At 38.3% G+C, this 132,103-nt stretch overlaps 2 protein-coding genes and 1 long non-coding RNA gene across 3 annotated transcripts; 2 read left to right on the forward strand and 1 right to left on the reverse strand.

Annotated features, from left to right (window-relative positions):
* The first annotated feature begins 40,983 nt into the window (after window positions 1–40,983).
* On the forward strand, window positions 40,984–82,897 carry Galnt5 (polypeptide N-acetylgalactosaminyltransferase 5). The gene is made up of 10 exons (XM_034495625.2): window positions 40,984–42,799; window positions 57,630–57,796; window positions 60,128–60,247; window positions 65,595–65,730; window positions 66,316–66,435; window positions 67,068–67,185; window positions 68,871–69,194; window positions 73,079–73,159; window positions 76,290–76,451; window positions 78,064–82,897. The coding sequence occupies exons 1-10, from the start codon at window positions 41,385–41,387 to the stop codon at window positions 78,202–78,204; spliced, it is 2,784 nt and encodes a 927-aa protein (XP_034351516.1). The 5' UTR covers window positions 40,984–41,384; the 3' UTR covers window positions 78,205–82,897.
* A 1,425-nt stretch (window positions 82,898–84,322) lies between these two features.
* Ermn (ermin) lies at window positions 84,323–91,955 on the reverse strand. Its single transcript, XM_034496576.2, has 3 exons — window positions 91,456–91,955; window positions 90,771–90,863; window positions 84,323–87,517 (listed from the first exon to the last, which is right to left on the reverse strand). The coding sequence occupies exons 1-3, from the start codon at window positions 91,694–91,696 to the stop codon at window positions 87,003–87,005; spliced, it is 849 nt and encodes a 282-aa protein (XP_034352467.1). The 5' UTR covers window positions 91,697–91,955; the 3' UTR covers window positions 84,323–87,002.
* Window positions 91,956–99,132: 7,177 nt separating this feature from the next.
* On the forward strand, window positions 99,133–121,156 carry LOC143441139 (uncharacterized). Its single transcript, XR_013108361.1, has 4 exons — window positions 99,133–99,234; window positions 101,429–101,532; window positions 119,003–119,177; window positions 120,082–121,156. It is a non-coding gene; the product is annotated as an uncharacterized LOC143441139 (long non-coding RNA).
* Window positions 121,157–132,103: the final 10,947 nt, after the last annotated feature.

Below are 132,103 nucleotides of genomic sequence, written 5' to 3' on the forward strand. Positions count from 1 at the left end.
TCATCTCCAGCATCTGCCATTGCCTGGTTGCCTGAGTTTTTTATCTCAGTCATTCTGATTGGTGTGAGGTGGAATCTCAGGATTGTTTTGATTTGCATTTTTCTGATGACTAAAGACACTGAAGAGTTGTTTAGGTTCTTCTAGGCCATTATAGATTCACCAGTTAAAAATTTTTTGTTTAGCTCTGTACTCCATTTTTAATAGGGTTATTTGGTTTTCTGGAGTCTAACTTCTTGAGTTCTTTGTTTATTTTAGATATTAGCCCTTTATCAGAAGGGCGTTGGCAAAGATCTTTTCCAAATCTGTAGGTTGTGGTTTTGTCCTATTGACAGTGTTCTTTGCTTTACAGAAGCTTTTCAGTTTCATGAGGTCCCATTTGTCAATTGTTGATCTTAAAGCCTGAGACATTGGTGTTCTGTTCAGGAAATTTTCCCTTGTGCCAATGTGTTCCATGCTACTTCCCACTTTCTCTTCTACTAAATTCAGCTTATCTTGTTTTATGTGGAAGTCCTTGATCCACTTGAACTTTAGCTTTGTACAAGAAGACAAAAATAGATCAATTTGCATTCTTGTACATCCAGTTATACCAACACCATTTGTTGAAAACACTTTCTTTTTTCCACTGTATGGTTTTGGCTTCTTTGTCAAAGGTAAAGTGGCCATAGGTGTGTGGGTTTATTTCTGGGGCTTCAATTATATTCCATTGATCTACCTGTCTGTCTCTGAACCAATATCACTATTGCTCTGTAGTACAGCTTAAGGTCAAGGATGGTGATTCCTCCAGAAGTTCTTTTATTGTTGAGAATAGTTTTGGCTATCTTCTGTTTTTTTGTTATTCCATATGATCTTGAGAATTGCTCTTTCTATCTCTGGGAAAAATTTGAGTTAGAATTTTGATGGAATTTGCCTTGAATCAACAGATTGCTTTTGCTTGGATTGCCATTTTTACTATGTTAATTCTAATTATTCATGAGGATGGGAGATCTTTTTATCTTCTGAGGTGTTCTTTGATTTCTTTCCTCAGATTTCTTCAATTTATTTATTGTCATATAGATCTTCCACTTGTTTGGTAAGAGTTAGTCCAAGATATTTTATATTATTCATAACTATTGCAAAGGATGTTGTTTCCCTATTTCAGCCCATTTGTCCTTTGGGTAGAGGAATGCTACTGATTTGTTTGAGTTAATTCTATATCCAGCCACTTTGCTGAAATTGTTTATCAGGTGTAGGAATTTTCTGGTAGAATATTTGGATTGTTTATGTATACTACCATATCACCCACAAATAGTGATACCTTGACTTCTTCCTTTTCTATTTGTATTCCTTTGACCTCCTTTTGTTGTTAATTGCTCTGGCTATAACTTTGAGTACTATGTTGAATAAATAGGGAGTGAGTGGGCAGCCTTGTCTTATCACTGATTTTAGTGGGATTGCTTCAACTTTCTCTCCATTTAATTTGATGTTGGCTGTTGATTTGCTATAAATTGCTTTTACTTTGTTTAGTTATGTGCCTTGAATTCCTAATCTCACCAAGACTTTTAACATAAAGGAGTGTTGAATTTTGTCAAAGGCTTTTTTAACATCTAATATGATGATCACGTGGTTTTTTTTCTTTGAGTATTTTTATATAGTGGATTATGTTGATGGATTTCTTATATTGAACCATCCTGCATTCCTGGGATAATTGTGGTAAATGATTATTTTGATATGTTCTTGGATTCTCTTTGCAAGAATTTTATTGAGTATTTTGCATTGATATTCATAAGCATAATTGGACTCAAGTTCTTTTCCTTTGTTGGGTCTTTGTGTGGTTTAGGTATCAGAGTTACTGTGGCTTCATAGAATGAATTCCGTAGTTTTTCTTCTGTTTCTATTTTGTGGAATACCTTGAGAAGTATTAGTATTAGGTCCTGTTTGAAGGTCTGATGAATACTAAAACCATATGGGTCTGGGTTTTTTTTAACCTTCAGTCAAATTTATTGATATAGCACTTGTATATCACACATTTTACACATTTAAAGCATGTGATTCAATAGCTTTCAGCATATTCACAGAATTGTGCATCAACTGTAGACATTTTTATCACCTAGAAAGAACCCACTGATTAGTTTTCATCCTTATCCCCTTGCTAGGTGCCCTTTCATACCCTTGTTTCTGTGGACCTTTCTTCTCTGGTACATAAACAGAACGGTACAACTACATCACATGTAGCATCATCTTACTGGCATCACCTTACTGGCATCATCTTACTGGCTTCTTTCCCTTTGATTTTTTTTTTTTTCATTTTAACTTTTTTTTTTTTTTTTTTTTTTTTTACTGGATATCTTATTTATTTACATTTCAGATTTTCAGGTGTTATTCCCTTTTCCATTTCCCCACCCCTGAAACCCCTTATCCCATCCCCCATCCTGCTACTTCTATTATGATGTGCCACTACCCATCTACCCATACCTCCCCTCCCCTGCCTCAAATTCCCCCACACTGGAGCATCCAGCCTTCACAGGACCAAGGACCTCTTCTTTTACCTCTTCTTTTGACAAGGCCATTTTTCACTATATATACAGCTGGAGCCATGGGTGCCTCTGAGCATGTTCCCAGGCTGGCAGTTTAGACCCTGGTAGCTCTGGTTAGTTGATATTGTCACTCTCCCCATGGGATTGAAACCCCTTCAGCTCCTTCAGTTTTCTCTCTCACTCCTCCACTGGAAACCCCATGATCAGTTCAGTGATTAGCTGTGAGCATCTGCCTCTGTATATGTCAGGCTCTGGCAGACCTCTAAGGAGACAGCTATATCAGGCTCCTGTCATTATGCACTTCTTGGCATCCACATCAGCGTCTGCCTTGTGACTGCACCTGGGATGGATACCCAGGTGGAGAAGCCTTGGGATAGCCCCTTCATCAGTTTCTGCTCCACACTTTGTCTCCATATTTGGTCCTATAAGTATTTTGTTACTCCTTCTAAGAAGGACTGAAACACCTACACTTTGGTCTTCTTTCTTCATGAGCTTTATGTGGCCCTGAGTTGTAGCTTGGGTATTGCAAGCTCTTAGGCTAATATCCACTTATCAGTGAGTGCATACCATGTGTGTTCTTTTGTGATTGGGTTACCTCACTCAGCATGATATTTTCTAGTTCTATTTGCCTATGAATTTCATGTAGTTATAGCTGAGTAGTATTCCATTGTGTAAATGCACCACATTTTCTGTATCCATTCATCTGTTGAAGGACATCTGAGTTTTTCCATTTTCTGGATATTATAAATAAGGCTGCTATGAACATAGTGGAGCATGTGTCCTTGTTATACATTGGAGAATCTTTTGGGTATATGCCCAGAAATGGTAAAGCTGGGTCCTCAGGTAATACTATGTCTAATTTTCTGAGGAACTGCCAGACTGATTTCCAGAGTGGTTGTACCAGCTAACAATCTGGTTGGGAGATTTTTAATGACTCTTCTATTTAATTAGGAGTTATGGGAATGTATAGTTTGCCTGATCCTAATTTTACTTTGGTGTGTGTTATCTGTTTAGAAAAACATCCGTTTCATCTAGATTTTTCCAGTTTTGTTATATATAGGCTTTTGCAGTTTGAACTGATGATTTTTTTAAATTTCTTCAGTTTCTATTGTTATCTCTCCTTTTTCATTTATGATTTTATTAATTTATATACTGTCTCTGTGCCCTAAGGGTTTATACATCTTGTTGATTTTCTCAAAGAACCAGCTCTTAGTTTTGTTGCTTTTTAAACAAATCATTCTTTGGCCCGAGCACTGAGTGGACCACCAGCAGCAGCTCTGCACCCAACCTCACAAAACCTAGATGAAGTGGGGCTATGAGGAGCTCTAACCTGGGCAGTATCTCAGGTAAGGAATCAGCAAACTCACCCCAAACAGGGAGTAACCGGGGCACACAGGGACCCAGGAATTCACTTCTGGCCAGGAGCACTGGTACCTTCCTGTCTGGGCCTGAGGGCTCAGTGGATCCCGGGAGATAGCTCTGCACCCAATCTCACAGAACCCAGAGGAAGCGGGCTCTCAAGAGCTCTAAGCCAGGCAGTATCATAGTTAAGGAGGCAGCAACACTCACACCAAATAGAAAGTAACTGGGACCCACTGGGACCCAGGAATTCACTCCTGGGTGGGCATATGGTTCCTTCCTGTCTGGGCTCGAGCATAGAGCAGATTCCAGGAGGCAGCTCTGCACCCAACCTCACAAAACCCAGAGGTGGCAGGGCTCTCAGGAGTTCTAACCTGGGCAGTATCTCAGGTCAGGAGACAGCAATACTCTACCCAAACAGGGAGTAGCCAAGACCCGCAGGGACCCAAGAATTCACTCCTGGCACAGAGCACTAGTTCCTTCCTGTTTCTGCCTGAACACTGAGCAGAGCTTGGACCTCAGCTCTAACCACAGCAGCAACACTCATCCCAAACAGTTCTGACACAACCAAGATAATAGGAAAGACAAGGCTCCAGTCAGAGACAGCTCAGGTAGCACCAAGGAGATCCAGATGGGGAAAGGCAAGCGCAAGAATACAAGCACCAGCAACCCAGTGTACTCAGCTTCATCAGAACCTAGTTCTCCCACATTAGAAAGTCCTGAATTACCCATATCATCAGGAAAGCAAGAGTCAGATTTAAAATCATTTCTAATGACGATGATAGAGAACTTTAAGAAGGACATAAATAACACCCTCAAAGAAATTGAGGACAACACAGATAAACAGGTGAAAGCCCTTAAAGAGGAAACACAAAAATCCCTTAAAGAATTACAAGAGAACACAACTAAACAGGTGAAGGAATTGAACAAAAACATCCAGGACATAAAAATGGAAAGTAGAGACAATTAAGAAATCACAAAGGGAGACTACCAGGGATATAGAAAACCTGGGAAAGAATCAGGAGTCATAGATGCAAGCATCACCAACAGAATACAAGAGATAGAAGAGGGAATCTCAGGTGCAGAAGATACCATAGAAAATATTGAAACAACTGTCAAAGAAAACACAAAATGCAAAAAGTTCTTAACACAAAACATCCAAGAAATTCAGGACACAATGAGAAGACAGAACTTAAGGATAATAGGTATAGAAGAAAGAGAGATTCCCATCTTAAAGGGCCAATAAAGATCTTCAACAAAATTTTAGAAGAAAACTTCCCTAACCTAAAGAATAAGATGCCCATAATCATCCAAGAAGCATACAGAACGCCAAATAGACTAGACCAGAAAAAAAATACCTCCCGTCACATAATAATCAAAACACAAAATGCACAAAACAAACAAAGAATTTTAAAAGCAGTAAGGGAAAAAGGCCAAGTAACATATAAAGGCAGACCTATCAGAATTACACCAGACCTCTCACCAGAGACTATAAAAGCTAGAAGATCCTGGACGGATGTCATACAGACCCTAAGAGAACATAAATGCCAGCCCAGGATATTATACCCAGCAAAACTCTCAATTACCATAGATGGAGAAACCAAGATATTCCATGACAAAACCAAATTTACACAATATCTTTCCACAAACCCAGCACTACAAAGAATAATAGCAGGAAAGCACCAATATAAGGAGGGCACTTATACCCCAGAAAGAGCAAGAAATTAAGTCTCTTCCAACAAACTCAAAAGAAGATAAACACACAAACAATGCCTCTGCTGTTAACAAAAATAACAGGAAGCAATAATCTCCTCTCCTTAATATCTCTTAACATTAATGGACTCAATTCCCCAATAAAAAGACATAGGCTGATGGGCTGGATACACAAACAGGAAGACAGGGAAAGCCCACACTCACATGGAAATTGAACAATACTCTACTCAATGATAATGTGGTCAGGGAAGAAATAAGGAAAGAAATTAAAAACTTTTTAGAATTTAATGAAAATGAAGACACATCATACCAAAACCTATGGGACACAATGAAAGTGGTGCTAAGAGGAAAACTCATAGCTCTAAGTGCTTACAGAAAGAAACTGGGAAGGGTATACACTAGCAGTTTGACAACACACCTGAAAGCTCTAGAACAAAATGAAGCAAATACACCCAAGAGGAGTAGACAGGAGGAAATAATTAAACTCAGGACTGAAATCAACTAAATAGTAACAAAAAAAAAAAAACTATACAAAGAATCAATAAAACTAGGAGTTGGTTCTTTCAGAAAATCAACAAAATAGATAAACCCTTAGCTAGACTAATCAGACGGCAGAGAGACAGTATTCAAATTAATAAAATCAGAACTGAAACGGGGGAAATACTAACAGAAACTGAGGAAATCCAAAAAGTCATCAGATCCTACTACAAAAGCCTATACTCAACAAAATTGGAAAATCTGGATGAAATGGACAATTTTCTAGACAAATACCAGTTACCAATGTTAAATTAGGAGCAGATAAGCCATCTAAACAGTCCCATAATCCTGAAAGAAATAGAAGCAGTCATTAAAAATTTAGTCACCAAAAAAAAGTCTGGGACCAGATGGTTTCAGTACAGAATTCTATCAGACCTTCAAGGAAGATCTAATACCAATTCCTTTCAAACTGTTCCACAAAGTAGAAATAGAAGGAACACTGCCCAATTCATTCTATGAAGACACAATCATGCTCATACCTAAACCACACAAAGACCCAACAAAGAAATAGAACTTCAGACCAATTTCTCTAATGAATATCGATGCAAAAATACTCAATAAAATTATCAAAAACGGAATCTAAGAACACATCAAAACAATCATCCATCATGATCAAGTAGGCTTTATCCCAGGAATGCAAGGTTGGTTCAATATACAGAAGTCCATCAATGTAATTCACTATATAAACAAATTCTCAATTGAGGAATCTCGAATGGTTGAGAAGTACCAAAAGAAGTGTTCAACATTCCTAGTCATCAGAGAAATGCAAATGAGAACAACATTGAGATTCCACCTCACACTAGTCAGAATGGCTAAGATCAAAAACACAGGTGACAGCAGATGCTGGTGAGGATGTTGACAAAGAGGAATACTCCTCCATTGTTGGTGGGATTGTTAGCTGGTACAACCACTATGGAAATCAGTCTGGTGGTACCTTAGAAAATTGAACATAGTATTATCTGAGGACCCAGCTATACCACTCCTTGGCATATACCCAAAAGATGTTTCAAAATACAACAAGGACACATGCTCCACTATGTATATAGCAGCCTTATTTATAATAGCCAGAAGTTGGAAATAACCCTGATGTCCTTCAATAGAGGAATGGATACAGAAAATATGGTATATTTACACAATGGAGTACTACTCAGCTATTAAAAACAATGAGTTCATGAAATTCTTAGGCAAATGGATGGAGCTTGAGAATATCATCCTGAGTGAGGTAACCCAATCACAAAAGAACATACATGGCATACAATCATGTATAAGTGGATATTAGCCCAAAAGCTCACAATACCTAAGACACAATGCATAAACCACATAAAATTCAAGAGGAGGAAGGAAGACCAAAGTGTGGGTGCTTTTTTTTTTTTTAATTGAAGGAGTAGCAAAATATTCAACCAGAGCTCCCAGGGTCTAAACCTCCAGCCTGAGAACAGAAAGGGAGGGACTCATGGCTCCACTTGTATAGGTAACTGAGGGTGGCCTCGTTAGGCAACAGTGGAAGTGGATGGCCATGTTCCCCGAAAGATTGGATCCATAGTGTTGGGGAATTTGAGAGCAGGGAGGCAGGATTGGGAGAAGGGTGGGAGCACACCCTCATAAAAATTGGAAGAGGGGGTATGGGATAAGGGGTTTTGGGGGAGAAAGGAAGTGGAAATAACAGTGAAGGTAAATATGTAAAATATCCAAAAAAAAAAAAAAAAAAACAACCAGATAATGGGTCTGGAAAAAAAAAAGATAGTTTACTTATTTCAAACGATTTTCAAAGGTTTCCAGGAGATGCGTATTGCCTAAGATCTTATTTTAAGCTCTTCACAAAGGAATTTATGTCTCTGTTTAATATTCTCAAGAGAGATGCAAATCCTAATTTCTCTCAACAATTAATTGACAAAAGAGGAGTAATTTTACAAAAAGTAGAAGAAGCTCTCATTAATTTATATATTATATAGATTGATATAGATTGATTAATTGTTGGCTGTTTTATAATAGTCCTTTGATAAAAGAAATTATTTAAAAAGAATTATATTTCTTTAAATAGTGTCTTCATGACTCTCTGAGGGTGGAAGGGGCATGCCTTGTTTACTCTTAACTTTCTAAAACTGAAAGCTCATGGCAAATCTGCTGCTGATTGCCTCTGGCATCGCTGAGACCAATAAAAACTAAGCCACAACTATGTGGAAGGACCCTTTTACTCTTAAATGGAATGGCCAGAACCCAGTTCCTACATGGGGCTGAAGACGGATAGGCATGTTTGATACCCCAGAAGGCACAGCTAAATGGCCACCAAAAAGATTAATGAACTAAATAGATACCCCACAAAACCAGGCCCAATTATAAATAAGATGAATAACAATTGACATCCAGGGAAGAGAAATTTCCCTGAGAATTCCCTTCTTTTTTCCTTTCCAGATAAAAAATTAATCATTGGTGATGTCTGCTGTTAGGAGTTCTAATCCTGATGCTGGCTTCTGGACTTATACTACTCAGACCTTCGATGGGCCAATGACAAGGACATCAAATAGCTAGAGATTGCCATTACTAATCTGAAGAAATCCCTCATTTTGTTGTCTGAAGTGATTGTCAAAAATTGTGAAGGACTTTATTGGACCTAATGTACTCTTTTACAATTGAAAAGACTGTGTACAGCTCTAGACTGTGTACAGCCCTTAAAGAAGAATGTTGCTTTTACATAGACAAGACAGGGGGATGGTTAAAGAGAGCATAAAAAAGGCCAGAGAAGGTCTTGAGAGAAGACAGAGAGAGAAAGAGAAAGATGAGAGCTGGTACAAGAATTGGTTTTCAACCTCTCCATGATTGTCAACCCTACTTCCTTCCATCTTTCGACCATTAATTGGGTTATTTTTGCTTATTTCTTTTGGTCCCTGGGCCTTAAATAGGCTGACTAACTTTGTGAAACAAAAGGGAATATAAAAATTAAAAAAAAGTTAAAAATATGTTTCCGGGCTCCCTGAGGGACAAGCCTGACTGCATAGGGGTTGATGTCAAAAGTATCCCCTCTCCAGGAAAAAGACATCGGGACGGGTATGGCCCTCATGCCTCACTGAACAATGACAGGAGGACTGGAGCCATTACAAGGTCCCCTTTAATTACTGGAGGTCAGGCCTCTATCCCCGCCTTGGCAAGATTAGAATCGCCATAGCCCTTCTATACTTGGAGAAGGGAGGAGATGTCAGGGGCAGCCCTGCTTATATACTGAAGGCCTAAAATCAGCCATAAGCCTAAAATCAGCAATAGGCCTGACTTACATGCCTGCTAACACAAAGTCTTGGGTCTCTATGGAAAAACACTGAAGCAGAGGGCTATAAACTATTGTAAACAGGCAGCTTTTGTTGAAATCTACCAGCCTGAGTAGTCATAGACCTGGTAAATAGGCAGCCCTTGGCAGATAGTACCAAATTAGATAAGGACAAGTGAATCATAGGCAGAGTCATAGTGATCTGACCCCTGAACCTTCACCCAGCTGATACCCTGTTCTGAAAGATATCTGTACTCCCCCTGAACACCTATGCTCCCGTGTCATCCCCTTTCCCACATCTTGTATGTTTCTGTTTATAACCCCCATGTTAAAAAGTAAAAATTATGATTTGATAAAAACACACACACACACACAGTGTTCCCTGGTTCTGCTGACTTAGCTCCTGACAATCTATTTTCTTGTTCTCAGAAATACTTTGAATTATAGAACGTTATTGTGGTTTTTGATAGTATACTGGGTAAAATAATCTTTATTGATCTCATTTTAAACATCAAAGTTTGTAGTGAGTTAAAATGTCCTTTAACATAATTATAGGTCATATTTATTTTCATATTGTAAAATGTTAGTTAATCTGTTGAACTTTTTAAAAAACTGGATTCCTTTTTGAGAATTTCATATATGAACACTGTATTTACATAATTTTCCCCTTTCTCTCCTTCCTCCCACTTTTCCCAACCCCCCATACTTTTTGAATACATCTTATTGCTTAATTATTGTTTATATATGTATACATGTATACGTATATATGTTTATACAAATATTGATAAGTAAACCATTTTGGAAAAAAATCATTCTCTTTGTTTATAATTGATTGATTTCAGCTCTGAGTTTCATTATTTTCTGCCATCTACTTCTCTTGGGTGTGTTTGCTTCTCTTTGTTGTAGAGCTTTCAGATGTACAGTTAAGTTGCTTGTTTTTGATTTCTCCAGTTTCTTTATGAAGGAAGTTAGTGTCTTGAATTTTCCTCTTAGCACTATTTTCATTGTATCTCATAAGTTTGGATATGCTATGACTTTATTTTTATTAAATTTTAGAAGATCTTTAATTTCTTTCTTTCTTTTTTTTCCCTGACAAAGTTATCATTGAGTAGAGAGTTGTTCAGCTTCCATGAGTATGTGGACTTTCTGTAGCTTTTGTTGTTATTGAAGACCAGCCTTACTCTGTGTTGATGTGATAGAATCCATGGGATTATTTCAATCATCTTGTATCTGTTGAGACTTGTTTTGTTTCTGATTACATGGTCAGTTTTGGAGAAGGTACCCTGAGGTGCTAAGAAAAAGCTATATTCTTTTGTTGTAGGGTGAAATGTTCTATAGTATCTATTAAATCCATTTGGTTCATAACTTCTTTTAGTTTCATTGTGTCTCTGTTTAGTTTCTGATTCAATGACATGTCTGTTGGTGAGAGTGGGATGTTGAAGTCTCACACTATTATTATGTGAATTATATCAGTATGTGTTTTTGAGCTTTAGTAACATTTCTTTTACAAATGTGTGTGCCATTGCACTTGGGGCATAGATGTTCAGAATTGAAAATTCATCTTAGTGTATTTTTTACTTTGATAAGCACCAAGTATCCTTCCCCATCTCTTTTGATAACTTTTGTTGAAAGTCTATTTTATGGGATATTAGAATGACTACTCCAGCTTGTTTCTTGGGACCATTTGCTTGGAAAATTTTTTTCTGGCCTTTTACTCCAAAGTAGTGTCTGTCTTTGTCACTGAGATATGTTTCCTGTATGCAGCACAATGCTGAGTCCTGTTTAAGTATCCAGTCTGTTAGCCTATGTCAGTGAATTGAGTCCATTGATGTTGATAGATATTAAAACCAGTGTGTAGTACGAATGAAGGCAGCCATCTGTACATAAAAGCTGGGGGGTCTGAGCAGCCACAAAGGCATCTCCTGCAGAAGACCTAATTGATGACTGGTTGAGAGACCAAGGATTGCCAGCCAATCAGGAAGTCTTCTTTAGAAGAGATGCTTTCTTGGGAACAATTGGTGATGCTTACATCTGTAACTCCTGAGGGTAGAGAGTATTAAAGGAGCTTGTGGCAATGTTCAGATTAGCTTGCGGCAGTGTTTCTAACCTGCTCCCAAAGTCTGTGTAGGTGATTCTGTGCCACCTCACCTCCAACCCCCAAGGGCAGATAGGGTCGATCAGGGAGTAGTACAGGGTGCAGGCAGCACCAGTGATTATTAGTTCCTGTTACTTTTGTTGTTAGAGATGGTAATATGTTTGTATGTTTCTCTTCTTTTGGGTTTGTTGTGAGATGATTAATGTCTTGTTTTTTTTTTTTTTTTTTTTTTTTTTTTTTTGGGGGGGGGGTGTAGTTTCCCTCCGTTGGCGTTTTCCTTCTATTATCCTCTGTAGGAGTGGATTAGCAAAAAGACAGTGTTTGAATTTGGTTTTGTCATAAAATATCTTCTTTTCTCCATCTATGATGATTGAGAATTTTGCTGGATATAGTATACTGGGCTGGAATTTGTATTCTCTTAGGGTCTGCATGACATCTGTCCAAGATCTTTTGGCTTTTAGATTTTCTGTTGAGAAGTATGGTGTAATTCTTATAGGTCTTTATATGTTACTTGGCCTTTTTCCCTCATCACTTTTAATATTCTTTCTTTGTTCTGTGTATTTAGTGTTTTGACTATTATGTAATGGGAGGATTTTCTTTTCTGGTCCAATCTATTCTTGTTCTCTAGGCTTCTTATACATTTATGGCCATCTCTTTCTTTTGATTTGGAAAGTATTTTTTTCTATGATTTAGGTGAAGATATTTTCTGGCCCTTTGAATTGGGAGTCTTCACTCTCTTCTATTCCAATTATCCCAAGGTTTAGTATTTCCATTGTATCCCAAATTTCCTGGATGTTTTGGGTTAGGAGCTTTTTGTACTTTGTATTTTCTTTGACTGTTGTGTCAATATCTTCTATAGTATCTTCTATGCCTGAACTTTTCTATCTTGTGGCTTCTGTTTGTGATGCTTGCATCTGTAACTCCCGATCTATTGCCTAGGTTTTTCAACTCCAGGTTTGCCTCCACTTGAGATTTATTTATTGCTTCTATTTTCACTTCTAGATACTGAACAGTTTTGTTTAATTCCTTCACCTGTTTGATCATGTTTTTCTGTATTTCTTTAAGTGATTCATGTGTTTCCTCTTTAAGAGCTTCTACCTGTTTACCTTTGTTCTCCTGTATTTCTTTAAGGGAGTTATTTATGTCCTCCTTAAAGTCCTCTATCATCTTCATGAGATGTGATTGTAGGTCAGAATCTTTCTTTTTCAGGTGTGTTAGGGTATCCAGGGCTTGCTATGTTGGAGGAACTGGATTCTGATAATTCCATGTAGTAATGGTTTCTGCTGCATTTGTTCCTATGCCTGCCTCTCACCATCTGGTTCTCGCTGGTGTTAACTGGCCTTGCTATCTGACTGGAGCCTGTTTCTTCTTGCAGAAAGGTAGAATTCTGTGAGCTAGGTTACAGCAGGCCTTCTGGGAGGTAAACAGTGCTGTTTCTGGTTAGGGGAGATGGAGTACTGTTTCCCTAGTTAAGGCAGGCCTCCTGAAACCCTGACTACAGCAGATCTCCTGTGACCCTGGTTTTGGCAGACCTCCTGTGAGTCAGGCTGTCTCTGGGTGTGTGGGGCAGGGAGCTGTAACACCTGATCTACCCCTGGGGTAAAGTTGTAGACCAGAAGAAAGAAGTCTCTCTAGCAGTGAAGATAGGTGCCAAGTGTGCTGGGCTCCATGGGGGTCCCAGCTAGTGCAGGTATTGAGAGAGGGAGGTGTGTCTTACCTGTCAGCCTGGTTATGACAAGACCTCCTGGGAGTCAGGCTGTCTCTGGGTATGGGAGGGGTCTGGAGCACCCAATCTGCCTCTCGATTTATTTTTATTATCTGTATTTGTGTGTGTGTGTGTGTGTGTGTGTGTGTGTGTGTGTGTGTGTGTGTGTATGCTTAATGAAAAGGCCACAAGTTAATGCTGGGACCCATGGATATAGGAATACAATTGGTTTTGAGTCCTGGGAACTCAATTCTGGTTCTCTGGAAGAGCAGCAAGCAGTCTGTATTTATTCTCTAAATATTAAATTCTAATATTAAATTTAAATATTAAATATTAAATTAGATTATGCATATTGAAGCAACTGATATTCATGGTTTAAATATATTTTTTTTCTATTTTTCTTCTGTTTGTTTTACATTTTGTAATATTTCTTTTCTCACATTTTATTTTACTTAAATTGATGGAGATTTTTGTGCCAAAATTTTTTTCTTGACAAGTAAATTTCTTTCTTGGCTTAGTGAATAATGGCTCCTTTTGCCAATCCTAATGACCTGAGTTTGATCTAGGAGGTACATAGGTGGAAGGAGAAAACCAACTCCTGTACGTTGTCTTCTGACCTCCATACATATGTCATAGCATATGTGTATACATATACACACACACGCACACACACACACGGTGGGAGACAGGGGAGAAAGCTAATTATTTAATTTATTGTGGCAAAATGCACACTCAATAAAATGAGTAATGTGAACCATTTATATGTTTGCAGTCTAATAAGATGCAAATGCTTACTACTCTTCTAGAAGACCTGAGTTTAACTCCCAGTACTATTTCTAACAGTTCACAACTACCTTCAACTCCAGCTCAAGGACATTTAATGTTTTCTTCTGGTTTTTATATGTACCTTCACTCATGTGCATGTAACTCTCCATTCCATACACCACAGACCCATAGTTAAAATAAAAATAAAAATTTAAAAGTAAACTATACCTGTACTGTGCAATCGTCAACATTAACTTTCCAGATGCTCTTTTTCCATTATATGATAACTCCTCAGACTCCTCCCACCTTCCTTTTCACCTCCGGTTGTTTTGTTTGACTCTTTCTTGTCGTAATTATTTAGATTTTATACCGTTTCTTAAACCTTTGGCTTGATGTCTTTTGTCAGTGTTGGTTATTACCATATTCACTGTGTCCCTTTTCTTCTCTTAGTATTAAATGAAACACTCGTTAGCCCTTGTGTCCTCTCGTCCTCTTGCATTCTCTTTGTATTCTATTAATTAGTTTATCACTTTGACTCTTGACATCTAAAGTGCTGCTCAGTCTCTCAGTCTATCAATCTCTCAGTCTCTCAGTTCCTCTAAAAGCAAGTTTCCTTTCCAAAATTATCTTTAAAAACTGTCTCACTCAACTCCCATCAAATTTCCTCTGCCTTACCTGCTCTTGTTACCCACCAGCCCAGATTTTAAATTCAAATTAATTTCTGTAAATTTTTCTCTTAAATATTTCATTCCAAATGATATAGAGTTCCTCTCCATGAACAATGGTTCTCCTGTATCTTAATACTCTGATTCTATACTTACAGTGCATAAAAGAAAACTTACTCGGTCCTCAGACAGTATCTCCTTATAGGTCAGTCATCATCCTGAACTTTGGGAAGACGTCCATATTAGAGGAATAGAGTAGTGTAAATGACATATTTTAGTTGATGTCCTTAGTATTTTTGTGTGTTAACTTTAATGATCAACATGTGAGAAAGCAAAATAATCCTAGCTATCCATGTGTTGAAAACTAAGATACTTGTTTCAGTGTCTTTGGGTTCCTTCTCCAATGCCCACTATAATTGTATCATTACACTTTTGGGAGCAGAAATAACTCAAGACAATTTTCCTCTGCCTATATAAGGCTGTTAATGTGCTAAAAACAGATAGGATAAATTAAAATGTTTTTATGTCATGTTTTAAAATATCAAAATTATACTTTCAACAGTAGATTTAGTGGAGAATACACTTTTGATGTTTTATTCATTTGTCCCCTAAATCACACTACCAAAGTTACACCCCAAATTCCTAACAGGATACAAGTAATACCAGCTAGGAATGATAAGCAACTGCAAAATATCAAACATCTGCCATGAATTGTTGTACCTCACACCCATTGTCTGATTTCTTCTCTGTGAAAGCCACTTGACAACTTGCCCATAGTCAGAGTTAAGATCAAAGCCCTTGAAGTCAAACTCCATGCCCCATATGTAGACATGAGAAGTGAGAATATAAATGATATTAGACTTATACTTCTTTTCAAACTTTTAACTCTTCATTTGTACTTAATATTTTTTATAATTTAAATAATTAATTCAATCTGCTTGGCCCACTGTATTCCTGTGTTAATGGCTACAATTTAGATGACAGGTAGATATGAAAGGACAATGGTGAATCATAAAGTCAAGGAAGAACTCTGGGAAGAGAGGAAGAAGTCTTGTCAGGCCAAGTAAAAGTGATCAAGGCCTTGGTCAAAAGAGTAAGCCGTGAGTATTCTCACCAGCAACCAGTTTGTGTTCATTTTTCCCTGCATCCTCTGCAACATGCGATGTCATTATCAGCTAATATTGGCCATTCTAATTAGGCTAATATGAAATTTTAAAGTAGTTTTAATTTTCATTCCCCTGATACCTAATATCTTACCTAAGTATGTTAGTATTTCTTAAGCCATTTGTGTTTCATCTTTTTAGAACTCTGTTCAATTCACACCCCATTTTTGATTGCATTGTTTGTTTCTCTGATGTTCAGATATTTAATTTCTTTATATATTCTAGATACTAATCCTATATGATACATATGATAGGTAAATTTTTTTCAATTCTATAGGCTTCCACTTTGTTCAAATGACTGTGTTCTTTGATGTACAGAAGATTTTTTAAGTTTCTTAAGGTCCCATTTATTAATTGTTGGTACTTGGGGGGGGGTAATACTTATATAGAAATTTCTCTTGTAGAGTGATAAAAATTTTCATTATGGAGTGAATTTAGAAAGCATTTTCTCTCTATAATATAGTGTAAGTTTAACTTTCTTTTTTACGTTTTTATTGGTTATTTTATTTTATTTACATTTCAAATGTTATCCTTCTTGCCAGTTTCCCCTCTGAAAACATCCTATCCCATTCTCCTTACCCTGCTTCTCTGAGGGTGCTCCCCCACCCCCACTCCCACCTCACTACCCCACTCTGAGGCATCTAGCCTTCACAGCACGAAGGGCCTCCCCTTCCATTGATGACAGACAAGGCCATTCTCTGCTACATATGCAGCTGGAGCTATGGGTCCCTTCATGGGAGCTCTGGGGGTCTGGTTGATTGATATTGTTGTTCTTCATATTGGATTCCAAACCCCAGAGAGAACCTGTAGAGACAATATCTAGAGGATAGGCATGGCCCCCAGTTGAGGGATGGGGCCACCCATCCATCTCAAAAATATCAACCCAAAATTGCTCCTGTCTAAAGGAAATACAGGGACAAAGAGTGGAGCAGGGACTGGAAAAATCTGAGATAGTGATACCTTCTGCTATTTATTTTTATTTAGGATTATTTTAGATGCCTCTGTGTGTGTGTGTGTGTGTGTGTGTATGAAATTGCCATCATGAAAATTAGTGTGGAGGTTTCTCAAAAGCTGAAAATGGATCAACCACAAGATCCAGCTCTGCCACTCTTGGGTGGATGACCAAAGGACTCTACATCTTACTATAGAGAAACTTGATTATCTATATTCATTGCTGTTCTTTTGATAATGGTCAAAAATTGCAAACAGCCATCAACTGATGGATTTATTATTCAGCTGTTAAGAATCATGTTGTAGACATACCAACTACTTTCTGATTGGATTTAAGAATTGCTCTATGAAATAGAACCCTTACATGACACAACTAAAGTGGTTAAGAATCTGAAACTAGAAACGTCATAGGCCTAAAATAAACTTTACTTTTAGCAAGAAAATGAGCCCCTAATGGCAGTGTTATACACATCAATGAAACATCAATGATGCTTCATTCACTAGATGGAAATTAGCATGGAGACAAGACACTGAACAATGTGTAGAAAGTGAAGGATTTAGGAGAACTTGGCCATAAATATTATGTCTTCATCAAACCTTCCTCCGCAAGACTTAGATATCTATACAGAAGAAGTAAAAAAAAAAAAAAAAAAAAAAAAAAAAAAAATTGTAAGAGCCAGGGATGATGGATGATTCCAAGGAAACAGCATCTTTCCGATATTATAGGATTGAAACATCGGGTGAGGAGATGATTAAGTTGGATAGATAGGGAGGTAGAGAGGATCAGGGAGGAGTTGGAGCAGAGGACAGAATATAATGAAATATATTGTATTAAAATTAAAACAAAAAATCATCAGAGAAGTAAAGCTGGATATTGTCTTTCTCTCCCTCTTTGGGAGTTTCCTTGCTCAATTTCCTTGAAATGTATTTGGCTATTTATATATGTCCCTGTCCACCATGGTTAGAAAACTTCCAGAAAACCAGAACAAAGAAATATTCTGCTTTGATGTTCCAAACACTTAGCATAGTGTCAAACACTATGAATGAATGAAGACACTAAGAATGAATGAACAAATAAATGAATGGCAAAAGATACAAGGGGAAAAGCTTTAGCTATAGCAGGGTTAGGAACTAATTTCCTACTTTAGTATTATTTCTCTTGAATGTTGGAAGCTGGGAACTGAGACCTCAGCTACTATCAGCACAACACCTGAGCATCCTGATAGTAAATAAGAAAGTCATTTCTGTTTTGATGAAGGAGGAAGCATTTTAGAGATAAATGTATATTTCTTCTACATACAAAAGTCTTAATTTTATTGTAATTTTTTATTGTCTTTATTTTTTTCACTTAAAATTATTTTCAGGAACTAGTGAGACAACTCAGCTAAAAAAGACACTGGCCACTAATCTCGATTACCTAAGTTGAATTCCTGAGACCTACATGGTAAAAGCAGAAACACACACACACACACACACACCTCTAAATAAATATAAATACATATTATTAAGCATCCTCACTTTATAGAAGTTTGTTGAGATGTACTGTCATCGGCTCTCATTAATTTTTATGTGTGGTGCTTTTATTTTTGTAAGTTCTTTTGAATAAAGTTTCATTTAAAATTTTTAAGTAAATAATTAAAATTATTTTAGAAGAGTTAAAATAAAAAAGGCTTTTAGACATAATGAAACCTTCCATCTGTTCCTAATTTCTTCAGGGTTTCTATTATGAGTACATGTTGAACTTTGTCAAGTGACATTAACACATTTATCAAGATGATTCTGAGATTTCTGTTCTTAAGTTTATTAATACATTGTATTACACTGATTGATTTAAATATATTGAACCAACCTTGCATTTTTGGGATGAATTCCAATTGATAATGATAAATGATATTCTTAATGTGTTCTTGAATCCAATCTTAAACAGTTAAGAATTTTTGTGTCTATGTTTAATAGAAAAATTGGTCCACAATTTGACCTATTTGAGTATCTGGATAACATTGTATTCACAAAGTAATGTTGACAATATCCTTTCTCTTTCTATTTCATGCAATAGAGAAGTACTGGGTTCATCTGGTCATGAGTTTCCTTTGGAGGAGATTCTAACTACTGTTTCAATCTCATTGCTTGATATGGGGCTGCCTAAATTATTTCTATCTTAGTGTGTATCCAGTTAGGTCATGATTAATCTCATTCCTGTCTTCCAGCCTTTAGAGATATGAGTTCTCATAATATTCTGTAATGATCTCACCCAAGTCAGAATGGCTAATTTGGATCATGAAAACCAGTGACAACAAATGCTGCGGATAATGTTGGATAAAAGTAACTCTTTCTCATTCATGGCTGGTAGGGTTGTATACTAGTAAAAACATTGCAGAAACATTTATAAATGTTTCCCAAGAAAAATAAATTTAAAAATGATATGGCCCAGCTATACCACTCCTATCACTCTATATCCTATCAGCATCCTTGGAGTATATCCATTTATGTTTATAACAAAGTAATGGGTCCTGTATAGATACCCATCAACAGAAGGGCAGAGAATCAATTTTGGCAAACATACACAACATGAGCCTACTTGCTGTTAAAAATGAAAATACAATGTTTCAGGGGAAATGAATGGATCCGGAAAGTGTTAAGTGAAGTACCCCAGACTTATATTCATACATACATGAATGGGAGAGTTGGTACAGGAAAGCAGGAGAGGAAGCAAGAGGTGTTAACAAGGAGTTAGAATGAATGGGCCATGAGTGACATGAAAGCTAAACATGCAAGGAGAGAAAATGAAGAGAAAGAATAAGTACAATTTTGATTTAAAAATAACATTTTGATATCTAGTGTTCCTATTCTAATAAAAGTAAACACAATTAAACAAAAACTGAAAAGAGAGAGACAATGGCATTGAGCCAGATAGCTTTATGACATCAGCAGTTTGGCTAGCTTCTAATAGGTATCACAAGATTTTACTCTATACTGTTAAACTTTGTACTCTTTGCCTGAATCCTAAAAACTATTGCCATTACAGTGGCCAAACATTCTCACTGTAAGTACTACAGACAAGGAACTTCCACAAACATCTTCACCCCTGATTGTTTGAATTTGTTCCCTCCTAAAGAAAGTCACTTTTACTATGGACAAGCCAGTTAGTTCAGGCCACACCACTATAACTGTAAAATAGGTCAAAGGTCCCTGATTTCAACACTTGAAGATGAAGCATTTCTAATTTAAGGGTTAAATTACTCTTTAAATTAGAGACCATTCAGAATGAGGCTAAAAGCTCCTACAGCTACAACTGATGTGGTGATCAAGTGTTTGATATCACACAAAGGAACACCAACAAAAGGATAATAAGTCTCTTACATCAAGGAGTTTGGTGATCTTCGCTGGATATGCTGATCCCCTAGATTGATGGTTTTCAATCTGTACACTATGACACCTTTAGAGATCAAATGACCCTTTCACGGAGTAGCTAAGACCATCAGAAAACCCATATATTTACATTACAGTTCATAACTAGCAAAATTACAGTTATGAAATAGCAACAAAAATACTTTTATCATTGGGGTTATTCCAACATGAGAAACTGCATTAAATGACCAGAGTGTTAAGAAGGTTGAGAGCCACAGCTCTGGAGCATAAGTTATCTGATTGCAAGGAGGGCTATGCTGTCCGAAAGGTTTAAAAAGTAGTATAGGTTTTGATTTACATGTAAAATTTGCTTTTGCTACAAATGAGAGCATGAAATCAGAGCAAAATTATCAAGTACAAATAGTCTCAACATTCTCTTCCCATGTAACTCCCCTCTCTATAGTACAGTTGAGACTAGTTTTAAATCAAGAACAACTTCTTATTTTATTGTAGTTACTATGGGCATGGTCACCATGGCTTGATAGATCACTGTGATGAATGTCAACTTGAGGGAATGATGAAAAAGACTGGTCAAGTATCTTATTTAGGGTTTCTATTGCTATGAAGAGTCACCATGACCAAAGCAACACTTACAAAGTACAACATTTAATTGGGGCTGACTTACAGGTTGTAAGATTCAGTTCATTATCATCATGGCAGGAAGCCATGTTGATAATGTTGATAATGACACTATCAACATGGCAGTGTCTAGGTAGGCATGGCACTAGGAGAGCCGAGAGTTCTATAACTCCAAAGGTCAACAGAAGACTGGTTTCCAAGCAGCTAGGGGAAGAATCTTAGAACCCACCCCCACAGTGATGACACACTTCACACAACAAGCCCATACCTACTCCAACGAGACCACACCTAACAGTGCCACTTTCTGGATCAAGCATATTCAAATCACAACATCAAGGAAGCATGGAATAAGAACAGCCAGGATGAGGCAGGCAAATGCTGTGGGCTTATAAATGCAAAACAAATCCAAGAGCATCATCTTTAAACATTAATGTAATGGTTGGTGCTTCTGGATGATGCAATGAATGTCCTACTTAACATTTCCTGTCTAGGCTATATAAGATCACGTCTAAGAAAGAAAATCTTACATCTGAAATATGTGAAAGTGAAAAAACAATTTTAATAGTAAAGAAGTCAGAAGTGCCATAGCCATAAGTAACATTGTGAACATACTAGAGTGCAACAGGGATGTTAGATTTGTCCATCTTAGTGTGGTTTCATAATTCTTTAAGAAAGATATGAAAATCTAGCAATTTCTGGAATTGAAAAGAAAGATTATATTTGGCTTCAAAAAATATTTTTGAGAATGTCATAAATAAGTACTGTTTTATTTTTACTCCTTCCAAGTCTTTCTATATGTTTTCCCCACCACAAAATCGTGGTTTATTATTCCTAAATTATAATTGTTGCATATATATGTATATATATATGTATTTATATATATGTGTATGTGTATATATATACATATATGTATATATATCAGTTTATAAATACAATGCAACAAGATCATTTAGTACTTCTCATATGAATTTAGAAGTAATCTGTTATGATTGGATAACCCGTTAGGGGATCATTCCTGAAAGAGACTAATTCTCAGTCACTCAGCAACCATCAGTTTCCTGTAGTTTTTCTCCTAAAACTGAAGGCCTGAAGGCAGAATTCAATCATTCATGTTGGCATGTCAATTGGTGGTGTCATTTTAGGTCTTGTTTAGGTAACCATACTGTTGAGATTTTCTGGTTCAGCTTCAAAATGAATCCAAATGCAGCAAACAGAAGAAATAATAAAAATCAGAAGAAATTAATGAAGTAGAAACAAAGAAAATTTTACAAAAAATAAGCAAATCTAACAGCTTGTTCTTTGAGAATGGAAAAAGTATGAAGAGATTATTGGCCCAATTAACCAAAAGAAAAAAGATGTTGCTCAATTGAACAGAATTAGCAATGAAAAAATGGACATGACAGAAAAAACAATGAATTTTAACAAAGTAATTATTCAACTTATCAAAGTCCTTAGATTGAGATTTTAGAACAAACAAGGAGTCCTTGCCTTTGATGCCTTTTCACCCCTGCAGGCTTATATTCAGTTTAAACATTAAAGATTCTTTGACAATCCTGGGTCTGATGGTGTTCACCTATAACCCAGCACTGTGGATGATGAGAAAGAAGGATCGCTCTAAGTTGAATGCCGAGCTGACCTAAAACAAAAAGAAAAATACTAATTATTTATTAAAGAAGGTATTGCCTTTTCCTTTTTATTTCAATGATCTCTTTCTAAAGACAGAAAGGAAGAAAAATAGAAGGAAGAATGAGGTAAGAAAGGAAACAAGGAAGAAAGAAAAAAGTTAAAGTTGAGTTGGAAGTATACTTGAACTATTGAAAAACTGTAAGTTTAATATAGACAAGAAAGGTGAGACAATGAGAAAAAACAGTGGAAATATCATGTATAAGATTTCTCTTCTTGGAGTAGCAGGCTATTGAGCCATCAGAACCCATTAATGTCTGAGGATAAATTAAAAGGACAGATAATTTAATCAGGCTGGACTTCTTACTGTTAGGAGACAGTTGCTCAAGTTGAGCCATCTCAGGAATGACTTCCATCATTCCTGACAGGGTCAAAACTGAGTTCATGTTCTCAGGCCCGGAACCAACTCATATCCTGCCTCTTCAGATGTTTCACGTTTGTCTGCTAACCAGTAAAGAATGTAAAAAGGGAAGTGCCAGTTATTTAAATTAAGGCACACAAGTCATAAATATATTGCCTGTCATGACTTAATTGACTACTTGCAGCCTGCCCACTTCAGGCTACTTTCTACCAGAAAAATCACCAAGGAAACGCGTCAAGGATCTTGAAACCAGGTGACCTGGATAAGGCCCAGTCACCAATGCTCATCCTCTTCTTCAACCTCTTGTGTTAAAATATGTTTAGACAATGCTACAACTCACTCTTGTTCCCCCTTGCTTTATCATCTCAGTCTTTAAACATGCTGTATAATTTGTCTTGAGGATCACAGTTCATCTCCTGAGTCTGTTCTGGGTCCCTGATCCACCAGTAGCAGTCTGAGTACAATAATATTTTGTCATCTGCCTAAATACTTATAAGATGAATGTTCAAAGATGCAATCAGCTTTGGAGTCTGTGCTGTTGACCCTGACTGGTCAGTTTTGCTCCCTAATTAAAATGATGATCTTGCTTTGCTGGACTCTTGTGACTACTTGGGTTATTTTGTTTTGTTTTGTTTTTTTTTTTGAACCCAACAATTATGAAAGATAGAGGCAGATGGTGAAAACTCGTCATATGAGACTCACACCCACAAAAGCCTCCCAAATGTCAAGACATAGGGCTAGAGTTAGAAACCATGGAAAAATTCAGGATGGTTCCTAACTGTCGAAACAATCATAGCAATTAGGAGACATTAGCAAATCTCAATACAGTCCAAGGTAGATGAGGAGGCCCCTGTAGCATAAGCTCTGGCTCCTGCATTATTACAAGCTTCCCTGTCTTTCTACCAAAAGTTCACTTGTTAAGACTTTGCATGCCACATAGAACATAACATGTTCTGTGGCATCAGTGACCATGTGTGAGGTTGCATTTATGCACAAAGTCAGGGAGTGGAACATAGACTTTGCAAAATGATTCCTATGTTAAAATGTCAAGTGGTGTAGATGTTAAAGGAGTAGCAGGTTATTCACCCTACTACAATCTATTGAGTGTCTTCTTTTCCTTATTAGTATCCTATATAAACAATGACATGACCTGGTCCATACTTAATCCTTCAAGTTTTTTTTCAACTAACAAAGCCCCTTTTAAGTATTTGAAGAATGAAGCACAAATTCATAAATGATTTATTCCCATGGATAGAATGAGAGCCATCCTATGAGTTAATTGAGACTATAAGGGTAAATCAAGACTATAAGGTCACATAGACATATTAAAATTTCCTATCCTGCGATGTTACAACCTTCACATGGCTCTGAAACTTTGCCCATTGTTTCTTTAGACAAGAATCATTAACTCATCTCCTTAAGTGTATAGATTATTATTATTATTCAGTCTTTATTGATAACCTATAAGGCCATTTCCATTGACCTATCTAGCCCTGATATTCTGTGGACACCTCTTACCTATGACATAAAGCTCTTCTTAGCATTTATCACTCATGGATTCATAACACCAACCTACTAGTCTAAGAAATTTGAATTTGAGTCATGTTTTTATAACTTTTTTTCAACTAACAAAGCCCCTTTTAAATATTTGAAGAATAAAGCACAAATTCATAGATGACTTATTCCCATGGATAGAATGAGAGCCAGCCTATGAGTTAATTGAGACTATAAGGGTAAATCAAGACTATAAGGATACATAGACATATTAAAATATCAACGAAGCCAGGTTCATCCAATAACTTGCTGGACACAAAGAAAAAGTATAACTCTTTCATCAAATCCCATGGTGATGGAGATATAAGACTGCAATAGAATGACCCCATACCAACATATCATCTGAAACCGGGTGTGTATACAATGGACCAACAAGCAGAGGATTTCCTGACAATCCCTGAAACTATGGTTCACCTTCGTCCTTTTTGATGACTCAGGCTACTTGACTCCATGATTATCCATCTATTCACACATCTGGTTCTGCCTCAGAGCTATTCACTGTTCTCAGACTATTGTTTGGCACTTCTTTATCTAGCAGCTTTACTCTGCAGGTTCATCCTCAAACCCTGATTCCAGAAGCTTTCAGCTCCCTTTTTCTCACACCACTGGTCAGATTCCTTATTTTGTCACTCCAGATTCTGTCCACCTGCTGCTGAAACCTTTAGAACTCTGCTGCAGCCATTTTAACTTGTATTCATCCATATACTGTATAATGTGTGGTAGGAAAGCTAATACTAGAAATTAAAACTAGAATAAAAGAAGCTTCGTTTGCTTCAGCCAAGCTACCAAGGTATGTGAAATTCTGTGATAGATTTTTGTCATTAAAACCTCAATTCTTGTAAATTCATGGCTTTTCAATAAATTCTGATATTATGGAAAGACACAAATGTGTTCACCTGTATTTCAGGAATGTACACATGCAACACATTCTCTTTTATAATTTATTTTTATACTTTAGTTTGGCTCCTCAACTTTATTCTCCTCTTCCTTCTTGGCAGGGTCTCATTAGCCCCAAATTAACACCTCTCCCATCTCAGTGACTCTAGTGCTCAGATCTAAGACAAGAAGTACATGTCAACATGCCTTCACAGATATAGATCCTTATAATTATACACTTAAAATGCCTCTGGGATGTACTTACGTTTATTTAAAACTTATTCAGTGTCTATAGCCAAATCACAAAATAATATGGGTCACTCATGAGAAGCTTTGGAGTATATTCTAAGCCTGTGTATGCTAGAAACTTTTATTGGTTTCTTTTCTATTCCAGTGATGAAACACACTGCCATGAAGTAGCTTATAGAAAAAGTGGTTTATTTTGGTTTATAGTTCCTGAGGGATTAGAGCTCATTCTGGCTAGGACAAATGGGATGAAGTGGAAGAATTGAGGTTGGTGACTGAGAGGCCAAATCTCAGTCATAAACATGAAGCAGAAAGGATGAACTTGAAGTATTATGAGGATATATCATCTCAATCCTACAGCCAGTGATGTACTTCTTACAGCAAGACTCCACCACCTAAATGTCTCCAAACAGTGCCACCAACTGGCAAATGAGTGTTTAAACACCCGAGCCTGTGGAGGATGGTTCTTATATAAATTACCACAGAAGAGTAGGATATATTTCAATCACTTGGGTAGTATTTTTCTATGTGAGTATGGTAGATGTCTATCTACTTATTCGGCAGCAAATCACTAAGCTTTGTATGGAGCAGTTTTGATACTAAGGTAGGTCATGTTTCCCAAATGGTTCTTGATCTGTCAGTAAAGAAAGCTGTGGAGCAATTGCTGGACAGAACAGACAAGCAGGACTTCTGGGTCCCTGGAGGAGGACAAGAGATGCAAAAGAGGATGGAGTTTGCCATACTTTGGAGAGAGGAGAACTGGGTAACAATATGAGATCTTGAAATGGAGTGGCCACACAGGCCACTCCTACAGGTCAGGGGAGTTTAGCAATTGAAGTTTGGGGCAGGTAGACGGAGATAGGAAATTGGTAAGGGTGTGCTTTTCCAGATGGGAGACAGCAGCACCCAGCAATAGTGTCCAAAGACAAGTTGAAATTGTACAACTATGTGTCTGTGTCTTTTTTCTGAAGATTCTAGTAGCACAGCCACATCCTGGAGCTAAAGGTGGATAAAGCATCAAACTACATGTAACAGAGCTCAATCTTGACTTCCACTTCTTCTTCTTCTTCTTCTTCTTCTTCTTCTTCTTCTTCTTCTTCTTCTTCTTCTTCTTCTTCTTCTTCTTCTTCTTCTTCTTTCTTCTTCTTCTCCTTCTCCTTCTCCTTCTCCTTCTCCTTCTCCTTCTCCTTCTCCTTCTCCTTCTCCTTCTCCTTCTGTCATCGTCATCTTCATCTTCTCCTTCTCCTTCCCCTTCTTCTTTTTCTTTTTCTTTAGTAAAGACAAGTTACAACACTTCACAAAACTCATCAAAATTTTTCAATACAAATATGATAATAATTGCCATTAATTGCTATTTAGCATTTTTATAAGCAACTACTATGTACCAGAGGCAGGCAACTCTGCCCTCCTCAGCTTCAGTTATTATATACTTCCCTGCTAGCAGCATCTTTCACTACTAATTTAAGTAAAATTGTCATATTTTAATAAATTATGTTACTTCCATTCTCTAAATGGAAGGTGTAAGCACTGATGTGACTTTTCTAAGTCCTAATTTAAACAGACATTCTCTTGTACCCAGCACATAAGATGAATCCAAACTTCCCATTTCTAACTTGTAGAAATATCAAGATCATAGCTGAAACATGTTCAGTGTGTGTGTGTGTGTCCGCATGTGCACTTCTGTCTGTCTGTGCTTTTGTAAACAGCTACATGAAGTCAATTCAGCACAAGAAAGTTAATGTGGTAAAAGTTTATCAATAAATGTACCATGAGCTGTAAGAATAGTTTTGTCAGCCGGTCGGTGACAAAACTATTTTGTTTTGGTGGTGGCGCACGCCTTTAATCCCAACACTTGGGAGGCAGAGGCAGGCGGATTTCTGAGTTCGAGGCCAGCCTGGGCTACAGAGTGAGTTCCAGGACAGCCAGGGCTACACAGAGAAACCCTGTCTCAAAAAAAACAAAAACAAAAAAAGAATGGTTTTTGTCACTTCTCAATATATAGTCATTAAAAAGTATAACAGTCATGACATAAAAAAATTGTATGGTTCAATTCTCAACTTGCGTATTTACTTATGTTTCCTTCCAAATGAGCTGGTCAAATGAGAAGGGGAAATTATTTAAACAGATGGGGAAAATCAATTGAAAATATTGTCATTAAACCAAAGCTCACATAATTATGAAGAATCTCTCTTCTGTTTTCACAAAACAAATTAAAAATGAAAAGTAAACAAACTGATGTCAGGGATTTTTCTAAATTTTTTTATGGCATTACCCTCTTTTAACAGATTCCACTTAATCAAGCATACCTTCTCCACTGGCTTCTCACAGGATATTCATTAAAGTCAGACTATGATTTTGCAACTTCACACAATTTTAAAACACTTCTTTGTCAATCTCTTAGAAAGATAAAATATTCACTATCAGTGTAATAGTAAGATAAGAAACCCTTCATAGTTTCCATAGTTCCTCATGAGTGGTAGGTGTAGTAGTTGTGTTCACTCTTGATATCTGCATAGACATGCATCTGTGTGGAGAGTGGGAGAATTGTAGAAAGGGTTGAGTGTCTATTTGAATATACAAGCAGAGATGAAAGACAACATTAGATAAGTTCAATATTGTTTATGTCAGTGCATGCTTATGTTCATGTGTTATAGCACAGAAGCTTTATAACTGTAAGATTCACTATACCATATATTTTTGGTAATTATTACTTTTTAAATCTTATTTCTTCTATAAACTATTTGAAGAAGAGAAGGATTTCATATTAAACATGAAAGGTTAATCTAAACCATACCCAATAATATCAGAAAAAAATCAAAACCCTTGTCTGTGCTTTTTTAATCACCTACTTGTGTGGAGCCACTTATCTCTATGATTCTGTAAGGAGGGCACTCATTAGCCTTCTTATTACATAAAGTTTAGAGTGCTTATTCAAATTATAATGCTAAAAGAGGTATATACCAAAACACAGAAGCTTCTTCAAGCTGTACATGGGAGTTTTGTTATTATTTGAGTTGACATGATGCTTTATTGAGTGTGATTGACCAACACTTTGCAAGATATTGAGACCTTTTCTCAAATAATGCTGGTAGCAACACCCAGGCATAGTGGTAACCAAGGCTGATTCCAAACATCTGCTAGTGAATGCAATTGTCTATGTTAAAAATACCACAAACCAGATTTCACAGGCAATATTGTATTCAATTGAGGGTCTATATGTGCACACACACACACACACACACACACACACACACACACACACACATTGGCAAATGTGTGGAACTCAGAGATAGCCAAGGATTGAATAATTTTTTTTTAAGCCTCCCCTCCAAATCTTGACAAATGTTCTTTTGCTCCAGTCCTTCACAAAACACAGGAGTTTTGAGAAAAAGGCAGAAAGAAAGAAAACTTAATCACAAAAATTAGATGTGAGAAAAGGAAGTGGGGGAAACTGAAGCAAAATAGAACATGGACAGAATAGGACTGGGGCCTGTTGAGCAACTTCTAAGTCAGCAGATTGAAAGAGGCAAGCTCAGAAGTCCAGAGATGGCCCCACATGTACCATGAAACTCTCCTGAGTTTCATTGTCAGCATCACTTTTTATCTTGAGCTACATCTTTATGTGTTAATGCAATGGGTATATAAAGCAATGCCAATATCTGGCACATCCTGCCTAAACACTTATTTCAGTGTTTTAGAGAAATGCTACGTTTCCAAAAGGAGATTGAGAAGTCTTCCATTCGTTGGGCTGTTTCAAACTTCACCAAATTGAAAAACGTCCCGCTACTATTTCTGTGACAGTTGGCTGATCATCCTCTGCCACATGTCACTCCAAGAGCAGGCAGATCATCAGCTACTTTTAGAAGGAATCCACATCTCTTTTATTTTGTCCTAATTGACAGAGAGGCATCTAATTTAGATCTGACATCTGCTATGTCTCAGCCTCTGTTCTATGCTCAGGAACCATATGGAATGAGTTAAATGCTCCCACATGAGATCCTTCTGAAATTCTGAAGCAGTTGTGTTGCCCCTGAGTCCTCCTTTACCCTAAATAAACATATGTAGAACATATGATTTGTCCTTTAAAAGGCACTATGCCTGTTTGCACGGCCAATGTCTTTAGAAGGCTGGATTCATTTTCACCTTGGTTGTAACCTTGGCTGTAATATTTCACACACATATGTGTTATATATGTTTAATATATATGTATAACACACACACACACACACACACACACACACATATATATATATATATATATATATATATATATATATATATATAGAGAGAGAGAGAGAGAGAGAGAGAGAGCATGTTTTGTGTTCTGTGTCTATATGAACTCCACACATATTCCTATGTATACATATGAATTCATACACCCAAGCATTAACCAAATAGAGTTTATACTTATACACAAATTTGCACTCTCAGCCACATGCATATGTATAAAAATTACATGCTGAAAACCTTTCCTTCCCCCTCAAGTGCTCCTTATTTGCCTGTACCCAGTTTGGTCCAGTCATTTACCGATTTATGGGCTTATTTCATCCCTTCAGAAATAAGATGAGTGCTTTAGAGCTTACTTAGTTCACTTAGCAAGTCAGAGCAATATGCATACTCTGCCATGTCTGCTCAGCCCTGGGTGGATTTTATTGTTTAATGATTAAAAATGGGAGTGTCCAGACCATGGTGAGCAGTGCATCCCTGTGAAGTTTGCTCTTGGAGGTACAATAAAGGTAGCTGACCTCCAAAGAGAGAGAACATGTGACATTTGTCTTTTGGGGTCTTCATTGCTTCACTCAATATATTTTCTGGCTACATTTATTTACATACATAGGTCATGATTTCCTTTTTCTTTACAACTGATTAGTAACCCTTAGTGTACATTGGCCATAGTTTCATTATCTATTCATGGCCTAGAGTGTATATGGGCCATCATTTTATTATCTATTCATTATCTGTACAAGCAACATTTAGGTTGATTACATTTCTTAGCTTTAATTAACAAAAATGCAGAGTTGTGGGGCACAGTCCCAGTGGATACATCTACAAAACAACTCCCACTCAGAGAACATTGGAGAAGATGGAGAGAGAAAAGATTGTTAGAACCAGACAATCAGGGACTTTGCTGTAAAACTGTGTTTCCAAGTTATGTCACAAGCTATACCAATAAGTCTCACCAACAGGATTTCCTAAACATGAGCTGAATAAAAACAGCAACAAACATGATTAATTCAATGATGAAAAGACCACAAGACCCCAACCCTGCATAAAGAATTATAGGCAAATAAGGAATTCTGAGACACTGGGGAAGAATAACAACATTTGGTTATCTAATATCAAATGGTCATCCCTTGAAACATACATACAAATAACATTATATGGATTGACCCAGTTATATTTAGGATATATATATATATATATATATATATATATATATATATGCATGTAACAACAATTAATGGAAAAGGAGGCCATGAATTTGATGAGAGCAAGAAGTAGAATAAGAAAATAGAAATGATGTAATTATATTGTAATCTAAACATAAAAATAAGTTAAGTAATAGAAGATTATTATGGAAAAAACCCTGACAGGATAAAAGTTCATTTGTAATTTTACAAGAAAATTAATATTAGAAAACAAGGGTATTCTGTGTCTTTTTAAAAATTACAGAATATTTATGCTATTGACTGGTTTTAGTCCAAATATATATAGTACATTATAAACATTCATCATAAGGTATAGGAAGCTAGGATTATATTGTATTTATAAAAATGCTTAAAATCAGGGTGTTGCCATCTCACAGTCAAAACTCTGACCCATAATTGTTTCTGTCTGAAAGAACTGCAGGGATGAAAATGTAAAGGAACCTGAGAAAAAGAAGGTGCAGCAACAGGCCCAAAGTGGGATCTAGTTCAAGGGGAGGTCCCAAGGCCTGACACTATTACTGAGGCTATGGAGTGCTCACAAAAAGGGACCTATCATGACTTCCCTTGGAAAGACCCAACAAGCAGCTGAAAGAGTCAGATGCAGATATTTGCACCCAACCAAGGGACAGAAGCTGCTGACCCCTGTGGTTGAATTAGGGGGAAAGCTGGAAGAAGCTGAGGAGGAGGGTGACCCTGTATGAGGACCGGCAGTCTTAATTAACCTGGACCCCCGAAATCTCTTAGACACTGGACCACCAACAAGTCAGCATATACCAGCTGGTATGAGGCCCCCAACACATATACAGCAGAGGACTGTCAGGTCTGGGTTCAGCCATAGAAGATGCACCTAACCCTCAAGAGACTGGAGGGCCCAGGGAGTTTCAAGGTCTGGTTAGGTGGGGATTAGGGGGTAGAGACATTCTAGTGGAGACAGGGGGTGTGGAGGAGGTATGGGATATGGAACAGTTGGAGGTAAACTGGGATGAGGATAAAATCTGGAGTGTAATAAAATAATAAATAAATACATAAATACATGATTAAATTAAAAAACAAAAATGCTTAATATTATTTCTTCCTTATAAATATTGTTGATAACTGGTTTTATTGATTTTGTGGGAGAGATAGCATGAAATAATCTCCTAAAGTATATTCAATATTGAACGGAACAAAATGAACATATATCTGAGCATTTATTTCTCCTAATTGCTGGTTGCAAACATTATCAAATGTGTTGGCATACCAGTCTCAGTTAAGCAAAATGTTCAGGAGGCTGTTGGTGTGATCTGGGCCCTTGTACAGGGCCCTAGCACATCTAAATGGAACCATTCATTCTGAAGTTCTCTAACACCATGCCAGAGCTGAGTTGTTTGTTTCTCCCTGTCAGAAAGCAGGAGAGAGAATTGGAGCACATAAATTCCCAACAGGCCATATTCAGCCTAAATAATCTGGAAACCCAGAAAGTTAGTACAAGAGTCTCAACTCTGCTAATCTCCATGCTTTTGACACTAGGGGATTTCTTTGTACCTGCTCAAATTAACTTGTAAAATACACTATTCTGCTAAGCCCACATGTCATGGTTCTTTAGAGAAACATAACTTATAGAATGTGTGTGTGTGTGTGTGTGTGTGTGTGTGTAGATAGATAGATAGATAGATAGATAGATAGATAGATGATAGGTAGGTAGATAGATAGATAGATAGATAGATAGATAGATAGAGGCATTTATTAGAATAGCTGTAGTCCAGGTAATCTAATATTGGCTGTCTACCAACAGAAGGTCCAAGAATCCAGTAGTTCATGAGTCTACAAGGCTGTCTGCCTCCACTGGTCTTTAGTATTCACTATAATCCCGAAGAAGTGGGCTCTAGTGCTAATGAATGAATGTGCTTGCTAGTGAGAGTCAGATTGGGAGCAGGCAGGCAAGCAAGGAGAGAAAGCTTCTACTTTCTATGTCTGTTATACAGGCTGCCAAGAAGATGTGGCCCAGATTAAAGATATGTATTCCCAGGTAAAAAGATTTGGATTAGAAGTGGTTCTTTTCATTTTAAATGATTTAATTAATAAACTATTCCTCATAGGTATACCCAGTCATTTGGGTTTTAAGTAATTCCAGACACTTTTCCTAAATTTTGAGAGAGAAGATACTATACCATGTTATGAATCATTAACACATGCCAATTCAGACTTTAGGTTTGATGAAATCTTCCAATTTGATATCACCATCCCTAACTTGTCACTGTTTGTAATTGGGTCTACCTGTTCTAAAAAAAGAAAGAAAGAAAGAAAGAAAGAAAGAAAGAAAGAAAGAAAGAAAGAAAGGAAGGAAGGAAGGAAGGAAGGAAGGAAGGAAGGAAGAAGAAAGAAAGAAAGAAAGAAAGAAAGAAAGAAAGAAAGAAAGAAAGAAAGAAAGAAAGAAAGGAAGGAAGGCTGGAAGAAAAGAAATGAAGGAAGAAAGAATAAACGTCATCAGGTACAAACTCTTAACATCCCTTCCTTTTATCTCTTCTCATCTTTACTTGCCTTCAGACAGGTTCCTTTATAAGTCCCTTTTGAGTACTTAAAAGAAAGTACTCAAATTACTCAACAACAAGTACGTAAATATCCCCCACTGAATCATAGGTAAAGGACCTAAAGAGACATATCTCAAAGGAAGATTTCCAACTACCCAAAAGATATCTAAGATATTGTTCAGTATCACCAACATAAAAAGCACAGTGCAAACCCATAATTAACGTTTTCTCATACCTATTAGAGCAGTTGTTATAAAAATAAAGGATAATATCTATGAGAATGAGGAGAGAAGGGCATTCATATATCTTGTTGGTAGAAATGTTAAGTAGTAGATTAGTTGCAAATATCATTTATGTACGTTCCTGAAAAAAATAGAATTACCGTTTAACCCAACAGTTGGATTTCTGGGTGTTTATCTTTAAAGAAAATAAAAATCAGTCTTTCAAAAAAAAATCTGCCTCCTCGAGTTTTTTGCAACTCTACCTAGAATCAAACTGAGAATCCACCATCCTATGAATGAATAAAGAAAATGCAGCAATGTAATATTCTGATTTCAAAACTGGGGAAGTTTTACCACTCATACCAATGTGGATGAATCTGAAAGACATAATACTGAGTGCAACAAGGTAGAAAAAAATCAGATTAATGCTACATGATCTCATACAGGGACTCTAAAAGATACACCCAGCAAAGGAGAATTAGATGATGATTTCCAGAGGCCCAGAGAAAAATAGGAACATGGTTGACGAGTATAATGTCTCATTTTGTAGCATGAATTATACTTGTAGCATTGTAGCATGAACAATTATGGGATACTGATATATAGTATGGTCATTCTGAGAGACCATCAATGTTTTCAGCACCCCTACAAAAGTAAGCAGGGAGGGATGGACATAGCAGATAGCACCAGTGAGGTCATCATTTCACAATCTATGTCCAAGCCTCATCATGAAGGTATGCAATTTTCTTATAAAGCTAGAAAATAATTTAAGTGGTTCAACTATAGATAAAGTTTTTCTATAAAATACATGAATATATAGTCTCATTTATAGCTTTATAATTAGAGGTGAACAGTAGAATTAATATTTTTAAACAAACCCAGAAATTAGTTCCCAAGAATATTTCCTAATAGTCAGGAAATAATGAACTGTCTGAAAGATTGACTTGGACACTGTCTAAGCTACTTTTCTATTACTAAGAAAAGACAACACGTCCAGGGCAACATATAAATAAAGTCATTTAATTTGGGTCATACTGTTCCTGAATATTAGAGTCCATGACCATCATGGCAGGGAGCATGGCAGCAGGAAGGCAGGCATGGTGTGGGAGCAGTAGCTGAATGCTTCCATTTGATCCACAAACACAGGGCACAGAGTGCTAGTGGGAACATTTGGCATGGTTTTGAAATAGAAAATGTCATCCCCAGTGATACATCTTCTCCCTCAAGGCCACACCTGCTAATTCTTCCCAAATCGTTCCACCAATGGGGTTACTAGGCATTCAAACATATGAGCATGTAGAGCCCCTTCTCATTCACGGATGGGAAGCCAGAAAAACTGGTGCTAATACTTCTAAGATGTTCCATACTCTTTGAAGGTTTGAGAGAGAAAGCTAGATTTGCCAAGTTCACACTGACTAGCAGTAAGGATGAGTCTGTGACACTCCTGTGGATGTACAACAAGGATTCACTCTCTATTTTAGTTACAGAGTCACCCTGAAGACTTTTGTTCTGGCTTGGAAAAATCTAATGCTGTGGGTCCCAATGTCAAGAGACCAGCCTAGAACTGGATGCTCAGTAAGTTCTCAGTAGATAATTTTTATTAAGGTTGTATATTTTGACAAAACCACACAAGATTTGGGTGGCAGTGCATCTGGTATTATATGCCCATTTATACCTATGGGACAGAAGAAGCTAAAATAAAATTTTACCTCTAAATTCATATTTCGAGCCACATAAAAACTTGGAACAACATTCCCCAACACTTCCCAAGTATCATCGTATTTACACTAATAGCTACTCCAAATAAATATGCACAGAAATTTGAGAAATCAGATCATTGAACCTCCCAGGACCAACTTTGCTTTCTGATTATAGTTACCTCGGTAAACAACCTTAACATAATCAGTTTTAGCTCATAACATGGAGATAAACTAATTAGATTAAAAACAAGAACACATATAAAGGCTATCTATTGAGCAATCTGTATACTGACTTCTACTAAAGACAGAATTTTTCCTACCAAAGACAGAATTTGCAAAGACAGAATTTTTCAAATTTCCTTTTCTTATCTTACATTTTATTCACTCATAGTCATCATTAGTCCAAAAGGGGGAAAAAAAGGAAACATATCCTGGAAAGAAATGAATGTCTAAGAGATGCACAGTTGGTAGGATTGTCAGAAACTGTTACCAGGTTCTTGAGCACCTGCAATATTGACACTGTGGAATTATATTCAACTAGCCTCTGCTGTCCCCACCAAAGCACTTGGGTGTGTGATAAAGCCATTCTTGTTTGACTATGACCAGTCAAGCTAGTGCTTCAGGAGTGCTCCAAGTCCACATTTCCTTCTCTCAGGGTTTGGTTGATGTTTCCTTCCTCTCTAATATACACTTTGTGTTTCTCCCTGAAAGAAATGTCATTCTGAAGTGTAACCTAGAGTAATTGTTGTGCTTCAAGTAAATAGGCAACATTTCACTCTTTAATTCCTCCACACTTTCCCTTCAAATCATGTAGCAAAATCAATTATGGATCTTAGGTAAAATGGACATGGAGGGGAGAGAATATGTACACTGTACATATTCAGTACAGTGTATTAAAGTTGCCCAGCAAAATTAAGCTTGTTATAAATATCGATTTTTCTTACTAGACTTAGAATAACTCTAACTATAATGCCACTTCAAGTGGGACTATCCTTAGATTCAATGTCAAACTTTGTAAACTATCTATAAAGAATTTTGTTTTAGGGTTTAACATGGTATTTTTATGTAAACTAGCCACGATCATAAATATAGCCGCATAGCTAACAGTATGTGATATTGTGATAGTGTTGATGGAGTACTAAGTGGTCCTGTTGAGGCCGCTGGGGACAGAAAGTGGCATCTACTTTGTTTTGAGTGCTCTCACTAAAGAGCTATCACGACCAAATCCATGATAAAATGTAATGACAGAGACTGGAAAGATTGCTCAGTGGGTAAGAGTACTTACTTCTCTTTCAAAGGACCCAGGTTCACTTCCCGGCATCCATAGTAGGAGGCTCACAAATACCTGTCATTCCAGTTCCAGAGGATTTGAGGTTCTCATCTAACCTCCACAGATACTGTGCACACTTTGTAATCATTTGTTGAGAAATGTCCACTATTGTCTTAGTGATTTGAACACTTAGTCCCCAAGTAGTGACACTGTTTGGAAAGATTTATACACTGGAGGAAGTATGCCTGAGACCACTGAGGGTGTGGTCTTTGAGAGTAGAAAGTCTTGTCTTCTTTTGTTTCGCTGCTTCATGCTTTTTATTAAAGATGTGATCTCTCAGCTTCCTGTTCCTACCACCGTGCTTGCTGCCTGCCAGTATGCTCTGCTCTGCTTCACTCCTCCAGAACTGGAAGCTCCAAATGAACCTTTTGTTCTCTGTACTGCCTTGGTCATGGTGTTTTATTATGGCAACAGAAAAGCAAAGCCATTAATACACATTTGCTGCATATATATATATATATATATTTATTACTGATACATAAAATAATTTAAATGTTTATAAAAAATAAAATGCAATAAAATGGTAAAAGTGAGACAAAATACTCAGTGAAATGTCTCACTCATTGCCAGAATCATACTAGTCACCTTGATTGAGGTTCTCTCTCTCCATGGTGACTCTAGTTTATGTCAAGTAGATAAAAAAGACTAGGACACATACACTTTACTATCTTATGCTATATATTAACACTAATAATTATGAAATCAAAATACTTATAAACTCTGAAAATGCTGAAGATGCTTTTTTCGTTTAATAGTATCAAGTGTTCAATCAAAATTTAATTATTTAAGATAAAATAGGTACACCTACCTCACTAGTATGTGAATTTGCCTTTGCCTTTAATAAGTGGTATAATTATATGTGTATCAAAAATTGCTTCCCAATATATTGCTTTAATTTATATGCCCACACACATGAATTTTTCTCTGGTGAAGAACTTAAGAATTCTGAGTCCAAAGAATAGCTCTCTGTAACATTTAACTACATGGACCAGAGCATCACACAGTGCTTTATTCAAGAGCCCACTCTTTCAAGCCCTGCTGTAAGGCACTTTGCTTCTCTTCATCTTCATTTACGGTCTAGAGAACAAGCATTGTAATTTTATCTTTCTCATATGCTATTACTGTAAGGACTGAATGTGATACTCAAAGAAAAGAGCTGAGTGAAGTGCTTGGCACACAGTGTGGGACACACTCACAAGCGAAAGCCAGAGCCTGAGTGCTCTTCTCAAAAGCTGTGCTTCCACTAAAGCCACAGCAGTCTGTCGTCGCATCTATGCATTTGTGAATTTATCAATATTTAATGATTCAACCAGTATTTCTTCTCTGGACTACAATATAACAAGAGGATATAATTACATTCTCATTGTAGTCTTCAAGGTTATAACTAGATTCTTTAAAGGAGATCCATACTTACTGAACTGTGTCACAACAAAATGCTGGAGTTGTTTTTCATACTACATGTTGTATATAATACCCCAAATGTACTAATCTTCCTATGCCCACTAGAACCTATGATGTCCTTAATGTTAGCAATTGTGTTCTTTTATTCAGCATCTTACCTAGGGCCCAGGCTATATAAGAAAGGCAGATAAATAAAGGCAGACATGTACAGAAGAAACAGCTGAGCTCTAACACTGTCAGTTGTTTGGATATTGTAACCCAGAATATGAAGGCAGGTACCAAACAAGGAGGAGAATCAGGGCTAAAAAAAATATGTCACGTCTGTGTTATCTCCTTCTGAGTAAAGTACAAATCTTGTTAAACCACTAGAGAAATGAATTCAGAATCTTCTCCACACGATGCTTACCTCAAAAGATAGATTATTGGCTTTTGGGAGTAAGGGACATCATATCATCTCAGGGTTTTTCAGAAAATCACTCCAGAGCAGTGGTTTCAGACCAGATCCTCAGTCTTTATAACTAGCAATGACAGTTGTTTCGTGAAACAAAGCAATTATTAGGTATTACTCTGATAAACAATTTACAAAATGGTGGGGTTGTAGCCTAGTTTCATTTCCCATTGCTATGATAAAATACCCCAACAAAAGTAACTTAAGGGAGAAAAGGTTTGCTTGGCTCAAATTTCTAGTGAATTGCACCATTTTCTGGAATTCAAGATGCCTGGTCACATTCCATCCTCACTCAAGAGTAAATTAATCAAGTAGTAAATTAATGCACACATGCCAGCAGGTAGTTCATGATGTCCTTTCCATTCAGTCAGGTTCTAGTTCACAAGCTGTGAACTAGAACAAACAAACACTATGGGACTTCCCACCACAGTTCACCAAGTTAAGAAGATTTCTCATAACCTCAGTAAGAGGCCTGTCTGCCAGAGAATTCTAGTTTTTTTTTTTCCTAAGTTAATTTAGCACTAAGCATCCCAAGGCTATAGTCAGGGTTACCCAGAGAAACAGAAACAATAAATAGATGCACAGATGCATGAGAGATAGATAATAGATGACAAGGGATCTAAGAGGAGTACTGACTCACAATTATGGACGCTGAGACTCCGTCCACAGTATGTTTGCCATAGCCAGAAAACTAGAGGGTTGATAATGAACATCCAGATTAGAAATCCCCAAAAGCAGAGGAAGCCAATGGTGTAATTACCAGTCCAAACTTAAAGTCCTGAGAAATGAGGAGGCTGCTGGAGTAAGTCTTAGAGACCAAAGGCCAGAGCATTTGGAGTTTTGATAACTGAGTTCAGGAGGAAATGACCATCCTGTCTCTAGAAAAAGAAGAATAAATTTGTCTTGTCTGAACTTTTGACACCTGTTTGTGTCTTTCTTATTCAGTTCACCAGCTCAAATGCCAATCCATTCCAGAAGCATCTTTATCGAAACACACAGAAGTGATGCTGTATCAGCTATTTGTGTCTTAATCCAGCTAAGGTGACAAAGCCAGCTTGGGGGAGGTGTTTATAGTATACCAATGTGTTACAAGTGTGATTTTAGATTGAAAACACCTTTGAATTTTTAAAAGACATAATACAAGACAATAAATCATTTCTACTTCCTGATTCTCAGTTATTCAGAATTTTGGGCAGTGATAGTTAATATTGTCAACCTGATAGGGCCTAGATTATCTAAGAAGTTGAGGTATGCGTCTGAAGAATTTTCTAGGTTGGGATAACTAAAGTGGGAAGACCCAATTTGAACATGGGTGGTCCTATTCTATAATCCAGTGTACAGGGATGCAAAAATCAACACAAAGAAAGCAAGCTAAGACCACCTTTGGTCTTTTCTCTGCCTCCTGACTGCAGATGGGATTTTGCACCACATTGGACTGCACCCTCCAACTGTGAGCCAAAATAAGCCATCTTTCCTTAAACTCCTTATGTTAACTGACAGCAACAAGAAAAACCAATAGAAGAGGACTTCTGAGTGATTTTAAGGTCAAATCCATGAAGAACCTATTGGCCTTCCCATTTCCCTGGCTTACTCAGTGTCCAGTCGAAGTCTTGGTTGGCACAAGACTTGGTTTGTCCAGGACTTAGTAAATACTGATATGGGAATGTGTCCTAATCCATTCATGTTTCTGTTTAAAATTACCATAGACTGAGTGGTCTGTACTCAATACGAATTAATTTCTCACAGTTCTGGAGACTAACACATTCAAAACGAACAGACGTGGTGTCACGGAAAGCCTTGTTGCTTGGTCTCTTCACGGGTCCCTCTTGAAGGGCCCTCATGTGGTGAAAGGGGCAAGGCAGCTCACTGGGCTCTTTTGTAAGGACACTAGTCTAAAATTAAAGACTGCTTCTCCCTTACCTCAGCACATTCCAAAGACTTTACTTGTTAATATCACCCCATTGGTGATTAGGGTTTCCACATTGAATTTGGTGGGGACACAAACATTCAGTTCATAACAAAGTGTCCTGATTTTTTTTTTATTGGAATATGACAAATTGTGTCAGTCTATTAAGGCTAAGAGAAAAAGATGGACTTGTGTCAAAAGGAGTAGCTGACCTACTTACATAGAAAGATTTCTGGACCTGTTAGTAGAAGCCTCCTCAATAGCTAAACACCCCTCTCTGGCAATTAGGTTATAAGATACCTGCTTCTTTAAGCATTAACCTCTTAGAGCTGAAACACTAATGTCAAGAATTAATTGTTTCAACTAAGCACTCAAGCATCTGGGTACCACAGGGTTAATGAGTACGAGTGGGGTAGGAGGGGTTACAAACCAGGAACACAAGTCCCCTAAGTTAGTTTACTTAGTTTCTGTTTAATTGCCCTTAAAACACATACTCTGTCACATAGCACAGAAGGTGAGAGCTGAAGGAAGTTTGCCGGGGGTAATGGCTTGAAAGGTTTTCCTTCTGAGACATGGTGTTGAATTACAGCATGCAGGGAACTGGGAGGAGAGAAGCTGCTGCCGGCAGCCCCAGCCTAGCCCCACAGTTTGCTTGTTCTTGGGCTTGAAGAAAGATGGACATAGGCTCTCCGAGACAAGATGCAGTGAACTATCCTGCAGCTGCAGCTGACTGCTCCGAGAGTCACCTGGAACCAGTGTGTACTAGGGTTTAGCCAGGGCCAGGGAGCGGGCACAAATGCTTTGCTGTGAAATGCCACGCAGGCAGAGAGTGACAGGCAGTCAGTAAGAGCTGAGCTATTCCCCCTTGGACGGCTGTTTCCTGCTAGGTTCAGAAGAGAGGGGCCTTGCTCCTGTTGCTGCTGCTACTACTGTTGCTGCTGCTGCTACCTCAACTCTCTCCACTCCAGGTAAGCAGAGGGCAAGCTGGTAAGGCAAGCCTTTGTACGATGAACAAGATCCGAAAGTTTTTCCGAGGAAGTGGGCGAGTCTTGGCATTTATATTTGTAGCTTCTGTCATCTGGCTGCTCTTTGACATGGCAGCTCTCCGCCTCTCATTCAGTGAGATCCACACAGGGATACTCAAAGAAGATATCATGAGGAGGGAACAGACAGGGTTCAAAGTTGAGCCAGATCAAATGCAGATGCTTTACACCAGCATCAGAGGGATGAGGCTGCCCCGGAATGGAGTGTGGGGCAAGGAGAACTTTAGAAAGACTGAGAACTATGTACTCAAGGTTGAAGAGAATATGGACCAAGTCCAGAGGAAAGGAAAAATGCAGGTCCTCCTGGGAAGGGGGAAGGCTGTGCCTTTGTGGCATCATGCACATCTGCAAACACTACCAGTGACGCTTCCCATGCAGAAGACCCAGGGGAGAGACAGCAAGCATGAAGTCTCCTCCCAGCACAAGATGTCCAAGCAGACAACAGTGTTAGGGTCTGAGAAGACCCCATCAAGAGGAGTTCCACTGAACAAAATAGCAGGACATACAGAAGCCTTCAATAAGAAACAAGAGGCCCCAAAGAATTATAATCTCGGCAGTAATACATCAAAGCAAAAATCTGAAAGGGCCCTGAATGTGACCATTAGTGTCAGGACTAACAGATCAAGGCAGCAATCACAGACGGTAGCAAAATTGGGGATGCATTTTGCCAGCCCAACAATCCTGAATTCTGAGGAAGTCACAGTCATAGAGAAAACTGAGGCTCAGAACAAAGACCTAAAACATGAAGTCCACAAAGTGCTACCTCTTCTTAAGTTCATTGCTGATATGGGTCATTTAAAGAACCAGTCTACAAATGAGACACAATTGAGAGGATTGCCAGACGATAATGCAGCCAAAGTGGTGCCAGGGAAGAAACTTAATTTCTCCGAAAGTCATATTGTGATTATAACTAAAGAGGAAGACCCAAAGACAGACACCAAAGAGGTAACTAATTCTAAAACCCAAACTGAATTTCCTAAATTACTGGGTGGAAGCCAAGGTAAACATATCCCCAGGAATCAAAGCATGACCTCATCTTCTCCACTAGCTCTAAAGAGAACAGTATCTCAATCCAAGCCCACCATAACTGCAGGCCTCCATACAGAAAGAAGCAACTTGACTGTCAAAGCCCCAACTGTAGGACACCAGCAAAGCCGGGCAAATATCTCTGAAAACCCTGGAAGGCACCACGTATTCAGAATCGATGCGACCCTTTCTCCAAGGGATCTCGATGCTCCCGGTCAGTTTGGGCGCCCTGTGGTTGTTCCCCCTGGAAAGAAGAAAGAGGCTGAACAGAGATGGAAAGAAGGAAACTTCAATGTCTACCTTAGTGACTTGATTCCAGTGGACAGAGCCATTGAAGACACAAGGCCTGCTGGGTAAGACCCATTTCTCTTCTCGTTCCTTCAGCTAAACAATGTGCTCATGTACAGAAGGGTTTGACTGCAATTCAATTTGAGGTGGATTTTGGTCACTCAGGGAATTAATTTGACAGTAATTATTTGATGGTAGCCATATAGTCCACCCTGCGCACAGAGAAACATTCTGCTATCAGAAATGCGCTGTGCTCTCTTTATATGCTCACATCTCAGCTCCCTTCCTTAGCTTTTGTTTTCTTTCCTTCATAAAAAAAAATCTGCTGAAATGGCATGCGTTCACTACCCATTGATTAATAATGTAGCTCTAATTACAACTTGATGTTCAGTTCCTTAAGCCAAGGCAGCCTGGAAGCTGGAATCCAAATGTCAATTTGAACATGTGTAGTACATGAACAATGATTTTTTTTTTTTTTTTTTGGCTTCTCCAGAAAATGTTTCTTTTGAACCTAGATAGTTGGGACAGGGGTTTCGACAGGGTTCTCAAAAGGAAGGCATGTACAGATGAGCCTTCGCTCATGGTAGCAATCCAATTCCTGATAATATATAGCTAAGTATTAAAATGAAAAACAGAATTCCGTTATAACAGTGAGAGTGGAAGTTGTCATGTCAGAAGTTCTCACTGTTTATAAGTTTGGCGGGAGTGTATCTGGGACAGGTTGGTCTATATACACTGGTAAGCAGCCTCCTAAGTAATTACCATGAGTAATGATGACTAGGACAAGAGAAGCGATGATTGTTCTCTAAACTTAAAAGTCCTCTTGTTGGTGAGAATGATACATGTTGTACATTCTGCCACGTGGAGCAGTTATGTTGGGAAAAATCCATTGCCAACAAGCAAACACCTGTCCGAGCTTCAGGAGCTAGCAACGATCCTGCTCACAGAATTTCTGCATTACAGGACTCTACAAATATGAAAGTGAGCTTCGTGAGGGAGTCGGGTTTTATAACCTGACTTACTGGATGAGGGCACTCATGTGATTAGTGTCTTTCTAATAATTTATATTAGATGTGTATCCCTTGCCGACAGTAGTGCACCTCTGAAGCTTCCCAACAGACTCTTGCATTCAGTTCTTCGAACAATGAAACGCCTCCCTCCCTCATCACAAGGCAAATCCAGCCACAGACATGATTCCAATTCAGTTTCCAACTGTCTTTGTTGTATTTATAAGTGAGGATACTTGTACTCATGTGCTCACTACTACCCATTAATTAATACTCTAGCTCTGATTACAACCTGATGTTCAGTTCTCTAAGCTAAGTCAGCCTGGAGGCTGGAATCCACAAATCCACAAATGGCAAGATTGAGACTTTGAACATGTGTAGTACATAAACAATGGCTGTTTTGGGGGCGGGGGGCTTCTTCAAAAAATGTTTCTTTTGAATCTAGGTAGTTGGGGTAGAATTTTGCACAGGGTTCTCAGAAAGAAGGCATGTACAGATGAACCTTTACTCCTGATAACAAAAGAAGTGTATTTATTGCGATGTAGGTGTCGAAGAAGAAGACAGTTTAGTCTCTTAGCCATGGAACCAGAGATATTAGCCATGTTCCATTGGCTTGTCTAGACTAGAAATATTCCTAGAGATGGAAACTGAAGTCCTAGGAGCATAAATGCCTCAGATCATTGATCTAGTTCTTTAAAGAGAAGCGATTAAAATTCACATTCAAAATTCTCTTTCTATCTCCTGTCTCTTGTGTATTATCTTCCAAAAAAGAGTTCTAAAATGTTAGGGCAGCTATATCCTGAAGACCTAAGACCTACATGTCACAGTTTTGGAGCACTAGCTAGAGTATTCCGCAAGGGATTCAGGAAAAAAGTCTCTTTATAGGCAGCTTTGTTTAAGTATGCCCTTGGTGGCTAGCAGACTGCTACCAGACTGGGGAAGAATCAGGCGGGGTGCAGGAGCACAGGATACAGCTCTAAGTAGAAAAATAGGATCAGTGTGTGAGGCCAAGAGCAAACACTAATGCTATCACCTAGCTGATTTATTAAAGGCCCCTTGCCTTCCAGAGCTTGTTAATTTATAATATCGTTTGGGGAACCAGAGTCCTGCAGCCTAGGAAGGTTACAATTAGACTCTGTCTTTTGCAGGAGATTGTCCAGCTGCTGTTTCTGAAACCGACACGTGTGCTTGAGATGATGACTCAGAGAACACACAGTCAAGTCCCCTCCCTCTTGCCACACAAACCACCTTGGATAAATATAGGTGTGTGTCTCTGGGAAAGATGCTGGCTTATGCTCCGCCCCCAACCCCAGTCAGAGGAAGATGTTAGCTATCAGGAAGCCTATATGTGAAACCCTCAAAGGATTTCTGGTCCTTTTGTTCGCTATTCTTCCTTACAGGAGGATAAGTCATTTTTCTTTTCTTTTACTCACACTTGCAAATTATGTGTTCACAGGAACATGTTTAGAAGAAAATGCAAATAAAAATATGTGGTATTTTTTAGGTAGGCAGGATTCGGAGCAAGGGTGTTTTGTTGTAGTGGTTTTAAAGCTTCGATACTATTTTCCTTCAGCTCTGATCAAAAAATTATCTGAAATGTCTTATTCATGCATATAATAATATTTAAGGTAATAAACTTCAGTCATCTTATAGAAAATTATTATAAAATATAGTAACAAATAGGTACTTGCTTGCATGTGTATGTGGGTAGGGTGTTATAAGAACCAGGCCTCATAATTAGCTAAAGTGAAGACCACCATAATCTTTGAATTTCAAAACTTTAGGAATAGCTTCCAGATGTTTGTATTTTAAAACATAACTGCTTTTATAGATTAAGACGGTGCGTTCCATATTATAACTTTCTATTGAATACAGATTGAAAAGGGATTAAAAACTGAGATTTGCAACATACATTTCAATTTCATTTCCCTCAACACAGATAATGACTAATTTCTAGTTAACTTCTTAAGGCTGAATTAACTGATATGCTAGGACCAGGTTGACCTTGACTAGAAGAGACAGGGTTGCCAGGACAATGTCTCTTACTTTAGCATTAAAGTCAGAATCTCTTTTCCAAACCACCTTTTCCAGAGTTTTCCTTCCATACCTCAGAGAAATAGCTCTAAGATATTGCACTATCTCAAGGTCTTATCCAAAAACAAAGCACCACCTCTGCTACCAGCATCATTCACATTGTGCTCTCAGGGCTGTCTACGATTCTCTTCCTGGTAGTAGATATCTAGTCTGGTTCACATGCTGTGTTTCCCAAGACACCTCTAGGGTCTCTCAAGGTGGGCACTCAGCATTGGGGAGCCAGTCTCATAACATTGTAAAAAAAATATTTGTAGCTGATATGTATATATGTATGAGTGTATATTGACATGAGTTTGGATTCGTGTGTGTGTGTGTGTGTGTGTGTGTGTGTGTGTGTCTGTGTGTGTAGGCTTGAGGTTGACCCTGGTGTTTTCAATTGCTATCTGCTTTGTTTATTGAATCAGGGTCTCTTGCAGAACACACAGCTTACTGACTCAGCTGGTCAGCTTGCCCTGGGGATTCCATTTCTGCTTCCTCAGTACTGAGATCATAGACAGCCAGCACTTGGTGGATTCTGGGGTTCTAAGCTTTCATCCACTTGCTTGCTGTGTCACTTCTTTACCTGCTGAGCCACTTCTGCAGCTCCCATGACTATGTCTTTATACGTGATGCTCCTGACTAGTGCCCGTTTATTTTATTAGTTGATTTCTTCAGTCTCTGTCTGCAATCTGCTTACATGGCCTCGCCGTTTTTACCCTCTCATGCTAATCCAATATTACACCAAATCTCAGTGTAGCATGCCTCGTCCTAGGCCACGACATAGCTACAGCCATTAAATTCTAATAGCATTGAATGTACGTAGCCTTCTTTTCACTGAATCACTTTGGTTCCTCAGTAACAAGAGCCTTGAGCATCATTTTCCCTCCACGCTGAAGTTCCAGGCTTCTGTAGAAACTTTTTTTTTTTTCAATTTTAGTTCAAACTCCCTGAGGGTACAGCACAGAGCTTTGCATTCCAAAAATAAAAGTTGGCACAGTGCTGATTTATGAGGCTATTTTTCTAAAATGAGTTTTTAAAACTAATGCTATTGTTAAACAATAAATCAATGACAGGTATTAGTTCAAATGAAGCTTTTAATAAGTCACCTCATAAATTCCTAATTGTGTCTTGATTTCTTGTGTTGAGTATGTGGAGTATATTATTATTTGGCTTAAAGTATCTATGTTCTGTTTTATGCTGAGTTATTATTGATTCATGTTTATTCACTAGTTCATATTTTTATTCTTTTAGTTTTAATTGTAAATGTTTTGACTTTCAAGCAAGGGAATTGCTCTTGTTTAGATATTTTTCATTCAGGAAATAGAACAGAATGTCATTTTCACCTAGAATACTTATATATAAAAGATACCAAAAACCAAATGTTCTTTTGACAGTTACTTTAAACTACCATATTTAACCTTTTAAAAGTAAAAACCTAATCATTGAAGTCTTTGTTCTTAGCTCTTGAAAGTGTTTGCATCAGTACTAATCAACATTCATACACATCTCACATGCACATATACCACACACAGCTCTCTCTCTCTCTCTCTCTCTCTCTCTCTCTCTCTCTCTCTCTCTCTCACACACACACACACACACACACACAGAGAGAGAGAGAGATACACACATGCACACACACACAGAGATACACACACACAGAGAGAGATACACACACAGAGAGAGATACACACATGCACACAGAGAGAGAGAGAGAGAGATACACACACAGAGATACACACATGCACACACACACACAGATGTTACTGAGCTGAAGTTCTTCCTCTCAAAACTAGGACCATTCTGCTTGGAAAAGCCTGTCTTTAAGCCTGAATCTATAGTTAAAATAGAACTCCAAAAACAAACTTATTTTAAGAGTGCACTTCCTGAATCTGGATTTGGAGAAAGAAATATTTAAAAGAATTTTTCCTGCCAGCATTTAGTTGTCAAAATACAATAAGAATTGGGGCTGGAGAGATGGCTTAGCAATGAAGACTTCTTATTGTTCTTGTGGAAGACACAGATCAAAACTCGCGCACCCCATAGTGGCTAACAACCATCTATAACTCGAATCCTGGGAAGTGAGCTGATGCCCTCATCTGACTTTGAGGGGCACCAGTTGCACACATGACATACACACACACACACACACACACACACATGTGTACACAGGCAAAAAAAACTCATACACATAAAACAAAATTTGAAAATCATTTTAAAAATGCAGTAAGAGTCATGATGTACTTATTAATAACTGCAGTATTGCAACAGTACTCAACAGTTTACATTAATGCTGGCTGTTCCTACAGAATTCTGTCAAACTCTCCCATAAAACCATTATGTCTTTGCCACCTTAGTTCAGAGCCAGGATTGTTAACAGTACTTTTTGGCAAACATGAGAAGCAAAAGATAGCACTGGGCATTGCCTACAAAACTGCCAAAATTACTAAGGGAAAAGTTTCCGGAATCTTAATGCTGACTGTAGGAAGCTGAAGAAGCCACAGCTGAGGAGAAGGAAGATGGGAGAGAGAGACAGACAGTAACTGATCATATATCCTCCTCATCCTGAGGATTCTTGAACATTATCAGGTTGAGAGGAAAGAAGATGTTAAAGTTAAATAAAATTCAAGATTTTATTTTCATATTGATGAATATTTGTCTTGGTGGATTGTGGGTGATTTTGTGACTAATAGTGACTGGAGACATCATCTGCCATAGATGAGAGAAGCTATGATATTTTCCAGCTAGGGAAAAACTCATTAGTGACAGGGAAAAACAGCACTTAAAAAGCTTCCCTTCTGATTTCACACGTGGAGGTGAAAGCACTCAATGGTGCTTCTTTAGCTGTATGTGTGTGTCTGTGCATGCACACATGCATTTGTCAGGAGACATGTGTATATGAAAGGGTTTGGGGCTCTGTTTCACATAAAGACAGAGAGAGAGAGAGAGAGAGAGAGAGAGAGAGAGAAGTAAGAAGGAAAGTGTATATACATATATATAATATGAACATATATACAAAATATGCACATATACATCATATACATACAAATACATGTACATTACATATACATACATATATATATATATATATATATATATATATATATATATACATAAAAGTAAGAAAGAAACATATTTAAAAAGCAAAAGCTAGACCATAACATAGCAATGGTTAAATATGACTGAGATAATTTCGAAGCCTTCAGATGTTCCTCTTTGTCATTCACCACTAACTTGAAAGAGACAGTCAGAGTAGGAAAATATAAAACTCATTTCAACCATTAAATCAAAGCAAAGAAAGCTGTTACATGGGTCCTAATTAACATAAGATTGAGGAAGTTAAGCCAGGTCAGGATGTGTCCTCTCAAATGTTGCCCATGAGCTGAAAGTATGCTTGGGAGAACATAATGAGTAGGTACAGGAATCTGAACCTATTCACACAGCTTCCTCAGACATCTCAGCCAGGGCTAAATTCAGCCACCAGCCTCACTTTATCAAATTTTCAATGGAATATTGTCCTGGGTCCTTCTGTCCCAGAACATAATTTCCTATTGTCTTCCCTGGCTGACCTGTTCCAACAGAGCTTTCCAAAGAGCAAAATGAGTCTCCCCGCTTCCCCCCACCAAGGCTAAGAAAACTTAAGAAAAATAGCAATGTTTACAGGCCTTGTTTTGTTTTCTTTCAAAACTAAATGGAGATGTTTAGACTTCCCTGGAAAAACATCGATGTTAGGCCAAGCTCCAGTACCTTTAGATGGGCTTGCCTTTTAAATGTGCCACGCTGGCCATGTGAGAGAGTTGAGATGGAGAACTGAACATTTGCAAAATTCTTGCCACTTCAATTCTCATTCATCCTAAGAAAAAAAATTTCAAGGTTGTTATAGTCACCATCACCGCAGCTTTATCTACAGAGAAGGCGGGGCATTCACATTATGGCAGTAATTCAGGCAGTGGCCATTGACCTCATTGCACATTGCATACCACACTTTATTGTTGGCCATGAGCCAGTAGATCAGGCCAGGCAGCTGGTAGCCTTTATCTTTCATGTATGTTATCTCATTTGACTGCCACAACAGCCATGACAGACTGATAAAGTATTACATCTCCTTATTAACAAATGAAGAAATAAGCACGTGTGTGCATGCACACACAAGCACACACACACACACTCAAGAAAAGACAAGAACTCAGAGCTCAGAAGTGATGGGTTGGATACCAATGCTTAGTCTTCTGATTTGTCATCACTAAGTGCTGATTGTGCTTCGCCAGTCAGGTTCTTTCTGACCCCAGCTAGTCTACCTCATAATGATATGCCTAGGCCTCCTTGGTTTGTCAAGGTTCTTTGTGAAGGGAGATCTGTATCTTGCTGAGACTCATAAGTCACGTTTACTCTATTAGACAGTGATACATGTATATATGTGTGTGAGTTATATGTGCTTGTCTGATAATACGCACTTCAGAGCAGCACTATGGCTAAGAACCTGCCCTGTATGCTTTACTGATGAGAAAAGTGAGGGTGGATAGAGAAAACAACTAGCAGATTCAACATCCATAATATTCCCCAGCTTTTCACTTGAGTGCTCTTTCTACAGGCTCCATAGCCTCCTTCTTTTGCTTCTTTATAGTCATATGAGTTTTGGAAAAGTTAAGACCTCTCTTTTCTGCATATATAGGCCAGAGGTGAGAAGGAAAATCTCAGGAAATAATGACAATGGCTGAAGAGCCCCAGATAACAACCTGTATTCCAGAGCAGGTGTTAGGAGTGACTTACCCGCAGGTTACACACAGTAGGGCAGGCAAGAAACATGGCCCATGGATGCCCTGCCCTCCCCCAGGATTATTTTTGTCTTAGAACTCCACCATCTTAACGCCTGCCTCTATCCCAATTTCACCCTGACAGCTGCCTGCTCAAAATAGACCATTGTTAACATGGCAAGTGTTGGTGCTGGTGGGATATATTTGTGAGCCTGAGTCCATTCATTCTGATGACACATCTATGCCTCTGCAACTGCAGCATCACCAGGCTAAAGGTTTCAGTGGGAAGTGGGAAAGCAGCACTGAATATTCTCAGTCAGGTAATGTTAACCAAATGTCAAGGGTCATTTACCCTAAAAAAGAACAAATCACAAAAGTAAAATCCTCATATCCTTCTTATCAGTGGGAGGCAAAGAGGCTCAAATAATTTTAAGGTCTTAGGAAAGAATATAATTCCAGACAGAGCACCTCAGCTGGCCACTTGGTTCTCCTGATGCTCCTGAAGATATCAGAGTGTTCAGAGTGAAGGGCAGTCAAGGCTCCCATGGAAGCTGTAGTTGAATTGCAAATAGAAGTTGAAACATATTCTTTCGACCTTCTGTTCAAACCCATAAAGACTAAGATTTGACCTTCATGAAGTGTTTTGCTTCTGTTGGAATAAAATGAAAAATTCATAGAAATGAAAGAATGTTATCATTCCTCAGCATTCTAATTTGAAGCTGTCTCTGTTTGATAGGCTCTATTCAAATCAAGTCAGTCGCCAAAGACTGAGCACACAGAAGCTGAAGAGGTAAACCATCAGCATTGGAGTCTCTTGATAAATGAGCGAGCACTTGGTAGATTCAGATTGAACAATGTGTGGGACCAGCCAGTGCTTTAAGTCAGAATCTGTAAGTCAAGATAGAGAGATATTTCCAGTTCTCACACAGGCTTTTCAGCATGAAGCTTTGCTAATATTTTTATATCCATTGTTTCATGAAACCTGCATCACTGTTCTGTGATGTAAACATCATTGTCTTCATCCTAAAAGTGAGTGATCTGAAGTTATGAAGACTAAGCATCATGCTGATGCTGAGGCAGCCAGACAGTGCCACAAAGAACTAAACTTAGCTCTTCATTGTCTTTCACATCCAGAGTCCTTGTTCTACCACAGTTATGCATTAGCTCTTTCAGAATGATGAAATTCCTCACATTGAATTCCCCATAATCTGCAGTCTTTGAATTACTATAGCAATCCAAACCTAGACTCTCATAAGCAAGAGAGTTTGAGTAATTTTAAGCAGAGAACCAGACTCAAATATTCTAAACACCTAGTTTGTATAATAAGTGATCACTTAGAAAAAAGTCCTAAGTTATTAATCTCAAAAAATAAGTTCACAAAACTAAATATCATGAACATAGATTACACTTCAGTGGCAATTCTCTCTCCTGCAAAAGTATTAGAAATGAAGGCAAATAAAAAAAATAATAATTCTTTTAACTTGGGTGAGTGGAGAACAATTTGAAGAGGTTCTACAACCTGTAGAATCCAGATGAAATTGGGTGGCTGTTACCACTTGTATCTGGATTAAGCATTACTAATGCTGAGAGCTGTCTGGTCTAACCTGTTGTGCCTTTGAATAAACAACAAAAAAGCTGGTTTATTAAACACTTGGCACATGTTTAAGCTGTTTACTGCTATAGAAGATTGGGTTTCTAAAAGACTGTGACATAACACTGCCCCAGTTTTAAGCACAAAAAAGTTTTCTAAATGTTTATCTAGGATAGAGCTCTCCTTTGAATTCCAGGAACACTCTGAGTTACCTTATGCCAATAAAGCAAAGCAAATTTCCTGTTTCTGTTTTCCCATTGGAAACCTTGATTTAGTTACATCACAGGAGAAGGGATTACAACTACAGTCTAACATTTTCAGGAGTATAAGTACCTTTTTTGACGTATAGAAATTATATATTGATTCTGCATGGCTATATTACACAAATTGGGTATTTAGAATCTATAGGTCCAGGGGCTAGAGAGATGACTCATCTTCCAGAAAACCAAGATGTAATTCTATTCTCAGCACCTATAGTGGCAGTTCATCACCACCTGTAACTCTGCTCCCAGAGGAACCATCATGCTCTTCTGACCTTCAGAGGTACTCTATGCACTTGGTAAGCAGCCACACTTGTAGGCAAATATCCAGTTGGCAGCCAAAGCACATGGCTTGAAACTGAAAATGGATCTCCAGATAGAGTTATTAAATTAACAGGCTGGCAAGCCAAGGATGGGTAAGATTCTGTACAGAGCCTTACCAACCTAAGACAAAGGTGCATTGTATTCCACAATGGGTAAGAAAGTCATTCTTGTCAAAACGACCTAAGACAGACTCAATCTTGTTTATGAAATAAAAAAAGTGGGAAAGGCAGAAAACTTTTGGGGCTGCTTGGCAAGAATCTGACACTGGCCAAGAACAAGGAAGTGGACTTCAGGCAGGAATCTGACATTAGGCTAGAACAAAGGAGTAGTTTCAGGCAGGAATCTAAATCTTAGGCTAGAACAAGGAAGTAGGCTTCAGACATGAAAATGACTTTGGGCTAGGAGAGAGAAGTAGGCTCCGATATTTTGATCAGTCTGATAAGCCCTTAGAAACAGTGAACACGGGAGTGTTCATGGAACTTTGTTTATTGCCTTGCTTGTTCTTTGACTATTTGTGTTTATTGTCTTGCTTGTCCTTGACTATTTGCATCTATTGTATTGCTAGTTCGTCAACCTAGAACTGACCTTAATACTTGCATGTAATTAAAATGGTATAAAAGCAAAAAGGAGAAGGCAGGATGGGATAGGGGGTTTCTAGGGAGGGGAAATGGGAAAAGGCTGTGACATCTAAAATGTAAATAAATAAAATAACCAATAAAAAATCATAAAAAATTAGTTTAGAATCTACAGGTCCTTTGCGATGATTAAAATATCTCAAGAAAAGTATAGGTTTTAATCCTTGCACATGAAGTTACCTGTATATGTTATTACACCCTGTCTCAAAGGAAAATACCTTCTCTCTTGCTATTCAAGCTTTAAATTTAATCTCTACTCCAAATCTCTGTCCTCTCATCCATCCATTCAATATGATTTATCAAACATTTATTTTGTGTGACACTCCTAGGAGCTTGTGGTAATATGGGAGCAAACCAGATTTGACATACATTCAGGAAATCTGGATGTAGAAGAGAAGGAAATAAAATTGACAAGTGGGTGCTGTGGAAGAAATGCAGGTAGCTATAACAGAATAATAGAATGGCTAGACTTTGGCAGGGTGACTGACAGGTAATATTGACTCTAATGCCCAAATGAACCAATGAAGCTGTCCACAAGGGCATGGGGATTGGGACTCACTGTTGAGAAAAAGCTGCAGACACAGCTCTCAGAATCACCTGCATAGTGGTTATGAAGAACCAGGGTAAGCTAAGAAGGAAACTTAATGGAAACAGTCACTGAGCAAGGGCTGAACATTACAGGAATATGAAATCTCAGGAGACCAGGAAGATATCGAGATGGACTTAAGGAGACAGTACATGTGAGTAAGCTTGATCATTGTAAGGAAAGCCTTCCCCCTTGATAATTTTTACAGTCATTGATATGTTTGTCAGCTCTTAATTCTATCTGAACCATCCCTCACACTCATAAATATCACTCCATCCCTCAGGAAAGGGAGAAGAGGCTGACAAATTTGCCCCTTCCCATCTACCTAGCTTTCTGTCTCTTTTTCAAGATTTCTTACAAAATAGTCTACAAAACTGTCTGTTCCTGCATCTGACGTGGACAAATTATTCTAATAATAGTCTCACGCAGCCCCTTCTCAGTGGACCCTGGTCTCATCACTCCAGTCTTTCTTACTCAGCACCACAGCTTCTGAGAATTGAAACCTTACCTTAGAAACATAAGATGCCTTAAAAAATACATTTCAGAATTCACTTTTTCTCTTTCCCAATTGTCCTTCAACTGTTGGTGATTATACAATCAACTACAATTTTTATTAATTCATGGCAAGCCTGCAATTGGTGGCTTTCCTTGTTCTAATTCTTTTTAAAATTTGGTTATCAGTATTTAACTTATGCCAAACTATTCCAACTAATATTTTATAGATTATGCAAAAATTATAAACATAAAAAGCTCCAAACATGGGTTTAAAAAAAAAAGGAGAGAAAGAAATGAGAGAGTAAATGCCTACCTTAATGTGTCTCTAAGTTATAACTAAACCTACTTTTAAGTTAGGGGGAGATGGAGTCCAACATTTAAAACATACAGGTATGCTCCTCTCCAAAATAATAGCTATTTCCTACTTTGAGCTGTTACATTGTTGGATTGAACTCATGAACATGTCCCTTCAAAGATGTATTGACTTCCTAATTCCCAAAGTCTGCAATAGTCCCTTATGTAACAAAAAGGTGAATGTTGTGTGGCAAAACCTGTAATTATTAAGTATAAGGCAGAGGCTAGCAGAATTCAGACAATCATGATAGAAACACCTGGAATGTTTTTCTTGAAGATGTCAATAGAAACAATGTGGATGCCAAGGATGTTTGTGAGGGTTAGAAAAAAAGTGAGGAACTATGCAGAGAAGGTTCCTATCACCCTTGTGGACATTTATGTTGTCACGAAAAGATATTGCTAAAACTATGGGCTTAGAAAGTATTTCTTCTGACGGCGTGCAGAAATTCATTCAGTAGCAGGTGATTGGGAACTGGGGAAGCGGCACTGTGTGTTACAGAGTGGCAGGGAGCTTGACTAAATCGTGTCCTATAACACATAAAAATGAAAAGAAATTGGAGGTGATGAACTTAGACATTTGTTAAGGAATGTAGCAAGCACAGCATTGAAGGTGTGATCTGGTATCTTCTTTCTTCTCATAGCAAAATACAAGAGAAGATAGATAAATTAGGGGAAACCTTCGAACAGAAATCTAAGGTGTTATAGCAACCACATGTAATTAATATAATCCTTAAATATAGTCAGGAATGCTCAGACTTCACCGAAATTCCAATGCAGGTGCTCTTTGTACAGAATAAGATTAACTTAGGCAGCCTGCTATTTTACATTAACATTAGAATCAGATTAAGACATCTGATCGAAATGTGTTATTTTGACTTTACAGCACCTGAAAATGTAACACATGTTCATTTTAGCCCTCTAATACTTTCTTAAGTTCAATACATATTATGAGGAAACTGAATTAACTTTAATGTAGGAACTTATATTCCCAAACAGATGAGTCAGTGAACTGTGAGTTTATTTTTTTTTTTTTGTCTCTTCTTTTGCTTATGATAAAGAATCTCAGTTTCTGTGCAAACTTTCTCCATCTGTTTTCTAGGGCTGAAGTTGGGTGTGATTCTTCCAAACCTTTGTGTATTATGTTAACCAATCACTTTAGGGAAAGACTGAAATTATAGACCATAGTGAGTTTCCTTGTGCTTCTTATGAACAAGCTATGTATAAGATATATATTCAATCAAGACAGGTTTTTAATCCATGCTTTGTAGTTGGCAAATTAAAGTTCAAAGAAGTTATGCAATGTCTTCAAGCCAGTAATTAGGAATAAGTGATAAGCAACCATATGTTTATTTGATTCGCAATCCAAACTCTATTAGTTCGGAAAATCACTGTAGACCAATGAAATGAAAACTACATCATTTTACATTCCCATGAATGTTATAGCCAGGGAAATGATGCTGGGTGAGTCACTGATCATCTTGTGCTTTATTTTTGCATCATTTAAAGAAGTATGTGATAATATATTACACAATCGCATCTCAAGCAATTGCCATGGTATTGAATTAAATTATGTTCACAACAGTATGTTGACAACCATAAATAAAGAACAAGCAGATATTTTTTAACTATAGCATTTACTTTTATCTGTATCTTATTCTTTAAATTAACAAAAATGAGCCAGGGTACTTGACAGACGCTCTGGTTCTCACAAATGATACGTCAGCTCTCAGAAGTTTATTCTAGGGATTTAAACTTCTATGGTTACTTCTAGGGCCAGTTTAGACTAGAGTTTCAGTCCCAGATCTGAAATTTACTAACAACATAACCAAGAACCTGTTTTTTCAAGACTTAACCATTTATCTGTTAAAAAGGGAGAGAGGTCTGAGTTTTACACTGAAATAAGCAGAGTACTTAAGTATTTATTCACATGCATCACTGATTATTATTTTACTAAGAGGTGCTGTGTTAGCAAAAGGGTAAATATAATTTGGGCAGTCTCACTAGGAGCTTCCCCATAACAGTGACACAATCCAGATACAGAAAATGCCACAACGAGGTAGCCATGAGCTGCAGAGCCTGTAAGAGACCATGACCAGGTGCAACCCAGCAAGCACCTGCTCCATCTTAACCTGGCTATCATTTCCATGCCAGCAACATAACTTCAAGTATGGGTACTCTGCAGCAGTCACAGCAAGGGACTTTCAAGTAGAAAAGTGGGAAAGGATGCAATTATTTGGTATGTGTACATTGTACCAAAATTACTTTCATATGCTGAGTAGAGTGAAGGATGTCTCTTTTGCCACTTGGCGATGGCTATTTATACAGGCAATCATAAACTACTTGGTGACACTAAATAACGCAGAATGCTCTCTTCTGGCATATAATTTAATAATGATAGCAAGAGCTACTGTTTAGTAAACGCCTGTGCCAGGAACTATGCTAAATGATTTCTATGAAGATCACTTGGCTCTAAACCTCTAAGAGGACCACTACCTTGTTTGGCTGATGTAAAAACTGAGCATGGAAAGAATAAGTTATTGAAGTTAATTTCTTGGTTGTAGAATTAAAGTAGCCTGACCTCCTACCAAAAAACCATCCTTTCACTGCAGTATTATTCCTCCAAAGGAGGCCTCATGTCTACCATGTTAGTACTTTCAACAAATGCCATTGCCCATGCATACAAAAAAATGAACATGGTACTCATATAAACTGGTAACACAGGTGTGTGTGTGTGTGTGCGTTCAGTGTGAACAGATTATTCAGGGCCCTTTGAGATCTCAGTGGCATATCTCTTGTACTGTGCTTATATCCTGGCCCAGGTGTGCAGAGCAACTAGTTCACAATGACCTCCCAACAACCAGCATCATCATGTGCTTTGTGGATGAGGTGTGGTCCGCTCTCCTGAGGTCTGTGCACAGCGTCCTCAACCGCTCTCCTCCACACCTCATCAAGGAGATTCTGCTGGTGGATGACTTCAGCACCAAAGGTAAGAAAACCTTGGATTTTTCTTGAAAAGCTAAAACTTGATGAAAGGCAAGAGTAATTTTGTTCAGCCAGTCATTTAATGAAGCTTTATTTGTAAGTGCCAAACTATTGCTTCATGTGCAGCCATAAAAGTATGAGTCTAAGCATTGGTCATAATATTACTAATTAAAGCTAGAGGGATGGCTCAGCAGTTAAGAGCACTGACTCTTCTTCCAGAGGACCTGGGTTCAACTCCCTGTACTGACACGGCAGCACAAAACTATCTAACTGCAGTTCCAAGGGGGATCCAACACCCTTTGCTGGCCTCAACATGCAATGCATGTATGCAGTACATAGATGCACACATAGGCAAAACATTTGAACACACCACACATCCATCCTTAAGACTATCACTGGTCATCCAGGGGTCTGCTGTGCTGCATGTTTCAGCCATTCTCATTGGGACCTACCTGCTTTGCAGGAGTTATTTTCATCCTTCTACTCCCTGAGGTGGTCATTTGAGTCCAGAAGATGATAATCAATTCATTTTTCATGGACTATAATGATCAAAGTCCACCCTCTTCATAGAATTATTTTTCTAGTCAATAACCACAGTTAAACTCTATAGAAAGCAAAGAAATGGAAATCCCTTGGCTACCTCTGAAGAGGAAGGAAGATTCCATGTGCAGTAAAGAACAGAGAAGACACATTCTCAAAGGCTCAAAAAGATAACCATTCTAGTGTAGTCTGGAAGCAGAAGCCTCCCCAGTTTTTAAGATTCCATTTGTTTTCATTTGTTACACTGAAGACTTTTGCTCTTTTCATTGCCAAAGTATCTCTCTGTGTAGGGCATCTTATAGGCCCAGCAATGCCACAATGTGAATTTCCAAAATTTCCCACACTTTTTTTAACTAGAAAAAAAAAAAACCCAAAACAAACAAACAAACAAACAACAAAAAAAAAAAAAACCAGGCCAGTGATGGTGGCGCACACTTTTAATCCCAGCACTTGGGAAGCAGAAGCAGGTGGATTTCTGAGTTCGAGGCCAGCCTGGTCTACAGAGTGAGTTCCAGGACAGCCAAGGCTACACAGAGAAACCCTGTCTTGGGTGGGTGGCGATGTTAGAGACAGCCAAACCTTGATCTGTAATCATGATGTTGTGCATGCCTTCTTTGCCTTGTTGTTGCTACCATAGCCACAGTGAGCTCAAGCAGCAGGCAGATGCTAGAAGAGAATTGAAAATGCTAATGAGTGATTGTGATACCATACATAGAAGTAGCAGCCAGCCACCAAACAAGCAAAGTCCTTTAATGAGGAACCGAGCCAGTTTTTCGTTTCTTGGTTTATTTTTATTTGTTCGTTTGTTTGTTTTCTTTGGACCTTGAGCAGTTTCAGGGTTCTCATTAAGACACACACACACACACACACACACACACACACAATCAGTAGGAAATGGGCTGTAAATATATTCCAAAAAATTCAGACGTAGTGGCACATACCAGTAATCCTTGTACCTGGGGGTAGAAGTGGGAGAATCGAGAGTTCAAGTTTAGCCTGGACCATATGGTAAAATTCAATCTCAATAAAAGAAAGAAAATGTGGAGGCCATTCTCGGCATAGTTGTCAATAACCACAGAAGTGACTGTAACTATATCCTTAAACATCTCTGAAATGTTCCTTAGCAGAACCCGTCTACAGCCAACTAAAAAGCAAAGATGCTATAGGATGAGCAGAAGTCCTAAGTCCTGTGACTAAGTCTCTTGTGGGCCAGGACTGGAATTGAGTAGAATTGTTCCTATGTGCATGGCAGAGATTGTATAACTGTCAGTCACACCACATCTCAGGCTGATTTCTTCAAGCTGTACACAAACCAGTCAGGGTGGCTTTTTTTCCCATGGTGAGGATTACAGCCAGGAAACTGCCCACAGACACCATCACTTTAACCAAGCAAGTCCTTCTTCTCAATGGAGACCTCAGCAGCATTTTGTCTTGTGTAGACTCTAGTTATTGCTCTGTCAAATGACTCTTAAATATACTCAATAACTCTTTCATCACTGAGAAGTGCTAGTGGGATGGAAGCTCTTAACCAACCAAAATTGTACGATTTTCTTAAATTTTTTCAAATGTATACACTCAAGTCAGGCTCCTGTCTTGGATTTGAGAAATTGGTTAGTTTATAATATTGAACCAACATAAAATATTTTCAGTAAGATTAAATCAAATAAAATGGTTGGCCCAAAGATAAAATTAGGCAACTAGAATGACATGATAGTTTTGGATTTGAAATTGCAAAACTGCTCCTTGTAAGCCCAGTTAATTAAAATATTTTGGGTTTGTTCTTACCCTGATATAGACTACCTAAAAGCTAATTTGGATAAATACATGTCTCAGTTTCCAAAAGTTCGGATTCTTCGCCTCAAGGAGAGGCATGGCTTGATCAGAGCAAGGCTGGCTGGAGCACAGAATGCAACAGGTAAGAAACTGCCCCACCTCCCTAATTGCATTCATCCCAATTTTTTCTTTAATTTATAATGTTTTTCAAACAAACACAGAATATGAAAGAATATAACCAGAAATACCCACATGTTCTTCTTATGTGGATACTAATTTCTAATTCTGTGACATGAAATGTCACAGACACACTCAGATACAAACACATACACACACACACACACACACACACATGCCCCCCCCCCCACACACACACAGAAAGAGAGACAGACAGACAGACAGACAGACAGAGACAGAAACAAAATGGGGGGATGGTTACATTAACTGCTTTTTCTCAGCCTTTCAAAAGGAATTCAGAGACAGCATAACACCATAGCACGATGGCACTATGCACTTACGTTTTCCCTGGGCATTACAAAAAATACTAGGAAGATTCTCTCAAATAAGTATTCTTTTAAATTGAAAAGCAGCAAATACCTATAAGCATTCTTGTCAAATTTTCTCATTATTATTAGTGTTTTTCTGTTTTTTAAAGATTTATTTATTTTATGTATATAAGTGCACTGCGCCACACCGGAAGAGGGCATTGGATCCCATTACAGACGGTTGTGAGCCACCATGTGGTTGCTGGGAATTGAATTCAGCTGGAGAGATGGCTCAGCAGATAAGAACACTGATGGGTCTTCAGTAAAAAAAGAGATATTAGATTGTCTTTCACAACACAGTCTGGGTAGTCCAGCAATGGCTGACACATACAGGAGAGTCTGAGAACACAGCGCATGGGGCTGAGAATTTCATCCTGCAACAGAAGATCTAGAGAATTCCTGAAGAGTAGTTTGTTGTTGTATTACCGACTTTTCCTGGGGAGATAAAACACCAAATCTGCTCACCTCAGATAGAGAGCTCGTAAAGTATGGATCCCACCAAAATCTGACTTCATGAACCTATGAGTTTTATCGTGTTATTTACAGGATTGGGATGAGGGGTTACTTACAGGAGCTGAAATAATTCAAAGATGAGTGTATTGCCAAAACTCAACCTCGTATGAGGGATGATTGACAAAAGCTAGAAACTTGGAGAACATTTCACAACCCACAGGGAGCTCAACAGGTTGGAGAGTGGCCTTTCCTGATGGCTCAATTGGTCTAAGCCTCCTCCAGGCAACTCAGCTGGTCTTTGTCTCTTCTAGACAGTTCACCTGGCCTCTGCTTCTTCCAGGCAGCTGGATTTGTCTATGAGTCACCTCTCAGCAGTCTTTTCTATCTGTGTTATACAAATAGGGAGGGGTCTAGTGGGTCTAATCAATTTCAAGGACTTCCTAAAGCTATTTGAGTTGTTTATTTTCCATCTCAAGGAACTTTCCTGCAGTATTTTAACCACAACCCCGACTTAGAACACCACTATTTTACCTCCCTTTAACATTCTTTCTTAAGAAGATTCTCTTTAAGATGGAAGATTTTAATCTCAAAAAAAAAAAAAAAAAAAAAAAAAAAAAAAAAAAAAAACTGGTACACAAGAGTGGTCTATACGCCACACTGGAGATCCAAAGAAGCTAGGTTCTGATATTAGCAAAGAAATTAGATTAGATCACCTGGCTAGCAAGAGTGGAGTGAGCAGGCAAAAAAAAAAAAAAAAAAAAAAAAAAAAAAAAAAAAAAAAAACAACTCCTTTGTTCTATTCCTTTTATCTGGGCTGCCCTGGAAGCTGTTCGCCCATATTTAGAGTCAATCTTCCCACTTCAATTAACTTGATAAAGAAATTGCCTTACAGTTGTCTAGCAGACAGTCTTTTGGGTGACTATTGATCTAGTCAAGTTACCAATCAAGGTTAACCATCACACTTTATAACAGAAATTGTAAGTGAATAACAAATGAATCACAACAAAATTGGTAGTAGCTAAATTTTTATTTGTATTTATTCTCATTTATCAATTTTGATATTAACTATTAAACCCAAGGTCTTATAGTAAGTATGTGGGTTACCACTGAGCTATACGCTCAGCAGTAACTTTAGGGTTTTTTTTAACCATGTATTTATTGGACAAAATAATGTTTCATTATGAAATTCTATGCATGTGTATCACTTACACTGATATTGCTTATCCCTCATCATCCACACCTGACAGACTGTGCCTGAAAATTTAAATGCCTCTCCAGATTAATTTCTTTAGTAAATCTATGAATAATGAAAAAATACAATAGTTAAGAAATAATTTAGAAAAAGAACTTATCAGCTGACATATGGCTGAAAAATATTCCCATGTGCAAGTGTGGAGCACAGATATGAGCTGGACACTTTCAAAGCAAAGAAGGAGTTTGTATGTCCTGACGAGAACTGACCAGAAAGGTGAGTGGTAAGAGGTTCATTTGGAGAAAAAGACAAACATAAAACTTCTGTACAGTTCTGTATGCCAGGCTGGAAAACCAGCGAAGGTCAGTGAAGAGAGAGCTAAATTGTCTGATTTGCATTTTAAAAGCCCAGGCTGCCTCCATATACAAAATGGATATCAGAGAGAGGAGACGAAAGAAGTAGAGAATTCAGTTAGGAGGCTATTACAGTTGTCCTGGACCAGAGAGGAACAAGGGCAGCTGGAAGAATTCATAATTTATACTGAGCATGGAGGCTATAGGATGCACTATCAGAAAAGACATAACTAATATAACTTTTGCATGTGCATTAGATTCAGACACCAAGCTCTGAGGACACCATTGCCATTACTAACAGTAAGAGCACTGGTTAGCTGCTGATTATTTGGGAGATGATCCTTTCGCTTCTGAAAGCAACCCTGACCTGTGCTAAGTTTCGCCAAGAATATACTTCAGGTATTGCCTTAGAACAAGGCGGGCTGGCCTACTCAGTGCATCTTTCTCATTACCCTGAGCATTCTCTAGCCCTGTGAGAAGCCGTGAGTTGGAAACTGCAGAAAGTCTGAAGACTCCTTGAAAATCAGTTTGGCAAAGATGCTGAGCAGAAATATTCTCAGGAATGCTTCAGCCAAATAAAGAAATAAAAATTAAGACTATGAGTTTGTGTCTACATAGCCATGTCTGTCCTCAAATTATTCACCGAGTAGAATTAACAGGAAAAACAAAAAACATGCATCTGACAAGGACGGGGCTAGACAGTTAAGGACACAGAGTAGTAAAATTCAGACTATCTTCCCTGAAGGATTAATTAGCCACTTTTGAAGTCTGAAAGGATCATCTTCCAACTACTCAACAGCTAACCAGTCCTCTTACTGCCGTCAGAACTTGGTGTCTGAATCTAACGCACATACTAAAGTTATATCAGTTAGCTACTAGCTGAGTGAGGAGTTCGAAAGGACCAACCAGAATGACAAGATTTTATGGATAGAAGAGCAACAATGTATTACTAAGAATTATTCACCAAAGAAAGGTGGGGCCTAGAGCAGGGAAACTCCGCAATGAGAGTCCTGGGTCAGATTCTCAATCACTCCATGGCAGGCCCCTTAGCAAAATTCTCAGTGTTGTCATTAGCATTCCTAGACTCAGTCAACTACTTCAAGTAATGCTACCCAACAAGAAACATCAAACTCTTGACCTATACCAAGGTTTCCTGAAAAGCATCAATGGGCATCATTCTATACATTCCAGAGTCTGTTTCTGCTGCAGGTTTAAAATGCCTCAGTATCACTGCAAAGCTATTAGGTAAAGTTAAATGGAAAGCCTGGCCCATGCTTCTCTAGAAACCATAAAAACAATGGTCCAGCACTAAGTTCTTGATGATACAACAATGTCCATGCATGGGGTAGAGGACTAGGGTCATGAAGGAGCTAAGGGTATTTGGCACGCTGAGTAACTTGGAATTGGCAGTTCTTTTCTTCCTTCTTCTTCTTCTTCCTCCTCCTCCTCCTCCTCCTCCTCCTCCTCCTCCTCCTCCTCCTCCTCCTCCTCCTCCTCCTCCTCCTCCTCCTCTTCTTCTTCTTCTTCTTCTTCTTCTTCTTCTTCTTCTTCTTCTTCTTCTTCTAATTGCTACTATTATTCATAAAGTCCATCTCCAAAAAAGTCAGCATTATCAGTATGCAATTCTAAAAACCAGAAATTTATGACAGGTTATAACCAAGATTGGGTTAAGTTTCTCTGAATTTGAGTTTAAAAAAAAATCATCAAAAAAGAGTAAGAACTACTATCAATTTGTTAAGAGTATTACATAGATCTTAGAAGCATACTCTAAAGTCCAAAGGACACAGTTATTTGTGTGTACTTCACACCCCTCTCCCCATTTCTTCAGGCCTCTCAGCCTCTCTGCATCAGCACAGCCTCACTTGTGATAAACCCATCACAATTAGAAACACTACCAGGAGCCAGCTACACATGGAACTCCTTGCTTTCTTATCTAACACAATTCTGAGATTTTATTTTAAAATAAAATATCTGAAAGTGGAGCCATGGTATCCATGCGTAGGAGATTCTCTTCTTCCCCCAAATAAAGCAATATAAAAATTCCAAAATATGTTTTAGGCAGGTGCTACTTCCCTCAGGTCCTGGCAACAGATGAATGAGAATATCAACTAGGTAGGATCTGGGCCAGGTGGGGAGGAAATGCAGATTTGGAACCCCATCGTGAGCTATGTAATGAGTTGTTTCATACTATTACATGGCACTCAACGTAAATTACCTTGGAACATTGCCCTAGCTATTTGTTCCTCCAATCTTTATCTCTTAAGTAGGAATTAAAATATGTCTGTTCTTCAAGTTTATAGCAGGAAACAGAAACGACCACTAGGTAGAACAGAGGCACTTCACTGTAAGACTTGCTCAAACATGGTAAGACATGGTAAGACATGCTAACTGAGCAGCCAGGTCATGGAGTGGCCAGTGAAAACAATAATAGGAGTGAAGTGAACCTTAAATGAAGAATTGTTTCTCAGACTGCCCTGTGGGTATGTCTGTACAGCATTTTTTAAAGTAATAATTAATGTAGGAGGAACCATGTCACTGGGGATGATGTCACCCCTGGGCACCTGTCCAAGTTGTATAGGAAAGCAAGCTGAGCAGACCTTCGCTTCCATCAGTGGTGGGTGGTAACTGCATCATTTAAACCAAATCAATCCTTTCTGGCCCAAGATGCTTTAGTCATAATTTAGTACAGCAACAGAGAAGCAAGTGTGTTACTAGCTTGTCAGTTGTTTCCAGTCATGAGTGGGGCTTATTCCACAGAATCCTTATCCCTGAACTCTCCCTGTATTATTACAAAAATGAGCCTCTAGGAACCAGGAACTCAGTGCGAAAAGAAGGCACCCATGTTCACAGTCGTACCTCTCAAACAATCCCTACACCTTTAAAGGTGAACTACATGCACTTGCCGTATTGTACTGAATTTTCCAATGATTCTTTTTAACCCTACAGGTGATGTGCTGACATTCCTAGACTCTCATGTGGAGTGTAATGTGGGCTGGCTGGAGCCCCTTCTGGAAAGAGTTTATTTAAGTAGAAGGAAAGTGGCCTGTCCAGTAATTGAAGTGATCAATGACAAGGACATGAGGTAACACTACCATACCTTGACACCAGAGAGTAACAGAGCGGGATGGTCCTCACATGTGTGATGTTAGAACCTAAGAAGCAGGACCTACTCACCCAAGGAACTGAAAAACTGAAAAGACATGATCAATATCTTGGGTTCAGAAGCTATCAATTCAGTAATCTATTTGTCCAATGCACCAATATTTACCTGCTAATAAATCCTACTGCTCATTATCATATTCATCCCATTTGCTAGTCAGTTGAACTCCCAAATATTTATTTTTCTCAGGTTTCTAGTCATATATATATATATATTACATGGAGTCTGTATGTTCTTCTAAATTGTTTCTTCTTCTAAAATGGCCATTATAGACAAATGTGAATTTAAGTTGAAACAACCGATCTTACCAGCCAACCCCCCAAGTGAATCATTTCTATAAGCTTCCTTGAAACTGGTGATAAAAAGTGATGGTGCAGAATCAGATGTATCATCAACTGTCCCATAACTGAACTGGTCACGAAGCTGTGTTAGTAAAGTCAATAGAGACACAAATAATCTTGAAAATTGCATCTGCAAATCTCATTTGTTTGGTTTGTTCTGAATTAGTTACATGACTGTGGACAACTTCCAAAGAGGTGTCTTTACCTGGCCCATGAACTTTGGCTGGAAAACAATCCCTCCAGATGTTGTTGCAAAAAACAGAATTAAAGAAACTGACATAATAAGGTAAGTGTGTAAAACTGAAGACTAGAGAGTAGTCGTAATTCCTCTTGTAAAGACAGAAAATAAGTTTTTTTTTTTTTAAAATTATACTCTATTGTTCTGAAAACCAGCAAGAATTATAGAAGTCAGTTAGATATGATGACTCACACCTATAATCTCAGCACTAAAAGCCAGAAGCAGGAGGGTGGCAAGCTTAAGGATAGTCTAGGCTACAGTAGTGAGGTGCTATCTCAAAAAACAACAATAACAAAAATTATAGCTCTATTCAAGTCTTTATCAAAGCAAACAAAGTTTCCTGAGAAGCTAGTTTGCTACCCCCACCCTCAAATTCAATTTGAAATGTATCCAACTTAGCCCTGACCCAGAGAAACCATAATAATCCCAGGGGTTGATCCAGAGTATAACTGAGAAATAAAAATCATAGTCCTACCCATGTCTTTTTCAACCCTAATCTACCTCAATCCCTATGAACCAGAAGCACTTCACTAAAGCCAAGCTTCTGGCTCCATCCCAAGACTTCCCAGCACTTATCCAGAAATGCCTCCAAAATCCTACCTAGCAGCTATACAGAGAACCCACTCTAGAAGTTAAGTTGCCACAGGATAAAGGTTTAACACAATCCTTTTTTGTTGTAGGTGCCCAGTCATGGCAGGTGGATTATTTTCCATTGACAAAAGTTATTTTTATGAGCTTGGAACTTATGACCCTGGCCTTGATGTTTGGGGTGGAGAAAATATGGAGCTCTCATTCAAGGTATCCACTATTAATTGTTTCTTCTTATTCATGTGGCAAGGGGGATGACTCAGTTGCTAAAGAGATTGGCCCACAAGCATGAGGATCTGAGTTCAGATCTCATGTAGAAATCTAAGTGCAGTGATTGTAGTGTATCTGTAGTTCCTCTTGCTGAATCTGTGAGTTCTTCATTCAGTAGGAGAAACTGTTCAAAAGTTAAAGTGGAAAGCAATTGAAGAATTCTTCTGTTACCCTGTGCTCTCCACATACATGTAAAGACAAGCATCATCACATATGGATGCCCACACATAATCATTTGTAATTCTCAAGTGGCTTCACTCTACCAATAAAATCACATATGTGACTACGACTGAGAAGAAACTTCATCATGGCACAGGTTCTATGGATTGAGTGGTTCATTTCCCAGACTTAACTTGGAAGAATCAACCACTGTTGTAAAACTCTTGGAATTAATATTTCATAACAGTGTTTCTATGTTTAATCATGGGGGAATTACTTCCCTTTTCTTCATAAAAGCTATAGGATTCCTACTTAATAGAAATTACTCTGAGATTCATCTGTGGCTCTCTTGGAATAGCTCTCTAATACACTGGAAGCAGTGGGAATATGTGCAATGGGTAATCTTGATTAATACAAATGAGAAAGAATCCCTCCAGGGCAGAGCACCAGCAAACCAAGTGTGTGCCCCAGCATCACTGGAGACTGTATGCAATGACTTACATCACCATTGGCTCATACCCAGGAAAGCCTTAGCAAGAACAGTATAACTCTACTAGCAGCTTTCTTATGGGGCTGGGGAGTCTCTCTTCAAATGACTTTGAAGGTCTTGACCAAGAACTGTTTTAAACTGGTTACTACTAGCCAACAGGTCTTCCAAGGAAGGGGAAGGTGAACAAATGGATATCCATAGCTGTTTGCATTTAGTGTAGGCTCTGCTCCACAGTTACCTGGCAACAGCCAGCTATGTCTGACTCACTATAAAAGGGGCTTCGTGCCTCCTCCTCTCTTGCTCTCGTGCCCTTGCATTCTTCTCTTCTCTTGTTCCTGCTTCCTCTCTTTTTCCATTCCTCTCCCCCTCTCTGTCCACATGCTCATGGCTGGCCTCTACTCTTCTACTTTCTACCTTTCTCACTTTCTTTCAACACCCCTCTCCATGCCCTGAATAAACTTCATTCTATACTATACCATTGTGTGACTGGTACCACAGGGGGAAGGGATGCCTCAGCATGGGTCCATAAAGCCATCCCCTTTCCTGACAACTTTCCATGCTGTACCTCCACCAAACATATTCCGGGTCTCTATTTCTTTTTATAAAATACATCAATAACCATTTCCTGATTCAATCCCAACATTAACACATATGACATATTTTGTATATTGGGGTTCTATACAGAGTTCTTTAGAAAAGAGATAAAGAGAATTTTGCATAGGTGATTAGGAAAAAGAAATAGTCTGTTTCGTAGTTCAGAGGGCAGTCTAACATATAGAAAATTAAATAAGCCTGCTGGATTTTCTTTTCTTTTGTGAAAATGCTTTTCTAAGTTGCAAGTACTACTTAGCGGGGGGGGGGGGGGGGGGGGGGAGGGGAGGGGGGGGGAGTGTCTCTAGTTCCGTGGCATTGTTAATTGCCGGTGATTTGTGACCCACCATTTGATAATCAGTGCTTTTCACTGACTCATTCCCAGGTCTGGATGTGTGGTGGTGAAATTGAGATCATCCCCTGTTCCAGAGTGGGCCACATATTCAGAAACGACAATCCATATTCTTTCCCCAAAGACCGTATGAAGACGGTGGAAAGGAATCTGGTGCGGGTTGCTGAGGTCTGGCTTGATGAGTACAAGGAACTCTTCTATGGCCATGGGGATCACCTCATAGACCAAAGGCTGGATGTGGGCAACCTTACCCAGCAAAGGGAGTTGCGGAAGAAGCTGAAATGCAAAAGTTTCAAGTGGTACTTGGACAATGTCTTTCCGGACTTGAAGGCGCCTGTTGTGAGAGCTAGTGGTGTGGTAAGTTAGCATGGCCATTTGCTAAAACAACAGAAACCCCTTCAAGCATGCTTAGAAAAGAATGAAGCATTATACTCTAACCAGCAGGCACAGATGCCGCTAAGAGACATTATAGACAGCTGAGAGTTGTTAGAGGTAAATCTGAGGAAATCTATCATATGTCATGAAGACTGATAACTAAATATCACATACCCACACTGCACAAAAGATACACTGCACGTAAGAGACAAGGCAGTATGTCAGATTGTAGGCTTCATCTCTTCCTTTGGAATCTGACACTGAATAGAGAACAAGGATAATAAGAAAGCAAAGTATAGATATAGAATTCAATGGCTCTTATGAAGGAACGGGCCAGAAGGGCTGATGCCTTTTAAACACATGCTGTCAAAAAGTCCTGTCAAAAGGTTAGAAGCCACGGCTATAACAGTGTCCACCCAGCTCCGAGAGAGTGAGGGGTGGAGGTACAGCTCCTAGCCAACTCAGGATAGGCTGTGGCAATTAAGGTATGGATGCCACAGCCTATCCTGATGCTACTGTCAGGGGATAAATGGTAGAGACGTGAGAATCAGTTCATGTAGAGACTTGTGGGTGTTTTCTTTGTATATTTCCTCCCTTCTTCAACGGGGTTGAATTCAAGTTCGAAATACAGGGGAAATACAGGCTTTAATTAGGTTCTAAAAAACTTTTGTAGAGAGGTTGAAAATAATAAAAATAGTAAAGGCACTAACGGAGGTTTCACAAAGGGGAAAGCGGAGCAAATAGTTTGAATGGGGCACAGTGCAAAGGGAAGCTTGGAGAAACTGAGACCTTGGGACAAAGAAAACCTGGAGTCCACCCACGAGTGCAGTTTCCTGTGATGGCATGTGACAAACCAGTCCTCCACTTGAGCTCATGTTTATGTTTGTGTTTAGTCCCTTAGTTTACTTTTTTAATGTTTTCACTCATAGCCCCACCCCTGTATTCAGAAAGCTCTGTAACTTGACTGTCAGTAGAACAGTCTTTCCTAGGAAAGCCAGCCCCTCTCCCAGCATTTCAAATCTCCTGATAATGAAGTCTTGCTAAAAAAAAAGAACTTTCTGAATATTTTTTCTGATTTTATAAAACGTAACCAATAAATACACGTAACCTGGCTTATTTATAACCAAGTGTTGTGAACAGCTCCCAAGAGGAGTTCATCAGGATTTGGGATAGGTCAAAGTCAGCTACTGTAGATAACTAAAGAGAAAGGACAGATTGGCCTTAGACACATCAAACATGTCACAAACAAGGATGGCCACCCAAAAGCTCAATAAATTTCTCCAGAGAATCTGAGCAGTAGCATTACTAAACCTTCACCACCAGAGGGTGCAAGGAAACTACCTTTTGATTCCTTTGTAAATTGCCACTGATCTTTGAAAATCTCTCCTCACCAAAAAAAAAAAAAAAAAAAAAAAAAAAAAAAAAAAAAAAAAAAAGCCTGCCAGGTCTCGACAGACACCCCCCCCTTTTTTTTTGTATTTCCATTCTCTTTTCTTCCTCATGCTATTTGTTCTCTTCTGACAACAGTGTTTTTACCATTTTAAATTTTTGAGGTATTTTTTCCCAAATGATACCGAATATAATTCAGTAGACCATGGCAATCAGTTGCCAAAAATAGCCCTATTTGTTTCTTGATTTATGTTTTCCAATCATTCAACCCGTACACCTTGAAATTTACGTCCAATCAATGCTATTTTTATTGTAACCTCTCATAGAGTCAACAGTATTTTAAATCAATAAACAGCCTTATCAACACTGTTTTTAAAATTAGAGTACATTGTTAGCAAGCAACCTAATCCTAAAATTTAACTATTATGTATATAATCAGAAATCTTCTTCACCCTTAACATTGGGAAAATGAAATAATTCAACACAGAAAGTATATAAGATTTAATATTTGATTGTTTTTAACTTGAAGCAGTTTGCATGAAGGACCAGGGAAGAGATGTTTTCCCTCAGCCTCCAGTGTCTTCCAAGACCTGCAGCAAGGAACTGTTTGAAATCAAAACAAAACAATAGCATCAACAAAACTAGATCTTCCCAAACCATATTCTGGATGATGCTAGTTGTGCAGCCAGATGTCAAGAAGATCTGGGAAAAGAAACACTGTCCTGAGCCGAAAGTTGTGTTCTGGAAGTTTCTGAGAAGTTCTAAGATAGGCAACTTGCTTACCTGTGTTGGAGCCAGAGTTTTTCAAACTTATTTTGTGGTAGGATTTCTGAATGAGCCGTGAGGACATGGAACTTAGTTCTCTGTTAGGATCCAAAGAACAATTAAGGTTTTGATTTTCTTCTTTGAGCTGCAGAATTGTTCTATGCCTTGTCTGTCTGCTCATGCTCCCTGAACTTAGAGCTCCATTGCACAGTTCTACATGCTTCCCTTGCCCAGACCTACTGATGGTGGATGTGCATGTATTTTAAGCTGTGAATGAAACATTTTGAAGACTTTTTTAAATGGTGATCTGTCCTCCTAGAATTGCTTTGCGTTCCCCTGTGTCAGACACTGTAGACATTTTTAACCAATAAAACTACCAATGTTCATTTATATTCCTTGAAGGTCAGTGAGGGTTCCTAGCACTAGTAGGTAGACCAGATTTTTATTTCAAACCCAAACAAATGTCAGTGTGAGGTTTCAAATTCCCAGAGAGAATCTAGCATCCATGTTTTCCTCCCTGTGTTAGTGAATCAAGCCTTTTTCCCAGAACCCACTAGCAGAAAGGTGGACTTTGTGTGGAACAGCTCAGTCCCGGCTCTGACTTGTTCATACCCACACCTCACACCCCCCACATGCCCACACCCACTCCCATATGTTTCTGTGGGGACATTCTTCCTACTTACCAAGATTGCAGTAATCCTTCTCGGGGCTTCTCTCTGCATTTCTGACCCCACAAATGACTCCCTACTTATCTTCAAGCTAAGCTATGCATTCACAAGTACAAACCAACCCACTAAACACCCCTCCATAAAATCTGATGACCCTGTAGCTAATATGGCCTCTAATATTGCAGCATCGCAGAACTGAAGCTCTGTATTGAAAGAACACAAACATGCTCACTATCTCCCCATGCTTATCTGGCTTTTATGGAGTGCATATAATTTCTCCTCTATACTTCCTACCCCCAGTAAATTGAAAAACTTAAATGGCATTTTTAACCTACCATCTTGTTAGTCCTGCCCAGGACGTCAAAGGAATCAACCCTGTCTGCATTAAATGGTGACTGAGAGAAAGCTTCCTCCATATTTGACCCTGTAAATCCATTAAAAACTCCACGCTGCCAGAAAGGGCCTTCATATTTGGCTCTGTTTTAGCTTTCATGACTTTCCTGTAGTGAGTCGTAGTTTGACTGAGTCATTAGAAAGAGTCTGCCAGGGAATTAGCTGGAATCTCTGGTTCTCTGAAGGACTCAATTTATCTATGATTCAGTATCTAATCCATCAGATAACTTAGAGGGGTCAGCCAAGGAACACAGCCTCTAATTCTTGGCTTGAAATTGAAGGTGTAGACACTGACTTTTAAAATATGCATCGAGATCAATTCAAGCCCTCCCCTCCCAAATCCTTACTGTCTATTCCAACTTTTGCTCACTTTCATTCAGCCTTCCAGCAAAGAGTTAATGACAAGCTAATGTTCCTTGCCACTGTGGCTGAGTCACAGGCTTAAACTGAGAGCTGTGCTATGACAGAGTGACACTGTGCCTCTTTGAGAGAAGTGACCAAGATAATCATATAGTGCAGACTTTCGCTAATCTGTTGAATCTATTTTAACCTTATGATCTTTTACTTTATATTTTCTAAATGTGTCTAAATGTCTTGTTGTACATTAAGATATGTCAGTCTTTAATGCTCATTTTATATTTTGCTTCCTAGCTTATTAACATGGCCTTGGGCAAGTGCGTTTCCATTGAAAATACCACGGCCTTCCTCAAGGACTGTGATGGGAGCAGCCAGGTAGGCTCAACCTGGATTCTCTGTCTCTTTGTATTGGCCATGAAGAGTGACTGACATGGTTGTTGCCTACATGACAATTAACCTCCATCCAGGAGAAATCCATAGATTTCTCAATGCCAGTGGAATCACTAGGCTGGTATAAGGAAGTGCCACTCAACAGAGAAGCCATAAGAGAGAAGTCCTTGCTCTGTGATGGAATTATTCTTGGCTTTTATCCTTGCAAAACCTCAACATACACAAAGTCTTAAACTTTTTTGTAAGAGGCAGCAAAGATAGTACCTATTTCTAAACCTGAAATGAATTGCCAACACAGAGGGGCTGATAAGCACTATCTAATGGTGGGTACTCTGTAGATGTTGGATATAGTGATAAAGACAAAAAATGCCTAAAATACAGCTGGCAAAATGGCTCAGTGGTTAAAGGGGCTTCCTATGCAATGTGAGTTCAATCAGAGAAACTCACATGAAGATGTACTGAAAGAATCAATTCCACACTACGCCTCTGACCTCCACACCCCAGCTATGACATACATGCCTATGTATCACATACGCACACACATACATACATACAGCTATAATAATAAATTTAAAAGTTTATCAACAAATAATATAGAAACCATGTCTCTGAGAAGTCATCCTGAGGAGGGAGCTTTATTTTCTGATTCCATTCCTTTCCCCAACATTTCTTCTTCTTCCGAATTTTAAAGGAGACATCCCATAAGCCACGATCCTTGATGAAAAAATTCTTTCAATAAAATGACCACAAAATTCATGGCACAGTGAATAGAACAGGATGTGAGGCCAGAAAAATAAAAACAGAAAAGGACTACTCGTGTTGTGCTGTAGGCAAGCTCTAAGTGATTACACCTCCCTCTCCAGCACCTGTACCCCAGTTGAGAATGGAATCTGCTTTGGATGCTAAATAGGACTCGTGGGAACACTGATTCATGTGTACAAGTCATCCCACGTTGGTAGACAGATCCTTTCACAATGATGTCCTTGGCTTTGCTGAATTATTCCTTTGTCCTGATTTAAGCATTGTGGCTTGTCCTTTCTAGCACATCCCATCTCTACAGCTTATTCCCAAGTTACCCTTAGAATAGAGGGCATGTCTGCCAGTGCAAATCTTCTGTGGATTGTAAACCTGAAGCCAAGTAACATTTTCATACTTAGGAAAGAGAGGAGATAATGTGTTTAAAGAAACAACTGAAAGAAATAGCGTCTGGCTTATTAAAAACTCACAGTGGAGAAAGTCATAAATTATAGAAAAAACAACTACAGAATTAGTCTAAGCTATATTAAAATATTCAATAATTTACTCCTTTAAAACAACCACCATAGGAACTTAGCATACCTGTAAGATCAGTATTTCACTGAAATTCCAACTTCTGTTCTTGAATACCATTGAGTTGGGAAGAGGGGACCAAATTATGAGTAATAGAGCCACCTCCTACCAGAAAACTCCATCACACTTTGGCCCTCTTGAAGCTTTTGAGCTTCTCTTGTCAGTGGTTTGTTTGAATAAAACAAAAAGACAGGAATGTAGAGGAAGTTAGTTTGATTGGGTCAAAACTGAGAAGGTTTAATACCAGACTTGTGTTCATCTAAAACAATGCAGAAGAAATGAAATACTTAGCTTCACCCTCAATCCTGTTCCTTACTTTAACTACAAGTCTTCTCAGATTTTTACTTTTAAACTCTTTCTACAGTAATGCCCAGCTTATCTTAGTAATGTAACGCTTAGTAACTCTTTCCAGGGTAATGTCCAGTAGTATCTTAATATGAAACCTCCTAGTCTGTTGTCTGTCCATGCTTCTCTGACACTGATACCCACGCAAATCACCTTGGGAGTTTGTTAAGTGAGACTGACTTACAGGGTCCATAACGGGGCTGAATCCAGCATTTCTCACTAGTATCTGGCTGATTCAGGGACTATTCTTTGAGTGACAAGACTTACAACATATACTGCTTCTGGTAATATTTATTGAGAGCATACTGTATGCTAGACACGTGAAAATCATTACGGAATCCCACAAAGATAGTCTTCATTTTTTTTTTAAATATAGCCTTATAGTCTAAATTAAATCTTAACTTGAAGCCAGCCATAGTGACACGGGCCTATAATTGCAGCTGTTAGAGAAGCTGAATTAAGAAAATAACGATTTTAAGGCTTTCCTAGACTATATAACAAATGCAAAGCTATCGTGGGATACATGGTAAACTGTCTCAAAATAAGTTGTACACAAAAGATAGAACATGAAGTGCAGTGATAGGACATTTGCCTATCATGTGTAAAGTTTTTGGTTCCATGTTTAATACTGCAGATAAAAGATACTCCAGTTACACTGTAGATGATTCATAAAGAAAAAGCATTTCAATATTTTTTCTGTCCTGTATTTCCCTGCCCCCTCCATGGCAAATTTCACAAGGACCAGAGCTTTAGAATAAATGAATCAACCAACCAACCTTAAATTATTTTCAAACGACTGTTAAATTATTTTTAGGGATTGCAAGTTATGCAACTTTTAAAAGGAGTGATATTTATTTTAGACACCGTCAACTCCTCCAGTCTGCACTTAACCTAGGAGCTGATCCTATGATTTGGGGAGATGTTACCTGGTGGCAGAGACGCATTTCAATAACTTTCCATCCATTAGAATAAATCAACCTGAGTCCAAATGACAGTCTGAAAGAACGTATGATCATTTCCATTGAAGAAATCTAGGGCTGGGCTTTGATCCACATAAAGCCACTGATGGATAGGGATCTTAACTGCAGGATGATTTACACACTCCAGTACTTAGCACCCAGATTGCCTATAACTCACAACACTGGAAAGAACATCCATATTCAGAGATATGCTTAGTGTACTAACAACATACGCTCCTTCTGGTAATATTTATTAAGGGCATACTGTATGCTACACACATGAAGATCATTACTGGAACTCACAGAGATAGTCTGCCTCTTCGACCTAACAATGAAGAAGATGACAGTGGGCAGGTAAAATAATATCCGTACCTCACTGAATCAGAGTGCACATGGTCTCACCTATTGCTGATAAATGGTTTGTCAGCCTGCCCTGCCACTGTTTGCTAACTGAATGGCCTTTTCTGTTTCCGTTCCTACAGCTTCAACAATTTAATTATACCTGGGTAAGACTTATTAAGCATGGAGAGTGGTGTGTGGCACCCGTCCCTGATAAAGGATCCCTGACACTGTACCCTTGTGATAACAGAAGCAATAGGCTTAAATGGCTGCACAAATCAGCATCCGCCTTTCATCCAGAACTGGTAAGCACAACACCTGTTCCATCCTTTACCACAAAGTCAACTTTTAGTCAAAAGGGACATAAAACTTGCTTTATCAACCACCTCAGTCGGAAGCCTTAAATGCCGTCTGTAACAATAGCAATAGTGTGAAGTTTCACTCAGGGTCATAAAGACCATTTAATTTTGTTTGCTCTTTTTTTTTTTTTTTTTTCAAAATTTCTTCCAACTCATTGGTTTAAATTAAAGGCATCAATTTCTTCCTACCATATTGGTACCATCATCCTAGACCCTACAATTCATTTAAGTCAACAGCAATGCCATGCATATTGCTGAAACTTATTCCCATAGATTACCAGAAGAGTCTAGAGGTTGAATACCCGGAAAAAGCAAGAAACTGTATGCTCCCTACAAATATCGCTGTCTAGAATGATTCCACTTCCTCTTTCAGCCCTTGTTCCAGGAAGTCTTTTCCTCACCTCTGTGTGGGTCCACAGATAAGACTCTCTATGTACTGCAGGGACTGATTAAGGGAGGGCAACTGTGTGCCTCTTGCCAGCTTTGCATTTGGTGATAACACATCACCTTGCTGAGAATGTTTGCACCAGAGTGGTTATCTTAACAAGCCACCCCAGTGCTGTTACACTCAATCTCAAAGTCCATTCACTTCTCCCCTTCCTGTTCAAATCGGACTCAAGGTCATAAGCTTTGTCTTAGAATCTTGAAACGCTAGGAATAGTCTTCAGACTGTCTCCTCGAATTTCTGCCTTCTCACTCGCATGCAGTCACCTAATATCCTGCAGGCACTGCTGTTGTGGTTACAGTTATCTCCTGAGCATGCCTAGGGGAGACTTTCTTGATATATGCAAGCATCATATTGCCAAGGTTTTGTACGGGTCGTAATATTTATGGAAATACATTTTAAATGCTTTAGTATAAAACCATCCCCTTTCTGGGTAAAAAAATTAATTATATTGTTATATATTATATTTAACTAACATTAAATTATATTAAACTAATTTATTAATAACTAAAATTATTATGGTCAAAATTATGGGAAACTGAGATTTACAAAACGGCAAAACCATAGTTGGTCCTAAGTAGATTATCTCTCACTTTTAATAAATACTCAGCAATATTAAGGTCATCTGGAACACCCTTGTCTTTTTCTAACTAAATCTGGGGACTGGACATTTGGCATTCTATATTATCAGATAAGGAGCTCATGAATAAAATTTGTCAATACCAGTGAACATTCTAAGACATGAGCTGGATTAATAAATTAATAAGCTTGTTCTCTGTCACATTACATGATTTTTTTTTTTTGTTTGCCACCATCAATGAAGTAGCCATCCAATAAACTAAGGGACAACCAGATTTTTTCCTTTAAATAATGTAGTTATCAGCCGTAACAGCATTTGTTTCTTGATGAATGAAAGCATTACAGCACAGTGAAGTTAGATCTCTCAGTTTGAGACAGAGACAAGTTCGATGTCTTCCAAAACATGTGCTCATGTCACTAATTTAATTCCAGAAAGTTTCTGGGGGATTGAAAATATAATTTCCTTATTAGATATTCATATCTCTGTTGTCAAGTTTAGTCTGTAGTTCATTCCCCTCTCCTCTTCCTCTTCAGGTGGATCACATTGTTTTTGAAAACTATCAGCAGTTATTATGTATGGAAGGGAATCTCTCTCAGAAGACCCTGAAACTGGCTGCTTGTAATCCAGTGGACCAACAACAAAAGTGGAAATTTGAAAAATACTACGAAGTCTAAAGAGAAATATTTTATCTAGTTAAGACATTAGAATCTATGAAAATGACACCAAACTTGGTGACTGAATTTCTTGCCATAATAGTTTAAATTTTCCATTTCACTAGCATTTGAATGGAAGGCTTTTGAAAATGACTACATTTGAATCACCAAATGATAACTCAGGGAAACGAGCTGCCATTGGACTGCTGTTCTTCAGTTCTGGGTGGCCTTTGGAAGTGTCTGTGTCCCGCCCTGTGCTGAAGTGTGTACTGCAAGCCTTCCTCACTGACTCTCACAGGTAACCAGAATTGAAAACATATAATGATGTCATGCCTATGACTGCTGTCATGGCCCGTGAGTGGAGCTAAACTCAAACACATTCTGAATTCATCACAGTCATCTGCATGGATTCCCACACCTGGAAAACCTAGCTAGCTGCACAGAGACACCACCTTGTTGAAATATCTCCATGTTTACCTGGCAGCATGTAGCAGTCTGATCAGCTTACCATGACCCCTCCTAATGAGGATTTTGATCTGGATAACCAGGGCGTTTTCTTCTTAATCTGAAGCTATAAGCTGGAAAGTTAAATTGAAAAGGAAGAAGCCTTAATATACTTAATTCTATGTATTTTTTCTGTTTACTTAGTCCTGTTTAATAATGTTACATTTTTTTTAAAAAAAAAAAAAAAAAAAAAAAACCTGATCATAGCAGTAATCTATTAGATTCTTGTGTGTTTTTTTTAAGGTAAAGAAGGAGAAGCAGTTGGATTCCAATGTGTGCTGTATTAGCAAAAAAAAATAAAAATAAAAAAATAAAAAAAGCACTTAACCATATGAAAACAATAAAGAAGTATTACTTTAGATTTAGCAATAGTCACCTAGTCACCTGGATGAAGTATTATAAGAAATAGATTCTAAACCATGCCAGAATAGACACAGATTGTTAAAAGTAGGAAAATAATATAAGCAACTTTGAGGGGAGAGCTGCGTGAAGGCTTGCCCCAGACCTAGCAGAAAAAGACAGGATATAGTGCTTCTGATGGGAAAAGGTAGAACAAAACCCTTACTTACATGGACCTGAGGATAGCTCAGGCCCGCTGTGGGAAGCTGGATGTTTCCATATCTGAACTGAACTCTCATGAGAGGTACACTAATCCTTATGTATCGCTGAAGAACACTTAGGGTCTGCTGTAATTCTTTTGTTAAGAAAACAGGTGTTAGGAGACAGATTGCCTAGCTGATAACTCTCACAGGCCAGTAGCGGGGAAGAGGATAAGAAGTCAGGTCTCTGGGTGTGAGTCTCTATTTTCGTCTTGGCTCTCAGTTTGTCCATAGAGGTCATGCAAAGGACATAAACCAATGTCCTTACTGGAGTTGTGCCTTGCAGGGTGGCCTTGCTTATGCTTGATGGCATATTTAAATCTTGGTTCACATGAAAACTGAGCATATTCAATCTGGTTTCCTACTTGACACTTTATCTTCCAATTAATTACAAACAAGTATGACTCTGTGAATAATGAGAAAGGAAAACATTTTTCCTTTACCATTACAGCATACACAGCATATTTAAGATGTCTCATTCCAGGAACTGATGATAAGAGAATAATTTGAAAATGAGGTCACTTTTTACCAAAATCAGTCTTATGAAGACAGAAAAGACACAAGTCTTTGCCTATGGACTGAGTTGATGACCAAACAGTACAAAGTGGCCTTTGTCTTTTAGTCACTTTCATGTGACTGAGACACCTTGAATGTGCCCCCTGTCCATTTGTCTGCAGAGTGTGTATTTTATCCAAGAGCAGTTTCCTCAAAGAAAAGTCTTTTTAGAAATAGAAGAGTCATGCTTTGGCTAGATCCACCCTTGGATGTGAAGAAAGTAAATATTTTTTTTTTCCCACAAGAGAACCTTCTGTGGCCTCTGCTCTATGCACTATCTAACTGTACCTTGACATTTTTGTTATATAAAGCTACCTCTGTGGCACAAGGACTTTATTTGTAACATTGTGTATCCATGTGGGGGTAAAATTGTACAAAACTTTCCAACATACATTTTCCCACTTACTCAAAGATGCCAGGAATTAGTCATGAGTTAGGAATCAGTGTGTGCCTAGTCTTGAAAGAAGGCTTGCACAACTTACATAAAACTCACAAAACTACAAGAAATGAGGGGAAAAGAGGGTGATAAACTAATTTTCATTGGGTGCTCACATCCCTCTGTGTTTGTGTGTGCTCATCTTATTGTATACATCTTTCTTCCCTCCATGCGATGAGGACAGTGTCTATCGCTGTCTTACAATTAAGGAAGGATATGATCACGGCATCGACAATACATAAAACCCAGTGACCATTCTACCCAGTGTTGTGATCCTCAAATCCAGTGCTCACAATTTTTAAATTATTATTAATGAATTACTTTCTGTATTTACATCCCAAATGTTGCTCCCTCCCGGTCTTCTTCACATAGTTCTTCCCTCCATTCCCTCCTTTGCCTCTGAGAAGGTACTCTCTTGGGTATCCCCCCCTCCCTGGACTAAGACACTACCAAAAATATACACAGGCTGCTCCAAGGACTCAGCACATATGTAGCAGAAGACTACCTGGTCTGAACTCAATGGGAGAGAATATGCCTAATCCTGTAAAGACTTGATACTCCAACATTTAAAAAAAAAAACCACTGTCCCCCAAGTTTGTTTTTTTGAAGATCAGAATGAGTATAAAAATTCTACTACAGCATCTTTTTCACATAATGACGAGCCTTTGATGGAACACTTTGTGGTCCAAGAGAATTCTTTGGTAGGAAGATGGGTCTTCACATTTCCTTAACTTGGCTTAGGTTAACCAATAACCTTTTCTTTAGAAACATGCCTCTGTGTCTTGTCAACTTGAACACAGAGTAGCCTTGCTAATATTCGGCAGAACTAATTTGATCAAAATACTAACTTTCCGAATACTGGAAGTACTTCCTCACCCTTCAGCGCACACAGCAGCTTTCTTTTTTCAACACTTATGCAGGGCTCCCCTCCCTCCTCACCCGTGGGATGACACAGCTGTTGTTGCTACAGTGCTGTTTTATCACGAGCGTCAAATTTTCTCAGTTCTGCTTGCTGACATTCAATTATCTGTCATTCACAGGACTGCAAAACCACCCTGTGCCATGATCGCAATGCATCATTAGCTTCCCCTGGAATTACATTGGAATCATGCTTGTAGATGTTAGAAAACCTTGTTTCTAGTGTTGGCTTAAGGGCTAGAGAGGGTCATGGATATTACTTGTGGTGGATAAGAGTTCAGCATTCCCAGCCTTTCCTGCTTACATGAATGGCTTACCATGATTTTCAAGGAGCACTCAGGCAAGTTAATGAAGTTGAGACAAAGAACACCAGCTTGCTCCTTGTTGTTAAACAGTTCTATATTTATGTTGAACACACCCAAGAAGTCATATCTCCTACAATGACCTTAATAACTTGTATAAAACTCACAAAACTATAAGAAATAATAGAAAAATAGGTAATAATTATCATTGAATGCTTACATTCTCCTAGGTTTTGTGCATGTTCATCTTATTGGGGCTTGTATACATCTTTCTTCCCTTCACATGATGAGGACTGTATCTGTCTCTATCTTACACCAGGAAGAATATGATCATCCCATCAACAATAGACAAAACCCGGTGTCCAGTCTATCTGATGTTCCCAACCTCGATCATTCTGTTTTAAAGCAATAGGGTTATCAATGTAGGTGACCTCAGGTAAGGCCCAGGATTCCAGATTACTGGTTTAAAGATAAGGAGATGAGTTTGGGTAAAAAGCTTTATAGTTGCTTATGAATGTTTCATGGGCAGAAAGTCAACCCTGGGCCTCTCTAATTGAGCAGCTGAAGTGTAGATGTCTGCGACAACCCTCGTAGGTCTTGTAATGGTGTACAGCCTTGATGTGATGTAGGACTTCTGCTTTTCCATCTCCTGGAGCAAACTGACAAACAGAAATGCAGAGTGAGAGCTACTACTCCATAACTCACAGGACCAACTTTCCTTCTAGCCTTCAAGCACAACTGACAACTGGTTCATTTTTGAACAGAGATGGAAAATAAAATTTCAAAAACCATTCCATTTCAAACACAAACAACAGCTTTTTAACTTCAACTCACTTTACAAATTGTGTCCTAAGGATTTTACAACAGCTGCATGAAGTATTTAATTGTAGCAAGCCAACTAGCTAGAGGAAGGAGAGATGCTAACCAGAGCTATTGTGCAGAATGTTTATTTTTTGACAAATGCTCATTCCATGGAAATTTTGCATAAGCCATGTAAAGTGTTATAGTCCTTTGTGAGTCTTGGTAGGTGGTGTTTCATATGCTTGTGTATGAAAGACAGTGAATCAGCTCCATGGTGAGGCAGATTTAATGTCTCTGTTTTAGCCTGAGGTGCTAACCGACAGTGGTTGTCTCCATCAGGATCTTTTTGAAAGTTTATATGAGACCTCTCTTGGAGAAATAAAATGAAAATTCCCATCTTCCAACATGCAGACTGACTTTTGAGTACGTGGAGTTCCTAATAATGGCAATCACCATCACATGAGTGTCAATAAATTCATTTATATTGACAGATGCGTGCCTGTTCAAAAACATTGGTTACAAGTTCACAAATAAAGCCTTTGTATTAGATGTTGAACTTAAAACCTTTGATAACATAATAAAATAAGTATTTTAAGCTATCCTTGACCATCTGAAGACATCAATTGAGAGAATGTATGCCTGTGTGTAGACATGCATTGTTTATGTGCATCTATTCCATACTTTAAATTGGGAAGGAATAAAAATCCTCAGGTCTCTTGTTTCAGCATAAAGGAAGCAAGCAATAGCAAGAGGCAACTGGAGCTCTCAGAGCTCAAGTCCATTTCCCTCGGGATCCTCTGCAGAAAGAATTTCAAGTGAACTTGCTCTGCCCACAGTGTCTCCATTATTGAAAGTCACATGACATTACATTTGTGGAGTTTGTAGGATTCTTTCTTTATACACACAAACTGTAGGAAGTGGTCATTAAAGAATGATAAGGGGGAGGGGCAAGAGATCAAGAAAATGGTTTTGCTATTAACTCCTTGAATGAGTTTGTTAATGGGAGCACAACAACACATTCATAGAAAAAATATTAAGTTTGGGTTAAGTGTGTTCTTCTAAGTAGCCGCCTCTTTTGCTTCTTATCACCTGAGGTTATTATGGAAAAGAAATCAAATGCACAACTTTAAATTTATAAGAAAAAAAGATCAAAATTACTTTTAAACTTCATTTTCAGTATTCTCCTGAACTGGGAATGAGTTACTAGTTGTCACCAGTTTGGTGTTTTACCAGTTATCTAGTGATTGACTTCTGGTGCCCACTACACACACACATACACACACACACACACACACACACACACACACACACGGCTGCGAGCTCACATGGGTGCATACCCACAAACTAGTTGATTGTTTGGCTCAGCCTTCCTATGTGCTGCAAGAGTTGAACACACATTATGCTTTTCATAATATGTCAGGACCTGCTATTTTAATGCTGGAAAGTATAATTTTTGGCTTTAGGTTTTATAACCTTCTTATTATAGAGCAATGAAAGTTCAAGCTTCAAGAGAAGTGGTTGCCTTTCTCATATCATTAAACACAGTTTCTATTTATTATACTCTAGAATTTCATCCTCCTCTGTAATTACTTATTTTAAATATTTTCCTTGATCACTTTGCAAAGCTTAATGTCAGTTGAAGGTATACCACAATTAGTACCTTATGTGAAATGCAGAAATAGCATTATCAGTGTGTCAGAAGCGGTTAAGTACATCACCTTGAGGGCGACAAAGACAAATGTGTGGTTTTCATACTGTTGGTGCTAATATGCATCTAAAGAAAACTATCATTTTCTTCTCAAAGTAATGGAAAATTTTCATGCACATTATGTATCTAACCACCAGAAGTTCCCACAGTTTCACATATAATCCCTTAAAAGTCTTTAAGAAACAAACAGTGTACATTAATTTTAGCTAGGTGTTCTCTTGATTTTTGGAAAGTGCATTGACTGACAGTCTAAACAGGTACTTACATGAAAGAAAAAATTCCTCACTAAATTCTAAAGAAATATAGGCTGAAAACCTGAAACAAAGAACACAAACTTTTATTGAAAGGAAATCAGACAAGAAAGTTCACTTAATAGCAAGTATGTAGGTGGATGATAGGTAGGCAGGTAACTAGATATATATTATATATATTATATAGATGATAGATAGATAGATAGATAGATAGATAGATAGATAGATAGATAGATAATGAACCAGACAAATTCCATGTCTTTAAATATAGTATTAAAATAAAAGTTAATTTCATTTTCACAAAGACATAAAACTGTTAATTCCTGTTCACCTGGCAACAAAACATAATTAAGTCATCTAAAACATGCCAGCAGTCACATAATCCCCATCAGGTATCAGGTAACAGAATCCCTCCCACCCCTGAACCTTGACTCACAAAATCTCAGCTAAATCTTCATGAGTGGGTACCAATCAAGAGTGACCCAGATGAGCTTAAAATATATTAATATGCTTCATGCAATCTGAACAAGACCTTTTTATTTTTCAGATTTCACAGACCCAAATATTCACCTACCACCACCATGTTATCCAGGTGTTAACTCTGGCCCTGCTGTACTGTGATAGGATACAGCAAAGTATAATGACACTGAAGAATATTACCAATGCTCTCCTGATGCTGCTTTGCTTTGTCCATAAGCATAAATCCAATCCCAGTTGGACATACTTTAAAACAGTCTTTGTGGACAGAATGATTCATAAATGGTTAATTTTGTGGTAAAAGGACCCAGCAGAAAAAAGATCCGAGGTTATGGAGTACCATAGAAACTAAGTACTGTGTCATGCCTTTAACTATATACTACCCATCTCATGTAAGCACCATAGTAATGCATCACCTCCATCTAACAAACCAACTGTCACATGGGTAGACCAACAATGTAGTCCTGTTACTTAAAATTGGGCTTTGAAGTTAAATAGAAAATGGCAGAACTCATCAGGAATCTAGGAAAGCACACAGGTTGTCTCTATAGAAGAGTCAAAGGCTCTAAATTAAAACAGGAAACTGTGCCAGTCCATCAGTCTCCTAGCCAACTTTATCAATAAAGACAACATTTCTCTCATTTTATTCAGAAAACACACATTTATCCTAAATGAAACCAGCAGGCTCAACACTCTAAGGGTAACAGATCTTTTACATGGTCAGGTTTTAAAGGATTGCTTTGATGAATAAAAGAAGCATATTAATTCAAACTTGAGACTTTTAAATACTCCTTAATAGTATACGATACTATGGATATATATTATATGACCGGGAAGAATTAAGGAAGTTGCCATGGGAATGTGTGGGATTTGTTACACATAAATAAGCAATCGTCTAAGGGGCCTAACCCAGGTTTTTACGCAGACTGAGAATGAAGCAAACAAGGGGATGAATAGCACAATAGAGGCTGTATTACAGTCAGACAATAAGGAATTGTCTTTCTATTTGGAACCAAAAGATATTTTTATCTATGGTCACAGAAAGTTCAGGGCAATATATACAGAATCACAAAATGAAAATTTGTGTAATAAACTATCTGAGGATACAAATATACTCTTGTTATAAATATTCAATGCATTATTTGACATGTCGGCTCGGGTGACACTCCACAGGTGCAGTTTTAAGCTTCCTGATTTGGGCTTTGGTCCAATAAATTATATATTCCATATGACTATCAGCTTTTTCCCTAAAAATATGTGTTCACACCCTACTTCTAAAATAGTCTAAGATAATTATTTTTCCACTTTCATAGTAACTACTACAGTTATGACTTCCAGTGTCTCTCATTTCTAAGAAAAATAAAAACAGTTTTAAGATACTGCTAACACAAGAAAGTGCCATGATGAAGTAGGGCATTTTCTTAAAATTGTGCTGAAATTGCCATTTTTTATTTTTAATGATTTTCATTGTGCTAGACAAGACTTTGTTTGCAGTAACCAAAATAAAACCATCCAATACATTCTCTATGGCTCACCAGTCATCTCGGCTCTCTCTGGATCAACTTCACAATGGATTTGATTCACGTTGAAAGCATAAAGCCAGGCACTGGGCACTCAGCAAACAGAATTCTGACTGATAATTGCTTACCCTTTTAGTGAGGAAAGTCACGGGACAGTTGTACCTAAAAAGGAGATCTGCTGAATTTTTACTCAGTAAATGCCAAGGAAACTGATTTAAGATACAATAGTTTTTTGTTTTTTTTGTTTTGTTTTCTTTTTTGTTGTTTTTTTTTTTTTTTTTACAATAATTAGAAAAGTAAGGGGAAAAAGCCAGAATCTATAAAAACCATGTTTAATGGATGTGGGGTTTAATTTTAAGCTTCTTATTGGCCTAAAGGGGAAAAAAAAAAAAAAAAACACCAAGAGAATTATGAGAGTCACTGCTACTGTTCTCCTTCACTTGACTTAGCTCTCTTGCTATTTCTACTTCTAAAGACAAATCCTACCAGGCTTGGCTCTGTAACAATGTTTACCTGATGCTACATTAGTTAACCCTTTTTTGTTTTTAAAAGCAAAAACCCAAGAATGAATCTAAAGCTTGTTGGTTTGAAGTTACCAGAATGAGTTTTGTCTATGGTTATTTCTACGTTGCTTTATGGTGAAAAAGACAATAAGCGTGCACGTCTTGCAGATAAGGCAGCGGAAGACATCTCAGCGGAAGGAAGTTAGAAGTTAGCTTTTCTTTAATGCTCCCCACTCCCCGTTAGTTTATAAGTGCATCATTGACTCAAACTCATCAATTCTCTGTTTGGTGTTGCCTTTCCTGATTTTCCGATAGGATATTGTGTTGTATCTGGAATAAGAATTCCTGGCGATATCTCCCTTCTTTCCGAACACTGGCTGCTCATCGGGGGTCCCTGGTTGGGAGCTGGGGCTGCTTAGTGGGGAGTCCTCCCTTGCAAGGCTTTCCTCTTTTGGTGGAGAACCTTCTCTGTGTTTTCTCTTAAATTCTATTACGCGGACTTCATCTTCCTCCTCAGCACACTCATCAGCATCTTCCTCATTGATCTCTTCATCCCACACTTCTTCTTCCTCCTCGTCACATTTAGAATGCAAGATATCAACTTGACTAGATTTCTGGAACCCCAGCCATTCAATTTCAGTGGCCTGTTGGGCTGTGCTTTCATCTTCTCTCTGCTCTAGATGCTGGTGGACAAGTCTTTCCTTCTGTCTACTCACTTCCAGGTTACTGCTGTTCAGAGGAATCTTCTTCCATGGATGCCCTGCAACAAAACGAACTAGTGAGTTTCAGAGCATCTAGCTGTTATTCAGTAATACTGCAACAAAATGAACTAGTGGCTTCCAGAGCACCTATCTATTACTCAGTAATACTCTAAGTCATTCTTCTGGACAATGAGATTCCAACTTCTGCCTTCTGGACTGTGACTTGGAGTTGCCTGCTAAGTTCTAGACAGTCAAATAGGTTTCAGAGTCAAAAGGGTTTGCAAAACACTGCATTTCATATAGTTAAATACATGTTTTGGCATTCAAGTCTTTAAAATGCTAGTGAGCATTGTGTGTTTTCAGGAATATCTAGAACACAATCTCCTTTGACTGGAATTCTTTTGTCATAGACTGGTGTAGGTAGTAGAATTACTGTTCTCTGAGGCACACTTAAAACTTTTCTCTTGCAAAAATTATAAGTGTGTGTGTGTGTTTATGTATATATGTATGTATGCAGATCATGCATGTGTGTCTACGTACATATTTTATATGTGTGTATATGTACACACTCAGTAAAATGTTTGGATTTACCTCACATCAACAAATACATCCCGCAAGGACAATGCAAACAATGCCTTGGGCTAAAACACTTTATTCCATTGTGTAAATGATGTCTGCCCATGGCTACTCAAACTCAGAGTCGTAGACACTGTCTCTGAGTGGGGCTAGAAAAATGGCTCAATGGTTAAGAGTACAAGCTGCTCTTCTAGAGCCTGAGAGTCCAGTCCCAGAACCCATGTGGCATCTCACAATTGTTCTAACTCCATTTCCCAGGGATCCAGTACCCTCTTTTGGCTTCTGTGGGCACTAGTCATGCACATAGTACACAGACTTACATTCATGCAAGTTATTCATACACACAAAACAACACAAAACTTAAAAATATAAAATGGAGCAAGGATAGGCTAGACAGGTGGCCTAATGGTTCCAGAAATTTGCTGTTTCAGAGGAACCATGTTTGGCTTCAACACCCACATGGTAGAGTATAATTCTGTGCAATAGTAGTTCTAGAGGATCCAATGCCCTTTGCTGGCCTCCAGGAACCAGGTGAGAGATGAGGGCACTAACATACATGCAGATAAAACACTCATTATACATAAAATAAAAATATAGTGTTAAAAAAAAACCCAGGAGATCACAGGTCCCTAGATATTCAGAACTCAAGAATTCATAAGCGGGCCACTGAGTCATACACAACTGGGCTTACGATCCTCTACCAACTTCTAGAAATACAGATCTAAAGCTTATGTTGGCCTTGTATGTGTACAATGCTAGGTTCTCCTGTTGCCCCAAATGACAGCAGATTAACTGGTTATTTGGTGCCATGTTGTGGCTTTTAGAAGACTTAAAGCACTATAACCATTTGTGTCTAAACATCTAGATCATAGTAACACAATTCACTAGCATTTCTTGATGCATAACAATGAATGGCAAGAGAGTAGAAATGTTTACTGACCATACACACATAACAGGTTTATGTGGAAAATGCTACTTAGCCAGAGAGAACATTCCTAGAGCTTGTGGCTTCACCATTCTTTCTATGCCACAAGAGCCTATAAACAAGGTGAATGGCCATCGCCAACTTCTTTCTCCCTCCATAGTTCTCCCTGTAATTCTGTTTTTATCAAAGGTTTTTTATTTTTTGCTCTGAGTCCAAGATTCCATGGACCATGATAGAGAGAGGAAAACATGAATTACCACCCACACTCGTCCCAAACAGCTGCTGTCAATCCTCCATCTGATATTCTTTACATTGCAAATAAGTGTACATTGGATATTGGCTGATATTGAGCTATGTTTTGTTGTGTTCTTCCACCAATAAAACACAACACACACACACACACACACACACACACACACACACACACACTGATTTTTTTTATCCATATACAAAACTCAGGCACAAAATTGTCATGAATAATATTCATCCTTCAATTTAAATTGATTAGTGTTTTTTCCTTCAATATTTTTAGCATCTTATTCTTGGCAGGCATAATCTCTTAGGAGACTGTATAGCTGTTTTTTGAAAGGAAAAGGCACAGAAGCCAGCACCTCTGTCATAGAGTCAAAGCATGCTGATTTAAGAGGGAAAGGACCGAGAGCAGAGGCAAATTCACTGGTGACACCATGTCACATAAGAAGAGAGTCCCATCCCTCTTCTCTTGATTGAAAGGCACAGTCTTAGTAACCTTTGTTTGCAATGGATCTCATTACTGATACAGAAGCTACAGGTGGACAACTGAAGTCCTGCCTTTATAAACCAGTCACATTAAAAACAGAAAGCCTAGAGAAAGGAAATCATGTCATTCCTTTTGTGCGGCCTTAACTTTTATCACTGCCTGTGCTGAGATGGTCTCTCTGTGATTTCTCTGTGATACCAGCTCCTGCTCTGCTATAACTGCTTACATGCTGGTCAGCAGAGAATCTTGGAGTTGTCTAGATAAAGGGAGAGACTCCAAAATTCCCAATTCCCTCTGTGTTCTCCTTGGCATCTGTTACTCACCTGGTATTCTCATGTTCCTTGGGGGTTCCCCTTTGTTTTGTCTGGTAGGGTCCTATACTAAATTGGTTAGGTGCCACATGCTGGCTTCAATTCGAGGATAAGCTGTTTATAGCTTGTAGAGAGGGAAGGAATGATTAATTAATAGATTCTATTCTGAATATAAATATTTCTTAGAAGAAATGTTTAGGGAATTTTGTAACTTTGTCTACTGACTGTACTTGAAATTTAACATTGCTACTTCCTTGGTCTTTTTCCCTTGCACTTGTGTAAAGATCACAAAGTTATTTTTATCACTCTGGGGCATCTTTTTTTAAAACAAAAATAGTTACAGTTAACGATTCTATACTTCTTTCAGACATAACTTTTCCACATAGTAACTGTTTTATAAAGTTACTTTATATCAAATATCAAACTTTAGACTAACCCTGTTTCTTTATCCCAGAAGCTGCCCGACACCCATCTGGAGCACCAAATTAAAGAGAAAGCTTGATGTAATAGGCTAACCTATCAAGTCATAGCGATCACTTTGCCGTGCCAGACAGTCAGACTGACCTGTACAATTTGGGGCTTGAGCCATCAAGAAAGCTGGGTAAGGTGAGGCATGACTCAGGTATCTACCCTTAGCAGCTTGAAGATTTTGAAGTCATTGTGGAACTGCTTCTTTACAGCACACATGCAATACGCACATCTTATACAATGATATCACATCTAGCCAAACAATTACGTTAAGAGACTAGGATTCCCATTACCTTCTAGGAAAGCCTTGTCTTCTGCACTTGTTTCTTGGAAAGAAAGATTTTTAATGGCCTGGTGAACAACGAAGAGGTTCTCTTCTGGGTTTTCTAGGATGAAACACAAGTAATGTAACATTTTCAACACATATGGCTAAAGGTTCACAAACCTTATCATTCTATTTTTTTGATTTTTAAAATTTTATTGCATTTGTTTAATAATTAGTTTCCACATTGACAATCTCTCCATACACACACACACACACACATATATACACACATATATACATATATATACATATATATACATACATATGTGTGTGGGGGTGTGTGGGGGGGGGATTAAGATCATTTTAGACATATACAGAAAAGGATCTTACAATTCTGCGTTCTCCTTTTTCAAACAACAACGAACCTGTGGCTCTAACAAGTATAGCAGTAGTTAACATTGGATTGCCATTTAAAAATTATGCAACAATTTATTAAAGGTGGCTACTTTTTATTCTGTTTTCTTCCAATGAAAACAATCAAGTTTCAGAAGAAAAAACAGCAGGATTGCAGAGCTATCAGACAAGCCTAAGTTATGAGTCAGTATGATACAAAACCTCTATTGGGAAAAGGGACTACATTTCTTGGGTCCAGCTTATTTATATAATATTAATTAATATATTTTTGGAGAAACTGAGAAAAAGAAATACTATACCATTAATAATCTTCTCATCTTCAGACCTTTTGGGTAGTATGTTCACTTTAGTGTTTCCATTTTCTTCTTGATTTTCTTTTATAGGTAAATCTTCAAGACTGGGTTCAGCCCTGTAGTATGGCTGGGTCTCATCTGCATCAGCTGTCTCCTTCCTGGTTTGACAGCTAGGCTGTTGGCCATTCTCAGGTAGTCTGTCCCCATTGCACTCTGTCCCGCTGAGTGTCACAGGAGCATCTGTCATGCTGTTCACTGAGGTCTGATTTAAGGAAGCAACGGAGAAAGGAAGGGAGCAGATCTTTGATAAGGTCTAATGCTCTGGTTCCTACAGTTCCAAAACCTAACATAAAAACAAACTCTCAGTCTGACATGCAATAGCAGGATTCTTTCTAAAGGTTTTCAGAGCTCAGAGTGAATATGATAGGGTTTGTCAGTTTGGTTACCAGCCCTGGAGCAAAATCCAGCCAATCAGCGACATCCCCAGCACCTCACTGCTCCAGTCTCAGAATTAATGTTGCCTTCAATTTGCATAAACAAGCAATCTGAAGCAATCAGGCTTTTGTGTTGGCATGCAGAGGGGGACTTGCTGCTTGTCAGTCCCGCTCTGGGAACAGAGATTTTTGTCCCTCTCCATAATGGCCCATTGTAATTTTCCTTGTAACAGGAGCCACAATTGTTCCTAGGCTTTAATCCAGAGAGAATGACCACCTTGAGGCACATTAGTTCTGTGTAACCAGCTTAACATTTCCGAACAGATTTGGTTCGAGTAAAACCTCAGCTATTTTGTAGGAGACAATGGCATCATTTCTCATCTATTAAAGAATAAAACCAGCTTTTCAAGGACCTGTAAACATGGCAACTTGATTGTAAAGGACTTTGGCAACAGATTTCATGGTGTGCTCTCAGGAAGCTGATTTTCCTGTTTCCCCGTGTCTACAGAGCCCACCCCATCCATTAAAACACTGGTGTAATTTTCCCATGAAGTTTTCCCTTGCTCCAATCAGAATTATCCTGTGCATTTCATACTGGCATTTGTTATGCAGTCTCCCTTGCAGAGATTGGTTAAAACTAGTCTGCTGCTCACTCTTCTTTTCCCTTTAAAAAAAAATACATTCTTTCTCTTTTCTGGATTGTTCAGTCCTTTCCCAAGACCAAGTCCTTGGTCTGAACAATATCTCTCAGCCCTTAATTTCTGGCTCATGTATCATTCCTTTGATGATTCCTTCCCTAACCCACATTTTTCCCTCCAGAGTTTAACTGGATATGATTAACTAAGTAATTTTACAGTGATGACTTTTTAACCAACTCAAATGTAAACTTCAACTGAGCAGGGTAAAGGAAGCTCATTCCCTTTAGTTCCCAGCATGCACCACCTGCCTTGACCTAGGGAGGCAAACCATCCTGGAAGACATGAAGACATTCTAAATAGAAGCATTGTGCTCTTCCTTTTAATTATCAGATTATTGGACAGTAGACCCCAAGGAACTGGAACTTCCTCAGGATGTTCATGCTAAAATGAGAAAATGACAAAGCCTGGTGCCAGCCAGAGAAGGCATTTGTCCCTCAGGAAGAGTTTTCATACAATTGTGTGAAGTTATCAGACCACCTTGCAGGAGGCTCTGGAACCATGACTATGGCGGGTAAAACCACACTTGGCCAAGACTACTTAGTAGCAGTTAAGCATGGCTCTTGCCACCCATTTAACCCAAAGGTCATGTTATCACCTCAAGATGAACTTGAGTGGATGACTGGATTTTTCTTCTCCCACACTGAAGAATTCTTCCTCAGCTCTTCACTGCATGTGACTCTTCAGTTGGTCTACTGATGAGACTACTGCCTAGCAACTCTGGCAACAGGCATTCGATGTTTAAATTTTAAATATGTGTGGGTTTGAAGAAATGAGTAAGACTCTACCTCCAAGAGAATACATTTGAGGGCATTTTTATGGGAAATCAAAAATAGAAATTGGGGGGTGCTTGCAAATTTATCATCTTTAAAATTGTGCCTAAGAGGGCTGAAGAGACAGCTCAATGATTAAGAACACTGGCTGTTCTTCTAGAGGACCTCAACTCAATTCCTAGCACCCACACAGCTGCTCACAAACATCTGTAATTCCAGTTTCAGACCCAACAACCTCTTCTGCTGGAAGCAGCCATAGAAATGGTTCACATAAAAATGGGCAAAACACTCATACATATAAAATGAAATTTAAATTTTTTTAAAAAATTAACATTGTGTCTAAAGATGATCCTATTTGATTATTTTGGGCCCCATTTTGACCCTGGATTGGGCCTTGAGGACAAACCCAAGCCTGGCTTAGGTTTCTGTGGCCTTGTGGGAGAACCTAAGCCTGGCTAGAGTTTTGAGATCTACCTCAGTCACTTCCATATGGGGTGACTCAGCAAGACCTGTTTGGCCCTGCCTCTGCCCCACTGTTGCTGATGTAAAGTTTTGCCACTGGCCCTGTCAGTCATTCCATACCCTCTGTCACCCTTCCCTGCCTCCTATGTCACCTTATCCCACCAAAAATCCCCCTCCCTATGCTCCAAGTTTATATAAGCAAGAGGCTGATGCAATAAAGTTGAGTTTCTGCTTCAACAAGACTCCTGGATCGCTGTGATTTGGAGGGGGGGGGAGAGGGGGCTGTCAACACTCACCATCCAGCTCAGCCCTGGATAGAGACACAGCAGACTGGGAACTCTCTCCTCCCTAGACCTGCTAGCAAGGAGCCGACAGACTATATTGTATGTCAGAGACACCAAACATGTCACTGTGACATCATCTGCTTAATTCTGTCCCAGGAAAACATCTCTAAGAGACTGCAACATCCTCTCCTGTTACCATCAGCTCTTCTCTCTCTCTAGCATACTGACTACTTGCTAAATTGGTAGGATGCTACACAGTTGGTAAGTTTACTGATAAAATGGAATGATGGTGAAGGGGGAAGCCTTTCAGTTCAGTAGAGACCGTCTCACCCACGGGAAGGGTTTAACTTAAGAGTTAGGGAGCCAGAATCTCACAGTCACAGAAACATTTCAGAGTTAGTAGCTCCACATTTTGTCTTGAGAATATAAAGGATGAAATTAATGGGTTACTGAGGGTGAGTTTTGGAAAGTTTATGGAGAACTTAAAACATAAAAAAAAAAAAAAAAAAAAAAAAAGGGGGGGGCAGAGCTCCTGTGTAGCTGGTGCTGAACCAAGGAAGTGTAAAAATCATTGAGATGCTAATCTATATACTTTTTACACAACTAATTGCAGAAAGTAGGATGAGGCCAGGGAGATGTTCAGTCTAGCTGGTCTACCTGTAATGTGTCTCCTTTCACCTTTAGGCATAACTTACATTCAGCTTCCAGGCACAGGTGCTGACCTAGGGGAAAAAAAAAAAAAAATCATGTACCAGAACTCCCTCCTGTACCCATGCCCCCTAGTGGGGACAGAACTGCAGACAAGACCAAGGACATTTCCAGCTTTCAGTCAAGGAAAATAATCAGAACTGTTCACTCACAGGGTCTCTGCCTGTAAAATAGTTGCATGAGTGTCCTTTCTTGCTCCTATCACTTGTAATGGCAAATACTATAGACAAGGCCTCATGCCATCCCTGGTCTTTGCACAGATGTTTGTATTGTTCACAGCTCTCACAAGGATCATTCATCAACCACCTTGGCATATGTGAGAATAGTAGCCACTAGAGGGCAGCAGAAAGCAGGAGGCAGTACCCACCCCTCCAGGAGGCACACAAGAGCTTCTGGAGACAATGAATGGCCTGTCCTCACAAGAAATAACCAGCAAGCCTGTACATGAGGAAGTATTGAAGGAAATCTATGAGGGTATACAGAAACTGGAGTTCAGGTACAAATGGGGACATTAAGTCTACAATCGTTAAGGCAAGGAAGTGACCCTCATTCTACCCAATAACCAGTACCTAACAGAGATGTACAAATGCTCCCATTAGTTTTAAAAGTCCTATTCCCAATCACTCCCAGAGGATTTTGCCAAAGACCTAATCTCAGAGTCACTGTGAAGTCTACAGATTCTAAATGTGTTGTCTTTCCTACTTCTAGGTGTCTATTACCTCTAGTAAGTATAGCATAAGCATGTACCTGAGTATTAATTTAATTCTGTTCATTTGCCAGTGGTTGTTTTTCTTTCTAATGAATGATTTAACTATTTGTGGAGTTGCAAGCATTTCAGGTTTGTAGAAAGAAAAATTGATGCAGAATTTTGTCAACTTTGGCTGACCAGACTTCATTTCTGTAAGAAATATTTGGTAAACTGCTACGCAGAATAATGAATACCAGGTGAATAGGGTATAATATGCTGTTTCCTACATATAGGAAGAAATATGAGATATCCTTTGCACCAAGATGATCTGACTATTAAATAAGACATATTATTTGTCCTTACAGAGGCAAGTTGTCACCCGTACTTATAACAATACATGATTTAGTAAGTCTATTGCAATCTGGACTGGTGGGTATTTGTTTTTTAATTTTACATCCCAAGTACAGTTTTCCCTCCATCCTTACCCCCCGGATCCACCCCCCCCCCAACTATTCTCTTTCATCTTTCTCCACCCACTCCTCCTCCGTTTTTCTTCAGAAAAGGGCCAGCCTCTATGGATATCAACCAGCCATGACATATCAAATTGCAGTAAGACAAGGCACCTCCTCTTCTCTTAAGGCTACATAAGGCAACTCAATAGGGGGAAAAGGTCTCAAAGTCAGGCAACAGAGTCAAATTCGGCTACTGCTTCTACTGTTAGGAGTCTCACAAGAAGACTAAGTTACACAGCTGTAACATACATGTGGAGGGCCTAGATCAGTTCCATACAGGCTTCCTGGTTGTCAGTTCAGTCTCTGTGAGCACCTATGAGCCCAGCCAGTTGATTCTGCCATCTACTATTAGGTGTGTTTGCTTCTTTTTGTTATATAGTTTTCTTTTTGTTAATGGATAATTTACATTTCAAATTTCATCCTCTTTCCTGGTTTCTCCTCTGGAAACCCCCCATCTCATTCCCCAGGTGGGGCAGTCTCTGGATAGCCTTTCCTCTGGTGTCTGCTCCATACTTTGTCTCCATATTTCTTCCCCTGAGTATTTTGTTCCCCCTTCTAAGAATGAACTAAAGCATCCACCCTTTGGTCTTCTTTCTTCTTGGGCTTCATATGGTCTGTGGATTGTATCTTTTGTATTCCAAGTTTTGGGCTAATATCCACTTATCAGTGAGTGCATACCACCTGTGTTCTTTTGTGACTGGGTTACCTCACTCAGAATGATACTCTCTAGTTCCAACTATTTGACTAAGAATTTCATGAAGTCATTGTTTTTACTAGTTTTTCAAGTGTGATTTTAAGATGCTAATATGAGACTTCACAAATTTCTTTATGAGTATACTTAGTGCTATAAGCTTTCCTCTTAGCACTTCTTTCATTGTGTCTGGTAGGTTTGCATATGTGTGAGTATGCTTTCATTAAACTCTAGGAAGTCTTTAATTTCTTTCTTTGTTTTTTCATTGGTCCAGTGGTCATTGAGTAGAGAGTTGTTCAGTTTCTACAAGTTTGTAGGCTGTTTCTGTTGTTGTTAAGGTTCAGCTTTAGTCTATAGTGGTCTAATAAGATACAGAAAGGTCTTTGAATTTCCTTGTATCTGTTGAGACTTGCTTTGTGACAAAGTATGTTGTCAGTATTGGAGAAGGTTGCATGAAGTGCTGAGAAGAAAGCATATTCTTTTGTTTTTGGATGAAATGTTCTCTTGGTATCTGTTGAGTCCTTTAGAGTTATAACATTTGTTAGTTCCATTATTTCTCTGTTTAATTTATGTCTGGATGACCAGTGAATGAGGGGTATAGAAATCTGCCACTATTAATATATAGTGTTTGATGCATAATTTAAGCTCTGATAATATTTCTTTTATAAATGTTGGGGCCTTTGCATTTGGGTTGTTCAGAATTGAAATGTCATCTTGGTAGATTTTTTTACTTTGATAATTATGATGTTTCTTCTCCATCTCTTTTGATTAATTTCAGTTCAAAGTCAATTTTGGTGTTAGAATGGCTCTACCAGCTTCTTTGGTTCATTTACTTGAAAAATATTTTTCCAACCCTTTACTCTGAGGTAATGTCTATCTTTGATGTTGATATTCAAGTGTGTTTCTTGTATGCACCTGAATATTGGATCCTGTTTTCTCATCCATTTTGTTAGTTTGTGTCTTTATAGTGGGGAACTGAGTCCATTGATGTTGAGAGATATTAATGACCAATTGATAATTAATAAAAAAAAACTATTAATTCTTGCTATTTTTATGCTGCTGGTGGTAGTGTGTGTGTGTGTGTGTGTGTGTGTGTGTGTGTGTGTGTGTGTGTGTGTGTGTGTGAAGGGGAGTGTATGGTGTATGTCTGTATTATCTTTCCTTCTTGATTTTGCATGTGTGGAATTATTTATTTTCCGTGTTTTCTAAGGTGTAATTAACCTCCTTGTGGTAGAATTTTCCTTATAGTATATTCTGTAGGACTAGATTTGTGGATCTATATTTCTTAAATTTGATTTTGTCATGGAATATCTTGTTTTCTCCCTCTATGGTTATTGAAAGTTTTTCAGGGTATAGCAGTCTGGGTTGGCATCTGTAGCCTTTTAGAATCTGCAAGACATCTCTATTCAGTCCTTTCTGGCTTTCAGATTCTCTGCTGAAAAGTCAGGTGTCTAATAAGGCTGTCTTTATATTACTTGGCCTTTATTCCTTGCAGCTTTTAATATTGTCTCTGTGTTCTGTTCATTTAGTGTTTTTATTATTATGTGGCAAGAGGACTTTTTTTCCTGTTCTAATCAACACAGTGTTCTGTAAGAATCGTTATCGGCATCTCTTTCTTGAGGTTAGAGATTTTTTTTTCTAATATTCTTTTAAAAATATTTTGGGGGCCTTTGAGCTGAGAATCATCTTCTATTACTATTACTCTTAGGTTTTGTATTTTCCTAATGTTCCAGATTTCCTAAATGTTTTGTCACAGGAACTTTTTAGATTTAACAGCTTCTTTGATAAATTAATCTATTTTTTTCTATCTTATCTTTAATCCCTGAGATTCTTTGTTTCATCTCTTGTATTTTGTTGGTGATGCTGTTCTTGTTTGTTTACATAGATTTTCCATTTCCAGAATTCCCTTGGTTTATTTTCCTTATTGCTTCTATTTCCATCTTTAGATTTTGAACAGTCCTTCACTTGTTTGTTTTTTCTTGGCTTTCTTGGCATTCTTTAAGAGATTTATTGATCTTTCTCCAACTTTTTGTCTTTTCCTCAATTTCTTTAAGGGATTTAGTCATTTTATCTTTAAGGACCTCTATCTCTTCAGAAAGTTGGTTTTAAGGTATTTTTATTGTGCTTCAGCTACAATGGAATGATCATGTCTTGCTGTCATAGGATAGACTGGCTCTTGTGGTGCTGTATTGTTCTGACTGTTGTTGATTGTGCTCTTACACTGGTATGTAACCATTTGAGTTTGGGTTAATTATAGTTCTAGGTACAGATTTCTGAGTTTGTCTTTGTTGAATGAATGTTTTGTTTCTTGGTTTCTGTTTCCTCTTTGGTCTTCTGGGTGTTGTAACTTTTTCTGGCAGCCTAATTGACCTTTGTACCACTAGGGTGTCTCTGAACAGATTAGGGGCTGGACATTTGCCAACTTGCTTGGTGTTTGGGGCAGCAGAAGGTCTCCGTTCTTCTGTCTGCTTGTGGCCTTCACATGAACAGCTGGAGACTGTTGGAATTGGGGGCAGAGACCTGACCATGGGGTGAATGGTGAGATGGGAGGGGAACAATAATAGAATGAGTCTTGGGGACCGAGTCTAGGGAGTAGGGCAATTTAGCTGGCAGGCAGATCACTCATATTCTTCTGACCGCACCTGAGCAGATGGAGTCTACTGGGAAGACTGATAATTCTTAATTCAAATTCTATTCCATAATGACCATTGTGTAAAACATGATTTTACTTATATAACTTCTTGGAGTATTTTGCTTTTTCTTTATTATCTTTATGTTAAAATTTTATTCATTTTTATTTTATGTGTTTGTGTGGTCTGTGTTTTGTGTAGGTTTTGCTTGCATATATGTCTGTGTGTTATGTTCATGTGCCCATGAAGGCAATAAGAGGGTGCCAGATCATCTGGAAATAGAGTTGCAGACAGTTGTTAGCCACAAAAAGGGTCCTGGGGATCCAAGCTGGTACTTGGCAAAAACAACAAGTGCTCTCTATTATTCTTAGTGACAAAGGGTGAAAAAGGTCCTATCTCCTAGCCTTTCTCCACTCCCTGATGGGGAGCCTGTGGGGACAATTTTTACTCAAACCTCCACTTATACATATAAAATTTTAAAATAATAAAAACCAATCTTTTTTTCTTTCTTCTTTTAGAAAGACTCAAGCACTTCCACTAGGATAATTGAAAAATGCCCTGCCAGTATTACAGAGATTAGACCATCACACCCACTGTCCACATCAGTATACAGAATTATAAACTCATTTTGAAGACTTTTCCTTGAGAAGAGAACCACTGAGAACCCCTATTCACATGTAGTCTATCATTTATCTGCGATCCTGGGTTTAGTCACCCAGGTATTCAAAAGCAGTTTCAACTGTGATCCAAGGTAGCCTAGACATTGCTCAAGTTGACAGTAAAACTTGACATTGTTATGTGGTTCTGATTTTACAGATATGCATAGTGTAAGAGCTATAAAGTCATAGAAGCTTTACCATGATTTCAGATGAAAGTCTAAGAGAGTAGATAATGCATGGAGGTAACAGAATTCTGGTAGGCAGCAATTGAAAGGATGATACGTAGAAATGTTGAAGGTAAAGACTATGCAGCAATGGAAACTCCAGAGTGTTAGAGATTCCAGGAGCACACAATGTCTGCTGAGGAATGCCATAGGCAAAGAATGACCCATACCAAAAGATAAGTCATGAGGGACCCATGTAGCAATGACATAATGATGAAATTGCCTTAACTAATTGAAACCAGGATCATATCAATACATGTACTAGATGTCAGAAGGGGAGCTAAAGAATTCAGTGTTTTCCCTGCTGAGTTGAAGTCTTGTTTTAAGCCTATTCCTTATATTTGTGCCCTTTATCTATGGAAAAAAAGTTTAGTATGTGCCACTGTGTCTTGGAAAAAAATGAAACTTTCCTTTCATTTTACATAGGCTCCCACTTGAGTCTCAGAAGAAAATTGGTGATTTAAACAATGCAGGAACTGTTAGCATTATCTAGACTCTCAGAGACAGACCAGATCTATTTTTTTCCAATCTGGCATAACCATCAACCTTTGAGGGTCAGATGTGGAATATTGTGGTTCTAATAAATAATCCTTCCTAGGGTCTTGTTTTGAACTCTTGGGTATTAATTGAGAGAATTCTGGAAGTGGGGTTTATCTGTAGTTAGTCAATGGGTATCCAATTTAAAGATTGTACCAGGTCCTCAGTCCCTACTGTGTCTGCACTTCCTCTTTCACTATGTTGGATAGATAGCTCTCCTCTGCTACACACTCCCATTGCCATGATGCTTTTTTGCCTAGGAACATGAGTTAAGTCACAATGACTGATGCCTATGATAATCCTTATCTAAATACATCTTTTATCCTTTCATATTATTGTAATATTTTGCCAAAGCAATGAAACAAAACAAAACAAACAAAATCTTAATGTGCCATAGCTTCTGGTTTATCTATTTACTTATGTACCTACTGCCACCTATCTGAAGGGGCATGAGGAATGCTATAAGCAATTTATAACTGTGGACACTTGTAACTGTGAGTGATTATTAAATTTCTTCTTTAAGTCCATTGTCACATCTTATCTTGGCGCTTAAGTCTACCTGTCAGAAAGTGTAAAAGGGAAGATCCATGTTCATGGGAAAGCAACTAGAAGACATAAGAATAAACTGAAGCCTATATCACCTCCCACTGCTTCTGACTCCACTGATATCAATGTCCTCCAGGTGAATCTGGTCCTTCTCATCATAGACTAGAACTCATTGATGCTGATGTTAGATGCAGAGGAAGGTGGAGAGTTTGCAGGCACTGATGATATGTCATGCACTTGGTGAGTCAATAAATCAAAATAGTCTCTGTGAGCTACAAATAACTACTGTTTCCATTCAGTCTTACAAAGCACATACAAAAACCTCTCCTTTGCCCTACTTTTCTTTTTCTGGAAATTTGGGAAAGGCATTCTGGGAAATGTAGTTTAGCCTAATCAGGCAGAAGACATATAACAAAGTCACTAATCCTACCAATAATTCACTAAATCTGCTGGGAAAAAAATGGAGTAATGCTTCTGAGGTTTGTACAACTCTATGGCTCTCATAAGACATGGCCATCCAGATTTGTTTACTTAAAGAGTTAAAACTCCAAAATAAAATAACATCTCAGTTAGAGATAATATAATAAAAACCTAGAAATTTGCACCCTTAATATTAGTCACCATGTATGTTTTGCTTCAAATAATAATACTTTCTTACCCCCTAGTATAATATCTATGAAGTTGATTGTCTGTGCCATGTTAGTACCTGGTGCACTACTATGCAAGTGATACAAGATCATAAAGCAAATCAATACAATCAATAGTGAAACAGTGAGTTTTAAAAATCAAATGCAACAAAATTTGAAACTCCAATTGCATCTTCCAAGAATGTTTTTGGTGATTTTTTTTTTTTACTGTTTTGAAAGATAAAGATTTTTTTAAACCCCAGGGAAGGTTTATCTCTTTGTGTTGTTATAATTGAGAGCTTAGCCTCCTAGTGAATCCATGAACAGTATTTTTAAAATATAATGGATTAAACAGGCTAAGTATTTCATGAGGACTAGAGGAGAATTTCTTCCTAAACAAGGGCCACTTGTGTCTTGCTGTGGCTAGGACAGGTATAAGTAGCCAATGAGAAGGGATATCTCTAATAAGCATTAGATGACCCCTTCACACAGAGGACTGTGTGACTATTCTTGGTTGTCAGCCTGACTATATCTGGAATGAACTACAAACCAGAAATAGAGGACACATCTGTGAGGGATTATTTCTGCTTTATTTGAAGCGGATGAATCCATTTCTAGTCTGGAACTTTGAGGTAGGAAGACACACACCTTTGATACAGATCTTGAAGCTGGAAGACTAGGACTTTAATGTCAATCTTGAGGCAGGGAGACACACATCTTTAAACCAAAGCTGGAGGCAGGAAGACATATCTTTAATATGGGCCATACTTTCTGCTACAAGTCTATATAAGGACATAGAGAAAGAAGCTTTTGCTCTTTACCTCCACCCTGATAGCACATCCATTCTCTCACTGGCATTGGACCCTGTGCATTTGGGATTCCAGCATATACAGAAGACCAGCAGAAGCATCAAGGCTTGTGGGACTGAGCAACTAATGGGCTTTCCATTCACAACTATTGTTGGATTAGCTGGACTGCACTCTGTAAATCATTCCAATACACAGACACACACACACAGACACACACATATTGGGGGGGGGAGCTGGGATTCATTCCATAAGTTCTGTGCCTCTGAGAATACTGACTAATACAAAGATAAACAAGCATTCTCATTAGGGACTTAGCTTGCTCTCTTTTAACTTTGGATAAGTATTCAAATTAAGCCTTTTGGGCACATAGGTTACAAACTCAACATAAAGATTCTTAAATGGTAAATTTAACCATTTATGTAAACGCTAAATTATGTATATGCTTAGATCTAAGGATTTAAATATTCATATTAAAGAAACAGGAAATAGTGGTGCATGCTATAACTAGCACTGTGGGAGGGACCAGCAGAGCAAAAGCATTAAGATCACAAGGTCATCCTCATTTATTTAATGAGATAGAAGCCAGCCATAATGTAAATAATATCACAGGTAACTGATGCCCACTGATCACAAAGAAAGTAACATATTAGATTGTTGAAAATACTTGGATGGGCTTTTGGTCTCCAGTTTTTATGGATTCTCTACTATTTCCAGTGTGTTGGGCAGACAAAATGATGACCAGACCCAGTACTACCCAGATCTCATCTGTGGAAACTTGGAGTTGCTACCTTACATAGTAAAGGGGTCTTTGCATACAGGATTAAGAATCTAACATAAGAGGAGAGGAGATGTTCCTAGATTTACAGATTGGCTGCCATCATGAATGTCCTGAACAGAGGAAAGCAAGAAGATGAATGGAGCTAAAAAGAGATACGACCTAGAAGTAAAACTGACATGTGGCCCATGAACTAATGAGCATAGTAAAGCTATAAATTTCAGAAAAGTTGGAAATAGATTATCCTTTGATGTCTCTAAATAAAGTAAGCTGCTATCAACACCTTGCTTTTATATCTCTAGTTTACCCCGTTTATATGTCATTAAGTGTGTGGCAATTTGTTAACACAATGACTGAGCAACATAATACTAATCTTCTGGATTCAGTGTCACTACCTAGATAGAGGCAGAAAAATTCAGCTTCTGTGATCATTTCCATGGTATGTATTTTTTAAATCTCAACTACTTTTGATTATTTCTTATTGACCTAAACAATCCTATGCGTTCCCCATCATCTTATTGATAATCCAGGCTTGTCTAAAACTTCATAGTTTATTAAAAAAACTATAAAAAAAATCATAACTCTCCAACATGCTAGAATTTTTCTAACGAGTCTCCAGAAATTCAGTGACTCAAGTCACTGAATTGAGTCGATTGACTCAAGTCAATTCACTGATTCGATGACTCAAGATCTGAAGGTACAATTTGTCACAGTGATGGTCATTTTGACATTAGGAGTGAGCAAGTTCTGTGTCGCATCGCTTATCTGTTGACAAAATTCCACAATTTCAGGTCTGTAATCTCAGTCTCACCCATCCTGTCCCTTCCTTTGCAATGTTTCATTGGTTGAAAATGAAAAAGGATTTGGCCCAAACATTTAATAGCGATAAAATGTAGTCTGGGTTCTTGAATGTTCTCTCTCTGTTCTCTTTCATAACTTTCATTTTTCTACTTCCTTTATATTGGACTTTACTCAAGCAGATGTTCCACATATCTTGGTAAATAGTCATCTGGCAACTTTGTCTTACAAAGTTATTAGAGATATGAAAGAATTTATTCCCCATTATTTTTATCCCTAATCCCAGTGATGGCTCCCACTGAGCTAGCTCGGAATATTGATTGATTTCTGAACCTACTGTGATAAGTAGAGGGGATATATGGGCCAATTGTTCAGTACTGGGAAGACAGGACAAATGACCACTAACAGTAAAAATGGCAAACAATTAGTAAGCACTTCTAATATTAGGAGACTAGGGTCTTAGAGGTCTTAGGATGACAAATGTCTCAGTGGTTAAGAACACTTTGCTGTTAAGCATGGGGACCTGAGTTTGAATTCTCAGCATCCCCATAGAAAAGCTGGCCATGGCAACCCATTGTTGTAAGACAGAGCCTAGAGGCTTGTTAGTCAGTGTTTAGCCAAAATGGCGAGCTTCCAGGTAGTGAGTGAGCTTGCCTCCAGGGGATAAGGTGAAGAGGGATAGAAAAAGACTCCTGATATCTTCATCCAACCTCTCTACAAGCACAACTGCACACACAGGGATATATATCCATGTAGTACATATACATAATACATACACACAATATGCTTCACATACATACACTAGATTCTTCATATGGTAAAGGTAGATACTAATATTAAGTGTTCCTTAAAGCTTGTTAAACTCAAACTAACACAGGGAAAGGGTCTATAGCAACATAACCTAATAGAGATTTATTCCATATTTGACTTACTATTATTTTACTAATAGTTGCATTGCCATTACTTATACTACTTTAGAAAACTATACCACACTACACTACCTACACTACACTACACTACACTACACTACACTACACTATACTACACTACACTATATTGCTTTAGAAAAGTCTCTTAATCTTCATGAGATCCATGGATCCATCTGTTAATAGAGATGATGGCACTTGCTGTATATTGTTGCTTTAACTGTATATTGTCACAGTTAAAGCAACCAGGGACAAAATACTTAGCACAAGAATGACATATGACAGAGATCCATGGATAGTAGACATTTTTTAAAATATTATTTTTAAGAGAAAAGAGTCATTAAGTCAGATCTCAACCATATAAATGCTCACACAGCAAATTCTGATATTTGAGTTATGTAATGGGCTTGAGTTAAAGTTCTGGGAGCTCTTTTCACACATCAGGAGGCAGGAGGGTGCTGAGCTGGATAATAGAGGAGTGCTGAGATATGCCAGTTGCCAAAACAACCTAGCAGGTATGGAACCTATATGAAGTGTGTTCTGTTTCTTTAGTTCTGTTCTTTCTTCTTAACCCAGGAGCATTCTTTTGAGAAGCACGTTTTAGGGGATAATTATAAAGAATACTGTCACTTTTCTTACCCAACAGCACACAGACAGATGGATATCATGGCTTCATCTTACTTGTCTTTCATTGAGAGTAGTATATGATCACCACACCTAAACTTACAAATAAGCACTTTAAAGAGTATAGGGAATTGGCTTGGGAAAAGCCTACCTTGGGAGTCTAGTTTAACAAGGTGATCTATAGACTTGAGTCCATATGTCTCTCTGTCACTCAAATTCATGCAGTTATAGCATGGAGTGTATATTTTTTAAATGTCACAGCAGTCGTATATTTTGTTTTAAACATGTATTTTTGATAAATTCTTTGAGAATTTCATATACTCATACAATTGAATTTTGATTGCATTCACCCCCGACTCTTCTCCCAGCTCTGACATCTACTCCATCTAACCTCTGCCTCCCAACTTTGTATCTATGTTTTAATCCATAAACCACAAAGACCAATTTGTACTGTCTATATACTTGTGGACATTGAGCCATTCTCTGGATTGTGGTCAACCTAACAGGATTCACACCCTTAAAGAAAATGGACTCTCTCTCACACACACACAAATATTAACAACTGTAGATAGCTCCTTAAATAGAAGTAGGGTGCATGAGCGTCTTCCAGCTAGTATGGATTGTTTTAAGTAACTCAGACATTGTATAGATATAAATGGTGAAAATCCTCTAAAGAAATTTTGTATTACTCTCTTGACCCTCATTTTAAGTATGTTATCCGAAATGCATAAGGAGGGCACTCAGGGAGCTGGATATTCTAGTTTTTTATCTAGTCAATTAGAATCCTGTCTTACATGTGATGAAGTTTTTGTTGTTGCATTTTCATGAGTATGCAGATGGGGGCACAGAACATACACTTGTGAATGCATACAGAAGCCAAAGACAGATGTTGGGTACTGGGTATCCTGAACCATCAGGCTTCATTGCATTTACTTGAGACAGGGTCTCTCACTGAACCTGGAGCTTGGCAGGCAGCCAATAGGCCCTACTAGCCTTCCACAGGATGCTAGTATTACAAGATCACAGGGTTGCACCTGACATTTTTGTGCATTCTGGAGATCTAAACTTAGTGCATCATGCTTGCACAGCGAGCATTCTTACCTACTGAGCCATCCTCTCCGCTTGCATGTAGAATTTTAATGGGATGGTTTGTTTACTCACAGATCCTCTGTAAGTGTTAAAAAAATAGAAAAGGAATTTGTCTGGATATTTATAAAACCACAGAAAGCATTTGTGCACACAGACTCCTTAGTAGTTTGAAAGAATTGAATAATCCTCTGGGGGGAAGCAGAATTGTATGAGTGTAATGTCTCTGTCAGCATCATCCATCTCAAACTATTTTGGATGTCAGTATAAAAGTTAAGGCAACATTTTTTTTTTCAAAAAAAGGCAAGAAAATATTAAACATAATTTTCCTTAAGCAGAGAAGGAAAAGTGAATCTACAGTGTGTTAGCACCTGTAGGGACAGTTAATGGTGTAAGCAGAACAGATTATTTATTAGGCTGCATCTGTCAATGTAGCTGAGTCAGGTTTTAGGAGTAAGTAGGAAATATTTTCAGGCAAATTAGGATCTCCTGTAAGCCTCTGTGTTTCAGAACACTAGACAGCTGTGTGCAGATTCTACTTATTTTTAGATAATGTGAACAATGGCATTAAGCCTCTATGTAATGCTCACTTTATCACCTTTCCAGAGTGGAGTGAGGAGGCTGGAGGGATGGCTCAGTGGCTAAGGATGCAAGGTGTTCTTCTAAAGACCCCAAGTTCTAGCCTCAGTATTCATGTCATACGGTCTACAACCATCTGTAATCCCAGCTCCAGAGGATCAGTTGTGGCTTGCCTTCTTAGGTGCTGAAACCATGATGTGTGTTGCAAGCATGCATCTGAGAACACACACACACACACACACACACACACACACTTTTAAATGAAATAAATGAAGAAGAAGGAGAAGGAGGAAGAGGAGGAGGAAGAGGAGGAGGAGGAGGAGGAGGAGGAGGAGGAGGAGGAGGAGGAGGAGGAGGAGGAGGAGGAGGAAGTGGAGAGATGATGATGGTGGTGGTGGTGGTGGTGGTGGTGGTGATGGTGATGATGATGTTGATGATGATGATGATGTTGACAACGACAACAACACAGGGTTATCAGGACTTTGTGGGTAAAACCACTTCCCACAAAAGTCTACTGCCTTGAATTCAGTCTCAGGGCCCACATCAAGATGAAGGAAGACAGAAGAAAAAAGACAAGCTGCTGAGAGACAGTGAGGAGAAAAGTACTGCACAGAGAGATAGGCTTCCAGAACTTAGGCTTCCAGAATTGTTTTTCTGGACCGTTGTAACAGCCATCTATCTGGTCTTCCTCCTTCATCTCTCATCTCACCACACCAGATTAGTGTTCTAACTTACATGCAACAACAAACAGTTCTGATGAGACTGAAAGTCTTATAGCACATTGTCTAGTTCATGTTCTATATTCAACGAATGTTTACACTTGTAAGATTCTCTATTTGCACAAATTCTACGGAGAGACGGTGGAAGAGAGAGAGGAGAGAGGTAGAGATGAGAGAGACAGAAATTCAGTCCCAGAATTCCTCTGGTGCTTTTTATGCTAATTAGTCACCTGAAAGCACAACTCCTCTACTTTCCTTTTCTTTTTTAAAACTAAACATATGTTATTCACTTTACATCCAGATTGCTGCTCACCTCTCAGTGTCCCCCCACCCACCCTTTACACAGTCTCTCCCCAGATCTCACCTTCCCTTCTCTGAGAGGGTAGAGCCCCCTTCCTCACACTTCCTGCTCTGGGTATCCTCCCACCCTGGAACATCAAATCTCCGCAGGACTAAGGGTATCCTTTCCCACTGAGCCCAGACAAGACAAGTTAAGAAAACAGGGTCCACAGGCAGGCAATAGCTTTAGAGATAGCCCCTAATCCAGTTGTTGGGGGACTCATAGAAACAACAAGCTGAACATCTGCTACGTATGTGCAGGGGAGGGTTAAGTCTAGCCCGTGTATGCTCTTTGGTTGGTGGTTCAGTCTCTGAGAGCCCCCTAAGGGGCTCCAGGTTAGTTAACTCTGTGGGTCTTCCATGGAGAGGAGTTCCTATCTCAGTCAGGGTCTTCAATGCTCCCCCCAACTCTTACATAAGTCTGTGAGCTCCATGCAATGTTTGACCATGTATCTCTGCATCTGTTTCAGTCAGATGTTGTGTAGAGCCTCTCAGAGGACAGCCATGTTAGACTCCAGTCTTCAAAGTATCATTTGTAGTGTCAGGGACTGGTGCTTATCCATGGGATGGGTCTCAAGTTGGGCTAGTTATTGATTGGCTATTCCCTCAGTCTCTGCTCTATCCTCTATCCCAGTATTTTTTGTAGAGAGGATAAATTTTAGGTGGAAAGTTTTGTGGGTGAGTTGGTGTCCCTATTGCTCCAATGGGATTCCTGTCTGGCTAAAGGAAGCTGCCTCTTCAGATTCCATATGCCCACTGTTGTGAGTCTCAGCTAAGGTAACTCCCATTGGTTCCTGAGAGTATCCCTCATCCAAGGTCTCTTGTCATGTACTCGAAATGCCCTACCCCCACAGCTACAGGTTCCATTGTGTCTCCTGGCACTCTGGCCCACTCCTGTCTCTCCACTCACCTGATACCGAACTCTTCATTCCCCTGAAAAAAATCATGATATCTTTATTTTTTAATGGCTGAATAGTATTTCATTGTGCAGGTATACCACATTTCTTTATCCATTCTTCAGTTGAGGGACATCTAGGTTGTTTCCAGTTTGGGGCTGTGATAAATAAAGCTGCTATAAACATAGTTGAGTAAGTGTCTTATGGTACAGTGGGCATCATTTAGGTGTATTCCCAGAAATGAAATAGCTAGGTCTTGAGATAGAACTTTCTCTGGCTTTCTGATAAACTGTCAAATTTATTTTTAATGTGGCTGTACAAGTTTGCACTCCCACCAGTAACTGAGAAGTTTTCCTTGTGCTCCACATTCTCGCCAGCATGTGCTATCTCTTGATGTTTTATCTTAGCCATTCTGGTGGAATCTCAGGATCATTTTGATTTCTTTGATGACCAAGGCTGTTGAACATTTTTTAATGTTCTTCTCATCCTTTCAAGATTCCTCTGCTGAGAATTCTCTCTTTAGCACTCTACCCAATTTTTAAATTGAAATATTAAGGTAGCTGGCATCTAACTTCTTGAGTTCTTTATATAGATTGGGTTTTAGCCTTTTTCAGATGAAGGGATGGTGAAGATCCTTTCCGAATCTTTTCCCCATTTTTTCCTATAGACAGTGTCCTTTGCCTTACAGAAGCTTTCAGTTTCGTGGGGTTCTATTTATCAGTTGTTGATCTTAGAGCCTAAGCCATTGGTTCAGGAAGTAGTCTGTTGCACAAAAGAGTTCAAGGATTTACCTCCTCCTCCATTCTATTAGATTTAGTGAATCTGATTTTATGTTGAGTTCTTTGATCCTCTTGGACTTGAGTTTTATGAAGGGTGATAGATATGGATCCATTTGTATTCTTCTTCATGTAGACATCCAGTTAGATCAGGACCATCTGTTGAACATGCTTTCTTTTTTTCCATTGTATGGTTTTTTGCATTCTTTGTCAAAAATCAAGTATCCATAGGACTGTGGGTTTATTTCAGGGTTTTCAATTTGATTCAATTGACCAACTTGTCTGTTCTTATACCAATATCGTGCAGTTTTTATTACTATTACTCTGTAGTACAGATGGAGGTCAGGAATGGTGATTCCTGAAGAAGTTCTTTTATTGTTCAGGATTGTTTTACCTATTCTGGGGTTTTTGGTTTTTTTCATATGAAGTTGAGAATTGCTCTGTTGAGGTCTGTTAAGAATATTGTTGGTATTTTGATTGGAATTGCATTGAATCTGTTTTTGGTAAGTGTAGCCGCCCACAGCCACAAGTCAACTGGGTTCACCTGAAAGGGGGACTGGGAATTGAAGGGGGAAGGAGGGCGAGAAGAGATGAGGCCAAGACAAAGTTCTCTGATCAAGGCCCCAAGCTTTAATGTTCAGCTCTCAATTTAAAGGGGGAAGACCCAACCCACAACCCCTCCTGGTTTCAGATGGGTGGGATAATCCATAGTCCATTCCAGGTCACGGCTGGAGATGTCTCAAGGCAAGCCCAGGGGCAGTTCTGCTTCTGTGTTCTGGGCAGCCAAGGTGGGTAACTCCACCTAGATCCTGTCACTTGACCTTGTTGTGGTAAACAAGGTCTCTCAGGTCTGCTCATGGTGGGGGGGAGAGTACAGGTAAGATGTCCATTTTCACTATGTTAATCCTATATGTATGTGGTCACAGGAGATCATTCCATCTTTAAATATCTTCTTCAATTTCTTTCTTCATCAATCTGAAGTTCTTATCATATAGGTCTTTCACTTGTTTGGTTATAGTTATACCTAGATATTTTAATTATTTGTGGCTATTGTAAAGGGTGTTATTTCCCCAATTCTTTCTCCATGTGTTTATCATTTGTATAAAGGAGGGCTTCTGATTTTTTTTTTAATTTAATTTTGTAACCAGCTAGTTTGCTGAAGGTGTTTATCAGCTGTATGAGTTCTCTATTAGATTAGGGGGGCATTTATGTATGCTATTATATCATCCACAAATAATGATTTATTGATGCCTTTCTTTCCAATTTTTATCATCTTGATCTCCTATGGTTGCTTTATTACTCTAGCTAGGACTTCAAATGCTATATTGAATAGATAAGGAGAGACTGAGAAACTTTTCTTATACCTGATTTTAGTGGAATTGCTTTAAGTTTCTTTTCATTTAATCTGATGTTGACACTGGCTTTTATATGTGCCTTATATCACTGATCCACCTAAAATTTTAATATGAAGGTGTGTTAGGTATTGTCAAAGGCTTTTTCAGCATCTAATAAGATAATAATGTGTTTTTTTCTTTCAGTTTGTTTATATACTGGATCAGATTGATGGATTTTCATATATTGAACCATCCCTGCATCTCTGGGATGAAGCCTACTTGATTTTGGTGGATGATGTTTTTGATTTGTTCCTGGACTTGGCTTACGAGTATTTTATTGAGTATTTTTGTGTCAAGGTTCACAAGCAAAATTGTTCTGGTGTTCTTTCTCTGTTGGGCCTTTGTGTGGTTTAGGTATTAAGGTGACTGTGGCCTCATAGAATGAGTTTGGCAGTGACTCTTCTGTTTTTATTTGTGGAATACTTTGAGGAGTATTGGTATTAACTCCTCTTTGAAAGTCTTGTAGAATTATGCTAAAACCATCTGGCCCTGGGCCCTATTTGGTTGAGAAACTTTTAATGATTTATTATATTTTCTTAGAGGTTAGAGGACTGTTTAAATAGTTTATTAGATCTTGATTTAACTTTGGCATGTAGTATCTGTCTAGAAAATTATCCGTTTCATTAAGACTCTCCAATTTTGTGGAATATAGGTTTTTGAAGTAAGACCTAATGAGTCCTTAAATTTCCTCATTGTCTGTTGTTATGGTTTTTTTTTTTTCATTTCTGATTTTATTTTAATACTGTCTCTCTGTCTTTTACTTAGTTTGGCTAAGCTTTGTCTATCTTGTTTATTTCCTCAAATAACCAACTCTTGGTTTCATTGATTCTTTGTATTGTTTTCTGTGTTTCTAATTGGTTGATTTCAGCCATGAGTTTGATCATTTCTTCTTTTCTCCAGTATGTTTGCTGCTGTTTCCTCTTCCTCCTCTTCTATTCTAGAACATTCAGATGCAATTTTAAATTGGTAGTATGACAACTTTCTAATTTCTTTATGGAGGCACTTAGTGCTGTGAATCTTCCTCTTAGCAATGATTTCACTGTGTACTATAAATGTGGGTATAAGTGTCTTCCTTTTCATTGAAAGTCTTAAATGTCTTTCTTTATTTCTTCCCTGACCAATGCGCCATTGAGTAGAGAGTTATTCAGTCTCCATGAGTGTGTAGATTTAAACCATGGTGGCCTGATAAGATATAGGTGTTATTTAAATTTTCTTGTATCTCTTGAGGCTTGCTTTGTGACTGACTATGTGGTCAATTTTGGAGAATGACCCATGAAGTGCTGAAAAGAAGGTATATTTTTTGTGTTTGGGTGAAATATTCTATTCTGTTAGGTCTATTTGATTCATAATGTCTGTTAGTTTCATTATTTCTCTTTTTAGTTTTTGTCTGGATGGCCTGTCAATTGGTGAGAGTGGGGTGTTGAAGTCTTCCACTATTAATATGTGGGTTATGATGCGTGATTTAAACTTTAGCAATGTTTCTTTTACAAATGTGTGTATCCTTGCATTTGGGGCATAGATGTTCAGAATTGAGATATCATCCTGGTAGATTTTTTTCCTTTGATGATTATGAAGTAACCGTCCCTGTCTCTTTTGATTAGTCTTGATTGAAAGCCTATTTTATTAGATATTAAAATAGCTACTCCAGTGTGTTTCTTGGGTCTCTTTGCTTGGAAAACTTTTTTCCAGTCCTTCACTCTGAGGTAATGTCTATACTTATGGCTGAAGTGTGCTCCTTGTATGCAGTAGGATGATGGATCCTGCTTTTGCATCCATTCTGTTAGTCTGCATGTTTTTATTGGTGAATTGAGCTCATTGATATTGAGAGATATTAATGACCAGTAATTATTCTTTCCTGTTATTATGATGGTGGTGGTGGTGGTGGTGGCACATGCTTGTGTGTGTGTGTGTGTGTGTGTGTGTGTGTGTGTGTGTGTGTGTGTGTGTGTCTGTGTGTGTGTGTAAATTCCTTGATTTGCTGGTATGGAATTACTTATTTCTTATGTTTGCTTAGATGTAGTTATCCTCTTTGGGTTTGAGTTTTCATTCTAGTAGGTTGTATAGGACTTGATTTGTGGATGAATATTATTTAAATTTAGATTTTTCTTGAAATATCTTGTTTTCTTCATCTATGGTAATTGAGAGTTTTGCTGGGTATAATAGTTTAGTTGGTACCTGTAGTTTTTTAAGAGGTTGCAGTATATCTGTCCAGGCCCTTCTGGATTTTAGAGTCTCTGTTAAGAAGTCAGGTGTAATTCTGATAAGTCTGCCTGTGTATGTTACTTGACCTTTTTCCCTTGCTGTCTTTAATATTTTTTTTGTTCTGTAGACTTTGTGTTTTGATTATTATGTGGCAGCAGGATTTTCTTTTCTTATCCAGTCTAATTGGTCTTCTGTAAGCTTCTTGCATTTTTATAGGCATCTCTTTCTTTAAGTTGGGACTATTTTCTTCTATGATTTTTTAAAAATATTTTCTGGTCCTTGGAACTGTGATTCTTCACGTTTTTCTATTCTTATTATTCTTGCTTGGAGGTCTTTTTTACTGTTTACTTCTTTTTGAGGAAGAGGAAGAGCATCAGTGGAGGTAAAACTTGGTCTTAAGAGATTTAAGGTTGCTGTGTAGTAATAAAAGGTTTACCTGTTTCAAGTCTAAGTCACTGTGCTTTGGTAGCTGACCTGACTTCTCTGAGCTCCTCTGAGGTGAGAAACTGTTTAGTCCCTCATCATAAAACAACAGGGGAATAAGTGAAAAAATTATTTATTGGTACTTTTATTCTGGTGAATCCGCCAGAACTTTCTCTGGCTAAGCTGGTTAACTCTTTGTGAACCAGAGAGGAAGAAAAGGAAAAGAATTAAGATGCTTTGTTCAGGCAAATACATACATACATACATACATACACACACACACACACACACACACACACACACACACATATATATATATGGAAGACCACCTACTTATTTTTAGCTTCTTCTAAGATGTCTCCTGAGTCTTCTCATGACATCCCTGATTTCCTAAATGTTTTGTGTCAGGAAGTTTTTAGATTTAAGATTTTCTTTGACTAATGTATAAATTTCTTTCATTGTATGTTCTATGCCTGAGGTTGTTTTCTCTTCCATTCTTGTATTCTGTTGGTGATGCTTGCATCTGTTGTTTCTATTCTCTTTCCAAGGTTTTCCACCTCCACAATTTTCTCAGTTTTTTTTTTTAAATTATTGCTTCTATTTTCATTTTCAGGTCTTGAACACTTTTATTTATTTCCTTCTCCTCTTTAGTTGTAATTTCCTGTATTTCTTTAAGAGATTTATTCATTTCCTCTTTTAAGCCATCTATTATGTTTATAAGATTAGATTTAAGGTCATTTTCTTGTGTTTCAATTGTGTTAGGGTATCCAGGGCTTGCTGTAGAAGGGTAGCTGTGCTCTGAAGGTATAATATTGCCCTGGCTTTTGTTGCTTGTATTATTTCAAGGGCCTTTAGCTATCTGGATGACTTTGGTCCTTGGCTATTCTTGTTGTAGTAGGTATTGAGATGATTAACTAACTCCAATGATTTTGGTGCAGCAGGCCTCTAATGGACATCCTTCAGCTGTATATTTTCAGATAAGCATATCTGTATGTTTTTGGATCAGCAGCTCTGAAGGAGGTGGGCAGAAAGTTGGCAGGATAATGACTCTTCTACTTTTTAACACCAAATTTTAGTTCTTTTCCTTACCCCCATTACAATGCTTCCCTACTTCAAAGTCTTGCCTTGCATTTTTATGTCTGGAATGCCTTCCTCCTTGCATAGCCTAGTATGTATTCTACTATCTTTACCCAAGTCAGTGCCACTTATCAAGACCATTCTCCAACACATATTTGCCATAGATCACTATGAAACTTTTTACCCAAAGACTCTACTTGTACTTTTCTTTAAGACCCCTTGGCAATTTATTTTGAGACTGTTTAATGGTATCTCACCATTCTGCCTTGGTTTAGTAGTTACACAATTGTCCTAACGTTTGTTTAAATGGAAATATATTAACCTAAATCATATTTTGCCATGGAAACAGTGTATTATTCCTGGCAATTTTTAAAAAATTGTTTGGATCTTTAGTGCATCTGATTCAAGTACTCTCCATGATGTTTTGAAAATATTATATCATGTGGCAAAATGTATGTGGTCCCATGGCTCAAAATGCTAATTATAGGGATATGATCATATCATTGCAGGTATTTAGATGTTTCTGCAGTTCTGCATGGGCAAACAGAGAAGCTGTCTCATGGCCTGTTATGTAAATATGCTTTTAGTTGGCAATAACTAGATTTTTCTGAGTTTAGAATGTAATATAAAATTCATTTGAAATATCCCCAGCCCAAGTTTTCATTCTTCATTTATGTATTTGTCTGTTTATATGTTTGTTGGCTTAATAAAGCTGTTTCTGTCTTCTTAAGTTTTAGAGATTCTGGATCTAAGTGTTGAATTTTCTTACAGAGTAGGATTGTGGTGTGGATTTAGATAAATCTATACATTAGCAAATAAAGTTTGAGTTGGTAACCAATTCCATGCACTTCAAACGCACACACTGGCATCCACCTACACTCCTAGATAACTAGTAGACAGACTTGCCAACTGGGATATGCAGTCTTGCTTGGAGTGGTCAGTTTTATCTTTGACTCATGATGGTAAATATTCTGGGCAAAATTTCTCAGGGAAAAAAAATAAGTCAAACAAGGAAGAACTTACATTCAGACAGACTGAAAACTCTCTAGCATAATCAGAATCTGGCAAAACATACCTGATTCCATCCCTAGTATTCCCTGACAAATAATTTAACAAAGAAATTGCATTGGCCACAGTATCTGATCTAAAAGTTGAATACACACTAGATGTTGCCCTCTGAGACTGCTTGTGGCTGTTAAGTAAGATCCTATCCTGAGAGATCAGTGGCTATGTATAAAGTATGCTTATAGACAGGATTATTGCTTTCAAGTAAGCAAAACCACACCAGGCTTGCTCTGTTCTGTTATCTTCAGTCTCCAGCTTGTCTGCCTGAGAATCCTCTGGATACCTCATTTAAAACAATATATTTCTAGACATCATTCTCTGGTGTTCTGATAGAGTTGAATCTCAAAATGTACATTATAAACAAGTACTTGGTGCTCCTGACTCTGGTGTACATGTTCTAATAACCAATGATGTACTTCCTAATTTCCAGTCCATAACCAAACTGGGAAAAATAAAAGCTTGCTCCTCTTGGAGCAGAAAGCTGTTACCTTTTAATTTTACATTCATGTTTTTTAAAAACTTGGAGCCAAGTAAACTTCTCAAAATAATGGAAATAGTGATAGGAATGCATAAAGCACTTACTGCGAACCAATCATTAATCAAAGCTTTTTCCACACAAGTCCTTAGTCTTCCCAATAGTCTTTTGGGAAAAACTGTTTTCTTCTAGAATTTTATAAATGAAAATGCTGGAGATCAAAGTCTGGAGATGAGTTGCTGAGGTTATCTGTTTAGTGAGGGCCAAAATTTGTAGCAGAGAGTATGATTTTAACGAAAATCTGTTCTTGAACTGAATGTATGGCTTAGTGAGTAGGCTAGTTAGCTAACCGGCACACAGAGCTGGATGTACTCAGAGCTTTACAGGTAGAAGCTGGAGGATGAGGATTTGATGTGTGCTGGTGGGGTTTCATGTCAGCATGAGATGTATGAAATACATGTGCATGTGCACACACACACACACACACACACACACACAAACTGCCTAGCCATATCATAGGTAATTCTTCAAAGTAAGTGAAAATATTTCTTTCTATTTAGTGGTAAAAACAGGTAAAAGGTAAAACCTATAACAATGGCTGGCAGCTTTCCCATTTTACTAATGAATCCCCCCTCCCTCTCCCTCTCCCTCTCCCTCTCCCTCTCCCTCTCCCTCTCCCTCTCCCTCTCCCTCTCCCTCTCCCTCTCCCTCTCCCTCTCCCTCTCCCTCTTCCTCTCTCTTTCCCTTTCTCTCTCTCTATCTCTCTCTTTGCATGTGTGCATCCATATAACTTATTTTAAATGAGATTGCTTCTGATTTCTTCCTTTATATTGCAACATCCTAATGCTGAGTTTTCATTGTTAATAATTCTTTAGTTCAGTGTTTATGGACATTTGAAAATTATCCATAGAGTTGTTTGTATGTCTAATTAAAAAAATCAGATGCACAATAAAACAACCACATTCTTTACAGCAATAAAGGTTTTATGCAAACTAAAAGAATGAAGATATCCTAGGAAATCGTTCTATGATAGACTGGTTTTCAGAGAAATAGTTATCACGCACCAGAAAGAACAAGGCTTATAGCTACTCTGCCATCTATTCTATGGCATAGTTGATAGTTAGCAGTCCCTAGGTTATATTGTCTTGAGATATTTTTTTTTTTTGTAGCTGAGAACAAAAGTTATTCCTACAACAGGTTTGAGAATAGAATTTAGAGAGCTTCTTATCACTTCTTTCCAAAAATCCTGAGGGAGAAGAGAAGAATGACTCAGAGAATATGAATCAAGATTCAGTCATCCTTAAAGCAAGATTGGGCAATTTCACAGTAGTTTCTTTTCTCACCTCTAATCCTATTTCCCTGATTTGGGTATACACCACACACACACACACACACACACACACACACACACACACACACACACACACAGAGGTGATAGGTCCTAATGTTAACAGCTCTTTCTCTAGAGAGTTATCTGATACAGCTGAAGCAAATTATTTAAGGGGAACTTCACTGTGAACCTTGCGAAGGTGACACCTGGCAGTGCAGCATCATGAGTATCTGGTCTCTAACTTAGAAAATGAAAGGATGAGTTGGAACCTGAGAAGTCACATACACACAGTGCCCTGTTAGTGAGCATACATTGGCTGGGTGAAGGCACAGAGGTTTCTTCCCCAACCACCTCCTTTACAGATGAAAATCTCAATGCTCATGAAGATGGTGTTTTTGAAGCAAAATGGAAGGAAGGAAAGTCAAGGGGGCATAGAAATGAAATACATCACTCTTCCACTTGATGCCCTCTTCTTCCCCAACTTCCTCATTTTTTCTTAGTGTGTCCTCATCTTAAAGTGGTGTTGCTCCTTTTTCCCTACATCAGCTGACATTAATATGGAACTAAAACACATTTATGTGTTAAATTAAGAAAAATGTGAACATTTCAAAATTCTTCATAAGAAATGAGCTTGCCTCAGTTTTAAGCTGCTTTCTCTGTGATGAGGGACTGTATTTATTCACCCTGCTTGGGGTTCATAGTCTTTTAAAAGTTCTCAAGTTGCTTGCTAACTTACCACAAGCTGTTCTTGCTAGTTAAAACACATAATTCTCTCCTCACACTTTTCTCAGGGCTACAGATGGGAATAAACTTCATGCACTATATAGAATTTGTTCATGGAGATGCCACAGCTACCACCAAGACCACCTGCCTCTTGGACCAAAGATACGTGAGACTGATAGGATCTACAGAACTGCTTACTAACTATATCTCCTACAGAACATCTACTTAACACTCCACATGCAGGTATTTGGCTTCCTATCTGGACATCTTTTAATAATAGGGAATGTGGTACTTCATGGGAGCATCCTTTAAATGGTTCTGGGTTCTAAAAACTTTTCCTTGTGTAGAGCTTAACTTTCATGCCCTAGTGCTTTCATATATTAACTGTTCTTGATTGAACCTTTTGGAGATACAGGATAAGTCTAGCCTGTCTTCCCCCCTGACAATTCCATAGATATTTGAAGACAGCTTCCCTGCCTACCCCTTTCCATCAAGTCCCTTTTTTTTATGCGATAAACATCTCTGTCTCTTTGAGCAGTTTCTTCTACAGCACTGCATTGTGTGTCTTTGCCCTGTATGTTTTTTCCTCTGAGCATGCGCTTATGTGCAACCTGACAGTAGGAAGACATGTTAGTACAGGCATATATATATATATATATATATATATATATATATATATATATGCATATATATGTATATATGCATATATATGCATACATATATATGTATATATGTATGCATATATATATTATGTACAAGTATAGAGACATTGAGTGTTAACATATTAAACTACTTTCATTGATATTGTTACAAAGCTCTGGTTCTGGTATTTGTCTCAAGTGGCTACCTTTATCCATTTTCTAGGACTCTCCTGATATCAGTATGAATAATAATAATTGTTCTTTTCTGATTAGTCATTGCTTAAGTCATATGTTATTAAATATTTCAAGGGGGCTTTATTTTTAAGATTATTTTTAAGGCAATGGCACCTGCAATAAAGAAAAAAAATAGTAACTAAATATTTCTGACCTTGAGTCATTGCTCTTGTGCCCACCACAATAACATGTGTTTGCAACATTGTTCTCATCAGCAACTTAGTTTCTTCAGCAAGACTATTTGAGGAATCATTATTCATATTCCATTCCAGAGAAAACTGGGTCCCTAGAGATCCTGCTTCTTGATCATCACTTCACAATTTTGAAATGCACAGTCCAGGAAGCAAGAACACATCGTGCTCAAAGACACATGGACAACACTGCAGGCTTTGACCTTTGGGGAAACACAGAGAATTCAAGCAGACTAATGTTTCTAGGTTTTTAGTAGAATATGTAGTTCAACCCAGTGTGTGTGAATTTTTTCTTGTTTAACATCTATTAAGCACTCTGGTGAAATGATGCTTTGAGTATTTGGAAATTTGATCCTTGACCTTGACTCACTGTGACCAAAATAACGACTTGGGGCTCCACATTTTTAGTGAAGGAAATGTAATGCTAAAGATCACCTCCATTTCTTATTCTTGGAATGTGTGGCGGGTACCCAAGAACAGGAGTTGAAGCTGTGAGACCTTTGGTTCAACATGCAACATTGTTTCAAACAGCCACAGGGTGGATCTGCTGCCTTACACTGTCACCATTTGTCTTAATGCCACCCCCTCCCCCCACTGTCTGCCTATATTCTTACCAACTTTACCTAGAATGATGGCTATCAACAATAAACATAGAAGGCCTTGGAGCCCTTATCTATAGGTTCAACATATAGCAAGCTTGGCAGTTGTCACCTCCATCATATGACAATAAATAAAGAAAAACCAGTGTCTTCTGTACTTATTATATAGTCAGAACTTTAGGACAGAATGTTCCCCCAACATCTGGGCAGACGCATTCCTGCAGAGGGCCACGGGTGAGTTATGCCTACCTGAAACAGAAGTTTCCTGAACCACGAACTATGAAGAACACTAACAGTACTTCCAACTTCTCACAGCTGAACGTGGACTACTCCAAAGGGAAAAATTTGTAGGGCCAATCTTAGGTGCACTCTTCTGCCTCCATAAAACCTGTGATGCAACTGGTGGAGCCCTCTCAGCATGCAGGGCTCCTATCCACATGTAGTCTAGGGTCTCCTCTTAATGCTACAGAAGAGAATTTGTGAACTGGATGACATCAAAGAGTTTACTGATTCAAAGCATGGACACACAGCTCAGAGCATCAAGTGCATGCAGTGGGGAGGAACTGAGGCAGTGAGTGCTTGAGAGCAGCTGTTCGCGTGGCTTGATAGCTTTGTTGTTTAAAGGAAATGATTTATATCTAAGGATGAGGGAGACACAAAATACGTTTTTTCTACTCCTAAAACAGTTTTCTGCTTGTTTTTTAATGATGAGTGTGTACATGTATGTACTCGTGTGTGTGTGTGTGTGTGTGTGTGTGTGTGTGTGTGTGTGTGTACCTGAGTAAATATATGTGATTAATCCAGAGATTCCAATTCCCCAGAGCCAGGATTACAGCCAGTTGTATGCCACTAGGCTGTGGTGCTGTAACAGAGCTCCAGGTCTTTGCAAGAGCAATGCTTGATCTTAGTCACTGAGCCATCTCTTCAGTCCTGCAGATTTTGTTCTTAATAAATAAAATTACAGAAAATATATTAGGGTACTTGGCAGGCTTACATTGATGAAGAAATGCAATTAAGACAAAAGTTTAGATAAACTTTTGGAGGAATTTTGTTACACGTAAGTTAAAACAAACAAGTTAAGACTAGACTTTTTATCTTAAGCATGGTTTGTTGGCTATTTTATTAATTTATTTGTAGTATATTAGAAAGAAAATGGGATGCTTTCTACATATAGTCTCTATGTGGAAGAGTTTGTTGAAACTCTTGACACTGTCAAAGAGTTGTGATCCAGGTTCAGGTGAGATGGAAGAGCTTTTTCCCTTTCCCGCACCCTCACAACCTTCCACTCTTTTCTATCCTTCCTCATAAGGACGGAAGTGATGACTTCCAAATTTATAGCATGTGATCCATGTAAGAATAGAACATCTAAAAACTGCAAGATAATTTCAAAGGGCAAAACATTCACAAGATATTAGAAAAGAAAGAAGAATAGAGTGGAAGAATTAGCCTGATTAAAAATGACCAAGAACTTAAAAAGAAAAACACAAAATCACAAAAGCAAAAATGCAGAGAATTCCAAGTAGGTTAAATATTCCAGAGAAGATGAAATGCCTAATCATATCATAATAAAATTGCATATTGTTTGTTTGACAAAATAAAACAGGAGAAGCCAGAGACAGGAAGTGCTCCTAACAGATCTATGGTAGGAAGTACAGCAGGCTTCTGTCAGAAAACAGGCAAGCACAGACAGAGCTGAGTAAAATATTCAGTGTTTAAATCCACACATGCTAGAAGCTGGACTCCATATCCAGTAAAAGGGAGTCCATAGCCAGCAGAGTTGCCCTGCAACAAATAGTACATGAGGATGGATTTGGGGAGGCAACATTAGGAAATCTCTTTGGAAGGCATCATTATGTCAAGCAGTTCATGCTCACGTACATGTAAACCATCTTCCTGCCAGATATCTATCATTGCATTAAATATATTCATATATATACATATATATATGTATATATATGAATATATATATATGTATATATATATGTATATATATATTCATTTAAGAGACAGTATTCATTGCCAAAGACCATAGTGAGGTTATACTGTTATAAACTAGTTTACACTGACGATACATCATTTGAGTCTGTTTATTTAGGAGATGTTTTCAGGACACATCTCCTAAATAATTTGCTCAGGAACATTATCCAGAATTAAGTTGAGTCTCACAAATCTGTTCCTTGCCTTTCTGTCAGTTTTACCTGGATGCTGAAAAACCTTAGACTAGTTAAACAATCTGGCTAAATAAATACCTTTCTCAACCCTCCAGTGAACATGTCTTCTCAGGCACCATGAACTGAACATCAAACATCATTTCTCTCATGCCCAATTTCCCTAGTAATGAATGACCTTCCTCTGTTGTCTTCCAGTTTTCTTCACAGGGACCTCAACCTGTCATCACCAAGTGTCTGCAATGCCCCCTTCTAAGCCAGTCCATTGATGATTTATTTCCTAATACTATTTGAGGTTGTACAGCCATTGTTTTAAGAATGGCTGAGTAATTATACTATTCAGTCTATCTGTTTCTGCAGCACTCAGACTCATACCATCTGCCCCACTGACACAAAGTCTCATGAGCCAGAATATGAGAGGATCTTTCAATGCTGTTTTTCTCTATTCAGCAGTTCAGATTCTAAATATTCCTTGATTATCACGGTTTGTTATGTTGGATTATACTAAGGCCCCCATTGGCATGGTGGTCCTGTCTATGAGAGGATCTCAGTGGGTGTCTTACATTACCTCTACTATGTTTGTTCCTCTTCACTATCCAATTCTTTCCAAAGTTTTTGAGATATTGAACCCTGGAAGAGCATTTTAGCTTAGGTCACCCACACTCATCAAGGAGGCCTGCCAGACCATAGGACAGAAAATAAGATGACCACCCTGGGTGCTTCATTCTTGAACAGCTTAGTCTTGTTTGTATGTCCTATCACCCATCACAAGTACCATGCAACTTCTCATATAGCAAACAGGTACATTATCCCATCCAACCTGTGGAAAGTTAGCCATAGCAGTACTGCCTATGTGGATCCTCCATCCTCACATGGGTCAGTTTCTCTTGCATATCCTAACACTCACTGGAGGGACCATGGAGTTGTTCCTCTCCAACTCATCTTTGGCTTTATCAATCTTTGTCCAGACATCAATGGCACTATGTAAACTTTTTCTTGGGGAGATGTAAACAAATGTTTACTCACTCAAGGTACTATCATAGGGGTCTTGTGTGAAGGGTGGTGGTCTAGAGGTACCACTTATCTCATTCTGTAGGATGAATAAAGTGTATGTCCTGGAAAGAAGACAAATTCAAAGCAGAAAGTGAAGTGACAGTTGGAGAGAGAGGAGCCACTAACAGTGTGACAACCAGAGATCTGAGGCCCAGAGGAAAGCAGCTGGTAGCTTCCTCCATCAGGAAAAAAAGCAAAAATACTTTCTGGCAGACAGTCATAGTTACATATTTGAGGTAGGACAACAAAATGGCAGTCACTAGGGGATGAAAGTAGAAAACCTGAGAAATTAGACAGACAGTTACATATTGACAGGAAACATTAATCATAGAGAGAAAAATAAAAAATAACAAACTTTATTAAAATAAACATGTTTTCTCCTATACACATGGTAGCTCTGGAAATACTTTTTTCTAGTCTAATGTCAGATTCCTGCCTGAAGCCTACTTTCTTATCATTGACCAATGTCATATTCCTGCCAAGCAGCCCATTTCCTTGTCCTCAACCCATGTCAGATTCTTGCCAAGCAGCCCCAAAAGCTCTCTGCCTCTCTCCCTTTTTTATTTTATAAACAAGACTCAGCCTGTCTTAGATCATTCTGACAAGAATGCCTTCCTTACCTGTCATGGAATATGCATTATCAAAGCAATGCAGTTATGTTTTAGGTTGGTAATGTAAATATCTCTGCTTTCTGATGGTTTTAGGTAACCTTCGTGAAAGGGACATTCAATGTCCAGAGATGTTGCTAACCACAGGTTGAGAACCACTGGACTAGGATAATTTTAAATAAGTCATGGGGATTATCCTGCCATCTTTCCACCAGTCTCCACCAGACCTGATGATCTGGAAGTATACGTATTAGAACATTTTCCATGCCCATTTTCTCTGTCCACTAAGTCTTCTGGGTTATCCCTAGCTGCTTTGAGCTACCTGCCATGCCCAACAGACCTTTATTATGCTACCACTTCTCCACACACCTTCATAAGACTTACTGATTCAGAAACATTCAGCCTAAGAATACACATCATATGCCTGCCATCCCACACATTAATAGTGCAAGACTTTAACACCCCATTCTTACCAACTGACAGGTTAGTTAAAAAATTAAATAGAGAAATATTAATATTATGAATCAAATGGTACTAACAGGCATCTATAGAATATTTCACTCAACATACAAAGAAAATTCCTTCTTCTCAGCAGCTCATAGATCCTTCTCCAAAGTTGATCATGTAATCAGTCACAAAGCATGACACAGAGATACAAGAAAATTGAAATAAAGCTTGTATTTTATGAGACCAACATGGATTAAAGCAACAAAAACAGAAACACCAGAAAGCCTACATACTAATGAAAACCGAAGAACTCTCTACTCAATTATAGCTGGGTCAGGGATGAAATAAAGAAAGAAATTACAGACTTTCTAGAATTTAGTGAAAAGGAAAGAACAACATGCCCAAGTTTATGTGACACACTGTAAACTTCTGTAAAGCAAAGGACACTGTCATAAAAAACAAAAGAGCAGCATACAGACTGTAAAAGGATCTTCACCAACCTTACATATGACAGAGAGCTAGTATCCAAAATTTATAAAGAACTCAAGAAGTTAAACACTAAAAATCCAAATAACCTAATTAAAAAAATGGGTACAGCACTAAACAGAGGATTCTCAACAGAGAAAGCTCAAATGGCCAAGAAACACTTAAAGAAATATTCAAAGTCTTTAGACCTCAGGGAAATACAAATCAAAATGACTCTGAGATTCCATCTTACACTCACCAGAAAGGCTAAAATCAAAAACTCAGGTAATAGTACATGTTAACAAGAATATGGAACATGAGAAACGTCTCTCCATTGCTGGTGGGAGTGCCAACTTGCACAACCACTTTGGAAATCTATTTGGCAGTTTCTCAGAAAGCTGGAAATTTCTACCTCAAGACCCAGCTATTACACTCCTGAGCATATATTCAATAAACCACAGGGACACTTGCTCAACTATGTTCATAGTAGCTTTATTCATAATAGTCAGAAACTGGAAATACCCTAGATGTTCTTTAACTGAAGAATGGATAAAGAAAATGTGGTACATTTATACATTGTAATACTATTCAGCTTTTTAAAAGATCATGAATTTTGCAGGCAAATTGATGGAACTTGGGGATATCATCCTGAGTGAGGTAACCCAGACCCAAAAAAAGACATGCATGGTATATATTCACTTATAAGTGGATATTAGCCATAAAATAAAAGATATTCATGCTACATACCACAGACCCAAAGAAGCTAAACAAGAAGGAAGGCTCCAGGGAGGTTGCTTGAATCTAACTCAGAATGAGGAATAAAATAGTTGTAGGAGACAAATGGAGGGAGGGTACTGGATGGGAGAGGGATGGAGAAGGGAATAGGGGGTGCATTCAAGATCAGGTATGGGGAAAGACAAGGGAGATGGCCTGATGGCCATGAGAATGAATGGATTCTGTACATGGCTTGGGAGGCAGGTGCATCTCCCTGAGATAAGAGAGTTGCCTGAGAATCAATGGAGGTTACATTAGCTGAGAGTCACAGCAGTTGGGATATGGAACCTGAAGAGGCCACCTCATGTATCCAGACAGGAACCCTAGTAGAAGTATAAGAGCACTAACCTACCCACAAAACTTAACACCTCAAATTTATCCTGGCTACAAGAAATGCTGGGACTGGGGATGCAGCAAAAACTGAGGAAATGGACAAGCAATAACTAGCCCAAATAGAGACACATCCCATGGACAAGCACCAATCTCTGACACTCCTAATGATATTCTGTTATGCTGCAGACAGGAGCACAGTGTGGCAGTTCTCTGAGAGGCTTTATCCAGCAGCTGACTTAGACAGATGCAGAGACCCACAGCCAAACATTGGATAGAGCTTGGAGATTCTTATAAAGTAGTTGGGAGAAGAATTGAGGGCCCTGAACAGGATAGGAACTCCACAGGAAGACCAATTGAGTCAACTAACATGGACCATTGGGGGCTCTCATAGACTGAACCACCAAGCAAAGAGCACATACTGGCTGGACCTAGGCGCCCCACATATATGTACAGATATACAGGTTAGTCTTCATGTGCATCCCAAACAACAACAGCAGGGACTCTCCCTAAAGTTGGTGATTTTCTGTGGAATCCGGTCTCCTAACTCAGCTACCTTGTCTGGCCTCAGTGGGAGAAGTGTCCTATAGAGACTTGATTTACAAGGGAGAAAGTGGTAACCAGGGACCTTCATTCCCTCAGAGGAAAGGGGGAAGAAGGAAGGAGGAAAGGAAATGACTTTGGGAGGAGGGACTAGGATGTGAGACAGCAATCAAAATGTAAAATAAAATAAAAGTAAATAGATAAGTCACTGGAAATTATTAGATAATAGAACTGTCAGACGCCATATTAATTAATAAATAATTAATAGGGAAAGAAGCCAGTAAAGGGAAGCCATGGAGCAGGAAATGCCTTGATAATGAGAAGCCACATGTATAAACTGCCACATATACAAAGGAGTTAGTTGTATGGGGCAAGGTAATCTGAGAAGATGTGCAATAATGTCATATATAATGCTAATGAGTCAACAATTCTAAGATTGAAGATGTTGTGAATTATAGGCATCACTAAATAAAATTAACTTTCTTTTAAAATCATGGCTATGAGATTTCTGAGGCTCCCTTTTTAAAATTAAATAGTTTCTAGAATGAACCACAGTAAGTGGATAGCTGAAAATTGTCTCTATTCCTTGGAAGCTTTTAAGAGACTAACAAATTTTTACTTGGATTTTCTCCAAATTTTCACTGGCACATTTTCTTCTGAGAAAGTTTACTGAATAATTTTTTTAAAATGGAACCTGAAACCAAATTCCTTGTAAATCTGGTTTACAAGGAATTCTTCTTAGTCCTGATTCAATACTCTGGAACAGTGGTTCTCAACCAGTGTATGGTGATGCCTTGGAGAGCCAAATGCTTCTTTCACAGAGCTCCCCTAAAACCATCAGAAAACACGGATATTTATATTATAATTCATAACAACAGTAGCAAAATTACAGTATGAAGTAGCAAGAAAATAGTTTTATGGTTGGGAGTCACCACATGAGGAATCACACAGAAGGGCCACAGCATTAGGAAGTCGGAGAGCCATTGTTTTCATTGGTAACTGTTGTCTTGTCAACATGTAGCATCATCCCTGTTGGACTGCTTCCCAAGTCTACTTAAAGATCATGTTCCCCAAATGTCTGCCTGTGGGGTAACTTTCCAGCTTGGGCCAAATTAATAGCAAGCACTGTGACGTGACCTAACAGAATTTTGAAGAGAAGGCAAAAATGATGAGTTCTTTAATGGATTGTCAAGTACCACTGTCTCATGGGAATACTTAAGAAATTGATTCTGTTTTGAACTAAAGACTATGTAAGAACTGGTCTATACTTCTTCTGCTAAGACTATTTTTTCTGTTACATTAGTGCAAAATCTATTATTTTTCTCTATAATGATAACCTGAATCTCAGGTCTCATGGTAATGATAAGACTGCCAGTGCCATGTTAACACTAAGCAGAATAATCAAGCTCACACTGCTTCTTTCAGCAGAACTCTCTAATCCAGACCATTTACTGGCAAGAGAGAAAAGGAATAAGATGAGCATAAGATTCCAATAGATAGAGACACTAGAATGTATTTACATATTTCACCTTGACCCTTTCATGTTTATGTAAATCTTCCTACATCTTTGAGACTGGGTTTCACAATTAGAAAAACAGATAAACTTTCTCCTGACTTTCAAGCAGTGGGGATTAAACTCTGTAAATATAATTCTTTATACTTTTATAAATATCTATGATACTCTTTACTAACAAGTCTAAAATTATTAAAATCCCAGGACTTTGTTTTTATCACCTCCATGGTGAGATAAATGGGTTTTTGGACATCTGCTTGGTGCACAGGGTAAAAAGAAAATTTTCAAATATAGAGAAAAGTCCAGGCCTTCCCTGACAAGGGCATCCCTTCCTAACACCTTTCCTTCCCTCTGTTTCTGACATCTGATTTCCTTTCAAAATTTTCAAATCTGGAGAAACCAACTGTTTTATATACCCTATTAAGCTCTACAAGACAAACTGAGTTATAACTTAAGCAACAAGTCCTAGGGAAGATGGTCAAGATCATGCCATGGCATACTTCTGGTTCCCTGACATAAGCAGGGATGATAATTAATAATCAGGTGGCATATCACTACAAAAAAAATAGGTTTTTTGAATGGCTTTCCTTTGTCTTAAGTTTACCCAAGGGTGTTGGGTAACATAATAAAATACTCTAAATGCTATACATTCAATCTCTGGGAATCATTTCCCTGAGTAATGGAGAACCTAGAGTAAAGTTTTGCTATCAAACTGGCAAATGAATAAATCATTCAACTACCTTCACATTTATAACACTATTTGCTCGAGATAAATCTTCTTCTCTCAGTTGACACATAGAAAGCTCTCCATCTTAGCGGGAGGTCACATTCATCTTTTTTCTTAATGTACAATGTTCTTTAGATATTCATTCTACACGCATTCACTCAGCATCCACATAGTGACTGAACAATGAAGTCAATGGATAGATAATTCCAGATTAGAATAAGAATTATAAAGACAGAAAACTGAACAGTAGAATAAGAAGTCAATTGATAGATAATTCCAGATAAGATTAAGTATTATAAAGACAGAAAACTGAAGAGTAGAATAAGAAAAAGCCAGAGAGATAGGAACCAACAAGGACATACATTGAGTAACTAATATAGACTCTTGGAGAAGCAGAGACTAATGATGAGAAGGCTCCCAGGGATTAAAGAAAAAAAAAAGCAGAGGCAACTATAATAGGTAATATAGTTGTATTTCAGGAAGAAAGGCCAGTGTGTATGACACACAGTTTATGAGAGTGCAGTTAGAGAGCCAGTATGTAAGGTGAGAGGCATAGTATCAGTGTGTACTCATTAGAATGAGATTTTAATACAATCCAACCTCAGTGTGCAGCAGTTGGATTCATTAGTATAATGGTATAATCTAATTTCTAGTTTTGAAGCTCAATCTGGTGTTGTACAGGTAGGGTCATAAATGAAAAAGCAATTATTTAGGTATTAATACATTCAGTAACATGGACCAAAGAGCAGAGATGCTGGCTTGCCCTGCTATTAGAGAGTGGAGGCAGAAACAGTCACTTTAAGAGCTGGTCAGATATAAAAGGTATTTTGACAGTAAAAACAGAAGAGCTCTTTATGTGACGTTTAAAATACAGGGTTCAAGACAGTAGTTCCTTTATCTGTTTTCAGCTGCCCTCTGCACTTCTTAGTATGAGTTCAAAGCTAATGTTAAACACAAAGCATACCCATAAAACAAAGTGTAAAGATGAGAGCTGACCAGATGTACAGAACGAAGTACTGTGGGACCCTTGCAGACACACGAGCAAGTATTGTTTCTAGTGTTTGTGACCATTGTAAGGAAACAAGAAATTCCCGGCCTGCTGCATGCTTTGTTTCTTTCTGATGTGCGAATCTCTCATTTTGCTTCCGTTCGCATTCTACACATGACCCTACACTTCTTCACTTACACTGATTCCCACCACCAAATACCCGAAACTCGGTTAAAATCTGGCCCACAGCACTCGTGGACAATGCATAAATGACAAAAGCTTAGAAAAGTCTCAAGTCACAAAACAATAGCATATAATATAAAAGGGGAGAGTGTTAACCATGCCTGGAAAATGCAAAGAAAGATCCTTTCTAATCATCAACGCTTTGTACTTTTGAACTGAGCAAGTTTGAGCTGATTGGGTTCAAAAGGTGGCCAAGACTGATGAAGTAAGTGCCGTTGTTAACAGTTAAATTTAAACTGAGTCTCTCAAGAAAGGCATATTTATTAGCCCTCTAATGAGCTTCTCAATGGGAAAAATTGAACTTAATCTTTTGGTTCACTCGGGAGGTTCTCTTAGTGAAAGGGAGTCTGATAAGCCGTGTCTTAAAAGATGCTGAAAACGTAGTTCTAAACCATGGCAGCTTTAGCCTTTCCTCTCTGCTCTCCAAATTCTCTTTGTTAGCTAGTTGCAGACTGTTTATCAGGCTGCCAAGTAATGCAAAGGTTTTGCACCTTTTATAGAAAGATTTTGAAATAATTGCATTATGTATGTCAAAGATTTGTACTGGTGGAGGTGAATAGTACCACACAAAAGTTGTTCAAGCCGCATTTGTATCACAGATATAATGCCCAAGAATCTCTTTTCTTAGTGGAAGAATAGAATACAGTTTGAGGCTAAGGCCTTGCAAGTAGAATTGTCTAAGGTTTTCTACAGAAAACGTCTACCTTCAATCTGTAGCCCTTAATACAACCTGATAAATGATGCAAAGAGAATTTAATAAAGAGGCTATGGGTAAACTTTTTTTATAGAAAATTATATAAATCTTAATTTCTATGAGTAGATGTAACTGTAGATACTGTTTTGCCAACTTAATGTGTGTGGGAAATAGGGCATTTTAGCCACAGTAGATAGAGTGAAAGTGATTTGAAGCTCTAAGCAGTTTTAACCAGTTACTTAATGATATTTTATTGTGAATATCTTGAATAAATATGTGTTATTTGAGTTAAAATGTGGATATTTTGTCACTAAACAAGTGCTAATGTGGAACTGTAGTTAAACAACCAAGGTAAAGTGGGTAACTAAGTGGTGGAGGAATAGGATACTTTGATGCTATAAACATCATTTCTTGTCATTAATTCTCAGCAAGCAGCACCTTCCATCTCTATAATCTAGAATCAGGGTTTACCCCAGTAGAAGAAAAGGAGGTAGTATCTACAGATGAATAATGACAACAGGGTTAGAAAACTGGGTAGATTTAGAATGTTTTCCAATGTAGAGTAAAGAGTAAAAAGGACATGTTGCCTCCCAACTATGTGACCAACCATATGATCTGAGGCCCATCTCTTACAAGCCTCAATGTTCTTTGTTGTAAAATCAACGTTCAAGTATCAATCACATGAGGTTTTTACTAGTCACTTTTGTCACTGTAGAACAAAGTACTTGATAAGAGCAAATTCAGAAATAAAGGGTTTATTTTTAGCTTATATTTTGATGGTACAGCAATCATGGCAAGGATGCTATGAGACAAAGAGCTTAAGGTGCACACACTCAGGAGGCAGAGAGATGGATCCTGATACTCTGCTCACTTTCTATTGATACAATCCAGACTCCAGCCTATGAGATGGTGAAGCCCACATTAACATGTAAAAGACCTCAGTCCTTAGTA

This window comes from Arvicanthis niloticus, chromosome 2 (genome assembly GCF_011762505.2).
Source record: "Arvicanthis niloticus isolate mArvNil1 chromosome 2, mArvNil1.pat.X, whole genome shotgun sequence".
NCBI classification, from domain to species: Eukaryota; Metazoa; Chordata; class Mammalia; order Rodentia; family Muridae; genus Arvicanthis; species Arvicanthis niloticus.

Bases quoted from the DNA above. Each gene is read 5' to 3' on its own strand.
- Galnt5 (XM_034495625.2), top strand. From the start codon at position 41,385: ATGAACAAGATCCGAAAGTTTTTCCGAGGAAGTGGGCGAGTCTTGGCA. The intron at 42,800-57,629 runs GTAAGACCCATT...ATCCTGGCCCAG, and splicing joins GAAGACACAAGGCCTGCTGG to GTGTGCAGAGCAACTAGTTC. The intron at 60,248-65,594 runs GTAAGAAACTGC...TTAACCCTACAG, and splicing joins TGGAGCACAGAATGCAACAG to GTGATGTGCTGACATTCCTA.
- Ermn (XM_034496576.2), bottom strand. From the start codon at position 91,696: ATGACAGATGCTCCTGTGACACTCAGCGGGACAGAGTGCAATGGGGAC. The intron at 90,864-91,455 runs GTATAGTATTTC...GTTTCATCCTAG, and splicing joins AGATGAGAAGATTATTAATG to AAAACCCAGAAGAGAACCTC. The intron at 87,518-90,770 runs GTAATGGGAATC...GTTTTGTTGCAG, and splicing joins AGACAAGGCTTTCCTAGAAG to GGCATCCATGGAAGAAGATT.